The sequence below is a fragment of the Bos taurus genome, chromosome 25 (genome assembly GCF_002263795.3).
Source record: "Bos taurus isolate L1 Dominette 01449 registration number 42190680 breed Hereford chromosome 25, ARS-UCD2.0, whole genome shotgun sequence".
NCBI lineage: Eukaryota > Metazoa > Chordata > Mammalia > Artiodactyla > Bovidae > Bos > Bos taurus.
In genome coordinates, this window is record NC_037352.1 from 21151902 (window position 1) to 21294709 (window position 142808).

Genomic DNA, 142808 nt, shown 5'->3' on the forward strand with positions numbered 1-142808 from the left:
AAAAGAACAGTCAGAGATAGGCCGAGAGACAGGGATGAGCAGGATCCTGGGAGGAGGAGTTCAGGAGAGGGGAAACACGGGGTCATCAGTGCCAAACCTCCGCCAGACACATGATGGGTCTCCCAACAGCACCTAGTCAACTACCAGTTGAGTGAATAAAGGGTAAGGGCTATGTCTTAAGTGGTCACTGAACTTCAGAATTAGAAGGCACTGCTGGCCACTTTCAGGACACCCACCCCCCACCCCCTTGCCTTGTCCAACTCCACCCAAGCAGAGAACCACTGGCAAGCTGTCTCCTAGGCAACAGATGTATGTTCAGAGATTCTACCTTTTAACTCTGGGATAAAGGTCTTTTCATGTTGTCAGTCTCATTTACCCATTTTGGATGGAAGTTCTTCATAGCCAGGCATCGTCTTTACAATAGGCATTATAGAAGACCTTATGAAATAAACTTGAGCCTATAAAGGCTCTAAAGACTATCTGAACATAAGACTTTAGAGTCAAATGAATCTTATGAGTTATGACAAATGAAGAAATCACCCCATCACTTACCTGTTTTGAGTTTTCACATCAAGCATACCTTGATTTTTTTTTACAGCTCCCATCCGCAACAGTCTTGGCAGATTTTCAGTTATATGCAGGAAGTAAAAGATCAGACTACAAAGCACCCAATTTTGTGACAAAGAGCCCCCCAAAAGCCATGCAGTTTCTGAAGTGGAATCCTGCCCAGACAGGTGAGCTGCTCAGATCTCATATCCTACATTGGGCCATCTCAGCCAGGCTTAGCTCTCTCCACTCATCAGGCCAAGCATGACTTGGAAAACACGCACAAATGCCTAGCACCTAGTAGGTGCTAAGGAATAACTGTAACAAGCCTGGAATTTTCTGTTCACACCATGACAAAAATGTAACAAAAATCCGTCTCTTTCAGCTTCATTCAGATCTTCAGGGCTTCTCTTCCCTGAAAGAGTTCTTAAGGTTCCACATTCTTCAGGAAGTCTTCCTCACTTCAACAGACGAGCAATCCCTTCTAGCCTATCATCTCCAAATGCAACGGGCATTGCATCTCCTACTTACTCAAAACTCCACAAAGTATATTTGTTACACAGGTATTTATTCAATGACTTTCTAGATTTAGTCACCACTTGAATCATTGCTAAACTCTTTTCGTATCTCATTTGCATCACAGTTCTTCACCGTGGATTGTGAAGTCGACAGGCCAGGGTGAACCTGTCAGTTATGACTTACAACGACTGGCATTGTGTCACCTTCAAAGAGTTCTGGGTAAATGGTAGCAGAGAAAGAGGAGGAGGATGGAGATGAGGGTCCTGAGGAAGGGTCCAGACAGGCTGCCCAGCCCATGGAACCTGAGGCCTGCATAAGGCCTGGGATCTGCTTTCCCCTCTGCCCTGCAGGGTCTGTCTACGGGCGATTCTAAGGCACAGTGGTAAAGGACATGACTGGCCCACCAAGCGCGGTCCTCTGGTCCAGTGGCAACCCCTCGCCTAGGACACAGTGCAACAAGCGTTCCATTCAGAAGGTCTTCCGGGACACATGCAAGCAGCATTTGCTAATGGAAATGGAGACGAGGTCCTTCTTGGAAGAGAGCATCCCAGAAGACACTCTGCCCCAAGAACCACCAGGTCCCTTATGGGTCCCTGAGAACAGCAGCCTGGGAGCAACCAAGACTTTCAGAGGCTGACAAGGCACAGAGTGGATGAATGAAAAGGTAATAATACATGGAAAACAACAGTGACAACTTTGGCTTATAAAACCTCCAACCTGAGGCAGGGACATCAGTGTCCACCAACGTGCAAAACCAGACATGACCGCAGCAGATGGTTATCAGAAATGTTTTAGCATTTCCCACACTGCCTTCATCCCTCCCCTTGAGCCCCCTGGCAACACACACACACACACACACACACACACACACATCTGCAGAATAAGTCGGAGGCTGGCATCCAGAGCCTGATGTCAGGACAGAACTCTTGGCACTCTGCACTAAATCACCATGATCAGTCCTATCTAGACAGCAAAAGGAACATTAGCCTAAGCGTGAACGGCAAGCTCTGTCCTGGGAGGAGTCAGGCTGCACCCAAGACTGTCAGGTCCGGAAAGTCTTTCACTTCTCCTACTTCGCTGAAAGGCTGTCCACCCTGGTTGAATGTCAGCTTATACCGTAACCGGATGGGCTCCTGGGCAAAGATAAAAGACCTTAAATTAGTGGGGAGTGACAGGGAGATGGGCCCAGAGTCAAAGCCTTTACCCACTCAGCAGTCAGCAAGTAACAGTATGTGTATGTTAACTCCACCCAAGTTAGGTATGCCTGGGTGACAGGCATACCCTGGCCTCGACCCTCTGGGACTATAAACACGGGGGAGCCAGGAAGACACCCTGGGTGTCTTCCCACACTTTAGCAGCCATGAGGTGGAGACCAGCTAAGACGACAGGCTGGCCTTACCTTTCCAGAGGATTCCATGGAGCTAGAGAGTGTGTGGACCACTCCCTTGGTCCACAGCTATGACAATCTGGTCACAGATCTTCCAATCAGCCCCAAAGGAAAACAGACTCCAGCAAGGGACATTCCACCAGCATCCCAACCAAACTAAGACCTCAATACAGTTCTCTCCACCTGCCAGGCTGTCTACCTGGAGTTCAAGGGCCCCCATTTCCCTGCTAGCACAGATACCAGAACGTACTTTGTGTGGATTGTCCAGCAGCAGCATCTGAGAGATCACAGCTGGAGGCGTCAAAGGACTGAAAGCAGGAAGCTTAGAACTGGACGCCGGCTGCAGTTTCACTCTCATTGACTATCGGGGGGAGAAATCCAACATATAACTCATGCCTAACAAACGACAGCTTTAATGAGGAAGATCTGGTGAACAGGAGAGCTTGGCCTCCACCCCACCAATGGCTGAAAGAATCTGAAGACCCTCCCACCCCACCCATACAGAAAGTGTATCTGTAGTTGTGTGGTCAAAGGTCAGCTTCTGAGATGCAGCACATAAAGAAAGACCGCACATCCTGCACTGAATTCTAACTCTGCCTCTCACTAGCTCTGTGACTCTGGGCAAAATACTTAACCTTTCTGAACCCTGGACTGATAATTTGTAAGATAGAGGTAATGAGAGTCGATGCCCTACAAAATTACCATGAATGTTAGAAAGTGCATAGTTTGGGGCGTCCCTGGTGGCTGAGTGGTAAAGAATCCACCTGCCATTGCAGTGCCAATGCAGGGAACAACTAAGCCCATTTGCCACAACTACTGAGCCCGTGCTCTAGAGCCCCAGCTCCACAACAGGAGAAGCCACAGTAATGAGAAGCCCGAACACTGCAGCTGGAGAGCGGACCCTGCCGGCCTGGATGGAAGGGCAGTTTAGAGGAGAATGGACACGTGCGTGTGTACGGCTGAGTCCCTTCGCTGTTCACGTGAAACTAGCACAACACTCTTGCGCCGCTGTACCCCAATACAAAATAAACAGTTACAAGGAAGAACAGTCCCCACTTGTTGCAACTGGAGAAGGCCCGCGTGGAGCAACCAAGACCCACTGCAGCCATAAATAAATTTAAAAATAATAACAAAATAAAAATAAGTAAACCTTAAAGAAAAAGAAAAGCAAATGCAGAGTTTTATTTTTGTCTGCCTTGAATCCTTCCTTTCAGGACAGGCCCCTTGCCCATTTCTTGTGAGTCTAGTTTGGCTGTTAACCTGTGGGGACTGACTTCCCTTGACAAAGGGATGTAATATCCTACTTGGCCAGAGTACCTCACATCCCGGAACATGAGTTACTGGCCCAAGGTATACTAGTAACATCAACAAGGCCGGTCCCAGCCCTTTGTTGGGTAATCCATATGCAATGCCTCATGCCAGCGGGCAGTTTATTTTGAGATAAAAAGAGTTAAAGCCCACGTAACTGCAGCTGCTGGTGGCCGTTTTCCTGCTTTGTGGAGATTGTCTGTGAGAGAACAGGCTCCAGAAGGGAAGAACAAAGTCAAGAGAGGGAAAGTGACAGGCTCTTAAGGAACTGTTTACGAACCTACCCGAATCTAGCCATCTGTGAAGATACACATTCAGGAATCCCCAGTTAACTGAGCCAACAAAATTCCCGTTTTATCTTCATCTACTTTAAGTGAAGATTCTGACCTTTCCATCTCATAGATCATGTCCCCAAAAAGGACCTGATGCTCAAAAACGACAGCCTTTATTGAAGAATTCCATGGAGCGGGCCAGCCGCTAACTCACCTTTGGCACAGCCACTTGAAACATGATGTCCCAGACAGGCTGGGTGGCCGTGCTCATCATGGTCAACAGGAGCACCTGCACCTCTGGGTGGCCGGGGGCTCCAGTCTGAGAAAAGTGGAGCAGAATTCTGAATCCATTCCGGTCATACACGATAAGAGGCGGCAGGCTGCCTGGCAGAGAAGGACCCAACCAAGAGGATTAGTGCTAATGCAAACTCCCCTGAAGAGCAGCCATGCTTGAAAGAGACGTGCATCTGTCACCAAGTCCTCCTCTCCTCCACTCAGCACAGCTCCTGGGCTCAACCCTCTGCACCACCATAACCCAAGTCCTCATTAGCTCCGGCGGACTCCTGTGACATTCCAAACTGATCTCTCCCTGCCACCCGACCATGCATTACCAGTTAAAAAAAAAAATTAAAAAATAACTTTTTTTGAGCAAGAAATGATTATGATTAAAATAACATATGGGGACTTCCCTGGTGGTCCAGTGGCTAAGAGTCCATGCTCCCAATGCGGGAGGTGTGGGTTCGATCCCTAGTCAGAGATCTAGATCTCATATGCGGCAACTTAATCAAAAGAAAAAAGATCCTGCATGCCACATGCCAAAACTAAGATCTAGAAGAGTCAAGTAAATAAATATTAAAAGATAATGTGTGAACACCACAAAAAATACAGGATATCATAAAGGATGAAACAGAAAACACCTTTACTACTCCCCAAAAGTAAGCACCGCTAACATCTGGGCCTATATCCTTCTGGTCTTTTTTGTATGACAATATACACATACAACATCTCTCATATTTCATTTGACAAAACAGTAAAGACATCAGATGTTTTCAAATTAATCGGGTCTTGGAAATACTAAAGGGATTGTCCTAATTTAGCTAAGAAATAATTTCAAAGTTAATTTGGGGGGAAAAAAGATACATGAGACCAACTATAAGAAAAGGAGGGGGAGTAGGGCTATCTGCATGAACAAATCCTCAGGTATGGACAAAACTGCGATCCAAAATGGCAAGTAAAAGAGACCCAACCTGAGAATTTAACACGTCAAGAGAGTACTTTTGAAAATCATTGGCTAATTCAGTAAGTGGTAGATAAATGGCTAACCATCTGGTAAAAAGTTTGATGAAGATCCTTATCTCATGCCAAATATCACTTATCAAAATGCACATTACGAATACATACTTTAACAACGAAACTGCCAAAGATTTAAAAGACTGAAAATAATCATGAGGTATGGTGGTGAGGTTATGGGCAAACGGCAAACTTTCTATAAGGAAACTTGGCAGCGAAGGTCAAAATTTTAAACCCAGCATTTCCTCTTTTATTTCCTAATGAAACAACCAGGAAAGTTTTAAAAATGGGTCTCCATTTATTGCAATGAGTTGTTGACTATAACGCTGTTTAAACAGTAAATGACTGGAAACAAATTATCCTTCAGAAAGAAGTTGAATACATGAGTTACAGTACATGTTAGTGACACAAGTATGAATTTATGGATATAAAACAGTATATATACCATAGTACCAATTTTTTAAATATATGTAAATGGATAAGACAAGAAAATACACCAAGATATTAACAAAACTTCCATCTCTGGGTGGTAATGATACAGATGATTTTAATTTTCTGTTCTCTTCTACCTTTTCTAAAACTATATTGAACATTTTTTTGTTTTAATAATTTTAGATTTATAAAAAGTTAGGGTATATGGGGAAAGAACCTAAGAAAGAATGGAGCTCTATGTGTGTGTGTATGTGTACGTGTATACATATATATATGTATATCTGATCCATTTTGCTGTAGAGCAGAAACTAACACAACACTGTAAATCGACTATACCCCACTATACTCCAATAAAAATTACTTTTTAAAAAACTTACAAAAACATAAAAGAATTCCCATATACCTTTCACCTAGCTTATCCAAATATTAACATTATATATAACCACTGTACAATGATCAAAACTAGGAAATTAATACTTTATTAATTTATTATGTTTAAAATAGAAATTAAGAATGCAAAGGGCCCCCACTGCTGACTTTACTTGCTCTGCCTGGCTCCAAGGTCTTCTGCAATCTGAGCTCACCACACTGAGCCACAAGGGCACTCTGTGCCCCAGGAAGGGGCCCAGGCCCTAGACCTGAAGATCTCAGCTGTTTCCTGCTCACATATCAGGGTGCTGACCACAGGCAGTCACGTTATTTAGCTGGGCCTCCAGTCTCCTCCCCTTTGTAATAAGGGAGGTTAATATCTACGTCTCCTGCTTTAATGAGGCTCCTTAGAGGAAGAGGCTCACCAGTCAAATCCTTCCTTTCCTTCTAATTCCAGCTCTTCTTATTTACCTCAGGTCACACTGAACATTCCCTTCCTGAATTCCAAATGAAGATCACGTCCCTGTGTGGACTCAAGAACCCTAATTAAATTCTGCTTTCCAATATGCTTCAGAGTCAACCCCATGATAGAAAACTAAGAAAAATATCAGCAAAGAGACCATGAAGCCACCTGCCTTATCCTTTGCCTGGAGGCAAGATTTTGAAGATTAAGGGCATGAAACAATGCTATGGCTTTTAATAGTAAATAAAGCAGGATATAAAACAGTATAAACCCCCATGTATCTTCCCCAGTTTAAGAGCCACTCCTATCAATCCAGAGTGGATAAAGCTGGGTGTCTAATAGAGAGGGAAAAAAGAGTGAAACTGTACTTACTGGGCTTAACAGACTCCAAAGGGACAAACACTTGGGCCAGAGGAGTGTTCTGGGAAGATGGGGAAGGAGCCAATGGGCCGGCCTCCCAGGACCAACCTGGAGAGGACTTGGTACCTGGTGGTACTTCCTTGGGGATACTTTTCTGTGGAATATAATTCCTGCAAAGAAATAATAAGATTGGAAAAACTGTAGAGAAATCTGGGAATCTGATTAGACTTTCTGAAGAACAAGGGAAAAAATAAATATAAATGTGTATGCATATGTGTGTATGTACATATTTTCAGGGTATATGAGTTTAGAAAAGTAATCTAACCCATGCCTCAATTTTATCTGCAAAATGGAGACATTTTAATGTTTATCTCATAGGGTTATAATAAGAATTAAATGAGAAAGTATATGAAGTGTATCTGTGCGCACACAATAAGAACCCAATAAACTAATTAATGTTGTCAGGCAGTCATGTTACACTGGCCACATCATTCATACTTCATGATTTTGTCCCTTTGGAACACAAATCAAAAACAATTTTGGAAAACCTAAGTCCAGACAGAAGTGACCCACCAAAATTAGAATGTCAAGCGGTTATAAAGAGCAAACTAGGAAGAAATCTGTTAGATATAAATAAGAATGACCTCCCAGCACAGCTCCATCTCAACCCAGTTCGGAGGTCTCCACCAGGGACACAGGCTCTCAGGGAGCTGTCTGGGGAGGGCAAAGTGCTCCAGCCTTGCCAGAGGCAAAGGGACAGGATCTATGAAAATGTGTTTACATTCATACCTTAGAGCAACTCTATTTATATAAATCTGTACTACAGAAACTCTTCAGGTGCCTCCACACTGCAAGTTACGTAAATATCCCCAAGAGGGAAATGACGAAGTATACATTATATGTATATGAATTATTATTCAACTATCAGAATGAAGCCAATTTACATGAATGATGAAAATGTATCAAAGATGTGTGATATAAAAAACCACAGTGGGGTTTCCCTCGTGGCTCAGTGGTAAAGAATCTACCTGCCTTCACGCCCTAGGGCCCCTGCTCTGCAATAAGAGAGGCCACCACAAGAAGCCTGTGCCCCGCAGCTAGAGAGGAGCCCGCGCTGGCTGCAACCAGAGAAAAACCAGAGCAGCAACCAAGACCCAGCACAGCCAAATGTAAAATTATTTTTAAAAAGTTAAAAAAAAAACCCATAGCATGGCACAACCTGTAAATTATAACCTCCCTTGTGTAAAACAAGCCACATATTACTATATGTGCAGGATAAAAGCAAAGAAGGCGCATTCAACCTCGTGTTTAGGGAATGGTATTTAGGATTTTCTATATGATCTATTTCTCTAGCAATCAAACATCGCTGCAAACTAGTGAAATCAGGAAAACAGAAAACCAACCTATAAAGACCAAAAACATCATCATCAGCTACTGCTGATGTTACTCCTGAAACCGCTTTCCAGAGGTCCTGGCCTTTGGCGTGTGTCCTCCTGACTCGGGGTGGATGGGGACTTAAAGGGGCGGCACACAGGGCAGCCCTCAGGGAAAGCGGCAGCCTGGCCAACGGCACACAGGAGCAACACTTCTCGGCTGCCTGCCCACAAGACTCACAGAGATCCCGGAGGCGGCTGTGGGGAGAGGAGGTCCAGCAAGTTCCTTTCTGCAGAAGGGCTCTGAGCACCACCAGCTGGCAGTGCGCTGGTGGTGGGGTTCTTCTTTTCCTGACAGCAATTCTGACCTGCAACCTGTCAAACCAGGAATGGCTGAAGTAAGGCCAGTGTATGAATGACTGTGAGCCGTGGTGACACCAGGGCACAGCTCTCCTGACCCCAAAGCCACCGCAGAGCAGGCTAACCACATCTCCTAGGGCAGGTGGAGAAAGGGCGAGAGGGCCTGACTCCTGAGCAGACCTTTGGTAAGCAAGAGTCTGGATACAACGGAAGAGGGCAGGGACAGAAGAAGAGCAAAAACACGTCTCCCTCCAGGGGTTTAAGCCAGACAGTGGAAGTGAGGGAGAGGCTCTGGACCTCCGAGTCCACAAGAGCCACCAGGCTATGCTGTCCCCCTCCCCCCTCCCTGGGGCAGTGCCGCCTTCATGAAGGCAGGTTTGAGGGACCTCCCCTCTCCTCTCCAGCCCCCAGGAAGAGCCTCCTTACCCTGCTTGTAGCTGGGGCATCACTGATTCCTGCAAGGAAGGAACACCGTGGAGATGCACATCAGTAACTCTACCTGATACAAGCTGGAGACTAACACCATCCTTTCTAGAGCACTCAGAAAGCCGAGACAAAGCAAATTACCGGAACTCACTCAACTCATTCATGGCAAATCTGAGACTGGGTACAAGGAAGATCTCTCTGAACTTCCCAGTATAACCCAATTCTTTCTAAAAACAGGCACACACTCCCCAAGGGGAATGGGCTTACTCTCCCCCTGGGTGTCAGGACCACGCTGTGCCAGCTCCCCCCAGACACCACCCTTACCTAAGGCTGCCAGGTCCTGATGCAGTAAAGATGGCGTCACAGCCCCAGCCTGCTCAGACCCGCTGTCCTCCAAGTCAATCAGGGGGCAGTTCTTCACGCAGCCTGTTGGATTCTGAAAGACTAGAAAACAGACAGGAAAATAAATATGAGTGAAAGCTCCACTTCCCTCAGGCCTCCTCCCAATCAAAAGACATCACACCCTCTTAGCACACCCCTGAAGAACCCTCCACTGCCGTTGATTGGCTTGACTCACAGCATTGAGTGGCATCTGAAATACGAGGCAGCCAGAGGAACTGCCTTCCCATCCCTGCCATCACAGAATCCTCTTACAGTCCATCCAACCAGGACAAGAGCAGAGCGGATTGCTCCATCTCAGAGGCCTTTGAGGTTCTGATCACGCTTATCAGAATCATCTCACGTGCTTGATAAAAATTTGGGGTCCAGCTCCAGGTAATCTAGGTCCAAAAAGGTCTAAGAATCTGCATTTCAAGCACTATTTTAGACCGATTCTGATTTAGCTAGCCCTTCACTAGGAACCACTGATGGTCAATCTTCTTTGGTGCGAGCTCCCCTAAGTAAGCACTCACAAGAGGCACAATCTGAATCTGGCCCCAGAAAAGCCACCACACACTTCTGTTTACAAGCTAGTTGCTGCCCAGCAGTTGATGTGTGATGACACATGGGGCAGAATCTGGCTGCATAAAACCAATTCTCAAGGGAAAGGGAAAAGAGGGTGTGTGCTCTCATTTCTACACCATAACCCAGAATGTTCTGAGGAGTCAGTTCTTTCCCGGGATTTGCAGGCTACCCCAAGCAGAGGGTGGAAGATGCTCTCTGCACATACCTCTGGACACAGGTATGTCTCCCACAGAGCTGTCCACCGTGTTCCCAAAGGTGACACGGCCCTCCATCACCTGTTTGTACAGCAGAACTCCCTGTGTGAGGAGGTCATTTGCCTGGAGAATCTCCGCTGAAGAACAAGAGAAAAATCGGAATCCCCCGTTTAGCAACCAACATTCTCAGTCTTTTTTAAGCCATCCACAAAGCAGCAACCACACAGCTCTACCAGGTTCAGTATGACCATGCCTCCTGCCCCCAGGTCACGAGACCAGGCCCCTGGCAGACCCAGTCACTCAAGTGCTGAACCTCAACATTTCCTTCTCAGGCTGGAGGAGGAACCGAATCTTTTCACTTTCTTGGTCTGTACTGCCCAGTATGACAGCCAACACTTGAAGTGTGGTCCTTTTAAGTGAGGAACTAAATCTTTAACTTAGTTTTAATTTAAAATTTAAACTTAAAGCTTTTTCATCAATGTGGATGCAAATATTAAAAGACATTTCTGGGACTTTATTCAGTCATTGGCAAGTGTGTAAGGAACAATTTGGTACATGAATCTACATTTTCACCTGTAAATTTCATAAAATCTAAATACAGATCAAGCATTCCTGATGGAAATTGAACATTCAAATTGAAATATCCAGATAAACAATGCAGTGGATTTCAAAAATCTCAAGGGTATCTCATGGTCTGGTTTACCTGTAAGAAAGGATCTCCTGGGAGAGAGAATAGCAACAGGGGCAGGGGCTGTATGTAACACTGCAGGCCACCATGCTAGGAGAAGCCTTCAAGAGCAACCAACTATTAATTTCCTGTCAGTTTTTAAACTGAATGGAAGTGAACAAACAAGAGGTTGAATGTATTTGGCATGTGCAAGGTGTTTTAAATTTCATTCATTTTGACTTCACTGCCACCAGAGAAAATAACAGGCTTAGAATACCTACATCACAAAAAACCCCCAGAAAACCAGACACCATGGGCCTCATAACATCACCTATGATGTATTCTTGTTCCTCCCCCACACACCCTCATTTGAATCTGAATCTGAACAAGATTCCTGATTCAATTTATAAGAAATCAAGAATTTCAGAAATATCAGGAATGGAGAAACATTAAACACCAAGGGAGATGCCATCAGAAAAGTGAGACCAAGAAAAACAAGTCAAAGGACATGTTTTTCATGCATGAAATTAAAAAAAAAAAAAGCAAACAAACAGGAGGCTACCACTGAAAGAGACTTAAATACCAAGCATGGTTTTCCTTTCTGGTTCTGATTTATAACAGACTTTAAAAAAGAAAAAAAAGGGTCAGCAAGAGATGAATAGACAGAGAAATGCCCAGGAAATCTGAACGCTGATAGATTACTCCAAAATGTTTGGTATTTGCTTAAAAACAGAACTGGGGGTGTGGGGAGGGGGAGGACAAAGGGACAGTGCAGTACAGGTAAAACAAGATCAAGACTGACTGTGAGCTGGCAATTGTGAACAGAAGGTGAAGAGGACACGGACACAGAATCCCTTTTACATGTTTTGAGATCTTCCAGAAAATAAAAAGCTTTAGCCATTTCTATACTTGTGCACAGGATTTAAGTTCTCCCATGTGCCCTTCACTCCACATTGGCCACGTCGCTGAGCTCCCCAACCCAGCCCCTGAAGGCACTCTGGGTGTGAAACCTCCCAGACATGCCCCTCGCAGCTGCTTCTCAGATCTCTCAGAGGTCTAGTCTTTCTGCAAGTCTTCAGTGGGAACTGCTCTTCCTTCTATCCCCTTCACACCCAACTCAGATGGTAAACCTCCACCCTTTTCTATGTTTGCAGGCCTGCTGCTCATTTCTTGTTCAAGCCCAGATTCCTCTGAAAATTGCAAGAATCAACTCAATCAATGCCATCCGCAAGCGCAACCACTGGAACACCTAGAAGCCACCATCGAGTTTGTGTGTCAGCAGCACAGAGGAAGCCCCACGGCAGGCAGAAAGCCCCACGCGGGTCCTACACTCTGGGCTGTGTGCTGCCTACGCCTGGAGAATAAGACCGTACCGAGCGCCTCATCGTCGTCAGTGGTGTCACTCGCCAGCCGGAACAGGGTGGGCCGCAGCTTTTCACACCTCTCATACACGACCTAGAAAATAGTTTGTTACATAAAATTCTCAGTAAGTGTGCTATAAAAAAAGAAAGATCTCAAGATGTGTAAATGTGGAGAAATGGAACTCTGAAACACTGCTGTCTCAAACATAAAATGATAAAACCACTCTGGCACTTTTTAAAACGTTGACTATACACCCAGTCTATGACCTAGCAATCCCACATTGAGGTGTTTACCCAAGAGAAAGGAAAATACATGTTCACACAAAACGGTCCTGAACACAAGTGTTCAGAGCAGCTTATTTCATAATCACCTGAAGCTGCAAGCAACCCAAATATCCATCAACAGACAAATGGATATGCATGTTGTGGTACATGCGCACCACAGTTTCTCCAAAGCAGAGAAGCCTAACCTACGCCCAGAAAAGGCAGGGGTGGAATACTGCATCATTCCATTTATATAAGAGTCTAAGAAATGTAACTTGATCAGCAGTCTTTCTCAGTCGTGTCCAACTCTTTGCAGCCCCACAGACTGTGGCCTGCCTGGTTCTACTGTCCATGGAATTTTCCAGGCAAGAATACTGGAGTGGGTTGCCACTTCCTCCTCGAGGGAATCTTCCCGACCTAGGGATGGAACATGTGTCCCCCGTGTCTCTTGCACTGGTAGGTGGATTCTTCACCACTAGTGCCACCTGGGAAGCCCCAAACTAACTAGAAGGGAAAACACGAATCAGTGGTTGCTTGGGAGAGAGGCGGAACAAGAGGAGGAGAATGAGACAGTTTGAGGGGGTGGGAACATGCTTGTTATTTTGACTGTGTGAGGCCTTCTTGAAATCTGTGCATACTCTTAGGATGTCAGTCATCCTGAGTCCCTCCCTGCCTTTGTTTTTGAAAGGAGCACCTACCTGCAAGGCCGCCTGGTCTGGCGGGGCCTGTCCCGGCTTGCGGTATGTGCTCAGCATCTCCTGCAGCACCTTCACGTGGCTCCGAACTTCCTCCACAGCACTGACCCTCCTGGACACCTTCTCCGATTTTTCTTGTTCCTTTCGGAAGAAAGACGATGAAGTGAGGACAGATGCTCTGGATAAAGCTTGAATGTGTGCCGGAGAGGCGTGCTGTGCTGTGCAGAGCTCAAGGAAGCCACCAAAACACTAAGTGGGTGGAGTGTTCACTCAGCGGGCAAGAAGATGCTCAAGGTCTGGAATTCCTGGGACAGACAAGGGGGAGCATGTGTCCACTGTATCACCAGCCTCTATCCCTCTGGAAAGGACAATCCCACACCTGGATTCCCACACCAACACTGGTCATTGAGACAGAAACTAGGGTCTGTGAAATGCTTTGAGCTCTTGGACAGAAATACTTGGAAGCACATAGAAGTTTCTGCTTCCAGGCACCACCTTGCCCTTCAGGGAGCTCACAGCTGTTCCCTGGTTCAGGGTTAGGCAGCTGTCTCTTCTTCCAGCTAACTGTGCCCCCCACCCTCAATCACACACACACATATACTGTCCCTGCTGCCAAGTTGGTTCAGTCATGTCCGACTCTTTGCAACCCCATAGACTGTAGCCCACCAGGCTCCTGTCCATGGGACTCGCCAGGCAAGAATATTGGAGTGGGTTCCCATGCCCTCCTCCAGGGGATCTCCCTACATTGTCCAGCCCCTGTCAAATGCTGGTTCTGCAGAACCCCCTGGAAAATGCCCACCTCCTTGACTAAATTCTTGATCAGCCGGTTTGCAGCCTGAAGATCCTCAGGATGGTTGCTTTTCAGAAGCCTTGTCAGAAGCTGGAAAGGGAACACGACTCAGTGAAACTAATTCCCTGCATCAAGTGGCCCAGAGCAATAGCACCAGCAACAGCAGAATTACCCGTCACAACAGCTCGCACATTTAAATGCATTACCTTACCAAATCCTCACAATGACGCAATGATTTAATGATCGTGACCATCGTGACATTCCCCACAGAACACTGGTGTTTCAAAGGGGAATGGAGATGGATGTCGCAGGAGACATCTGGCCAAGTCTGGAGACATCGTCGGTGGTCACAACTGGGGGCAGTACTGACACCCAGCGGGTAGAGGTCAGGGGACACCTGTACCCCACCTCACAGCGCATGACAGCCCCCAACAAGGAGTTAACTGGCCCAAGATGTCAACAGTGCTGAGGCAGGCTTAGACCACATACTCTGATGTGAGAGACCTCGGGAATCTCGTCCACTTTGTTCCCAATGCCTAGCGGAATGCCTGACACGTGGAGTGAGTCACTCTTCATTGGATAGATGGCAGGAAAGATGGAGAGCCATCTTTCTGAGCACCACAGTGTCTAAGCAGCTGGCCCAAGCTGACACCAGACTGACTTTCTCAGGAGTCCACGCCACACCTCCTCCCCTGCTCCTCCTGAGGACCCCACAGGAGGAGCCAGAGGGAAAGCTGCCCAGAGCCCAGCACAGCTCTGCTCATCCTGCCCACAGTCAGCACCCAGATCCAAGGGAGGAGGACAGTTGACAGACGCGGCTGGAAGGCAGAGGGCACCAGAAGAGACCCATCCTCGGACTGGAGTCTTCCTGGTCCTACACTCACCAGACCTCTTGAGTGACTGAGAACAGTACTGACCAAAAGCACTGCCACCTTTTGGAGGCACCCTGGAGTTATCCCCGCGTCGTGGCCTAGGTCTGGACCACCTCGCTTTCCCCTCCCCTCTCCTTAATGATGTCTGAGGAGCAGCAATACTAGAGGCAGGAACGCAAGGAAAACGGGAGAGATCAGGCTTACTGATGCTTTCTCTTTTGATCTGAGCCAACGTGCAACCCATGCTTTCCTCCCCACTCCCCTTCCCCAAACACCGCACACACTCTGGATACGACTGACCCCCCAAACTACCCACTAGGGTTGGCCTTTCGTACGTTCTTTCCCTCGGGAACACCGAACAGATAAGGTGGAAGACCCAAAGAATAGGTCACTTATTTGACCTCTCCATGAAAACGACATACAGACCCTACAACACCTCTCTCTGCTCCAGAGAGAACTCACCCCACCTCCCCACATGCCAGTTCTGATCAGAGGGTACTGGAGGGGAGTCCCTCAAAGAAGAGGTCGGCTCAGACTCCAGGTTGGCCTCCACGGTCAGGGAGAAGCTCCTTACCTTTGACTTTTCTTCATCAGCATCAAAGATGGAGCTCTTGGGCCAGGGAGAAGGTGGGGGCAAGATTTTATCCACTGGAAGTTTAGGGTCTTGCTTTATGATTCCTAAAAAAATGCAATTCATGGATATGCTGATACAAATACCTGCTGACTTCAGCAGGATCCAGTATAAAGTCCAGAAACTCCTGGTTCCTGATCGCCCACCAGGAAGACACTGTCAGCGACCTTAAAGGGAAACACCCAGGGCGTGATCAAGGCTCTGCATCCTCCCTTGGGAGAATCGCAAGCTGGGGATGGTCAGAGCCAACTAAATCAGAGCACAGGCAAACCCTAAGACTAGCAATCTACGGTCCCTACACTATATAAATACTGACGATTTTATGCAGGTACACAACCTCTCTGCTGCTGCTGCTGCTAAGTTGCTTCAGTCGTGTCTGACTCTGTGCAACCCCATGGACTGCAGCCTACCAGGCTCCTCCATCCATGGGGTTTTCCAGGCAAGAGTACTGGCAGTAGGTTGCCATTGCCTTCTCAGACACAACCTCTCAGGGCCCAGAAACGAGTGTAGGATCTTTGATACTCATAAAAATACTGAATGCATGTGACGGGGGGGAAAAATAGCCCTCCTAAATCTGGTTCCTCCCACAGAGCCTGAGAGAAAAGGAACGTGGACTCCCAGCTTCGACACAGGACACACTCTGGAGCTCGCTTCACAAGAGGAACAGGCTCATTCTCCAAAGGCCTCACAAAAAGAGAATGGGAAAGGCCCGATGGCCCACCGAAATCCATCTCTCCCCAGGGAGAAGCCTCACACTGCTGGGGGAAGGACAACACACCTGCGGTCCTTAGAAGAGTGGTGAAAACCTAAGGCAGCTGGAAGAAAAGAACGGAAAAGCCTGCACCCCTGGGTGCAATGTGCAAACGTGTCCTGGCCCCAGCCCGAGATGGGGTGGAACAGGATCACAAACAGGTCCCTCCAAGACCAGGGACACGTGCCTTCCTAAGACCGAGGCTTAATCAGAACAGAACCACCACTAGCGCCAGGCGAAGGGCATCAGGGAACAAGTAATAAAGGTCTACTGTCAGGACAGGCAGTGGAATAAGAACTCTTCTGAGATGTAGAGCAAGAGGAAGACCCAAAGCTGAGAGCAGAGTAGATACTGCGAGAAACTCTCTAGGCGATCAGCCCCCACCTCAAACACGAGCCAACACCAGAGGAATCTGAAACCTGGTATAGTAAGGGTAACTACAGCAACAACCATCTCAAACCCAGCTCAACTCCTGCTGAATTCTTCACCAGCTGAGCAACAAGGGAAGCCCAAGGACACTGGAGTGGGTAGACTATCCTTCTCCAGCAGATTTTCCTGACCCAGGAATCAAACTGGGATCTCCTGCACTGAAGGCGGATTCTTTACCAACTGAGCTATCAGGGAAGCCCCCAATTCCTGCTAACCAGAAGGAAAGGTCTGCCCACTTTCAGGGACTGAAATTACTTGCTTCAGCCTCGATTACTGTGTCTACTGGACACAAGATCTCCAGCTTTCACCCAAAAATGACAAACTGTACAGAAAAGCAAGAAGGAACAATCACTGTGGGAAGGGAAGGCAGCGCAGTCAGACCTTGTTTCTTTAGCATCTGATAAGCATCTCGGATCTTGATGTCCTCTGGAAACCAGACTGTCCAACTGAAGAGTATTTCAATGATTCTTCCCTTAACTTTTTCTGTAGTCCAGGAGCCTAGGTACTAAAGATAAAAAGGAAAGGGAATTACTGAGCTGAAGGGCCTTAGTGAGACAGAAGAAAGGGCTAGAGGTCATAACGTTCAAAGAATGACACAGATGTTGAGGATACAACAGAAACTAGTCAGAACCAAATAGGTGCAAGATGGTGGTGCGATTCGATTTCTAGTAGACCTTGAACCTCATTACACACTCACTGCAATACATCAGCTAAAGACACACACAGCCATGACAGTCCCAAGCCTGACCATGAAAGGCCAAAAAGAGAATAGTGGCCCAATTCCTGGAATCTCCACCCCGTCTTTCATAAAATAGTAGGACTAATCCTCCCACTTGTTACCCTATGAAATTACTGAGGCCACAAAAACTAACACCCCATATTTCAGGGCCACTCTCATCTTCTGACACAGCCTACATTCTATCTATGGAATGTATCTCTCTACAAACAAATCTGTTTTCTCACTTAGTTCTCAGGACAGAGCCCCCTTGCCTGCCCACTTGAACCCTCACAAGCATTCTGTATTAATAAATCTACTTATGTATATTCTGCCTCTTGCTGAATCCCTTCTGTGCTGAGACATAAAGAACCTGAGCTTCACAATGTCATGTGGCAGCTCGGATGAGAGTGGGGTTTCGGGGGAGAATGGACGCATGTATATGTATAGCTGAGTCCCTTTGCTATTCACCTGAGACTATCACAACATTGTTAATTGGGTATACCTCAATACAAAATGTTTTAGGTGTTAATTAAAAAATTAAAACAAAACAAAACAAAAAGAACCTGAGCTTCAGTAAGTCCTGATTTTAATTAAAACAGGGGGGACTTCTTTGGTGGTCCGGCAGCTAAGACTCCATGCTCCCAGTGCAAGGGGCCTGAGTCTGATCCCTAGGCAGGGACTAGATTCCACATGCTGCAACTAAGATCTGGTGCAGTCAAATTTAAAAATAAAAAAAAAAGAGAGAGAGATAGTGGGTTTTAATCCCAGCCCACAGGTTCAAGTCTCAATCTAAGTTTTGGCTGGGTTCAAATCCCATCTGAGTTGGGCAGTTTCATTAGTAGACTGCCCAGCCCACAGGATCACTGAAGAGATGGCAGCTGAGAAGCAAGCTGCTCAAGGCTGGTTGAGAGGGCAGGCACAGCGAGAGGACAAATCATCTGGCACCCGAGCCCAGCACTCTCTGAGTTTCAAGGAGTCAACCTCCAAAGCCACGAAAATTCAATCCCACCATGTACTGGCCTAGGTTAGAGCCACTGGGGGCACTCATTTTTTTGGAGTGTAGAATAAAAATATATTGGGAACGAAAATAAGGTAAAGTGAAAGGAATTGCTGAAACTCAAATGTTTTGAATCATTATTTCTTAAAAGATCCTCTTTTAACCCTGGTGGTCCAGTGGTTAAGAATCAGCCTGCCAATGCAGGGACACAGGTTTGATCCCTGCTCGGGGAAGATCCCACATACCATGGGGCAACTAAGCCTGTGAGCCGCCAATGACTGAGCTCACACGATGCAACTTCTGAAGTCTGTGCGCCCTAGGGCCCGTGGTCCGCAACGAGAGAAGCCCCACAGGGAGACGTGCACACACTGCAAGTAGAGAGGAGCCCCTGCTTGCCGCAACCAAGACACAGCATGGTCTAAAATCAATACTACTACTAAAAGATCCTCTTAAAATAAATAAAAGGATTTATTAATCCTCATAAATAAAAGAATTTTGGAAATTATATATCTAATATATATGTGGTAGATACAATTCCAAAATATTTGACCTTTCTCCTCAGTTCCTCCTGGCACAGAACTTCAAAGACCTTTGGAATTTCCTAAGTGATAGGAAGTGAAGTGAAGTGAAGTCACTCAGTCGTGTTCGACTCTTTGCGACCCCATGGACTGTAGCCTACCAGGCTCCTCTGTCCACGGGATTTTCCAGGCAACAGTACTGGAGTGGATTGCCATTTCCTCCTCCAGGGGATCTTCCCGACCCAGGAATCGAACCCGGGTCTCCCACATTGTAGACAGACGCTTAACCGTCTGAGCCACCACGGAAGTCCCAAGTGATAAGAAGGTCTTTGTTATTTACAAGTCTCCCCAGGGACCATACCCAAGTTTATGCTGAACATTCCTGGTGGACACCTGGCTTCAAGGGAGGGGCTGACCATGTGATCAGAGGATTGGAACTATGTATCTCATTTATGCCCTTTAAAATAAAAGGATATTATTAAGTATAGTGCTTTTCTGTGTTCTGTGAATCTTTCTATCCACTGAATTAGGCAACCTGGCAGAGGGGGTCAAAGGAACCTCTGAACTAGTAGCTGGTCGGGCAGAAGTGCAATAGCCTGGGGATCCCCGAGACTCATGACGGGTGTCTGAAGTGGATGTAGTCTAGGTAGGACTGAGCTCTTAACCTGTAAGGTCTTAGGGACACCCACCGTGAGTGGCACAGAGAAGGGCCAGGCCCTGGGCGCTCACCTTTGGGGACAGCACTTTGATGAGCTCGTTCAGGAAGCGGAACTTGGCCACCTCGTTGTGGAACTTCTCCCCACAGTGGTTCACACACGTTTCCAGCACCTGCACAGACAAAGGACCCCCATGAGAAGGTGAAGCCATTGGCCCCACAGCTCGTCCCAAACCTGGTAAGTATTGGTTGGAACCATGGCTCAAGGCTGAGGTCACTAAAGTTTGGGAGAAAGGATGAGACTTTCAGATTAAGTAAAAAACCATTTGTTTGCTCTTGTTGTAACTGACAGGTTTGTGTCCAGGAAACCACTCGGTGGGAGACTTTGAGGTCACCCCACCTTTTATGGAGACCCTCTGGGCAGGTGAAACTGGTCAGAGAATCACTTCCTTCTTTCTCCTCAGAGGCAGGAATCATACATGGAATACCCAAAAACTATCAAACCTGCTGGCCTTCAAGTGACAAATTGAGCCCGTAAACGTTTTCTTTGGTCCACACCATTAACATTTCAAATCAGTCACTGATACTGAAAAATCCTGAGACTTCATCTGGATTTCCAGTTTCTCTTAAACAGGAAGTTCTAGCAACACTCGGCCCAAACTCATCCCTGGCAATAGCCAGCAGGTCCTGCTGTGCAGCTGCCCTCTTTAGACTGGACGTGGTCTCTCTGGTTCTCTGGTTCCTCCCGTAGATGGCTCACTCACTTATGCTACCAGTCTGGCCCTGTGGGCACTTGACCTTGCCAGCCCTGGTCTAACAAGGGCAAGAGGAAATAAAGCCTTCCTTTCCTTCCTGCAAGGCAGGCTCAATGCTACTCTCCAGGAACAGATCTACAATGGGGCAATCTGAGCCCAGAACTCCCTCTAGCCTGCCTTCTGAAGGCCAGGGAAGGTGAACCGCTCAGAGGCTGTTTCCCACACTGAAATGCTAGCCTTGGGACAGGCTAAGGGGCAAGGGGCAAGACAAACTCACTGTTAAGGCATAAAGAGCTTCTTTCTCTTGTGGAGACTGGATCTTGTGGGCCAGCAGCCAGGGCGCATAGGTTGAGCTAAGGGAAAACAAAGACTCTGGGCGGAGAGGAACACACCAACCGGTCTGGCTGAGCATGCTCGGTCAAGTCCCCTCTCCCCCAGGAGCTTGGGTCCCAGAGCAGAAGTAGGATGTGACTGCACACGACCATGCACGAGCCCCCGAAGGAGGTCGGCTCCCAGCTGCCCCCACATCTCACAGCTACGCTTCCAGAACACACCATCCTCTCCCCAGTCCACCCACCCTTACAGCTCCCAGACCTGTATGTAACTTGGTCTAGAGCAGCACAGACCTTATTTGTTATTTGAGAACTACTCAGTCAACCCTGGAGCACAAAATGTGATCAAACTTCTTGTTCCTTTCAAAACGAATATTCAGCAACATGGAGATGAAATATCTGGATAACTGACTCATTCCTCAAGTTCCCATCCAGGGGACTTCCCTGGCGGTCCAGTGTGGAAGACACCACACCTCTACTGCAGGAGGCAGTTTGATACCTGGTTGGGGAACTGAGATCCTGCAGACCGTGCTTCACGGCCAAAGAACAGGCGGGGAAGAAAGTTCCCATTCAGACACTTCAGAAATCAAATTCAATGAAATCTTAACCTCTCTTCCTCTGCTTTTTCTTAAAAAAAGACTGTATTTAAATTAGCTCAACAAGCTTCCCTGGTGGCTCAGTAGTTAAGAATTCGCCTGCAGTGCAGGAGCTGCTGCTGCTGCTAAGTCACTTCAGTCATGTCCGACTCTGTGTGACCCCATAGATGGCAGCCCACCAGGCTCCCCTGTCCCCGGGATTCTCCAGGAAAGAACACTTGAGTGGGTTGCCATTTCCTTCTTCAATGCATGAAAGGAAAAGTGAAGTCGCTCTGTCATGTCCGACTCTTCGCAACCCCATGGAATGCAGCCCACCAGGCTCTCTGTCCATGGGATTCTCCAGGCAAGGGTACTGGAGTGGGGTGCCAATGCAGGAGACATAGGTTTAATCTGTGGGTTGGGAAGATCCCCTGGAGAAAAAAATGGCAATCCCCTCCAGTATTCTTGCCTGGGAAATCCTATAGACAGAGGAGCCTGGTGGGCTACTTGGGGTCAAAAAAGAGTCAGACACAACTTAGTGACGAAACAACAACAACAAAAGCATCTGCTGTGGCTCTGAAATGGACATTCAGCAACATGCTGCTAAATATAGTATAATCTGCAAATAAAAAAACATTTTTTAAGAAGAACACACTGATCTTTCACATTACTGTGTACACTAGTTACATTCTATCCCTAACATTCAGAGAGCTCCTCAGCAGTAGTGTTTCATAAAAATTAGTTAAAAATTTTAAAATAATTGCCAGTTACAAACTTTTTTTTTTTTTAAGAAAACTACATGAATTTGCTATTTCTAGAAAAATAACATACTCAGTAGATCATGGAGGGAGGAAAAAAAGGAAACAAAGCCTAAGCTACGTAAAACAATCCTGAGAAGCACAGGCAGGCACGCATAGTCTGAGGTGCCTGTAGAAGTTGGACATGTGTGTGACATCACCTTACCCGTTGGGATCAGTGTTCACTTGGTCACAGAAATTCTGGATAGCTGACCAATCCTGTTCTGACATGCTTGGGTCTGTGGCTTTATCTGTCAAGGAAATAAAAAGTAGAACTGAAGTATAATAAAGGGAAACATACACACCACTCCACATCTCCACCCCTCAATACAGGACAACAGCCAAGGACTGAGTGTATCACACCTCCTGAGGATGGGACGCAGCACACAGACAACCGGCAGGGTTGGGGGTCGACCGTGCTCATCACTCAGGCACGGGTATGGCCCATGACTCAGGGACTGCTGACTGCATGAACAAGCAACCTGGTTAACCAGGTACTACCCTGAAAGGGGCTCCATCCCTAGTGCAGGGGTTGGCTTATGTGCACCTTCTTCATGCCTGTGCCGACCCCCCACCGTGGCCCTGCAACAAGGATGGGTACAGGCCAGCATCTACGCATAGGCCACAACCTGCAAGCTTCTTTTTTATTTTGTGTTTTCATTTTTTTGGCTGCACTGGGCTTTCTCAAGTTGCAGCTTGTGGGCTTGGTTGCTCCACGGCATGTGGAATCTTTCTGGAGCAAGGATTGAACTCAAGTTCTCTGTACTGGCAGGCGGATTCTTAACCACTGGACCACCAGGGACCACCAAGAACCTGGAAGCTTCTCAGCCATGTGACAGGAAGACCAGAACTTACAGTGAAGTCCTGAACAGCTCCCATTATGTCCCCGAAGTACCAGGCCGAAACCTGAGCCTCTGCTTACTGAAATCCTCTGTCCCACCTAAGCAGCTTCTCCACGTCAGTGGCTTATGCTGTCTAACAAGAGGACCTCCCTGCCGTCACTCCTCAGAATGCCGTTTCTCTCTGCTACCATACACATATGCCCAAGGAGCCCAGATCCAGTCACACTAGGGCCTCCCCGCCGGAACATTTGTATTTGTATGTGATCTGAGGACGTGCGGCATGAAGGGTACCAGGGCACAGCCCAGAGCAGGCAACACCTGGAGACAGGGGGCTTGTCAGAAGGCCTAATGTGAGCCCACGCTCCACCGAGGGGTGGGGCAATCCCTGACTTCCTGCAATCTTTGTGGACTCTTTCCTGGTGCTAGATGGTAGCAGCTTCTTCCCCTACCACTGCTGCCGCCTAGAATCCCTGTCCCAGCAAGGATGACCATTCCACAGGCCTGGCCTTTCAACTGAAACAAGCCACATTCTCATAAAGTAGTTGCCGAGACTGTCTTTGTCCTGCTCTTTCATAACATTTCCCCTACTGCCCTCTGTCCAGCTTATCCTGGACTATCCGCCTTTCCAATGAAACTTTTTACTGGTCCTGACAGAGAAGCTCTTTCAAACTCTGCAAGTAATTCTTATGGTCATACTTCTGACACTACTCCTTTGGCTTGAACGTCCGCTTCTCTCTTCTCTATCCATTCTCAAGGTCATTCTGAATTTCCATCTGCTCCCAAAAGCCGCCTCCACTGCTCCAGCTCCGACTAATTCTCCTCCCTTCTGATTACTTAAGAGTCTACAGGGGCTTTCCTGGTGGTCCAGTGGTTAAGAATCCACCTCCCAGTGCAGGGGAAACAGGTTTGATCCCTGGTCCAGGAAGATCCCACGTGCTGCCAAGCAACTAAGCCTGTGCAACTAAGTCTTAGCAACTACTGAGCCTGTGCTCTAGAGCCCAGGAACCACAACTACTGAAGCCCACGTACTTAAAGCCTGTTCTCTGCAACGAGAGAAGTCACCGCAATGAGAAGTCTGCGCGCTGCAACTGAAGAGTAGCCCCCACTCACCGCAACTGGTGAAAGTGCTCATGTAGCAATGAAGACCCAGCGCAGCCAAAAATTAATAAATAATTAAAAACAAAAAAGACTCCACAGTCAACCGGAATTTAACTTTCCAGATGGCAGTCACTTTTATGTCATGTGGAAGTCGCATGCCCCTAGCTCAACAATGAGATTCAAAGGACAGGTCCTCAATCCCCCACCTTCCCACCCATCAGCCCCCACCTAAGTGAACAGAGACAACAAAGAAGAGCAAAGGAATCAGGTTATCAGTTTCCCCATGCTCCTCACCTTTTTCCTCCTCAAAGCTCTTTCTCTATGTTCCACCTCTCAAAATGCTATTCACCCTTCGAATCCCAATTCAAATGCCACTTCATAAGGACTTTCTTAATCACCCACCCCCACAAAACAGAAGCCATCTCTTCCATCTCAGAAGACCCACATCCCACCTGCTCTTTTAGGATAGGGATCTCCAGCTCCATCCTTTATTAGTTACATGTCATTGGACTCTCAGAGCCCCAGTTTCCTCAACTATAAAATAAGGAAAACGGTACCTTCCTTGTGGGATAGTCATGAGATTCTCAAAAGATACTGTCTAAGGCTTCCCTGGTGGTCTACTGGTTAGGACTCCATCTGTCTGTGAACTACAACCACTGAGTCCACATCCTGCTACTACCGAAGCCTGTGCACCTTGAGCCCATGCCCCAACAAGAGAAGCCACTGCGATGAGAGGTCCGTGCACCGCGACCAGACTAGCTCCCACTTGCCACAACTAGAGAAAGCCTGTAAGCACCAAAGATCCAGTGCAAACAAATAAGTGAATCTTAAAAAAACACAGTGTCTGAAATACTCAGTATAGCCGCAAACATTAAGTAATCAATAAAAGACAGACGATCTTGTAACAGTCTTTGTGTTTTCCTTTAAAAATATGTATACAACTTAGTACACTTAAACTTCCAAAGTCTGTTCAAAACTAAGGCAGAAGCACTATGTTCCCTACAATGCTTGGTACAGTGCCTTAGGCACAGGCACAAAAGAATTACTCAGGAAGTAAACTGAAAGCAGTGATACTTGACTCTACAGGGACCTCCACTCAATGCTCTGTGGTGACCTAAAGGGGAAGGAAATCTAAAAAAAAGCGGATATATGTATATGCATAACTGACTCACTTTGCTGTACAGCAGAAACTAACATAACACTGTAAAGCAACGATACTCCAATAAAAAGTAATGAAAAAAGGAGATCCAACTCATCTGAACTACTTCTTTCTGTATCACTAAAACTTCATAAAGCTTCAGTTCACGACAAGGTCAAGCTTGATACCTAAAAGACTTTCAGACCTCAACACATGACTCTGTGACAGCAGTTCCCCAACCTTTTGGACACCAGGGGCCAGTTTCATGGAAAATAATTTTTCCACAGACGAGGAGGGGGTGGGGTGGGGGAGGTGGTTTCAGGATAATTCACATTACCTTTACCGTCTGCTCTCATATGAGAATCTAATGCCACCACTAATCCAACAGGAGGTGGAGCTCAAGCAGTAATAATGATGGGGAGCGGCTGTAAATATATTAACAGATGAAGCTTCGCTCATTCACCCGCTGCTCACCTCCTGCTATGCAGCCTAATTCCTTACTTGCTGCAACCTGACAGGTACCGGTTTGTGGCCCGGGGTTTGGGGACCCGTGCTCTATGACCCAGCAGCAGAGAAGAGCAGGCAGGACCCTGTTCATCAAGCAGAGTCCAGCTCTCTCCCTCCTCCCCTACCACCAAGTCACCAGGTTTTCCAAAGAAAGGAAGGGAAAAAAAAAAAAAAAACTCTACAAGCATAATGTTCTAAACCCATAACCAGGGCAAAGCAGCAAAAAGATCCAAAAAGTAAGTTTTTTTATTTGCTATATCTATATCATAAGGATTCCCTCCAGGTTTTTCACAGCTCCCAAATAACAGCAATAAAAGTCATAGCTGCTGCCCAGCCCCCTTTTTTTTTAAGAACTTGCTTTGTGTCAGACATGACGCTGAGTGCTTTCCTAGCATCCCTTTCCTGTAATCCTCAGAAAACTGAAGCTGATACTAATGTTAGCTCAGCATTTTATAGATGAAGAAATCTGCCCAGTCACAAAACTGGAAAATGACAAAAAAATCTCAGGTCTGACCAATTCCAGGGCCCAAATGTAAGTCTTCAGTTCTCTGACAAAGACAGGGCCTCTTTCGGGAACTAGGTTCTTTGACCTTTTTGCCACTAAGTTATCAGCTCCCTAAGGCAGGAAGGAGGCCTGTTTCATTCACCTTCCCACCCTCCAGCACCTAGACAGTCATCAGCAAGGATATCTGCTAATGAATGAATGATTCATCTTTCACTATTCGAAGTCTGACCAGTTGGCTGGACATACTGCTGACACCAGGAGATGGCTACTCCAGTTCTGAAATAACTGGGTCTCCAAACACCTAATCCCATCCTGCCAAGCTGTTTCAGTGGCCTTGAGCAGGTCCAGAGACAATAATTCCCAGAGGATTTTAAAAATTTTTTAAATTAAAAAAAAAAAAAGAAAAAAGGAAGACAGCCAAGCCCTCCAGCTGTGAGTGAAATGGCTTTTTTTTTCCCCTTCCCCCAGGGTAGTGGGGCGTGGTTAGGGGGCCTGGTGCGAGTCTGCAGAATCTTAGTTCCCTGACCAGGAACTAAACCCAGGTCACAGCAGGGAAAGCACTAAATCCCAACCACTGGACCGCCAGGGAATTCCCTGAATGGTTCATCTAACAGTGACTAATTCGAAAGCTAAATCATCTCACATCAGCCACCACCCCACCCCCAGGGTCATGACCCTGGTGTTAAGAGCAGCCCGTGCTAGTCAGGGGAGCCCTGGGGCTGTGGGGAAGCAGTCACCTTGAGAACACTTAGAACTCAATCCTGTGGCAGTGAGTATGCACTGCGTGGGGCAGATACACACCAACCCAGACATCAAGCAGTGCTGAAAGGCCAAGATCCAGCATAGGAATGATGGGTCCAAGATAAAGAATCAGCTCAGTTCCAGAGAAGCTGGGAGAATATAAATAGATCGAAATCCAGAGGGAGGCAGAAAAGTGAGGCTGGAGGACAGGACTTATCACTTGGGAGTCGGTCCAAGCAGATGGAAGAAGATCACAGAGCATCCAACTAAGCTAGTGCCTCCCTGGCAGCACTAGCAGAGCTGAGACCAAGAGGCCCCAGCGATGCTGTTAATAGCTCGAGACTCCGCTGGTTAAATCGAGTATAGCACCCCATGCCACCAGGCACAGGAGGCTTTTCATTAACAAAGAGGAGGCAGCTCTAAATGCAGTCATGTGGAACAACGCCCAAAATAAACTAAGTGGTAGGGGGCAGGGGGGGGGGGGGCCTGCAAAAAGTCCAGAAGCTGCTACTTGTATTTTTAAAGCTTGAGCTTCTGGTGAAACAGGTTCCTGGCGTTCCTTTGGGGAACTACTCCTTCCCAATTCTAGGTCCAATGTTTTTCCTTTTCTGGCAAACAGTATGAGTTTGTTTCTGCCACTCTCTACTAAGAAGACTAGTGATGATAATAGCTAGCATCGTGCCCAGGCACTGTTCCGTGTGCTTGAGACGCAAGAACTCCCCTGATCCTCACAACCCCAAGGTGCCAGTCGCTCAGTCGAGTCCAACTCTTTAAGACCCCATGAACTGTCTCCCATCAGTGTCCTCTCTCCATGGGATTCTCTAGGCAAGAATATTGGAGTGGGTTGCCATTTCCTTTTCCAGGGGATCTTTCTGACCCAGGGGTCAAACCTGGGTCTTATGCACTGCAGGCAGATTCTTTACCATCTGAGCCCCAGTGGGGCATGCTATTACATTCCAGCCTTAGGGACACAGCTGCCTTGCTTGCTGAGGTAAGATCCGTCAGTGAGATGAGCTCTGGGGTCTTCACGTGCCCCTGGAGTGACTTCCTTCTCCACCCAGCATAGACTCAGGGACTTTCCTTCAACTACACTCCAGTCCTTGCCCCACCACCAGCCTCTCTAGCACACGTCCATCCACGTACCACCTCCACTGGGCCCCAGCCCCCACAAGTCTGGTTCAACAGTTTACTTTCTCTGCTCCTATGGCAGGCAGGGGCAGGGAGCTGGAAACCACACAACCACAAAGACTACAAGATACATTTCTGAAGTCCATTCAGCACTCCAAAGCCCAAACTCAGAGGATCTCAGGTGCAGAGGGGAAAAGGTGGGCCCTCTGTCCCAGGGCACATTTGGAGGCATTTTTGGTTGCTGGACTGGGAAGGGGGTCTGTGCTGTTGGGATAGGTTCTAGCCCTACCCGAACGACTGGAAGATCTCAGAACTTTGGGACCACAATAGCCTAAAACAGCTGGAGCTTAAGGATCCCCTCCTAAACAGTCTTGGTTCCCTTTTTCTCCCCCACCTGGGTCAGTGGTTGGCTGGTCTCTAACCCAGCCCACTTGACTTTTGCAACTCCACTGCCTCCTAGTTAACCACCTTCTTTCTGTCCCCAGCGTTTAACCCTGAGATAATTCAGTAATCTTTCAGTTGCCAAATTCAAAGTTCCCCCATCCTCCTTCTCTCTTTCTCAGCAGCAAAACCACCTTCCAACTACACCTTCCTTACAGACCTGCAGCTCACCCCCTCCCAGCAGCCTGTAGGCTCCACCTTCTCTCTCAGCACCCCACTCCAGCACCCACGCCCGACAACCCTGCTTCTTCCATGTTGAGATTCTCCATGTTCCATGTGCAAACTGTTCTTCCTAATGTGCACAGACAAGCTCACTGCTAATGAACTGAAGGTCTCAAGTTGACTCTCTGGAGTCAAACCAACTGCCCAGAGAGCTTCTCTTTGTGCCACAAGCCCCTCAAACTCCACAAGTGAAGCATCTGTAACCAGTTACCTGAGCCTGAAACCTGCAATCCAACCTAGATCCCTCTGGTCCCTTGCCTCTATTCTAATGCAGTAAGGCTGCTGATCGAACTAGCTAATTATTTCTACTCTCCATCCCAATACCTTTGTACTTCAGTCCTGACACACTACCAGAAGAGCTTTTCATCTACTCTCTGCCTGGACTCTACCATCCCTAACCAATTCAGCTCTTCACACAGTGGCAAGTGATGCTTTTAACAGAGGTACTTGATCAGAGGGGCTTCCCAGGGGGCACAGCGGTAAACAATCCGCCTGCTCGTGCAGGAGGCAGTCAGAAAGATCCCCTGGAGTAGGAAATAGCAACCCACTCCAGAATTCTTGCCTGGGAAATCCCATGGACAGAGGAGCCTGGCGGGCTACAGTCCACGGGGCCGCTCAAAGAGTGAGACAAGACTGAGCACGAATGCACACTTGATCAGAGTTTCTGGCTCTGACATCTCCCCGACTACATCAAGGATAAACTCTGAACTCCTTTCTGCAGCCCACAGGACCCTTTAAGATCTCGCCCGAGTTAGCCATGCAGTCTCTTTAGGCTTTGCACTCCTGCAGCAGACTTCCTTCTTCCCAGAATGCTCCGCACTCTCCTTTCCCCCAGCTTTTGCTCATGCAGTTTCCTGCATCTGAAATGCTGTCGCCTCCATTGTTCACTCAAATGCTATGTCCCCTGAGACAATCCCCTCGTAAACAAACCAACTCCCACCACTGTCCCTTAAACAAGCCCAGTATCCCTCCCATTTGCCTTAACGTAGCAAAGTGCTGCTCCTATCGGCTTCTATCACCTACTTAAATATATCTTTGAGAGCAAGGGCTCTGCCTTACGCATCTTAGTACTCCCAGCACCCAGTAGAGCCCAATACAAGGAGTATATGCTTTGTTCTCTTGGAATTTCAAGAACCCAATCGGTAACGCAGGGACAGTAACTACCCCTAGGACTGCCATGAGTCTTACATGAGACAATAACAAAAGTCTGGCCAGAAGGAACTCGCACAAAAGGTTTAAAGGGCTTCTTTTGACATTAAAGTCGGGAGCCAGAAAGAGTTCTTTCCCAGAGGATGGGTGTGTTGCACAGCTAACTCTAAAAGTGCCCTTCTCTAAAACGAGGTTAGTAACCGAAGCTGTCTCTAGGGGTCGTAATAAGGATTAACTGTGGCTGAAATGCCCTTTAGCAGTGTTTGGCATAAAAGCGAAGCTCAATAAACCGTAGCCATTATGTTGTTAACAGTGTTTATGCACCGCGATGGGGGCAGGGGGGCGCAGAGCACCCAGCCTCGGGTCCGCAGCCGCGGCAGATTCCTGGGGTTCCTCTCCAGGCCCGCCGAGGAGATCCTCCCACCCGTGCCGGGCCCTGCCTGCCTCCTCGGGCACCAGCCTTCCCGCGGCCACCTGCCCACCCGCCAGCCTCAGAAGAAAGGCCCGGGGAGGCGGGAAGCGAGGCCTCACGTGGAGCGCTGCGCCCGAGCCGAGAGGCAGCCCCGGCTACTCACTGAGCCACAGCTCCAGCGCCACTGTCGGCACCCGGGGACCCTCGGCCGACTCAGCTCCCGCCGCGGCGCCGGCCCCAGCCGCCACCGCCGTCGCCGTCGCCATGGGCCCAGCCCCCGCCGCCGAGGCCGCGGCCGCCCCTGCGCTTCAGCCGCCGGCGTCTGCAGCGTTCCGGGGCTGCCGACGCGGCAGGCGAGCGCCGGCGCGTGACGGGGCGGGGCCGGTGTGACCACGCCCACCGATCATGTCCCGCCTACGCGCAGACCCGGGCAGGTGGCCTCAGCCTCGCCGAGAGCCTTCTTCTCAGCGCTAGGCGGCCTCGCGGGCTGGTTATCCAGACCCGCAACCAGATCAGAATTCGTCAAGTCAACCTCGCAAGGCTTGCCAGATAAAACAGACGACGCCCCGTTAATTTGAGTCCCAGATAATGAATTCTCTAGCATTTTTATTCCGGACGGTCTTTCTGGACCACCACCTACCTCTATACTCTGCTTTATTTTCTCCATAATATATTACACCATGAGCGTGCTAGGCACTTACTCATTGTGTCAAAGGATAATCGCCACCATCCCACAAAATAAAGTCATGATTCTCATATATTATAAAATGAACACATGTTAAGTAAAATACTAATTAAATGAGGGAACCAAGCAGATGTTATAATCCGTTCAAAAGAGAAGTCAGGAAAAGGGCAAATTTATAAAGAATAAAGGAGTGTTGCAACAGATGTGCAAATAGACACAAAAGAAGCTCAGAGTTAATTTGCATTTTATATATTTATTCATTTGCTTTTTACCTTTTCATTTAAGGCCTCTCGGTGAGATTTACAAGGATCTTAGTTCCCTAACCAGAGATCTAATGCCAGCCCGCTGCAGTGGAAGCCCGAAGTCCTAACCACTGGAGCCACCAGGGAATCCCCCAATTTGCTCTTGCCTGGAAAATCCCATGGACAGAGGAGCCTGGAAGGCTGCAGTCCATGGGGTCGCTGAGGGTCCCACACGACTGAGCGACTTCACTTTCACTTTTCACTTTCCTGTATTGGAGAAGGAAATGGCAACCCACTCCAGTGTTCTTGCCTGGAGAATCCCAAGGACGGGGGAGCCTGGTGGGCTGCCGTCTATGGGGTCGCACAGAGTCCGACACAACTGAAGCAACGCAGCAGCAGCAGCAGCAGGTGGCACGAAAAGAATCCACCTGCGAATGCAGGAGACATGAGATGCAGGTTCAATCACTGGATTGGGAGGATCCCCTGGATGAAGGCATGGCAACCCACTCCAGTATTCTTGTCTGGAGAACCCCATGGATAAAGGAGCCTGGCACGCCACAGTCCATAGTGTCACAAAGAGTCGGACATGACGGAAGTGACTTAGCATGCATGCGTCCATAGGAATTTAGGTCCCATCCTACCCCAAATAAACACACAATATAAGTTTCAAAGTACATTTGCCGTGCTATGTTAGCTTCAAAATAGATCCAGCCGCACACATCTCCATCTCACAGATTGTTGCCTGTAGCACCTTTCTATATGAAAATTATACAGTTGTTTCCTGTCTTAGTAAACTTGGACTGATACAACAAAACACTAAAGGTTGAGTGGCCTAAACAACAGACCGTTATTTCCCACAGGAGGCTGGCAAGTCCAAGATCAAGGTGCTGTTGACAACCTGCTTCCAGGTTTGCAGAGTGCTGCTTTCTTGTCCTCACAGGGTAGAGAGACAGCATGTTCTGATCACTTCCTCTTAGGGCACTAATCCCATCATGAGGGATGCACCCCAGGACCACAGCTAAGCCTAATTACCTCCCACAGCACCCACTTCAAATACCATCACATGGACATTAGCACTTCAGCATGCCAATTTGAATTCAATCTATACCATTATTCACATCAGGGAAATTCTGTATGAAATTAATGAAAACTACACATTGTCCTTTGGACTGCAAGATCAAACCAATCTTAAAGGAAACCAACCCTGAATATTCAATAGAAGGACTGATGCTGAGCTACAATACTTTGGCCACCTGATGCAAAGGGCCAACTCATTGGAAAATACCCTGATGCTGGGAAAGATTGAAGGCAGAAGGAGAAGGGGACAATGGAGGACAAGATGGTTGGATGGCATCACTGACTCAACGGACATGAGCAAGCTCTGGGAGATGGTGAAGGACAGGGAGCCTGGTGAATGCAGTCCATGGGGTTACAAAGGGTCAGACACAACTGAGCAATTGAACAACAATACGTTGTCCACATCACACCCTCTGTGTTACCTGATTTTGGGCCTGGGAATTATTTTGCATGTGTGCTAAGTTGCTTCTCAGAAAGACAGTATATTAAAAAGCAGAGACATTACTTTGCCAACAAAGGTCTGTCTAGTCAAAGCTATGGTTTTTCCAGTAGTCATGTACGGATGTGAGAATTGGACTGTAAAGAAAGCTGAGCACCGAAGAATTGATGCTTTTGAACTGTGGTGTTGGAGAAGACTCTTGAGTCCCTCAGACTGCAAGGAGATCCAACCAGTACATCCTAAAGGAAATCAGTCCTGAGTATTCATTGGAAGGACTGATGCTGAAGCTGAAACTCCAATACTTTGGCCACCTGATGAGAAGAACTGACTCATTTGAAAAGACCCTGATGTTGGGAAAGATTGAAGGCAGAAGAAGAAGGGGACGACAGAGGATGAGATGGTTGGATGGCATCACTGACTCAATGGACATGAGTTTGAGTAAACTCCGAGAGTTGGTGATGGACAGGGAAGCCTGGTGTGCTGCAATTCATGGGGTCGCATAATGTTGGACACAACTGAGTGACTGAACTGAAGTCGTTTCTGGGCTTCCTTGGTGGCTTAGTGGTAAAGAATCTGTCTGCAATGCGCAAGACCTGGGTTCAATCCCTTAGTTGGGAAGATCCCCTGGAGAAGAAAATGGCAACCCACTCCAGTATTCTTGCCTGGAGAATCCCATGGACACAGGAGCCTGGTGAACTACAGTCCTTGGGGATGAAGAGAGTCGGACATGATTGGGGGACTAACACTTTCACTTCAGCCATTCACAAAGATTCCAGCCGAGTCTTTGTGACTCTATGGACTGTAGCTGCCAGGCTCCTCTGTCCATGGGATTCTCCAGGCAAGAATACTGGAATGAATTACTGTTTCCTCCTCCAGGGGATCTTCCCAGCCCAGGGATTGAACCCACATCTCCTGTGTCTCCTGCATTGGAAGGCAGATTCTCTGAACCTAGGAAGTGGGGTGAAGTACAAGAATCTAATCATTCTTCCTCCAGTCAATGCTTGAGAGACCACAACTGAAAGGTTAAAGGGTAAGTGGGCGGTCAGGAAGTGGTTTGGAGTTCTGTGTAGTGGTTGGGTGCAGAAGCTTTGGCTTTCAGACCAAACAATGCTGTCACCCTCGCCAGCCTTCCTAGGACCCGTCTTGCGTGTCTGTGCAGCCCTTCCTGCCCAAGCTCCCTTCTGGTTTCCATTTCCTTTCCTATGTCATGTGCATGGCCCATGGTCTGTCTCTTCTTTCTGGACCAATGAATTTTCATAAGCAGGAGCCATGTCTATCTAATTCCCCAACCTTTTTGGCACCAGGCACCAGTTTTATGAAAAACAATTTTCCATGGACCTGGGCAGGGCAGGGGTGAGGATGGTTTTGGGCGTGAGGCTTCCCTGGTGACTCAGACTGTAAAGAATGAGCCTGCAATGTGGGAGACCCGGGTTCAATCCCTGGGTCAGGAAGATCCCCTGGAGGAGGGAATGGCAACCCACTCCAGTATTCTTGCCTGGAGAAGCCCATGGATGGAAGAGCCTGGCAGACTATAGTCCAAAGGGTCACAAACAGTTGGACATGACACATTTTCACTTTCAAGTGCATTACATTTATTGTGCACTGTACTTCTATTATTACATTTTGATGTATAATGACATACATATATAATATTGTAGTAGTTTCAGGTATACAACATGATTTGATATTCGTATACCTTGCAAAACAATCACCATGTCTAGTTAGTCTTCAATACCACACATCGTTTCAAATGTTTTTCTTTTGTGATAAGAACTTATAAAGCCTTATAAGATCTTGTAAAATCTACTCTTAGAAACTTTCAAATATACAGTGCAGTATTAACTATGTCACCACACTGTACATTGCATCCCCAGGACTTAGCTACTTTATAACCTGCTGTTTGTACCTTCTGATCACCTTCACCCATTTTGCCCACCCCTATACAATTACAAGGGGCTTCCTGGGTAGCTCAGCTGGTAAAGAATCTGCCTGCAACGCAAGCGACCCTGGTTCAGTCCTTGGGTCGGGAAGGTCCCCTGGAGAAGGTATAGGCTACCCACTCCAGTATTCTTGGACTTCCCTGGTGGCTCAGACAGTAAACAATCTGCCTGCAACGTGGGAGACCTGGGTTGGTGAGATCCCTTGGAGGAGGACATGGCAACCCACTCCAGTATTCTTGCCTGGAGAATCTCCATGGTCAGTAGAGCCTGGCGGGCTACAGTCCATAGGGTCGTACAGAATCCGGACATGACTGGGAGACTAAGCATAGCATACAATTACAAATAATTTTTAGCATAAGTATGTCACAAATATTGCTTGGGACATACTTAAAAAATTATTCACTGTTTATCTGAAATTAAAAGTAAAAAACAACAATCCAACTCCTTGTCAAGAAAGCATTTCCTGGGACTTCCCTGGCAATCCACTGTGAGGACTACACTTTCCCTGCAGAGGGCCCATGTTTGATTCCTGGTCTGGGATCTGAGATCCCACAAGCCCCATGGTGTGGCTTTAAAAAATAAATAAAATAAAATATAATAAACTAAAATTTTAATTTAAAAAACAGGGTGCTCAAGCCTGAGGGATGGGATGAGGAGGGAGGTAGGAGGGGGCTTCAGGATGGGGAACACATGCACACCCATGGCTGATTAATGTCAATGTATGGCAAAAACCACTACAATACTGTAAACTAATTAGCCTCTAATTAAAATAAATAAATTAAAAAAAATTTTTTTAATTAAAAAAAATGTAATTAAAAAATCAATTAAGAAAGAAAGCATTTCCTGTCTGGCTCCAGACACCCAAGATACCCACATCCCTGTGTATCACTTTGCTTGCCCCTCCTCCACCACATCCACACTTGCAATTTTGTAACTGTCAGTCACCTATGAGATGGTGATCTCTTTGAGGCAGGAGCCTTATCTTTTGTGTTTTATTTTTAAAAGCTTAAGGAAAGGAATGAACACAAATCTGTGGAGTAAGCCCCCACAATCTACAAGGCTTTGTCTAATTCCTCTCACACCCCTAGGCTTAACAGGGCCTGGCACGCAGTAGGTAACTGTGAAATGAATGAAGGAAGACAGGACAGAATGGATTCAGACAAGGCTGCCCCTCCTTGCCCGGGCTGTCCTACTGCAATCAGGGTTGCGGGAGGGGTGGTAGGGGGCAGTGGAGACAGCATGTAGGCCGGGGACCCCCACATTTTGCCCATATATAAGGACTAAGCTAGAGATCCCCAGGGTGTGATAATGAGTTTATTGAGTGCCAAGTTAAGCTTCTACTGCCTTCTATATTTAAAAAAACGCACATCCTGTAATTCACTAGTGAAAATAGTAACCACAAATGATGTGAAGTTTCTGAATATTGCAAAACAGTACCCAGGCTAAACATATGACTGTGCACTTGGCAGCTCAGCTGTTCAAAGAATCCACCTGCCATGCAGGAGACCCCGGTTCAACCCCTGGGTCGGGGAGATCCCCTGGAGAAGGGATAGGCTACTCACTCCAGTATTCCTTGGCTTCTCCTGTGGCTCAGACAGTAAAGAATCTGCCTGCGATGCAGGAGAGCTGGGTTTGATCCGTGGGTTGGGAAGATCCCCTGGAGGAGGGCATGGCAACTCACTCCAGTATTCTTACCTGGAGAATGCCCGTGGGCAGAGGAAACTGGCAGGCTACAGTCAGTCCATGGGGTCGCAGAGTTGGACATGACATCGACTGAGCACCGTGAACTTGAGCGCTCACCCTGACTATCCATCCAATCAGGTGTGCATCTGGCCTGTCACTCAACAATATTTACTGAGCACTGACTACGTGAACAGGCACCATTCTCAGCACTGGGGGGTCTAGTGGTGAGCAAGACAGATCACGTCTCTGCTCTTACAGACGTTATAATCTACACTAACAAATAACTGCTGAACTACTTACCCGACATTTACACAATCAATTCGATTGTGTTCCCTGGAAAAGAATAGGATGTTGATGATTAACGGCAGAGGAAGGAGAGCTTCTAGGGGGAGTAAGAGGCTTTCCTGAAGAGGGAATAGTGAAGCAGAGATTTGAACACTGAGACACCAGGCAAAAGGACAAAGAGCAGATGAACAAGAGTATTCCAGCCAGAATGTGGCTAGAAGGCAGGCTTACATGGCTGGGGAACAGCGAAAGGGGCTCATGAGGCAAGGATGAGTGAAGTGAAGCAGCATAGTTAGAGGAGGAAGTGCCGGGCTGTGATGACAAAAAATGGCTTTATCATGTTTCCCCCTTCCATGCTTCATTTTGTTTTTACTCTCTTTTAAAATTTTGTGAAGCGTCTCTTCATTGCAGTGCTCAGACTTTCTCCAGTTGTGGCTCTTGGGCTTCTCCTGCTGCAGAGCACGGGCTCTAACGCATGGGGGCTCCGTAGTAACGGAGGGCTCTCTAGTTGCTCTGCAGCATGTGGAATCTTAGTTCCCGGCCCAGGGACTGAACTGGTGTCCCCTGAATTAGAAGGCAGATTCTTAACCACTGGACCACCAGGTAAGTCCCTTGTGCCTCATTTTCCTATCAGGGCTCCCAGCTCCTGGGCCAGCCCCACTCAAATCTCAGTTCAGCGAAGCTTCTGGAATGATCAATCAAAAAAACACAAATCTGGAAAACACACACACACACAAATCTGATCTTGTCACTTCCCTACTTGAAGCATGTCAGTGGCTCTTCACCTTCCACTTCATGAAGACCCAATTCATGTCTTCTCTAATGGACCCCCCCTTTTGTCCAGGAACCCAGAGAAGAGCTGGCCCCAGCCCCAGCTCTGGGTCTAGCTGACCTATGAGGTCTTCTCACCCACCTCTGCAGAAGGGTGTTTCTCCTGGTGTTTCTCATTCAAGAATGGAGAAGTCATGTAGGGGAAGGTGCTGGAGAGAAGTTTCCATGCTTTTAGGGAGAGAGCCACAGAAAGCCACGCTCTAACAGCATGAAGGAGGAAGTACAGAGGAGCCTGAGCCCTTCAAGCGGCCAATCGTGAGCAGAGAGAACCAACCAGAGGCTATTGCCAATGCTGGGACCAATTAAGCAAAGAGACTGGAAGTCCCTCAGACCTCCACAAGGTCACTGAACGCTTAATTAACCAACCCCAGAGCCTACTGTACCCCTGCACTTCCTGCTTTGTGGGACACTGAATATTCTTGTTTAAGCTTGTTTGAATCTGGATGTTTTGTTATTTGTAGTGAATGGTACCTTGATGCCTTTGGACCAGGCATCAAGGCTGTTTGGATTTCCCCTCTGGCTGGGTTTTCAGTCACTTATCTCACTCCTTCAGCTCCTACCCATGACTCCAGTCAATACCCTTCCAACTCCCACTGACCTGGAAACTCCTACTTGTCCCTCAGAACCCAGTTCAAAGTTCATCTATAAAGTCCTCTGACACCCACGAACATGAACCATGAACTTCCTTCTCTGGGATCTGCTCTAATCCAGAAAGTTCTCATTAAAAAAAAAAAATTGTTTGGTAGAAACCAACACAATGCTGTAAAGCAACTGTCCTTCAATTACAAATAATTGAATTAAAATAAATTGTAAAAAAATGATTTATTTGGCTATGCTGAGTGTCAGTTGTGGCATGTGAACTCTATAAACTGGGCATATGGGATCTAGTTCCCTGACCAGGGATCGAACCCGAGCCCCCTGCATTGGGAGCATGGAGTCTTAGCCACTGGACCACCAAGGAAGTCCCCTCATTTTCTAAATATTTATTATCCTGGCCCCTGGGAAGTTAGGGAATTTTATCATGAGAAACATATTAATCAGTTAGACAATTTCTAATTTACGTCCCCCTAAACATCCCTCTATATCGAACTATTCCATCTTAATCTTCACATCAGTCTCTGTCAAAGGTCGATCTCTCACAGATAGCTGGATTCAATGCAATTTACTGGCAATGTACCAGGTAAACTACAACTGCAAATCTAGCAAAAGAAATTTGATTTCCCAGTGTCAATGAAAGTCATCCTGGGAAACTGTTGGAATGTGGGAGGGTTAGACCAGCTGATGATTGCCACTTCTGAAGAAAATGATCTAACTGATAAAGGACTCAAACATTTTTTTTTTCACCCTGAGACCTTACCTGACTCCCTATTTGTCAGGCAACGTGCCAGGTACTATGGTTACAACCAAGAATAAGAAAAACTAACTGCCTGCCTCAATCTTATCCTCTTTAGAGTATGATTGACAATAAACATGTACAACTCAGTAATTTCATATATTAATAAGCATTATGAGAAAAAAATAAGCTAGATAAAGACAATGATAAATGAGATTCTAAAGTTGGCTACAGAATAATAGTAATTTTCTGACAAGGGTACTCTGTAAACTCCATGTTAAGAGAGTATGCCCAGGGGCAGAACGGCTGTCTTGATTACTAGAGTGGGTCTCCTGCAGCCATGACTGCATTACATGAGTCTGTCCCACTGGCCACAGCTGACTGGACCAGAGGTAGACAGCTGACCCAAGCTAGGCCAATCAGATTCTTTCCTAGGATTTTGGACATAGAATACTAGTTATTGAATTGCCAGGGTATCAGAGGGGAGATGATTCAGCTTTAGGGCTGGGGCAGTTGTTGGACAAGTACAGAGATTTAAAAAAAAAAAAAAACCAGCCTGCAGAAGGAAGATGAGGGAAGCAGACACCCAGACAGAAATGGTTACAAACTGCAGATTCGGAGGGACAATGGTGAGTATCTTGGGTTCTGAGGAGTTACTGGTTAGAGATCAAGTCTCTTGTAAGGTCCAGCTGGGAGTCCTGCTTTTGGATTTGTCCTAATTCTTTCAATAAATTCCTCTCGTGGTTTAAGTTAGGCTGGGTCTGTTTCTATGTTTTGCAACCAGCATTTCCAAGAATGAAAATACTGGTGATGAGGGTGATGGTAAGAGATAACATTTGCTGAGTGCCAGGCATTGTTTTAAGATCTTTACATAGGTCATCTATTTTGATTCTTACAAATTGTTGAGATAGACACAATTGTTATCCCCATGTGGCACGAGGAAACTGAGCTTCAGAAGCCACAGTGAGTAAGTAGCAGAACCAGCTTCTGGCCTCCACGACCTTCACTGCTTGACTATAAAAGCACTTCAAAAAAGCACTGGGGGATGGGCCTGAGGTTATTTAAAATCTGTGAAGTCCTCCAACACATTTCTTCTGATCCTGAGCAAAACTCCAGAGCAGATGATACGTGCTGCTTCTCAGATAACTCACTCCAAATGAGGAAGTGGCCACATCTTTATCAACTCAGCAGTCTGATCACCCACTTTGTTAAAACAGCCACATCCCCTCACTGAGAGCTAGAGTTTCTCATAAGCATACTTGATGTCTTAGAACTGGAGGCTCTGATGTCACTCAAGTCAAGAGTTGAGGTTGGACTCTGGGTTGCCAAATGCCTCGTGCTAAACCCTCAGAGTTGATCAACTTTGCTGAGCCCCAGTTTCCCTATCTGAAACATAGAAACAACACAAGAATAATAATGCCTAATGTGAAGATTCAAACAGATGATGGACTAAAGTGTTTACCAGTATAGTTTAAAACCCACAAGTATTTGAAGCTCATGTAAATGCACAATAAATTGCAAGCATTATTATTCTATGTCCTTTCAGTGCCATACTTGTTGTTTCTGACATTACCCCTTCTTCTGGAAAAAGTACCCTACTTCTTCCTTGGGAACTTTTCCTCTGTTGGATATCACCCCCGAGGGACCACCTATTCCTGGCTGAGGAATGGTAACATGGACTCAGTTAGCCCAACCAGAACCCTCTTCTTAGTATCTGAATCTTTAGCTGAGTCACATCCAAAACTGAGTGGGAAAAATACAGAGGAACCACAAGAGAAAATATTTAAGAGTTAATGTGTTCCCATTTAAGAACACAGACAAGACTCACCATGAGCTCCTGTGGTGGCCCACATGATCAGAGCTTCCCTGGCTCCTGTCTTTTACAGGATCTGGTTCTCTGATTTTCCCATAGATTCTTTGACTTTCTCAGAAATTTAAACTCCTATAAAGCCTCCAAAACACCTAAGCTAGGCAGAACTGGTTTCCACTGCTTGTCATCAAAGTACTTGATGTACTTTTCAAAGAATGATTAGGTCTCTGTGAAACTCAGCAAATTATTTAATCCCTTTCCCTCTTCCTCTGGACAAGGAGAGTGTATTAGCAATCTACTGCTGGGTGACAAATAATCCTAAAGCCCAGTGGCTTTAAACAATAAATATTTATCAACTCATAACTGTGTGCCTGAAATTTGGAAGCAGCTCTGCTTAGTGGTTCTGGTTTAGGATCTTTCATGAAGGCTGCAGTCAAATGTCAGCCAGCATCGCTATCATCTGTCAGCCCCGGCTGCTTGATCAGGGCTGGAAGACCGACTTCCAAGATGGCCCATTCATATATCTGCTGTCAGGAGGCCTCTGATCCGTATCTGTTTGAGTGTCTTCACCATGTGGAATAAGACAGAAGCCACGGCACATCACACAAGGCAGCCCCCTTCAATGTGAATGCCAGGAGGTAGTGATGAAGATGACTGGGGGCCACACAGGGGAAGCCCAGAAACCCTGGAGGGGGCCTCTGTAGCCAGCTACCATCCTCCTTTCACTGAGTTATTCCTATTCACCCCCAAGAAGAACATCTCATTTCAGAAACCCTCAGACAGTGATTTACAAACAGTGGGTGGAAGGAGGTGGTGAATATGAAGATGCAAAATAGGCAGTGAAGGTCTCCAGTCTAAAGACTTGTTCTGGAGAACTGGAAAAGAGGAAGATATAGCCTTTAGGGAAGAGAGACACAGGCTGCCCTAAGTCCAAGGACAAAGAGTAGTATAAAACCTAAGTGTTCCTCCTGGGCAGCTCCAAAGAAGGTCTGACAGACAGTTTAGGCCTGCTTGTCAATCACTGCTCCAAAGTCAAACTGGTTGAGAACTGGAGTCCAAGAGTCCAGGCCACTGCCAAGCTGTTACATATGGGCTGACAAAATGTTCCCCACAAAGCTCATGTTGAAACCCAACCTCCCAGTACCTCGGAATGTGACTGAATTTGCAGACAGGGATAATGAAGAGGTGATGAAGTCCAAACTGGGCTGTGAGGCTGGGCCTTAACCTGATCTGACTGGTGTCCTTGTGAGAAGAAGGCATTTGGACAGAGACACCGAGGGCATAGACAGAGGCAAGACTGTGGAAGGAGAGAGCAAAAAGTCAACTGTGTACAAGCCAAGGAGAGGGGCCTCAGGAGAAACAAAACCGGCCAACACCCTGATCTTGGACTGCCCGACTCCCGAACTGTGAGAAAGTCACTTCCTGTTGTTTAGGCCACCAGTCTGTGGTCTTCCGTCATGGCAGCCCCAGGCAGACTGAAGCTCGAGCTGCCGCCGTTCTTTGAGGCAGCTCCTAACCTCTGCTGTGTAGTGGGGTGTCACAATCAGATGTGAGGCCTTCCTTTCCAGACTCAGGGAGGTGAGACAGGTCTGGGCATCCCTGGCCAGCTGATAAGGATGGGCCTGGTGTGGAGCCATAAATGCACCTGTGCACCCAGAGGCTCTGTGTCCACTCCTGGTTCTTTCCGCAAGCTCCTGCCGGGCCCAGGCATCCTGCTCCTCTCCTCCGAGGGCGGCTCCTCTGAGTACGGTTCCTGCGGCCACCTCCACCGGCCTGCCACCTTCTCTCTAGCTGCAGAGCACCTTCTGTATTCGTTCCCGCACTTCCTTTGGTCCCAAAGACACCATCATCTCAGCTACCGGAGGTCCTTGCTGAGGACAAACAAGAGAAAACGTTGCCTTAAACTGCCTGAGGAACACACGCCCGGCCTCAGCTGCAGGAGTTATGCCCAAGCCAATGCTGGCACCGGTGCCTGCACCCCACGGAGCCCGGTGTGCACTTTATGGGTTTCAATTTCTGAGGCTGAGGATAGGTCCCGGGGCCTGCTCTCCCTGGGTTGGTATGTCCCTTCCTCTAATCAACTGCCAGCTCTCTCAAGAGGGGGAGCATGTGTGTTTCACTCATTATTGGATCCACTGCACCTAGCATGGTGCTTGTACATGGTAGGTACTCAGTAGGTACTATCTGTTGAATGATTGAATGAGGGGAGGTGGTCATGTTTCATTCATCTCTGTAGCCCTCAAACTACACTTAGTGCTGTTGGTGAATGTCAGTTGAGTGGATAAAAGCGGGCTCCAGTCCAGTCCAGCCGCCTGCCTCACCTGCTGTCCACTGAGGGCCACTCGGAGGAGCTTCATCACGTTACTGTGTTTGATGCCTTCCAGACCATCTGACAGCTTCCTCAGTTCTCTATTCAGCACGTCCTGAGTTAAGTGCGTACCAGGTCCTTCTAAAAGTCTAGAAGAGAGCCAGTCTATGAGGGGCCAGCACAGGCCAATGGCAAGTGGGTGGAAGGGAGGACTTCAGAAGCTTATCCATCAGCTACAACATATTAATAAATTAATAGCACAATCAATGTTCAAGCCTGCTTGGAAGTGGAGGGAGATATCTACTACTCCCATCCTAGTTGGTGAAGAAATAGCAACCAAGGGACTACAAACACAGAGACTCCAAGCCAAGTGTGCATAAAAAATGGAAACTCGGAGGATACCGTAAGAGGATTTACTAATTACCACCTGTGTCATGCAATCTTCATGCCTCAGTTTTCTCACCTGTAAAATGGGGATAATAATAGTCTCTGTACCTCACAGAGCTATGGTGGGGCTGAGTTAAAACTTGTAAAGCAAGGAGTACCGTGGCCGAACAGACAGTAAGAACTCGGAAGTATGAGATCTTATATTTCAATAAAAAGTTAAATATTAGCTATTATTTATTATATCCAAATGCTCAGAGACATTGCAAGAGGATCTAAAAAGAAACTTACGAGTGAGTTAGATATAGGACGGAAGAATGAAGCCCTCTGAGAAATGCTCTGAAACACGGCTTCAAGACCTCTGGGATTTTCCTGGTGGTACCGTGGATAAGAATCCACCTGCCAAAGGAGGGCACTTGGGGTCGATCCCTGGTCCAGGAAGATTCCACATGCCTCAGGGCATCATAGCCCATGCACCACAACTACTGAGCCTGAGTGCTTCATCTACTGAAACCCGTGAGTCTAGAGCCCGTGCTCCACAACAAGAGCGCCACCACAATGAGAAGCCCGCACACTCCAATGAAGAAGTGGCCCCCGCTCGCCGCAACTAGAGAAAGCCCGCGTGCAGCAACGAAGACCCAGTGCGACCAAATAAATAAACAAAGACTTCCAGGGGATGTTCAGAGAAGAGCAGAAAGAAAGACATCAGGAGAACCCAACATCAGTGATGGCCCTGCCACCACTTGCTGTAACCATTCTTTGCCCACAAACTGCAACAGCTCGGGAGGTACAACGGGCCAACAACCGTTCCCCACTTTCCTGGCAGTCCAGCTGAGACCCTCTTCCAAAAGCATGTTTGAGCTCAAGAGAAAGTTCCTAATTAGTAAGGGCCAGACTTGCAAAAATTTCATCCCAGCCCTGATTTGGAATTGGAGCAAGAGATGGGAGCAGAGCTAAAGACGGGCCAAGGCTGGAGACCTTCACTAGTGCAGACAATCTTTGACGCCAGCTCTAACACTGACCACTCCTGAAAAGCTAGACACTCCATCCCCCACGCTGACCTACTAGGAAGCTGGCAGGCTTCCAGCTCAGGAACAGGGTTCATGAGGAAATTGGAACCAACGGCCTTCCCGGGCACATTTCCTTACTCACTCCAGTACTTGAGCAATTCAGTTTCAGTTTGAGAAACGTAACCATTCTTATTGCATCTTAAAACTAAACCACGTGACTGCTGTTATTTATGAAATGGAGAAGAGGAAATGTTGAAAATATAAAATGTAATAAATACGGTTTGCAGCAACATGGATGGACCTAGAGATTATCATACTAAGTGAAGCAAGTCAGAAAGAGAAAGACAAATACCATGTGATATCACTTCTATGTGGAATCTACAATACGATACAATGAACATATCTACGGAACATGAGGAAAAGACCTGTGGTTGCCAAGGAGGGTGTGGTGGGGGGAGGGAAAAATTGAGAGTTTGGGGTGAGCAGATACAAACTGTTACATATAGAATAGATAAACAACAAGGTCCTTCTGTATAGCCCAGGGAACTATATTCAATATCTCATGATAAACCATAATGGAAAAGAATATCCATATGTATAGATATATAGAAACGAGTATCTATATGTATAATTGAATCATTTTGATGTACCACAGAAATTAACACAACATCATAAATCAACCGTACTTCAAAAAAAAAAAAAAGTGTAGTATGGGGTAAAAACCAACAAGCTCCTCAATGTCATTATGGGGAAGCAGGCTGCCAAGGAGCTGGTAAAAGTGACAGGCCCCAGGAGGCCTGTGATGGCAGCCAGGACACGTTAATAAGAGCTGGCCCAGGACTTGGCATGGGCAGAGGGCCTTCGACAGAACTGGTTGCTGCTCAACATGTGGGTGTCAGCTTTCCTGCCTTGAGTGGGAGCCCCAGAGTGTCCCTAAAACCTAATCCCATGGCAGGTGTGGGGAGGGAAGACATTAGTTTGGTAAACTAGGGCAGCCTCATATGGAATGTCCTAAATTAACGGAGTATTATTAATAATACCTCAGGGAAATTTAGCCTGGAGATATGCTTGCAAGGGTGCTTAATGGTGTCTATTCAAGGTTATTCACTGCGGCATTGTTTGTAACAGCAAATTTGGAAGCAAATGTCCATCAACAGGAGGCGAGTTAAATAAATCATGGTGAAGTGGTATGATAAGGGATTAGGTGTTGCTGAGAGGAGGATGCTCTCTAAGCCTGGACAGATCTAAAGATACGCTGTTAAGTGAAAAACAAACAAGCAAAAAAACACAAAAGACGGGGAAATATAGCTGTTATTTCGTAAACTTTAGATGGAGTACAATCCATAAAAATACTGAATCACTATGTTGTACATCTGAAACTAACAATATTGTAAATCAACTGTATTTCAATAAAAAAATAATAAAATTAAACCAAAAACCCCCAAAACATACCAGTGTGATTGTACTATATTGTACCTTTTGTGTAAAGAGATGGAAAATAAGGATTATCTAGATATAATTAAAAAGAGTAGTAAATCCAGAGAGGGTTCTGGAATGGGGCAGATGAGGGATAAGGATTAAAAATGGGATTCATGGGTTTTCCCTGTGGCTCAGTGGTAAAGAATCCACCTTCCAATACAGGAGACACAGGTTCAACCCCTGATTCAGGAAGATCCCACATGCCAAGGAGCAACAAAGCCCATGTGTCACAACTACTGAGCCTGCGCTCTAGAGCCCGGGAGCCACAACTACCGAGCCTGCGCTCTAGAGCCCGGGAGCCACAACTACCGAGCCTGCGCTCTAGAGCCCGGGAGCCACAACTTCCGAGCCTGCGCTCTAGAGCCCGGGAGCCACAACCGCTGAGACTGCACCAGAGACCCCGGGAACCACAACTACCGAGCCTGCGCCAGAGAGCCCGGGAGCCACAATTACCGAGCCTGCGCTCTAGAGCCCGGGAGCCACAACTACCGAGCCTGCGCCAGAGAGCCCGGGAACCACAACTTCCGAGCCTGCGCTCTAGAGCCTGGGAGCCACAACCGCTGAGACTGCACCAGAGAGCCCGGGAACCACAACTACTGAGCCTGCGCTCTAGAGCCCGGAAGCCACAACTACCGAGCCTGCGCCAGAGAGCCCGGGAACCACAACCGCTGAGCCTGCGCTCGAGAGCCCGGGAGCCACAACCGCTGAGCCTGCGCTCGAGAGCCCGGGAGCCACAACTACCGAGCGCACGTGCCCGAGAGCCTAAGCTCCACAAGAGAAGTCACCGCAGTAATAAGTCCATGCACAGCAGCTCGAGAGTAGCCCCTGCATGCCTTGACTAGAGAAAAGCCTGCATAGCAGTGAAGACCCAGCACAGCCAAAACTACATCAATAAATAAATAACATTATTTTTAAACAATAGGATTCTGATATATACATTTAAAAATAATTTCTAGGTTTTAAACCCACATTCAAGAGGTCTGAATGAACTAATAACAATTAAATTTTAAATAAAAAGTCTGCAAGAATGGAGTTATATACACATTTCCTTGACTATGTAGACCTTTCACAAAGGAAACTGCTATTTGGGACTGTCTTTCTGTTGGGGACTGAGTACGAGGGAAGACAATTTTTGCTATAAACCCTCTTGGACTGTTTGTATTTTTGCCATGTTAATTATATTCTTATCTTTTCAGAATGTATGTTTTAACGGTATAGTGATGGTTTCTTGTTATCAGGTGCTGTTCGAGCATTTCACCTAGAAGAAGCAACAGAGAACACGACACTACATCCACTCTCTCACCCCAGCCAGCTGGACTTTCAATCTCTGCTCCTCCACCTTACCAGCTGCATGATTTTAAACAAGTTACTGAGCCTCTTGGGGCTTCAACTTTCTCATCTGCAGAGTGGGGATAACAAGAGCAGTTCCTTTATTAGGTTGCTGAGAACCTCAGGGTATACACGCATGCACAGCATACATCGTGTCACGTGTATGGGTGCTCAGTCGTGTCTGACTCTGCAGCCCTGGGCACTGTAGCCCGCCAGGCTCCTCTGTGCATGGGATTTCCCAGGCAAGAATACTGGAGTGGGTTGCCATTTCCTTCTCCAGGGGACCTTCCTGAATCAGGGATGGAGCCTGTGTCTCTCATCTGCTGCCTTGGCAGGCGGGTTCTTTGCCATGAGCATATATACATGTGCACATATCTTGTGTGTATCATTTTTTTATTGGAGCGTAATTGCTTTACAATGTTGTGTTACTTTCTGCTGTACAACAAAATGAATCAACCATCTGTATACATATCTCCTCTCCCTCTTGAACCTCCCTCCCACTCCCGGTCCCACCCCTCTAGGTCATCAGAGCACTGCACTGAGCTCCCTGTGCTATACAGCAGCTTCGCGCTGGCTATCTACGTATCTAACGTATGTGATATGTAACATTGCACACAAGTGTGTAAGCAAGTATACAAACGAGTGTTTGCTATTCCTATCAAACATAATCTTCACAACAAACCGGGAAGTGAAGTAAAATGGACATTTGTGGGGTCTGCTGCTCAGCCCACATTCCCCTTCCTCCTGATACCAGGGCCCCAACACTCCCTGTAGAATGACTTGGCTCCACCATCAGCCCACAAGCTCTGGCTGGGAGTCCACTCAAAGCCCCGCATATGACCTAACCTAAGCTGGTCAATGTATCACATTTTCCAGGCCTCTGTGACTGCTTCAGAGGCAGAAAAACCCGGCCAATCAGGCCCCATCAGAGTGAATTTCAGGACACGGCTGGAGTCAGGGTCTGCGGTTCTGCCCTCTTACCTCCTCAGTGGGGACTGTGAGATAGGCAGCTTTTGATTCTCAGGATCCTTTCTCCCTCTCACGTGTACTAACACCATCTTCAGCTGGGCATGTGGCCACCAAGGTAAAAACTACATTTTCTGGACTCCCTTGTAGCTTGGCCTGGCCACAAGGCAGGCGTTAAGGCCAGCAGGATGTGAGTGGAAACATGTATAACTTTTAAGCCAGGGCCTCAAGGGGAAGGAACGCCCCGTCCCCTCTCCCTTTCCTCCTTCCTCCTCTGGCTGAACGTGAGCCACCACGGACCATGCGAACAAGAGCAAAACCTGGGCCACGTGCCACCACCACTGAGCCTGTGCTCTGCAACAGGTCCTCCTGCTGCAACAAAGACCCAGGGTAGCCAAAAAAAAAAAGAGAGAGACAGAGACAGAGAGAGGGAGAGCGTAGGCAAAACCGAAAGACAGCAGGACCCTAGAGACACGGACAGAAGCCGTTCAGCCTTGAACTGCCTGATCCGAATGCAGGTAAGGGAGACACGCACGTATCCATCTAATACAGAACCTCTGCAGAAGGAGCAGCCGGCCTGGGGGAGTGTGCGGCACAAAGTCAAAGGGGCAGAGGGAGACACGAGGTGTCGGTGCCATGATTTTTGGCCCCTGCATTAACCTGGGCCTCACGTCGGCCCTTCTGGCCTCTGCAGTGATGTACACGAATCACTCCCCTCTTGCTTAAGCCAGTTTCGGTTGCACTTTGTGCCCTCACCATCTAAAGAGCTCTGTGACTGTGAACAATGAGACCTAGTATCACCTCCACCCTGCAGGGGAGGGTGCAGGACGTGCAGGAAACTGGACAAACTGAACTCGCCTGGCAGGTGAACTATTAGGTTGGTGCTAAAGTAATTAACAGTTTTGCTTTGTTGAACTTTGCCATGTGATAGTGGAATAGACTCTTAAATAAATGTGGTTTTGTTATACATCACTTTCTATCCCGAAGCATAGATTTTTATGCTCCAGGAATAAGCAAACTTATTTCTTGTTGGCAAAAATGCGTTAATTATATGGTTCCAATTTTGATGAATGAAGATGTGTTTGAGCCTGGATATAGCACGATGGTGTGATCACTGACCTAGAGCCAGACATCCTGGAATGTGAAGTCAAGTGGGCCTTAGAAAGCATCACTACGAACAAAGCTAGTGGAGGTGATGGAATTCCAGTTGAGCTATTTCAAATCCTGAAAGATGATGCTGTGAAAGTGCTGCACTCAATATGCCAGCAAATTTGGAAAACTCAGCAGTGGCCACAGGACTGGAAAAGGTCAGTTTTCATTCCACTCCCAAAGAAAGGCAATGCCAAAGAATGCTCAAACTACCACACAGTTGCACTCATCTCACACACTAGTAAACTAATGCTCAAAATTCTCCAAGCCAGGCTTCAGCAATATGTGAACCGTGAACTTCCTGATGTTCAAGCTGGTTTTAGAAAAGGCAGAGGAACCAGAGATCAAATTGCCAGCATCTGCTGGATCATGGAAAAAGCAAGAGAGTTCCAGAAAAACATCTATTTCTGCTTTATTGACTACGCCAAAGCCTTTGACTGTGTGGATTACAATAAACTGTGGAAAATTCTGAAAGAGATGGGAATACCAGACCACCTGATCTGCCTCTTGAGAAACCTATATGCAGGTCAGGAGGCAATAGTTAGAACTGGACATGGAACAACAGACTGGTTCCAAATAGGAAAAGGAGTATGTCAAGGCTGTATATTGTCACTCTGTTTATTTAACTTATATGCAGAGTACATCATGAGAAACGCTGGAATGGAAGAAACACAAACTGGAATCAAGATTGCCGGGAGAAATATCAATAACCTCAGATATGCAGATGACTATTTGTAAGGCCTCCCCAGACAGCCATTTTGCTTTTTTGCATTTCTTTCCATGGGGATGGACAGGGATGGACATGGTCTTGATCCCTGTCTCCTGTACAATGTCACGAACCTCATTCCATAGTTCATCAGGCACTCTATCTATCAGATCTAGGCCCTTAAATCTATTTCTCACTTCCACTGTATAATCATAAGGGATTTGATTTAGGTCATACCTGAATGGTCTAGTGGTTTTCCCTACTTTCTTCAGTTTAAGTCTGAATTTGGCAATAAGGAGTTCATGGTCTGAGCCACAGTCAGCTCCCGGTCTTGTTTTTGCTGACTGTATAGAGCTTCTCCATCTTTGGCTGCAAAGAATATAATCAATCTGATTTTGGTGTTGACCATCTGGTGATGTCCATGTGTAGAGTCTTCTCTTGTGTTGTTGGAAGAGGGTGTTTGCTATGACCAGTGCATTTTCTTGGCAAAACTCTATTATTCTTTGCCCTGCTTCATTCCGTATTCCAAGGCCAAATTTGCCTGTTACTTCAGGTGTTTCTTGACTTCCTACTTTTGCATTCCAGTCCCTTATAATGAAAAGGACATCTTTTTTGGGTGTTAGTTCTAAAAGGTCTTGGAGGTCTTCATAGAACCGTTCAAGTTCAGCTTCTTCAGCATTCGTGGTTGGGGCACAGACTTGGATTACTGTGATATTTCATGCAAAGATGGGCTTGATAAAGGACAGAAATGGTATGGACCTAACAGAAGCAGAAGATATTAAGAAGAGGTGGCAAGAATACACAGAAGAACTGTACAAAAAAGATCTTCACGACCCAGATAATCACAATGGTGTGATCACTGACCTAGAGCCAGACATCCTGGAATGTGAAGTCAAGTAGGCCTTAGGAAGCATCACTACGAACAAAGCTAGTGGAGGTGATGGAATTCCAGTTGAGCTATTTCAAATCCTGAAAGATGATACTGTGAAAGTGCTGCACTCAATATGCCAGCAAATTTGGAAAACTCAGCAGTGGCCACAGGACTGGAAAAGGTCAGTTTTCATTCCAATCCCAAAGAAAGGCAATGCCAAAGAATGCTCAAACTACCACACAATTGCACTCATCTCACACACTAGTAAACTAATGCTCAAAATTCTCCAAGCCAGGCTTCAGCAATATGTGAACCGTGAACTTCCTGATGTTCAAGCTGGTTTTAGAAAAGGCAGAGGAACCAGAGATCAAATTGCCAGCATCCACTGGATCATGGAAAAAGCAAGCGAGTTCCAGAAAAACATCTATTTCTGCTTTATTGACTACGCCAAAGCCTTTGACTGTGTGGATCACAATAAACTGTGGAAAATTCTGAAAGAGATGGGAATACCAGACCACCTGATCTGCCTCTTGAGAAATTTGTATGCAGGTCAGGAAGCAACAGTTAGAACTGGACAGGGAACAACAGACTGGTTCCAAATAGGAAAAGGAGTTCGTCAAGGCTGTATATTGTCACTCTGTTTATTTAACTTATATGCAGAGTACATCATGAGAAACACTGGACTGGAAGAAGCACAAGCTGGAATCAAGATTGCCAGGAGAAATATCAATAACCTCAGATATGCAGATGACACCACCCTTACGGCAAAAAGTGAAGAGGAATTAAGAAGCCTCTTGATGAAGGTGAAAGTGGAGAGTGAAAAAGTTGGCTTAAAGCTCAACATTCAGAAAACAAAGTTCATGGCATCCGGTCCCATCACTTCATGGGAAATAGATGGGGAAACAGTAGAAACAGTGTCAGACTTTATTTTTCTGGGCTCCAAAATCACTACAGATGGTGACTGCAGCCATGAAATTAAAAGACGCTTACTCCTTGGAAGGAAAGTTATGACCAACCTAGATAGCATATTCAAAAGCAGAGACATTACTCTGCCAACAAAGGTCCGTCTAGTCAAGGCTATGGTTTTTCCTGTGGTCATGTATGGATGTGAGAGTTGGACTGTGAAGAAGGCTGAGTGCCGAAGAATTGATGCTTTTGAACTGTGGTGTTGGAGAAGACTCTTGAGAGTCCCTTGGACTGCAAGGAGATCCAACCAGTCCATTCTGAAGGAGATCAGCCCTGGGATTTCTTTGGAAGGAATGATGCTGAAGCTGAAACTCCAGTACTTTGGCCACCTCATGTGAAGAGCTGACTCATTGGAAAAGACGCTAACGCTGGGAGGGATTGGGGGCAGGAGGAGAAGGGGACGACAGAGGATGAGATGGCTGGATGGCATCATTGACTCGATGGAAGTGAGTCTGAGTGAACTCCGGGAGTTGGTGATGGACAGGGAGGCCTGGAGTGCTGCGATTCATGGGGTCACAAAGAGTCGGACACAACTGAGCGACTGATCTGATGTGATAATGATTTCAGAGTGTGAAACCGTAATTACTTTTGCACCAACTTAATTAACTGGGTCAGTGAGTGGCTGAGCTGCAATGGCACCCAGGTGGGTCTAATCCTGGAGCCAGAACCACTGAATCTTCCGGGGGAGCCTGGGCTTCTCAGTGCCATGAGTGACCCTCTCACTGAGACCTCTCGCTAGCTCTGGCGCCAGACTGCAGGCCTGACCGCCAAGCCCTGGAGTGGAGAGGGCCCTGCGAGGGAGACAGGGGAGGCAGGTGCAGACCCCGAGCTCTACCTGTGGGAACTCACCCCAGCACACGCTTGGCAATGATGTCCACCTTCTCTGAGATGGCACCCAGCTGTGCTCGACCCACCGCAGGGCGGGTCCACAGGTAGGAATACGCTGGGGAGACCAGATCTTGCAGGCGGCAAATGTGACCCTGGGGAGAGAGGTGGTCACTGAATGCACTGGGAGTTGGGGGGGATCCTGACATGAGAAGGGGGAGGAGTGGGGCGCCACCTGCTCCCTCGGTCTCCAGGCTCCTGACCCACCTGTCTCAGCAGGATGATCCTCTCCACGTAGGCTGGGTCTAGCACTTCTCTGTCCTGCAGCTGACTCCCAAATGCCTCCTCCACGAGCGCCTGCAGCTGGCCCACCAGCTGGCATCTCTGCGTCTCGTCGCCCACCAGCCGGCGGAGGTGCAGCCTGCAGGAGAAGCCAAGGGACCGTGCTGCTGCGGCCACCCCCAGCCCTGCCAAAACCCTCCTCCCCAGGGGAGCGGGTGGGCTTTGCAGAATGACTCCTTCCAGGGGATGCTCTCCCTCCAGCCGGGATGGAGCAGCGGGGAGACTCCCGAAAGTCTGCCTGTGACTCAGCTCCCCAGTGCATCTCACCTGGCCCGCTGCCCTCCCCTGAGCTATCATTTGAATTCAGGACTCAGTTAAAAAGCTCAAGTTTTGCTGTCAGGTCAAATTTTCTCCTTTTCAGAATTCTTCTAACCACCTTGTTCCCTGCTTCAGAAGCAGCAGAGCCTCTAAGACTCCAAGCCTCAAACCAGGCCCTGTCGGTCCTCAGTCCCCGGGCTGCCCTCACCCTGTCCCTGGCAGGACTGGAGGGACCCCAGGGCATGAACAGCACAGGGTCGAAGGCCATTCTGGAGGTGCGTGCCCTCCTGTCCTTGGTATAGAAGAAAGGCAGGCAGCAAGGGATGGGTGACCATCTCATGAGCTCTGAGATTGGGCAGGCCTGTGAGTGAAGCCAGCCTTGCCAGACATCTGCAGCAGTGGGATGCACTCACTGCTCAGAGCACACAGGGCTCAGGATGCTCCTCTGTTACCATGGGGACAACGGAGCCTCACTCACAGGGCGCTGGGCGGAGTAAAGGAGGGGCTGTGTACACTGAGCACAAGGCCAGTGTGGCCGCCACGTCTGGGAGCCGGAGACGGGCCGGGAATCTGAGCAGAGGCTTAGGCGAGGCAGAGGGTGGAAGGACAAGACCCTCTGGGAAGCAATCCGGAGGATGCCGTGGCCCCAAAACATCAGTTTCTAAAATGAATGAAGGGAATTCCCTGGTGGTGGTCCAGTGGTTAGGATTCCACACTTCCACTGCAGGGGGCACAGGTTCCATCCCTGGTCAAGGAACTAAGATACCACATACTGCCTGCCAGGCACAGCAAAATAAATGAAGAGAAATCACATGAAATTGTACTAAAGCTATTTCTAGGACCTCTGTAACTAGATAAGGCAGCGGGAAGAAAGAAATCAAGAGACCCTAGTGGCCATGCTTGAGATAATCCACGTAAGGTCCAGGGATCCACGCCTGGGACACAGCACATGCTAGAGAAACGTCAGTTATTATCACTACCTTCACCAAGTCCCCAGCACCACTATCTCTAGTACTGCTACTGAAAGAGTCGTAGCAGCGGCTTGATTACAGAGCTACCTAAAGCGAACAGCTTCAGCTGTATGAAACCTGCGGGCTTCAACTGCAAGCAAAAGCCACGGCCATCTTCCTCTGACTCCCCTCGTGCTGTGGGGAGGACTGGAATGGGTCACCAAGTATCGTCTGTTCTGACCCCATTTCTCCCCAGGATGTCACTTTCTCCATAAGAAAGGTGGTATACAAGCTGCATTCAACGTGCATGTTGCACTTGTTCCTGAATGTCCCATGCAAGAGATGCCCAGTGGGAGTTGCGCGGTGGTCCAGGTGGTCCAGTGGTTATAGGACTCAGCGCTTTCACTGCCATGGCTCGGGTTCAATCCCTGGTCGGGGAACTGTGATCCCACAAGCCTTGCAGCATCCCTCCCCACTCCCCCACCCCCCAAATAAACAAAAGCAGAAATACCCACCACTACAGTAGGTGTTGCAAGAAGGCATCAGAAGGCAGGCACACTGAAACCATACTCACAGAAAACTAGTCAATCTAATCACACTAGGACCACAGCCTTGTCTAACTCAATGAAACTAAGCCATGCCCATGGGGCAACCCGAGATGGGCAGGTCATGGCGGAGAGATCTGACAGAATGTGCTCCACTGGAGAAGGGAATGGCAAACCACTTCAGTATTCTTGCCTTGAGAACCCCATGAACAGTATGAAAAGGCAAAATGATAGGATACTGAAAGAGAAACTCCCCAGGTCAGTAGGTGCCCAATATGCTACTGGAGATCAGTGGAGAAAAAACTCCAGAAAGAATGAAGGGATGGAGCCAAAGCAAAAATACCCAGTTGTGGATGTGACTGGTGATAGAAGCAAGGTCCGATGCTGTAAAGAGCAATAATGCATAGGAACCTGGAATGTCAGGTCCACGAATCAAGGCAAATTGGAAGTGGTCAAACAAGAGATGGCAAGAGTGAATGTCGACATTCTAGGAATCAGCGAACTGAAATGGACTGGAATGGGTGAATTTAACTCAGATGACCATTATATCTACTACTGCGGGCAGGAATCCCTCAGAAGAAATGGAGTAGCCATCATGGTCAACAAAAGAGTCCGAAATGCAGTACTTGGATGCAATCTCAAAAACGACAGAATGATCTCTGTTCGTTTCCAAGGCAAACCATTCAATATCACAGTAATCCAAGTCTATGCCCCAACCAATAACACTGAAGGAGCTGAAGTTGAACAGTTCTATGAAGACCTCCAAGACCTTTTAGAACTAACACCCAAAAAAGATGTCCTTTTCATTATAAGGGACTGGAATGCAAAAGTAGGAAGTCAAGAAACACCTGAAGGAACAGGCAAATTTGGCCTTGGAATACGGAATGAAGCAGGGCAAAGAATAATAGAGTTTTGCCAAGAAAATGCACTGGTCATAACAAACACCTTCTTCCAACACCACAAGAGAAGACTCTATACATGGACATCACCAGATGGTCAACACCAAAATCAGATTGATTATATTCTTTGCAGCCAAAGATGGAGAAGCTCTATACAGTCAGCAAAAACAAGACCGGGAGCTGACTGTGGCTCAGACCATGAACTCCTTATTGCCAAATTCAGACTTAAACTGAAGAAAGTAGGGAAAACCACTAGACCATTCAGGTATGACCTAAATCAAATCCCTTATGATTATACAGTGGAAGTGAGAAATAGATTTAAGGGCCTAGATCTGATAGAGTGCCTGATGAACTGTGGAACAAGGTTCGTGACATTGTACAGGAGACAGGGATCAAGACCATGTCCATCCCTGTCCATCCCCATGGAAAAGAAATGCAAAAAAGCAAAATGGCTGTCTGGGGAGGCCTTATAAATAGCTGTGAAAAGAAGAGAAGCAAAAAGCAAAGGAGAAAAGGAAAGATATAAACATCTGAATGCAGAGTTCCAAAGAATAGCAAGAAGAGATAAGAAAGCCTTCTTCAGAGATCAATGCAAAGAAATAGAGGAAAACAACAGAATGGGAAAGACTAGATATCTCTTCAAGAAAATCAGAGATACCAAATGAACATTTCATGCAAAGATAGGCTCGATAAAGGACAGAAATGGTATGGCCCTAACAGAAGCAGAAGATACTAAGAAGAGATGGCAAGATTACACAGAAGAACTGTACAAAAAAGTTCTTCATGACCCAGATAATCACAATGGTGTGATCACTGACCTAGAGCCAGACATCCTGGAATGTGAAGTCAAGTGGGCCTTAGAAACCATCACTACGAACAAAGCTAGTGGAGGTGATGGAATTCCAGTTGAGCTATTTCAAATCCTGAAAGATGCTGCTGTGAAAGTGCTGCACTCAATATGCCAGCAAATTTGGAAAACTCAGCAGTGGCCACAGGACTGGAAAAGGTCAGTTTTCATTCCAATCCCAAAGAAAGGCAATGCCAAAGAATGCTCAAACTACCACACAATTGCACTCATCTCACACGCTAGTAAAGTAATGCTCAAAATTCTCCAAGCCAGGCTTCAGCAATATGTGAACCGTGAACTTCCTGATGTTCAAGCTGGCTTTAGAAAAGGCAGAGGAACCAGAGATCAAATTGCCAGCATCTGCTGGATCATGGAAAAAGCAAGAGTTCCAGAAAAACATCTATTTCTGCTTTATTGACTACGCCAAAGCCTTTGACTGTGTGGATTACAATAAACTGGAAAATTCTGAAAGAGATGGGAATACCAGACCACCTGACCTGCCTCTTGAGAAACCTATATGCAGATCAGGAAGCAACTGTTAGAACTGGACATGGAACAACAGACTGGTTCCAAATAGGAAAAGGAGTACATCAAAGCTGTATATTGTCACCCTGTTTATTTAACTTATATGCAGAGTACATCATGAGAAACGCTGGACTGGAAGAAACACAAGATGGAATCAAGATTGCTGGGAGAAATATCAATAACCTCAGATATGCAGATGACACCACCCTTATGGCAGAAAGTGAAGAGGAACTCAAAAGCCTCTTGATGAAGAGTGAAAAAGCTGGCTTAAAGCTCAACATTCAGAAAACGAAGACCATGGCATCCGATCCCATCACTTCTTGGGAAATAGATGGGGAAACAGTAGAAACAGTGTCAGACTTTATTTTTCTGGGCTCCAAAATCACTACAGATGGTGACTGCAGCCATGAAATTAAAAGACGCTTACTCCTTGGAAGGAAAGTTATGACCAACCTAGATGGCATATTCAAAAGCAGAGACATTACTTTGCCAACAAAGGTTTGTCTGGTCAAGGCTATGGTTTTTCCTGTGGTCATGTATGGATGTGAGAGTTGGACTGTGAAGAAGGCTGAGTGCCAAAGAATTGATGCTTTTGAACCGTGGTGTTGGAGAAGACTCTTGAGAGTCCCTTGGACTGCAAGGAGATCCAACCAGTCCATTCTAAAGGAGATCAGCCCTGGGATTTCTTTGGAAGGAATGATGCTAAAGCTGAAACTCCAGTACTTTGGCCACCTCATGCGAAGAGTAGACTCATTGGAAAAGACTCTGATGCTGGGAGGGATTGGGGGTAAGAGGAGAAGGGGACGACAGAGGATGAGATGGCTGGATGGCATCAATGACTTGATGGACATGAGCCTGAGTGAACTCCAGGAGTTGGTGATGGACAGGGAGGCCTGGCGTGCTGCGATTCACGGGGTGGCAAAGAGTCGGACACAACTGAGTAACTGATCTGATCTAATCTGATCTGACAGTATGAACTTGAACCTGCCTCATCATTTAACTTCTTGACATCTTGCTCTTGTTAAATGCACAACAGGGCAAAATCATACAAGTGACCCCAACTTATGGGGGAAGTAACATCCTTGAGGCAAATGCAGTTGACGTGAACCCCCTGGGCTCACGCAAGTAAAATACTGAGAGGCTGTCCCCAAACCAGCTCAAGAGGAGGCATCTAGGAGTCCCAGCCCCCCTAACTACAGACCCGTCCGTTGGCTTTCCCACTAATGCCCTTAGCCCAAGATATGGCAACAGGGATCCAAACTGTAACTGTGGCTGGAGGTTTCAGAGAGAAGTTGTGGTGGTGTTCAGTCTCTAAGTCGTGTCTGATTCTTTTGCAACCCCATGGACTATAGCCCACCAGGCTCTTCTGTCCATGGCATTTCCCAGGCAAGCATACTGGAATGGGTTGCCATTTCCCTCTCCAGGGGATCTTCCCAACCCAGGGATTGAACTCGTGTCTCCTGAGTTGGCAGGCGGGTTCTTTATCACTGACTCACCAGGGAAACCCTCAGAGGGAAGAACTACTTGAGATGTGAAAAACATGGCAAGAGACAGCACTCACTCACTGTCCTGGCTGGGTAGGGGAGAGGCTGATCAAGCGTAACACTGATGCCAAAGAATAAACCTGCCATCTTACTGAGCACTTTCTCTGTGCAAAATAGCTTGAGGCTTAATTTAACTGAACAGTGGCACAAGGCCAGTACTATTATTGGCCCCATTTTTTAAAAAAATTCTCAGCAAGTTAAAAAAATGTATTACCATTCCAGCCTTCACATGAGCCCAGAACCTAGGGCTGGTCATGGAACAGGACAGCAAACAAACCCAGATACGTGACACCTCTCTTTGCTGGATCCCTGCTCCCCAGAGTGGCTGATAGAGGGGCCACTCCTTTGGCCTCTGCCCCATCACCCCGACAGTGCTCTGAGGCCAAGGCAGGCAGCCTCATGATCCCTGAGCTCTCAGTTCTGAGGCTGCCTCTACACCTCCAGTACTGGAGGAGCCTGCTAGGGTCTGGCACCATGGATCTGGCCCGATGGAGGGAGAGACCATGCAGGAGTTGTTGTCACAAGGTAATAGTCCCATTTTAGAGAAGAGGAAACAGAGGCTCGAAGAGATTAGGTGACTTACCTGTGGTCGCACAGCACTAGACGCCTAAGACCACAGTCAAAATCAAGTGTGACTCCAGACCCCACTAAAACATCTGCCATGGGGACCCAGCATCAGCAGGTGCGCCCTTTCCTCCCAGGGGCAAATGCTCCAGATTCCCCGCTCACCTGTTGAATTCTGGAAGCTTCTCCAGGTCCAGCAGGGCTGAGTGGCAGGTGACCCGGCTCAGGTCAAACTGTGTGATCAGCTCTGGCAAGGTACGGCCCATCTGGTTCTCTGCAAGGAAGGCCCAGCTGCTCAGTGTTCCAACACCCCATTCCCTTTGTAAACCACCCATCATCATTGCATTTTCAATCACAAGGAAGGGTGACCAAACAGATTTGATTTCTAGTCATTTTATGTATCAAGGGTCTGGATGAGCTTTCATTTGCAGAAAGGGTTCTGTCACTAAGGGGGAAAGCTTGAAAATAAAATCTGCCCAAATCAACCCTCACTGCCCTCTAAGACATGAGCTGCAAGAACAGCCTGCTCAACTGTCTGGCTATGCGCCAGGGATCCCGATTAACTGGTTTTAGATGGGGTGTGAGCAGAAGTGTACTTTACAAGCTTCCTGGGGGATTTCAAACTGCAGCCAGAGTGAGAAAGCTGAGCCAGGAGCTGCTTCCCTCGAGCCGCAGCTCCATCCCACGCAGTCAGTGGCCTCCTGGTCAGCTTTGCGCCTGTGCCACATCCTTCACTAGCTGTGTCACTCTGGTGAGTTACTCAACCTCTCTGGGCCTCATAAGCTTCTAACAAAGTGGTGATAATACATCCCTCTCATGGGTATTTTAAGGCTAAAATAAGAGCAGAAAAAGCAGTAGGCAGGCTATTTATGGCCATGTTTTCAGAAACCACCCCTGACCAAAGGTCATTCTACTTTGTGCGTCATCAAGATGTGGGCCTGACGTCTTGGGTCAAGTTTGAAATAAACTAGGCTCGTAGCAATACTAGTAATACTCCCAGAGTACATACTTACTCTACTCTAATAACCGCAATAATCACAGGATCTGTGGTTTTTGTGCTTATCGTGTAGCAGATACTGTGCTGGTGCCCCATAGGAGCTCAGTGAACCCGAACTTAACTCAGAGAGGAAGACACTTAATTAGCTCCATTTTACAGATGAGGCAAACAAGGCTCACAGATCATAAGCTCCTTTGAGACCAAAGATTACTGGCTCAATAAATGGTGGACAAATAAAGAGAAAGAACTCATATAAGATCACACAGCCATGGCTTCCCTGGTGGTCCAGTGTCTAAGAATTCACCTTGCAATGTAGGGGACACCAGTTTGACCCCTGATCTAGGATGATCCCACACGCCTCGGAGCAACTGGGCCCGTGCGCCACAACTACTGAGCCCATGTACCAAGAGCCTGTGCTCCTCAACAACAGAAGCCACCACAGTGAGAAGCCCGCAAACCACAATAAAATAAATAAACTAGAAAAAAAAAAATCACACAGCCTTTGGACAGCACAGCTGGGACTGAAGGCCAGGTAGCCTGACCCAAGGCCCCAGCTCCTTACAACTATGGTCCCGCCAGGACCTCTCAGGGGACTGGGTACCTGCAAACCCTGAACCGCAGTTGGTGATGATGTCGAGCAAGGCGTCCGGCAGGAAGCCAGTGGCAGCAAAATGCTCCAGGAAGATGTCCCCTTGCCTCTTGGACAGCTTGCTGCCATCCCTGTTGAGGAGCAGAGGCAGGTGGGCAAACTGTGGGGGCTGCCAGCCCAGGGCCTGGTAGAGGAGCAGGTGCTTGGAGGTGGAGACCAGCCACTCAGAGCCCCGCAAAACGTGGCTGATGCCCATGTGGTGGTCGTCCACCACGGAGGCCAGGTGGTACGTGGGGAAGCCATCGCTCTTCAGGATGACTGGGTCCCCCTCCACGCTGGCCACCTCATGCCGATTCCAGCCGTATACCAAGTCCTGGAAGGCTGGCGCCTCCCCCTCCAGGCGGAAGCGGATGGCAGGCTTGGGGTCCGTGGCCAGCTTCTGGGCCACCTGCGCCTGGCTCAGGCTCCGGCACCGATTGTCATACCTGTTGGGAAGCAGAGCGGGAGCTAAGAGTTACTAAGAGCATTGATGATGGGCGTGAGCCTTAGCCGTGTCTCTGATAACTGTGACCCTGGGCGGGTCATTTAGCTCTCTCAGCAGTTTCTTCAGTCTTGAATGGAGATAATAGGGTTGTTGTGTGGGAGAACTAAGTGTAATAACACAGCACAGCAGGCTCAAGTCTGTTTCCTTTCTTCCTTGCTTGATATCCTTCCTTGTCAAATGTCACCCAAGCGGGTGAATCACGAAGGGTGTTGCTAAGTGTGCAATCCTATTCCTCTATACAACTGACCCGTCCACACTGGACCATTCTAGTCACTGAGATTCAAAGAGATGTACGCCTGGCAGGTAGGGGATGATGAAGATTCTGGGAAAGATTTTTCTCTCCAAGTGAGCCACAAGCTGCAGCAGCCACTTGGAACTGACTGAGGGAGGGAGGCAGCAAGGGAGGCAGAAAGAGAACAACAGAGTCCCGCCTTCTCAGAGCTGCTGGTTTCGTTCTGGAGTCCCACACCTCCGGCTGAATGAGAAGACAAATGTCTACGTGGTCTATGCTCTGATTACTCAAATGTGGTCTGTGGACCGCCAGCATCAGCCTCACTTGGGAGCCTGTCAGATATGCAGCATCTCAGCCCCTCCCCAGACCTGCTACATCAGAAGCTGCCTGTTAACTAGATCTTCAGGTGATTCTTCTGCACATTAAAGTATGAGAAGCTCCAGTTTGTCCATTTTAAACAGAGTATTTGTTACTTGCTCCCAGAAGTGTCCTGACACACAAATGTAACACTTGAAAGCACTGTCCTTGACACTGACCTAAATGTTCAATCATAAATGGCTTCGTGGATTCCAAGACAGAGCATGATGGTAATTTAAAAAAAATAACCTGTCAAAGGGCAAAAAGACTGTTTATGATTTAAAAAGCAATGCTGCAGTGAATGTCGTGACCTTGTATGAATATCCAAGCCCGTGTCCAAAGAGTTCACTGACATTGGAACTTGAATGCAATGCTATTAGCTTGAATACAAGCTAATAAAGGGCCACTATACAGTATCTATCAAAGCCGCAAACTGACCCTGAAACTCCAAATCTAGGGAGGTAACCCAGCACACACACTCTACAGACATGCAAAATGATGGACATCAACATTGCTCCTCAGCACCCTCAATTTTTAATACAAAAGATTAGCGGTAACATGAATGTTCATTAGTAAGGAACTGATGAAGTGAGTGAGGACTCAGCCCTGTGACAGAATAGTTTGCAAGCGTAAGGAAATTTATGGACTCACACAGACTGATCTTCATCACAGTCAGTGGCATCTATAAGCTGCATGATACGATATGTGTGATACCAATTGAGCAGAGAAGGAGGGGAAATGGCACGCATTCATCAGGGTCTGCACTACATGTCTCTGTAGGAGACACCTTTGGACTGTCTCTGGAGAAGGAATTGGAGAGCCAGAGTCAGGGCTGGGACAGATCTTTGCATATACACCTTCCTGAACATGAGACAGATTTTACTCATCTAAAAAGAGAGAATTATTTTAAAACATTTACTTGGCTGTGCCAGCACGCGGGATCTTTTTTTTCGGTTGTGGCATGTGAACTCTTGCTCTTCCTAGGTGGCTCAGCAGTAAAAAAAAAAATCCACCTGCGATGCAGGAGACACGGAAGCGCAGGTTTGATCCCTGGGTCGGGAAGATCCCCTGGAGAAGGAAATGGCAATCCACTCCAGTATTTTTTCCTGGGAAACTGCATGGACAGAGGAACCTGGCAGACTACAGTCCATGGGGTCAGGCTACAGATCATGGGGTCGCAAAAGTTGGATGCGACTGAGCAACTAAACAACGTGAACTCTGAAGTTGCGTCATGTGGGATCCAGCTCCCTGACCAGGGATTGAACTCAGGCCCCCGGCATTGGGAGTGCGGCATCTCAGCCACCGGACCACCAGGGAGTCCCCAAATAAGAGAGAATTTAAATGACCTCACACGCCTGAGGCCCAGTGCGGCAGGCAGAGCTGACCCGGCCCCAGAGATACTCCTCCTGGTGTTTCTGTCTTGTGTCCTCCCCACCCTGGAATGCGGGTGGCCCTCCTGACTTCCTTCTGGTGACCAGAGCACAACGCAGCCACGAGACGTCACTTCCTCGATTGGGTGACGCAGAGGCTGCAGCTTCCACCCTGCTCGCTCCCCTCCCTGCCCACCTCCTTCTCCCCGGCCCGCCTGAAGGAACACCAGCTGCCAAGCAGTGAGCTGCCCCGTAGAGAGAGTCCCACTTGGCTGGGACTGTTGTCTCCAGGAAACAGCCTCTGAGAGGGATGGAGGTAGATCCTCGGCGAGCCCAAGCAATCGAGGCAACAGCAAGGCTGGCCTAGACCCTGATGGCGGCTTTGAGAAATCCTGAGCTGAAGGAGCTAGCTAAGCTGTGCCCAGACTCCTGACCTGGAAGAACCCTGAGGAAGGTAGGTTGGGTGTCATTTGTTACGCAGCAGGAGCGAACGAACACAGCCACCCCTAGGGAGGCACAGTGACAGGCTGGGGCTCTCACCGGGGCGTCTGGCGGTTCCTCAGGGCCTCCTTCTTCAGGAGCTCCAGCCGCTGGGGTGAGCAGAAACATGGGTACGCAGCACCGCTCTTCAGCAGGGCTTCAGCGGCCTGGGCATAGAGCGCAAGCCGCTGAGACTGAAGGTAGGGCCCAGCAGGCCCTCCGCGCCGGGGGCTCTCGTCCGGGGGAACGCCTGGAACACAGGCAGAGGCAATCACCAAACGATAATGACCCCAAAGACACGGCACAGGTTCCCAGGCACTGCTACAAGCGTTCCACACACCCCAGTGGTGGTGGTGTTAGTTGCTCAGTCGTGTCCGGCTCTGCGATCCCACAAGGTGTAACCTACCAGGCTCTTCTGTCCATGGGATTCTCCAGGCAAGAATACTGGAGTTGGTCCCTTCTCCAGGGGGATCTTCCCAACCCAGGGATCAAACCTGGGTCTCCCGCGTTGCAGGTGGATTCTTTACCATCTGAGCCACCAGAGAAGCAATTCACACACATTGCAGAGCTTTTAATCCTCCCAACAATCCATGAGGCCGTCACTCTTATAATTTCCCTTTTCCAGATGAAGAGGTAAAGCACAGAGGGATTAACGCTTAAGGTCACGAGGCTGGTGGGTAAGCAGTTGGATGGAGGTGCACCGGCTCCCTGATCCACACCCTCTTTGGCATATCCTCTCCCTCCATCCTTGCCCCGAAGAGGGACAAACCAGCCCTGCCCTGGCACAGCGGACTCAGGAGAAGCAGTGTGGCTCAGGGACAGCTCATCCAGCCCAGCTGGACTCCTGGCTTGGCCCCTGACTTCTGTGACAAAGGGTGGTGCCATGAACCTGCAAGGCTGCTTTTATATTCTGTGATCACTGTTAAGGCTCCAAACCACCCAACCTGGTAGGTGCTGTTGTGAACCCCATTCAGAAAGGAGGACACAGGAGCACCGAGAGGCTGTGTCACGTCACCTGGCCAAGGACAAGTGGGTACAACATTCAAAGCCAGGCTAGCTCGTCCCCAGTCCGTGCTCTTAAGCACTCCGTGGACTGCCTCCTGCACTCCTTAGCTTTCCTACGCCTTGGTTTCCTCCTCTGAAAAGTGGAGCTAAGAGTCTACTGTGCAGAGTGACCAAGACTTAAATGCACCAGTGCTCACAAAGTGCTTAGCCCAATGGCTTCCATATTGAACATGGAAGCTGCAACATACGCTGTTAGATCAAACGTGATCCAGTATAAGCCCAAACCCCAACTCAAGGTCTGGTTTCCACAGGTCACAAAGGATAGGTTTCACTTATAAATGCCTCCAGGAGAGGCAGAGGGGACACAGAAGAGCTAGATGATGGTGTTTCTGTCCTCAGAGGGCTTTCAAATGAATTAGGAAGCTAAGGACAGAGTTAATCCTGCACACCCGATGTCCCATAGTCTCTGGAGGTAGAGGAGCCTGGGCTCAAAGGCACCGGCCAGCTCTAAGGCCAGGCAAGACACCTTGTAGAGCCTCGGTTTCCTCTTTTTAAAGCAGGAAACAAACATTTACTTAGGTTTCCCTGGTGGCTCAAACCATAGAGAGTCTGCCTACAATGCAGGAGACGTGGGTTTAATCCCTGAGTTGGGAAGATCCCCTGGAAAAGGAAATGGCAACCCACTCCAGTATTCTTGCCTGGAGAATCCCACGGATGGAGGAGCCGGCTACAGTCCATGGGGTCGCAAAAAGTCAGATATGACTGACTGACAAACACATAACACACATTTACTTTCTCCTGAGGGTCATCATGAAGCTGGAATGAGACAGCCTGTGGGAAGGCTCGGCGCCCTGCCTGGCATATCTCAGCTCTCAGTAGGTCCTGGCTGCCAGTATCATTGGTTCTGTTGATATTGGTATTGCTTCATTTGTCAGAGAAGGGGGGCTAGGTTACGTGCATCTGGGGTTCCTTCTTGAGCTAACGTTAGCATGTCCAACATTTGGTATACACTCCAGGGTTTAAGAGAGACTCCACTAGATGCACAAAAGAAATAGTATGTAAATGTTCACAGAAATTTGACTCATCATATCCAAAATGTAGAAACAATCTAAATGCCCAACCACTGATGAATGAAGAAGCAAAAAGTGGTATCTCCACATAATGAATATTGTTTGGTCATAAAAAGGAAAGAATTCATTCACGCTACAACATACATGCCGCAACATCCCCTTCAGGGATCATAGCCTCGTCCTGGAGAAGGGGCACGTGTACCTCAGTGAAGCTCTGAGCCAGGCCGTGCAGGACCACCCAAGACAGACAGGTCACAGTGGAGAATTCTCACAAAACGTGGGCTACAGGAAGAGGAAATGGCAATCCACTCCAGTGTTCTTGCCGTGAGAACCCCATGAGTGGTATGAAAAGTCAAAAAAATGATACCAGGATATAAGCCCCACCCCACCCCCAAGTTGGTAAGTATCCAATATGCTACTGGAGAAGGGTAGAGGGCAATTACTAACAGCTCCAGAAAGAATAAAGCAGCTGGGCCAAAGCAGAAACGACGCTCAGTTGTGGATGTGTCTGGTGGTGAAAACAAAGTCTGATGTTGTAAAGAACAATATTGCAGAGGAACCTGGAATGTTAGGTCCATGAATCAAGGTAAATTGGATGTGGTCAAGCAAGAGATGTCAAGAGTGAACATCAGCATCTTTAGGAATCAGTGAATAAAATGGATGGGAATGGGTGAATTTAATTTATATAACCATTTTATCTACTACTGTGGGCAAGAATCCCTTAAAAGAAATGGTGTAGCCTTCATAGTCAACAAAAAAGTACAAAATGCAGTACTTGAATTCAATCTCAGAAACACCAGAATGATCTCAGTTTGTTTCCAAGGCAAACCATGCAACATACAGTTAATTCAAGTGTACGCCCCAACCACTGAGGCAGAAGAAGCTGATCAGTTCTATGAAGACCTACAACATCTTCTAGGACAAACACCAAAAAAAGATGTCTTTTTCATCCTAGGAGATTGGAAGGCGAAAGTAAGAATTAAGGAGATATCCAGAATAACAGGCAAGTTTGCTTTCAGAGTACAAAAATGAATCAGGGCCAACATTAACAGAGTTTTGTCAAGAGAACATGCTGATTACAGCAAACACTCTCTTCCAACAACCCAAGAGATGACTTTACATATGGACATCACCAGATGGTCTACACCGAAATCAGATTGATTATGTTCTTTGCAGCCGAAGATGGAAAAGCTCTATACAACAGAAAAAAACAAGACCTGAAGCTGACTGTGGCTCAGATCATGAGCTCCTTATTGCAAAATTCAGGCTTAAATTGAAGAAAACAGGGAAAACCTCTAGGCTTTTTGTTGTTGTTCAGTCGCCACGCTGTCTGACTCTTTGCCACTGCAGCATGCAAGGCTTCCCTGTCTCTCACCATCTCACCATGTCCACTGAATCGGTGATCCCATTCAACCATCTCATCCTCTGTTGCCCTCTCCTCCTTCTGCCTTCAATCTTTCCCACCATCAGGGTCTTTCCCAAAAGTCAGCTGTTTGTATCAGGTGGCCAGAGTATTGAAGCTTCAGCTTCAGCATCAGTCCTTCCAAAGAGTATTCAGGGTTGATTTCCTTTAAGGTCGACTGGTTTGATCTCCTTGCTTTCCAAGGGACTCTCAAGAGTCTTCTCCACACCATAGTCCAAATGCATCGATTCTTTGGCACTCTGCCTTCTTTATGATACAGCTGTCACATCCATACATGATAATTGGAAAGACCATAGCCTTGACTATACGGTCTTTGTTAGCAAAGTGACATCTCTCCTTTTTAACAGACTGTCTAAGTTTGTCATAGCTTTTCTGCCAAGAAGCAACTGTCTTCTAATTTCATGGCTGCTGTCATCATCTGCAGGGATTTTGGAGCCCAAGAAGAGGAAATGTGTCACTACTTCCACATTTCCCCCATCTATCTGCCATGAAGTGATGAGACCGGATGCCATGATCTTAGTTTTTTCAATATAATATTTAGTTTTAAGCTGGCCTTTTCACTCTTCTCCTTCACCCTCATCAAGAGGCTCTTTAGTTCCTCTTCACTTTCTGCCATTAGAGTGACATTATCCTCATACTGAGGTTGTTAATACTTCTCCCAGCAATCTTGATTCTAGTGTGTTAACTCATCCAGCTCAACATTTTGCATCATATGCTCTGTGTATAGGTTTATTAAACAGGGTGACAATAAACAGCTTTGTTGTACTTCTTTCTCAATCCTGAACCAGTCAGTTGTTCCTTACAGGATTCTAACTTGCTTCCTGACCCACACAGAGGTTTCTCAGGAAACATGCAAGAAAGTCTGGTATTCCCATCTCCTTAAAAGTTTTCCACACTTTGTGATAATCCACACAGTCAAAGGCTTTAGCATAGTCAATGAAACAGAGGTAGATGTTTTTCTGGAATTCCCTTGCTTTCTCTATGATCCAGCGAATGTTGGCAATTTGATCTCTGGTTCCTCTGCCTTTTCTGAACCCAGCTTTAACATCTAGAAGTTCTCGGTTCACATAATGCTGAAGTCTAGCTTGAGGATTTTGAGGATAACCTTACTAGCACGGGAGATGAGTGCAACTGTCTGGTGGTCTGAACATTCTTTAGTACTGCCCTTCCTGGGAACTGGGATGAGTACTGACCTTTTCCAGTCCTGTGGCCACTGTTGGGTTTTCCAAATTTGCTGACATATTCATTGTAGCACTCTAATAGCACCATCTTTTAGGAAGTTAAATAGCTTTGCAGGATTCCATTGCCTCCACTAGCTTTATTGGCAGCAGTGCTTCCAAAGACCCACTTGACTTCACACTCCAGGATGTCTGGCTCTAGGTGAGTGAGGGAACACATCATTCTGGTTATCTGGGTCATTACGATCTTTTTTGTAGAGTTCTCTGTATTCTTTCCATCTGTTCTTGATTGCCTCTGCTTCTATTACATTGTTACCATTTCTGTCCTTTATTATGCCTATCTTGGGATGATTTAGGTATGACCTAAATCAAATCCCTTATGATTATACAGTGGAGGTGATGAATAGATTCAAGGCATTAGATCTAGTAGACAGAGTGCTTGAAGAACTATGGATGGATGTTCCTAACATTGTACAGGAGGCAGTGACCAAAACCATCCCAAAGAAAAAGAAACGTAAGAAGGCAAAGTGGTTTTCTGAGGAGGTTTTACAAATACCTGAGGAAAGAAAACAAGCAAAAGGCAAGGGAGAAAGGGAAGATAAATCCAACTGAATGCAGAATTCCAGAGAAGAACAAGGAGATAAGGAGGCCTTCTTAAATGAATGACGCAAAGAAATAGAGGAAAACAATAGAATGGGAAAGACTAGAGATCTCTTCAAGAAAATTGGAGATATCAAGAGAATGTTTCATGAAGGATGGGGACGGGGACAATAAAGGACAGAAACAGTAAGGACCTAACAGAAGGAGAGAGATTAAGAGGTGGTAAGAATACACAGGAGAATTATACAAAAAAGGTCTTAATGCTCTGGATAACCATGATGGTGTGGTCACTCACCTAGAGCCAGACATCCTCGAGTGTGAAGTCAAGTGGGCCTTAGGAAGCATTACTACAAATAAAGCTTGTGGAGATGACAGAATTTCAGCTGAGCTATTTAGAATCCTAAAAGATGATGCCGTTAAAGTGCTGTACTCATATGACAGCAAATTTGGAAAACTCAGCAGTGGCCACAGGACAGGAAAAGGTCAGTTTTCATTCCAATGCAAAAGAAAGGCAATCCCAAAGAATATTCAACTACCACACAAGTGTGGTCATTTCATGTGCTAGCAAGGTTACGCTGAAAATCCTTCAAGCTAGGCTTTAGCCTAGCTTTACCATCTGGTAGCTAAGACGGTAAAGAATCTGCCTACAACGCAGGAGACTTAGGTTCAATCCCTGGGTTGTGAAGATTCCCTAGAGAAGGAACTGGCAACCCACTTCAGTATTCTTGTCTGGAGAATTCCATGAACAGAGAAGCCTGGTGGGCTACAGTCCATGGGGTCACAAAGAGTTGGACACAACTGAGCGAATAAGCAACAGCAGGCTTCAGCAGTACGTGAAACGAGAACTTCCAGATGTATTAATATAAGCTGGGTTTAGAAAAGGCAGAGGAACCCAGATCAAATTGCCAGCACTCATTAGATCATAGAGATAGCAAGGGAATTCCAGAAAAACATCTTCTTCAGCTTCACTGACTATGCTAAAGCCTTCAGCTGTGTGGATCACAACAAACTATCGTAAATTCTTAAAGTGATGGGAGTACCAGACCACCTTACCTGTCTCCTGAGAAACCTGTATGGGGGTCAAGAACCAACAGTTAGAACCGGACATGGAAAAACAGACCGGTTTCAAATTGGGAAAGGAGTACGTCAAGGCTGTATGTTGTCACCCTGCTTGTTTAACTTATATGCAGGGTACATCATGCGAAATGCCAGGCTGGATGAATCACAAGTTGGAATCAAGATTGCCAGGATTCCTCAGATACACAGATATACCTCAGATACACAGATAGCACTCTAACGGCAGAAAGTGAAGAGGAACTAAAGAGTCTCTTAATGAGGATGAAAGAGAAGAGTGAAAAAGCTGTTTTGAAACTCAGCATTCAAAAAACTAAGATCATGCCATCTGGACCAGATGGCCATCACGTCACGGCAAATAGAAGGGGAAAAAGTGAAAGCAGTGAAGATTTTTATTTTCTTGGGCCCCAAAATCACAGTGGATGGTGACTGTAGCCATGAAATTAAAAGACGCTTGCTCCTTGGAAGGAAAGTTATAACAAACCTAGACAGTGTATCAAAAAGCAGAGACATCACTTTGCCAACAAAGGTCCGTGTAGTCAAAGCTATGGTTTCTCCAGTGGTCATGTATGGTTGTGAGAACTGGACCCTAAAGAAGGCTGGTGTTGGTGGTTTAGTCACTCACTTGGGTCCAACTGTTGCCTGCCAGGCTCCTCTGTCCAGTATTCTTGCCTGGAGTGGGTTGGCATTTACTTCTCCAACGGATCTTCCTGACTCGGGGGTCAAACCTGGGTCTCCTGCACTGCAGGCAGATTCTTTACTGACTAGGGAAGCCCAGAAGGCTGAATGACAAAGAATTGATGCTTTTGAACTGTGGTGCTAGAGACAACTCTAGCACTTACACTCTGGGACGGCAAGGAGATCAAACCAGTCAATTCTAAAGGACATCACCCCGGAATACTCATTGGAAGGACTGATGCTAAAGCTGAAGCTCCAATACTTTGGCCACCTTAGGTGAAGAGGTGACTCACCTGAAAAGACCCAGATGCTGGGAAGATTGAAGACCAAAGAAGAAGAGGGTGGCAGAGGCTGAGATGGTTAGCTAGTGTCACTGACTCAATGCACATGAATCTGAGCAACTCTGGGAGATAGTGGAAGGTAGGGGAACCTGGAGTGCTGCAGTTCACGTAGTCACGACGACTTAGTGACCGAACAACAACATACATGGACCTTATGCTAAGTATAAGCCAGTCACAAAATGAAATGTCTCAAACAGGCAAACCATACAGACCGAGGTTAGTGGTTGCCAACGGCAGGAGGGAAGGAGGAACGGGGAGTGCCTGCTAACTGGTTTGCAATTTTGAGCTGACGGAAATGTTCTAGAATTAGAGGGGTGATGGATGCACAATACAGTGAATATACTGAAGACGACTTTGAAATGGTGAACTTCACATTATATAAATTACAGGTCAACTCCTGAAGCAAGAACATCCAGAAATTACCCACCTGGGCTGTGGATCCCTGCCTGCTTCGGTCATACCCTTGGGCCAAGCCGAGGGCTCTAAGAGGCTGGACGCATCAGTCGTGCTCATCCCAGCGCCCTTGTGATAGCACAGTCTGTGGGACATGGAGCACGTGCTCCACACATGGCCAATCATGATCTCTTGCCCATCACTGTGTCCTCACGTCACATTTCCAAGCCCCCTGGTCTCCCCTGATAGCTCAGTTGGTAAAGAATCCGTCTGCAATGCAGGAGACCCTGGTTCGATTCCTGTCAGGAAGATACACTAGAGGAGGGAGAGGCTACCCACTCCAGTATTCTTGGGCTTCCCTTGAGGCTCAGCTATAAAGAAGCTGCCTGGAATGCAGGAGACCTGGGTTGGGAAGATCCCCTGGAGAAGGGAAAGGCTACCCACTCCAGTATTCTGGCCTGGAGAATTCCATGGACTATACAGTCCATGGGATCGCAGAGAGTCAGACAGGACTGAGCGACTCTCACTTTCGCTGGTCTCCCCGCTGTGCTTGGGCCACTCTGGCTTCCTTGCTGCTCCTCAAATATGCCCAGCACTAAGCTTCTGTAGGACCTTTACATCTGCTACTCACTGGGCTTTGAGCTTGCCCCCTAGGCAACCACGGCGCCAACTTCTCACTTTGTGCAAGTCTCTGTGCCACTGTCCACCCCTCGGGGAAGTCTGTCCTGTCTCAAAGAGCACCCACCCCTCCCTGCTGGTTTGTGCACCTGCTACCCCTTTCTCTGCAGCACTTATCACTGCTTCATATCATAGTAAGGATGAAGTCACCTGTGAACTCACCTACCACCTGGCATATGGCACCTTAGTTCCCTGACCAGGCATGGAACCCGTGCCCCTGGCACTGGGAGCTTGGAGTCTTAACCACTGGACCACCAGGGAAGTCCCTAGAATTCAGGTTGTTTGTTTTGTTCAGTCTGCCTTCCCCTACTTACTGAGGGCAGGGTCTTGGTTTTATGCTTGAATACTACCCGGACCACAGAAGTGACCTTGGTGCATGAATTCTTTCACTCAGCTAATCTCGACGGAAGTTTCTGCTACAATCTTCTACAGTCGAGGACAGAAATGAAATCAGTTTTTGCTCTTCAGTAACCCAGAGTTTAGTTAATGATTTACCTGAGATTAGAGCACACGTTGTCGAGACAGTCTTGGAGTTTTGGGCATTTTTGGGAGCTTAAGTAGTCATACCTGTTCTGACAGGTAGGCAGCAACTGACCCGGGGAACATACACACACTCCTCTTTGTCCTCCCCGAGCTTAGCTGGCTTCAGAATTAAACTTCCCACAGGGAGGCTGACTTGAGAGGCTGCACACATTTTGTCTGACTCATACAATGTGTCATCTGAGTTCAGATTTGACAATGGGAAGCACTCATCAAAACCAAAACCAAAACAAAAAACCTTGGCCATCTGGCTCCTCCTGGAAATCGGAAGATTTGAGGAGCTGGGCCAGGATTCCCACATGGCCAAAGACAGCTGGCGCTTCCTCAGGCTCTTCACAGCCACGGAGCCTCCCAGTCCATCTTCCACTTGGCCTGTTTCCTGCCTAATCCCAGGAGGAGATAAGATTCCGAGATAAAAACAAGAATCTCAGAAGTGCCTTGGAGCTTCCCCGCCGCACCCCCCCCCCCCACCACCCCAGGGAACTTCAGTATCTTTCTGGGTGGTACCTGCCCCCCAGACAACACAAATGTACCCATTCTTCCGGGGACTCCCAAGTTCTCCACCCTGGGCCCCGTGAGAAGACCTTCAGGCTCTTTCTCCTGTTCCTTCTCTGGCTTGCTAAATTGCTCAGTCATGTCCGACCCTTTGCGACCCAGTGGACTTGTAACTGGCCAGGCTCCTCTGTCCATGAGATTCTCCAGGCAAGAATATTGGAGTGGGTTGCCAGGCTCTCCTCCAGGGGATCTTCCCCACCCAGGGATCGAACCTGAGTCTCTTGTGATTCCAGCACTGGCAGATGGGTTCTTCACCACTAGCACCACCTGGGAGAACCTTGCTCCTTCCCCGGAGAAGGGTCCTTTCCCTGCCAGCCTCACCTGCCCACTCGAGCATGTCCTCAATATTCTCCGCTGCCCCAGGCACAAGACGGGTCTGATCTGTGTCCTCCAGCCTCAGGATGAAGCTCCCTTGGTGCTTCTTGGCAAAGATGTAGTTGTACAAGGCAGTGCGGAGGCCACCCAGGTGCAAGAAGCCTGATGGAAGAAGGGGACAGCCCAGATGAGACGGGGAAGATGAAGGGCAAGTCAATTCTGCTTGTGATAAAAGGGCCCAAAGAACAGCAAAGCCCAGGAAATGGCTCTCCCTGTCCCATCTCTCCAGCAGTCAGGCTGTTACAGAAGAGGACTGGGGTGGCTGACTCATTTACCTCATCCCAGAAATGGAAGAACACCCAGGTTTTGGAGCTTATCATTTTGTAAAATGGCTCCAGCTCTCCCCACCTGCACCCATCGTTCTACTCTGACATTTGCCTTGAGACCAAGTTTCACCCAAAGGGGAAACAGATGGTTAGTCACTGAAGCTACTTCACACGTGCATTTCATTTATGCAAATTCAATGAGGTCCCTGGGCAAAAAAAACTTTGCTAATTGAAAATACTGTATAATTATTACATTTTGCACATACCCTCTGTGCACTGTACAGACTAACCACATCACACATTTTGAATTTTGACTACTTGATGCTCTAAGTGCTGCCTTTAGATACTAATGAAAATAATATTCAATTCCACTGTATTTCTCCACCCAAGTTTAAACTCTTAAAAGACTTTACTTTTTCCATCGTTTCTGACTGAATAGTTAGAGTAAACAGTTTTCCCAGGGCTGTCATTTCCCCCCTTACCCTGCCTTCTGTGGACCAGGTCGTGGCCCTGTCTTCACAATGAGCTCATTTGCATCTTCAGGTACTAGCACCTGCACGAGACAGGAACGCTCCTCTGGGATCAGGCAGACTCTAGCTCAACACTGATTATATAGGTGACCTTCAGCTAGTTATTGCAAGGACACCACAAAACCAGAGTTCCCCAAGATAAAAGACAGGGGTCGAGTAGTTGAAACCAAGACGTCTTACAGATCTTGATTCAAATTCTGCTCCCCTTGGACATTCTACTTGATTTTTGTGAGCTTCAATTTCCTAATTTGTTGAGAGAGATTTGACAACAAAAAATAGAAACCTTCCTTGCAAGATTGCTGTGAGGCATAAATGCTGATCAGAGCATACCATTAATTTTAGCTATTACAATGATCTATATTCTTCAGTCTGTAGTCAATTGCCTTGCCAATATGGGCTTTTCCAGCAAATCATCAAGGAAACAAGACTTAAGATCATCATAAAGGAGGCTTCTGCTTGTTAAGTGCTTTCCATGAGGTAACACACCTTTCCAGTGCCTCAGCTGGATTACCTCAAATGATGAGGCAGGTACTATTATCAGCTCTATTTGGCAGGTGTTAAAATTCAGAGGTTCAATGCTTTGCTCAAGTGGCAAAGCCAGAAATCTGCACCCAGACAATCCTAGGCCTTTGCACCCAAACCAGAGCTTGTCTGAAAACTGTTGGCAGTTCACAACTGAGCAGGCACAGAAATACCAAGTAAATGCTTAGAAACTGAGAGCATTTTGACTGAATAATTTTACATCTGTTGAATTCAATAGAAAGTCTCATATTTTGTATGCTTTCCAGAGTTTCAATTTTCTAGTAATTTCTTCATATGGATTTTATAAAAGTATTAATCTGTAATTCATTGGAAATCAGAAGCCAGTCAAACCCAGGGGTGGTTTGAGGAGCAGGCTCTACACTATAGTGCCTGGCAAGAAATATCCTTGTCCTCGTGTGCAGCTGGGATCTTTTACAATGGTAGCTTTGGGACCCAGGAGTTTAGAACGAGAGGTGTGCTTTTTGTGAAGAGGGTAGGAGGTTGCTTCAGATGGAAAAGAACTTGAGGAACTACTGGCGAGGCCACTAGAGTACACAATGGGTCCCTGCCCCACTCTGGCTTGCTAAGCTCCAACACTAACCACAGGACCGTTGTACCTCCAATTTCCTCTGCCCAGAAAGTTCCTTCTATGGGCTTCAGGTATCTAGCTCCTTGTTACTTGGTTCTCAACTCTCATGGCACCTCCTCAGCAACGCATTCCTCGGCATCCTACCTAACCCCTTGTCCCCTACATTGCTTCACCTCGTGCATGACACATATGACTGTTTAAAACTACAGCTATTTTTTTTACATGTTTGTAGCAGTCACTACCTTGGAGAAGGCAATGGCAACCCACTCCAGTACTCTTGCCTGGAAAATCCCATGGACAGAGGAGCCTAGTAGGCTGTAGTCCATGGGGTCGCTAGGAGCCGGACATGACTGAGCGACTTCACTTTCACTTTTCACTTTCATGCATTGGAGAAGGAAATGGCAACCCACTCCAGTGTTCTTGCCTGGAGAATCCCGGGGACGGGGCAGCCTGGTGGGCTGCCGTCTCTGGGGTCGCACAGAGTCGAACACGACTGAAGCGACTTAGCAGCAGCAGCAGTCACTACCAGTGTAGGCTTCCTGGGAGTAGGGGCCCTACTTTCTCCAAGGCCGTTGCATCTCAGTGCCTAGAACAGGCTGTACTCAATAAACATTTGTTGAATACACAAGAAAAAAGGAACCTAAAGAAATGGTACAGTACGATAAGCACGAAACTCCTGGCAACGCGAATTATTTTCGCTCGTAAACATATTTCTAACTCCGCATAATGAGGTCTCACACTGCCCCGCCAGTCTGACCCCACCGGAAGGGATTCGTTCGGAATGTTCGGGGGGCGGGCAAGAGACGGTGGGCCTCGGCCTGCAGCGTCACGTCCGCCAAGGTTACCTGTGGGGCTGGGGGCGAACCGCACTCGCACCGCAGCCCCGGGATCAGTGCCCAGGCTGGCTTCGCGCCGCCCCATCAGGCGGCCCAAGGCAGCCGGGGACCTCCCGGGATGCAGCAACTTCTTCAGGAGCACCGCCATGTGGGGTGGCATAGGCACACGTGGGCTTCTCCGTGCATCACTTCCGGGGACTGCTCCCAGCCAATCCGCTTCCGCCACAGAAGGCGCAACCCCGCCCCTTAAAGGCGCCAGCCTCCTAGCCTGCAAGCCCACGCCCCCCTCCCAAGACTGCGGCCCCACTCGGCCTCAAGGGGGCAGAGCCTAGCAAGCGGGCGATTTCCCGGGCCCGCCCCCTTCGGTTCTCGAAAGCTAAAGCGTGGCAGGGGCCGGGCCGGGGAAGCGGAGGAGGCGGGTCTCCATAGAAACCTCCACCTGTTTCCGGCCAGGCTGTGCAAGATTAGGGGCTGCTGCGGGGGCCAATCTCAGCCAGCTCGCCTTTTCCCGGCGGCCTCTGCGGGAGCGGTGGGTGTTGTACACAATCATCATGGCGGCGGCCGGAGCCCCGGATGGTGAGTGTGGAGGGGGTGGCGGGCGCCCGGGTCGGGCAGGGATGAAGCGGGCGCTCCTAGGGGACGTGGCCCGGCGTTGGGGGGAGCAGTAACCTGGCTCGGGCGCATTGGTCCGGCGGCCCCCGCGCAGAGTCTGGTTCCAGGCCCAGCCCGCGGCGAGCGTCCACCCCCTAACCCCCTTGCAGGCATGGAGGAGCCTGGCATGGACACGGAGGCCGAGACCGAGGCGCCCGCGCGGTCCCTCAACTGCGTGGAGGCCGAAGCCGCGGCGGGGGCGGCGGCCGAGGACTCCTGCGCAGCGCGAGGCAACCTGCAGCCGGCCCCGGCCCAGCCCCCTGGGGACCCCGCGGCCCAGGCCTCGGTCAGCAACGGCGAGGACGCGGGCGGCGGCGCGGGCAGGGAGCTGGTGGACCTGAAGATCATCTGGAACAAGACTAAGCACGACGTCAAGTTTCCCCTGGACAGCACGGGCTCCGAGCTGAAACAGAAGATTCACTCTATTACAGGTAATCCCCGTGGCGCTGACAGCCTTCCCCACCGCACCTGCCTTCTGTATACGCTGTGCTAGGTATCGCGTTGCCAGTGTTCTTTCATCAGTTTTCTCAATGCTACCAACAGCCTGCCGAAGTAAGTAGTAATGTACCCGTTATTCAGATGGGGAAAATGAGAACCAAAGTCAGAGCCAATCGGCTGAGCTGGGTTTCAGGCCCAGCGCTGACTCTTAGGCCGAAGTTTCTAACTCCTGTTTCTAACATCTCCAATAAAATCACCTAAGGCGTTTGTTAAGTTTACAGCTTCTAGGCCCTTCCCCCTGGAGAGTTTGATTCAGTGGGGCTGGAATGTGGCCAGGAATTATTTTTAGCGAATGTTTCAGGTAATTCTAATAAGGGAAGTTTGGGAACCACTGCTGGTGGCTATCATGCTGGCCCCTTCACAGAAGCTCCTATTACGTAGATTTATCTTATTTACAGCACTTTGCCATCTGAAATGATTTCCTTTTTAAACTTTCTCTGGGTAGCCTGTAATCTCCATAAAAACAGAAACCTTATTGATTTCTATATCTGTGATATTTGTGGACATTCACTTACTATTTGAGTCACAGGGTGGTTGAGGAACTACTTGGAAGGAATAATACCTGATATGGCAATAGGTGGGTAGGTTTAGTCGCTCACTTGTATCCAACTCTCTGGTACCCTGTGGGCTGTATCCTGCCAGGCTCCTCTGTCCATGGGATTTCCCAGGCAAGAATACTGGAGTGGGTTGCCATGCCCTCCTCCACGGGATCTTTCCAACCCAGGGATCGAACCCAGGTCTCCTGCATTGCAGGCAAACTCTTTACCGACAGAGCCACCAGGGAAGCCCTGATATTACGATAGTGGTAAAGAATCCACCTGCCAGTGCAGGAGACATAAGAGATGTAGGTTCAATCCCTGGGTTGGGAAGATCCCCTGGAGGAGGAAATGGCAACCCACTCCAGTGGGTTCTTGCCTGACAAATTCCAAGGACAGAGGAGCCTGGTGGACTACAGTCCATGGGGTTGCAAAGAGTTGGACACGATTGAGCACCACATTGATTGGTTACTTAATACCTTGTGCTGCACTAAATGCTCTATATTTGTCCCATCTCTTAGTCCTTAAAGCAAATCTATACAGAAGGAACTATTGTCATCACTGTTATGACGTTCTGGAGGCTCGGAGAGGTTGTAAATTGCCTAAGAGCACAACAGTAATTAGCAATAAAGCAGTATTCACTTACGGGTCTGTTGTACAAAGAATATTTTTCATTTCCTTTTTTCACTGTCCTCTGCCTTTTCCCAAGGTCTCCCGCCTGCCATGCAGAAAGTCATGTATAAGGGACTTGTCCCTGAGGATAAGACATTGAGAGAAATAAAAGTGACCAGCGGGGCCAAGATCATGGTGGTTGGCTCCACGATAAATGATGTTTTAGCAGTAAACACACCCAAAGATGCTGCCCAGCAGGACGCAAAGGCCGAAGAGAACAAGAAGGAGCCCCTCTGCAGGCAGAAAGTGAGTCTGTTGTGTGATTGTTGGTCCTAGGAAGAGTGAGGCTTTGTCTTCTCGAGCCTAGGCTGGTTGTCTCCTTTCTAGAATAAGCTCCTTTTCGGACAGGGCCCATGATGGAAATTTATGGCAGCAGTTGGGTGCGGCTGGCTGTTGAGTGGAGGTGACAACTACCTGAGATTTGCATCTTTGTCTCGTCTGGCGGGTCAGTGTGTCTCAAGTCGATCTACTTTAGGATGAGGCCTTTGTAAAGGCAGGCTTCAGACCAGGTATTGAAACAGATGCAGGTTTCTCTCCTATTTAGCACCAGAGAAAAGTGCCACTATTAGAATTGATCCTGCATTCACACCAGTGATTACATTTGTTTTTTTGGCTTATGGCTTCCCCCAAGTCAACAAGCCTTTTTCTCCTAGGTAGGGAAATCAGTAGCTTTCAGCAGTCTCTCTGAAACTGGCTGTTTCAGGAAGCCAAATGAAGCTGACTTGGAAGATAACTACACTGATTTTTTTTTTTTTCTTCCCTCCTTCCTGGTCATGAAATGGGGCTCTGATTTTTCACGTGCTCTGTTGCTTGTTTCAGATGGAAGAGATCCAGCCTTGTTTTGTGCTCACTGTAGCGATTCAGATTCTTTTTGGCAACTAGGAAAAGTAAGAGTGTTTCACTGTGGAGGGAACTGGTTGAAAGAATGGTCACTTGCAGTCTTATCACCCAGCAAACCCCGCTCTTAGTTACAGAGCCTCCCGGCCACTCTTAGTGTGTTCCAGGATAATAGATATTCTCAACTCAACCTGTACCCTGCAGAGAGTAGACCGACCTTGACCAACATTAATTTCAGTGACCTTAGGCATCAAGGCACACGGCCAACAGTGTGACACAGTATTTTGTGTTACAGGTTTATAATCCCTCTATGTGCTACCAGAACCCCAAGTCTGAAAACCAAAAGTGTTCTTACAGATTAGGCAGCAACACCCGACCAGAATTAGCATTGATAGTCACGTTTTACCCTAGAAATGTTAACATGTTTGGTGACAGGTGTTTCCCAAGACCCCCACAAAGAATATCAAGTAATGTATTTTAAAACTGTATTATGTTTATACAAAACATTTGTCCATAGGATTTCAGATAAGGGATTGTAAACCTCTGTTCACATCTAAAAGGTGTTTATTTGGACATTTTCCCCTCCAGATATGGGGTGATATGAACCAGTTGAGTTCATTTCCATTTTCCTATCTTCCTTTGCCACGACATATGAAATTGTCAAATAGGAACATGTCAAACATGAGTCTTTCCCCTGGTCACGCCTTTGGAGCATAACATGCTTCTTAAATATAGGTTTTGAGTTACTAATGGTAGCTTAACAAGCTTAGAACTGTTCTCCACAGTGAAGGGAAAATTCTTCAAAAGTTACATGGGATGTATGAGTCAAATTAAACTTCTAATCCACACAGCTTTGTTCCATTGATGCCAGTTATGAGGCCTAAGGTGGCCTAATGAGAGGGACCCATTCTCCTAGTTTTTCATCAGCTTATTCAAGAATCTGGGGCTGATACGTAGAGTGACCTTGTGCTCGTAGTCTGGCACTTTGGAAGTCATTCCTAACCAGAGGGTTTCCGCCATGCCAGTGAGGGTTTGAACTGGCTTGTGGCCACCTGGTACTTAAATTCAATGAAATGTTTACTCTCTGCCCACCCATTACCCACAATTCTAGCTTGATCAGATAGCGACTGTACCTCTAAAGCCACAGATGGAGAGGAAACAAGACTCCGGCATTTGGACCAGACCAGAGCAGTTTTCGGGGGCTGTGTGCCTAATTAGAACCCTTTATGAGCCACTTCAAACTCCTGAGGAGGGAGTGGAATTCGGCTTACTGTCAGGCTATAGAGTAGTTAACGTTTCTCTTTGGAAAAGTGGCTCTTGAGCTTTCTGGTTAGCTCGGTTGAGGGTGGGGTGGTGGGGAAGATTTCTGCAGTGGGCTGAATCTCCATTTGTTGAAGAAATGTCCCTTCTAGGGAGCTAAGCTGACTGTCACATCCTTCGGGTTTCTGTGGGAGTTTGGGTGGACGGAAAGGGCTGTCCCCGTTTTGTACCTGCCAGGAGAGCAAGCACCCTTTGTGGCTCTCTTTAAGCCAGCTGTGTGGTCTTTTCAGTGGTGATTTCAGGGGAGGGAGAGAAGGAAGTCGAGTTTATGTGAATTAGCAACCTGGAAATCCTGATTGCTCTAAAGCTTTGATGTCTCCTACGGTAGCCACATGTGGCTGATTAAAATTCAGTAATATTAAGAATTCAGTTCTTACTCACGCTAGCCACATTTCAAGTGCTTGACAACCAAAGTGGCTCTCAGCTACTGTTTTGGACAGCACAGATACAGAATATTCCCATCACAGAAATTTTTGCTGGACACCACTGCCCTGTAGTGTCAGGGACCCATAATCTGTAGTCAGGACAAGCTTTTGAACCAAAATATTAAGGCTTGCTTCATCCTGTTTTTTAAAGAGGTAGTAAAAGATAGAAATGCAGTCAGCTGTTTCATATAATTATTTTTTTCTGACTTGTAGCAACACAGGAAAGTGTTGGATAAAGGGAAACCTGAAGACGTGATGCCGTCTGTTAAGGGTGCTCAGGTAAGCCAAACTCCTTTGTGAGCATTCTCAAAAGGAACCAGCCTCCACCTCTGCCTTCTTGAGGTTCCTGCAGTCGTGTTCTCGACTCCTGTCTTCTCCTGCCTCGCCTTGTTACTGGTTCCTCTCTCTTTTACCATGCTCTTGTGCCCCCAGGAGCGCCTGCCAGCTGTACCGTTATCTGGCATGTACAACAAGTCTGGAGGAAAAGTGAGGCTTACCTTTAAGCTAGAACAAGACCAGCTGTGGATCGGCACTAAAGGTACGGGCTGCCCTCGCCTCTTCCTGGCTCACTGCCTCTGGCACCCAGCAGGGCTCGGGTTCACCTCTGCTCCTCAGTCTGGAATCTCTCTCTCCACTGTGCTTTGCGTGCTTTAGATTTTGCTTTTTGATGCTTGCCTCTATTTGGGCCCTCTTCCCTCATTCTTTTCCATCTGATCTCAGGGCCAATCCATCAAACATTGGCTCTTCAGTTGCAGCCAGAACCAGAGGTTCCAAACATGTGGCGTGAGGGCCAGGTCCTGTCTGTGGACAAGGGCTTTCTGAGTTTACACACAGTCTGTGAAAATCAAGAGATGTCACTGGATCAGAGTTTTTTGTTTGTTCGTTTTTTGTTTTGGCTTCTCTTGAAAAGAAGCAAAAGATCTAGCCATTCTGGACCTACGTTTTCACGCGGCAGAGAGAGATCAGTGGAGCCCAGTAGCCGTTGCAGGTGGACCACACTGTGGTCCTCACTGTCCCGTTCGTCTTTTACTGTGGCCAGCTTTGTTCACGTGTGTCACCTGCCTGGCCCCTGTAGGTCCGAGGCTGCCTGGGCTCAGGACCTGCCTTCCCTCCTTGCCTGGTTGCCCCCTGCTGCCCCCCACCTTCCCTGCCTGTGTCTGGGAGTCAGGCATGCTGTTTGCTGGGAAGTGTCTCTGACTGATGTCCCTCTCATTTCCCCCAGATGGTTCAAAGTCTTGTCAGTTACATTCTGGAATTATCTGCGTCTCTTTCTTTTCCCCTCTGTTGTGTCTGTTGATTCCTAGCATCTGTGAATTTTGTTAAAGCACGTTAACCTCTATGCCAACCCCCTCTGCAATCTCTTCTGTCCTGCCCGTCTTCCACACTGCTTTTTCTTCAGTGGTTCCTGTGTTCAAAAACCGGCTCTTTAAGGCCAAGTTCAGGTGCCTCAACCTAGTATCCAGTATTCTCAACCGTGGGGTTCACTTTTAGATTTTTGATCAGGTTCCTGCCCCACTTGCCCTGTTGTGCCTTGTATACTTGAGCTGCATCACTCCATGAGCTTCCCACCATGCTTTGCACAGGTCATGTTTCGGTCATGCTGTGCCTTTGCCCAGGATGCCTACTTCCTCTTCCTGTTATTAACAAAAATCTTCCAAGGTCCTAACATGCTTTTCTAAGGAAGCCTTCCCTGATATCTCCCCACCCTGCAAATGAGCTGCTGCCGCTTCTGTCCACAGAGCACCCTGCTTTATCCCTGGAGCACTCATTACTCTCAGACTTATCTGTCCCCCATCAGACTCCTGGAGGGAACCGAACATGCCCAGTTCCCCTGGTTCTGGCCAGCACTGCAGGTATTCAGAGCTCGAGGTAGATGTAAAGAGAAGTATAGTGGTGCGCATTGTGTAAGGCTAGCTGGTTTCAGGGACAGGCCATTTAGTATGATTCCGCTTAAAATGGGACCAAGGGGGTGTTAATTGCTCAGTTGTGGTCCGACTCTTTCCACCCCATAGACTGTGGCCCAACAGGCTTCTCTATCCACGGAATTCCCCAGATAAGAATACTGGAGTGGGTTACCATTCCGTTCTCCAGGGGATCTTCCAGACCCAGGGATTGAACCCTGGTATCCCACATTGTAGGCAGATTCTTTACCGTCTGAGTCACCAGGGAATCCCAAAATGGGACCAAAGTTTTAGGGAAAATAATTGGAGCAGGAGTGATGGGGAATGAGATTACAATCATCTTAAAATGTGAAAGTAGGTTTCTCATTTTTAACCCAGTCTTGTTTCTTAAAATGAACGAAGACCTAAACCGCCAAGACACTTGAGTTTTCTAATAGTTTTGTGATTCCCTGCCCCAGTCTTCTTTTTCACTTTTGACTCTCACTGCATGGGCAAGGCAAGTTGTGCGTAAAACTTAAGGGCTTTCCCAGTCTTCCCAGGGTGCTTTTGAACTCTGTAGTAGGTCATTCTCTTCCACAGAGCCTGGCACATCATCAGTTTTCTTCAGTCATGAGCTGCCCCACCTCTGTCAGATCCTCGCTTCCTCATGACCTTGCAGGGGAGTTGGCTTAGTTCTCCATCGTCGGCAGGCTTGCTGGAACCCTGCCTCTTCCTTGGCCTGCACTTTCACTCCTGCAGCCTACTGGGAGGCTGGGATCAAGGCTGCTGGCCGGGAGGGTGGGTGCGGGTAGGGGAACTGGATGAGGACTGAGTGTGTAAGCCTTCGTTGGTTCCTAGGGAGTGTTTCCAGGTGGTGAAGTTCTATAGGATACAATGGCATAGCTGCTGGGGCTGATGACAGCCTCCCTTCCGTATGTTAGAGGTTTTGTTTCAGCTCATAGAAGCTACCACCTTTCTGCTGTGGCCTGAAGGCAGAGCTCTGGAAGAATCTTGGTGGATCACGGTTCAGAGCTGTTGAGAGTCTCGTGGCTCACCAGCCTCATTAAAGAGCCTGGCTGTGAACATGCGCGTCTTCAAAGGGTGACCAGGGCCAGGATTTCCATTCCCACCCAGGTGGTGGTGTCCGTGTCCCTCAGGCTTTCTTCCCACCGTGGGCCCAGGAGTCCTGCCCCCAGAGTGTCCTAAGCACTGTCCTAGGAGGACAGCTTGTTCTGGGAGTTGGCTTCCAGCCACTGGCTTCATATTTCTGCTGAAGTGACCGTCCCAGCAGCTCATTGACGTCTTTCTCAACGGGGTGCTTTATGGAGTGGCATGCAGTGGCCCCTACTTGTGGCTTAAACTGTCCTTGCTAGAGTGTGTGGGAGGCAGTACCGACAGCCTCAGGCCCAGCGGAGCGAGAAGAATGAGCTCCAGGCAGGAGATGGGACCTGTGACCTCGTGAAGCTGCCACGGGGAGCATGTGCCCTGTGTGTAGGGCACTCGGGTCTCTAATCTAGCTGATTGCTGTCACTTAGGAATGTGGGCCCAGGATTGTTGAATCTTCCGTGTTTTCAAGAGAAGCCCGAAGTCCATGTTTTTGTGTGAAATCTCTGGACGGTTCAAAATGGCTGATGTTTAAAACAGTTTCCATCTTAAAAGACCAGTGCTGGTCAGATCCTGCTTGTGGGTGACTGTGTTAGAGCCACTCAGAAAATCAAAATCTGAATGAGCATCTTCAGGCCCCATCTCCCTACCCGCCTTTTTCAGAGACCCATAGGATAGAAGTTATGTGTCTCAAGCCACTAGCTAGATGACAGTCCAGGGCTCTAAGTTCCTGGGGTTTTGTCAGCTTATCTCTTTTTTAGATTTTTGCTTTGTGCAAAGCCCGTAGTGAGCTTTTTCCAGCACGGTTTCACCTTTTGCTGAGAGCTCCCTGTCCCGAGGTGTCTGCTGCTTCCGGGCGGTGGTTTTGCCGCACAGGCGCCACCGCCCTCTTTGATGCTGCTTGTCTCCAGTCTCATCTCACTCCAGGCATGCCTCGCTGCCGCCTCTTTCTTAACTGCCATCCTTAGACTTGCTGCAGAAGGGCTTCTGACCCGATGTGATAAGTACATCCCGAGGGTTAACCAGAAGAGGTCATGGATGTTCTCAGAGAGCTTGTTCAAGTTTGTGTGTTTGGAGGGGTAGGAGACTGGGGAGGGAAGGGGCTGGGAGGAAGAGTGGGCAGGATCAGAGTGGGAGACTGGGGAGGGGGAGGGAGAGGGGCTGGGATTGGGGGTGAGGTGGATCTGGGTGGAAGACTGGGAGGGAGGGGGCTGGGAGGGAGAGTGGGCAGGATCAAGGGATAGAAACTGGTCTTAAAACCCCAAGCAGCCAGCCCCCTTCCTGTACAAGTAGCAGGGGGGTACAGCTGCCTCCTCCTGGTCCCTTGACTATCCCAGGCACCAAAGACCTCAGCTGGGGCTGGGCTTGGCGACAGGGGTGCAGAGGAGCTTCCTGGGTATTTGTCAGTCATCAGGCTGCAGAGAGAAACACCAGGATAGCTCTATCTGTGCTCTCGGAAACCTTTAATACACACCTGCCAAATCTGTACCCCATTTGCTCCTAGGAAGTCCCCACCTCCCAAACAGGGCTTGAGGTGCACTGGCCAGAAGGTGAGGGTGGGGGTGGATCCCCAGCCGCCAGCCTGAGGAGGGGTGGGGGGGGGGCCTTTAATGATTTCTGTGATCCCTCTCAACTTAGAGCGGACTGAGAAACTGCCCATGGGTTCCATTAAAAACGTGGTCAGCGAGCCCATCGAAGGGCACGAGGACTATCACATGATGGTAAGTGGCCGGCGGCCTCGCCCGCACCGCCTCCAGCAGGGAGGGGAGAGCTCAGTGTGGAGAAGACAACAGTCTAAGACCCTCCTTTTGTCTTCCCATTCTTAGAACTTAATCCATGACCTGCTCCTAGTTCTGTTGATTTTGCAGCTGACCGCCCCCCCCACCCACCACCTTCACGCAGTTTAAAGGGGATACATTTTTATCTCTTGCAAGTCTCTCATATCTATACTATTTTGTTTTTAGACCAGGAAAATAAATGCAAAGAGGAGGTTAATGGCTTGTGGGTCTTCATTTTAAGTTTTGTCTCTTGTATGAAACAGAGCTTCCCACTAGCCTTGGTGCCAGGTGTCAGGGCACCAGGCTGCCCCCTTCTGCTGTGAGGTGCTTACCCTGGGGGGCTGCCCTCGAGTGGCCAAGGATCCTGTGGGGAGGGTGGGGCCTTGACCTGGTTCTGCCTGGAGTTGCGCTCAGGGGAGCGGCTGCTCTTCCGCAGACAGAGCCTCTGGAGACGTTCTCTGGGTCTGCAGAGCAGAGCAGGGACGAGCAACCCTGAGCAGTGAGGCAGAGCCCTTCCGCTCTCCCAGCACTGTTGAAGGGGCCGCTTTAAAAGTGAAGTTGAGCCGCCTCTTTCCAAAGTCGCTGTGGCAGGGACGGGACCTGAGCAGCAGTAGGGAGCGAGTGGGGCCACCTGCTCTGCTCAGTCTGCGGAGGTGACCTTGCGGTAGCCACGTCACCCCGTCCCAGGGAGGAGCTGCCGCTCGCAGCTGGCGTAGAGTTTGCGGTAGAGGGAGGCATTGGGAAGTCCGGGAAGAGGGCGTACCCAGCCGTGACCCTTCTCTCGGCAGATGGCAGGGCCCCTGGCTCTGGGAAGCCAGCCAGCCGTGTCCCCTGTGTAGCCCTCTGGGGGTCTGGCAGTGCAGGGTTGCCCCAGGCCGCGGTTGGCAGTGCAACTCTGGGTGCCCAGCTCACCGGTCCTCTTCCTGGTAGAGGTGGTGATGGCTCAGGCTCCTCCCAGGCCCTCTAGTCTCTGTGTAGGGCTTGCAGGTGATTTGTTATTTTTTTGCTCAGTTATTTTTTCTGTTTTAAAAGTTGGACTTTAATATTGTCATCTGGGCCCCTCCCTTCACTCCGTTTTGAAAGATTTGTCCCACCAGTTTGACCCCATAAGGTTCACAGCCACAGTTTTCAGTCTGGGGAGAGGAATTTCCAACAAGTAGCATGGACCATTTTGGACATATTGTAAGGAGGTGGTGTGGATGGCTAATGCTTTTGCATTTAGTTTAAATGCCGATTTCTCTCTGGAGCTGTTGCTGGCAGAGGGAGGTTCTAATTGCCCCCTTTCTTTTCTAAGCACCATCGAGTGCCTTGGCCTTTGTCTTAATGAAGATATCTATTCCCTCTTTGCAGGTGCCATTTCACTAGATTCACAGTTCACCTTAGAAAAGGGTGGCTGTGCTTTTTCATTTTTACAGAAATGTTAAAGAGTACTGAAAAGAACCAAGAGTACTATAACAAACCCATATATCCATCAACCAAGAAATGACTGTTGTAAATATCTTGCAACTTGTTTTCAGTCTTGCTTTAAATAAAAGAAAACCCACCAACAGTGAATATGTCCCCATTGTCTTCCCCTCCCCCTTTGCCCTTGTCATGATTTATCACGTGGATCCTTCCCATCTCTATGCGTTTATTTTCACGTGTATCCATGACCAAGATACAGTATTGTTTTGTGTTTTTTCAGTTTTCATAAATGGTATCATGGTATGTATCGTTCTGCAACTTGCTTTTTTTTGGCTCGACATTATGATCTGTCTGTATTCACTCTAGATCCAGTTCATACCTTGTAAAAGTAAATCCAGTGTTCATATGAGTAGGTTATTTTTAATTTTGCGTTCCCTTACCGATGGATATGTAGGTGGTTTCCAGGTTTTTATCATTTCTGACAGTGCTGCTTTCAACACTTCTGTCTCCTCGTGCATGTGTGGCCGTTTGCCTAGGGCAGTGGTTCTCAAACTGGTGTCTGGGTCGGCAGTGTTAGCTCACCTGGGAACTTGTTAGACATGCAGATCCTCAGGCCCCACCCCAACTCTCTGGAATCAGGAAGTCTCAGGGCTGGAGCCCCCAGTCTGATCTAACAAGCCCCCAGCTGGCCCTGCTGCACACGTGAGTTTGGGAACCACCGCTTTAGGATCGGCTATGCCTAATGCTCCCACACCTTTTTATGTTTTATTTATTCCTTTATTTTTGATAGGAGAATGCTCCCCATGTGCACAGTTGTTTTTGTTTTTTTTTTTCCCCTTCCCATTTTAATGAATCACTTCTCAGCCCCCCCCCCCCCCCCCCCCCCGTTTGTTGTGCTGCCTGCTCAGTCTCCTGACCTCTGAAGTACCGCTTGGTTTTCCTTTTTCCCTTCCAGGCGTTTCAGTTGGGCCCCACGGAAGCCTCTTACTACTGGGTGTACTGGGTTCCAACTCAATATGTGGATGCAATCAAAGACACTGTGCTGGGGAAATGGCAGTATTTTTGAAAGCACTTTCACCTCTGGCCCAGGAGACTGACCCAAAGTGAAGGACATTGCTGGGAGAGGCCTGCAGCATCCCTGGATTTCAGAGTTCTGGAACTTTGTTCAAAAATATCTATATCCAATCTGAGGTGATGTGGTGACTGAAGCCAGAGGTGATGTACTTTCACCATTAGCTTAATTTTAACTTAAAATCACCGGTTCCCTTTCTTGCAGTCAGCTTCATACCATTTTTAAAAGTCAATACGGTGGAAATCAATAAATCTGAATTCTGAACATGTTGTGTGGAATACTCTTAAGTGTGTTTGAGAGTAGATCTACCAATTGTGTTTAGAAAGGAATGATCAAAAGCTTTCTGATTCTTTGGTTGTTGTTTGTTTTTAAGTGATTTCACCTGAAATATTTTCATAACTCTTTGGTTGCAAACATTTGGACTGCATTGTGATGAGTTGGGGGTGGGTTTTTTTTTTTCCTTTTTCATATAAAATTGTATGCAAAATGTGGGGGTTAGTAAGCCATATTTCTCTGTCCACTGGTTCAGAATGAATTCTTTCCCTTCTTATTTTCTCACTTCCTAGATGGGAATTTTTGTTTCTGAAAACCCAAAGATGTCAGTTCCTCCTTTTGTACCTCATCACCACTTCCTTGCCTGGCCTCCCTCCCGCCACGCTGCTGCTCGTGAATGCATGGCGGGAGAGGAAGAGCCAGGGGTCTGGTCGGGGCACTCACAGGGCTCTGGTGTGTGCTGAGCAGCGGAGTGTGTCCCAGCGACTCCGGTCTGACCGTCTTGCCCTTTGGGCCCCGATCTCTGGGGAGATGGCACTGCCGCTTTGACAGTTGCCTACAGCCCTCGCTGATTGGGCTTTGAGGCCCAGCCTGGCATGGGTGTGCCGACAGAGGCCCCTCTGAGAGGAGCCAGGTGGAAGCCAGTTATACAGCCATACAGCCACAGACCCAGATCCTTCCTCCTTTCTTTAGAAGTTTTGAGAAACCCTTCAGCAGTCCAATGATTCTTTCAGTGACGTGTCTGCATCTGGTCCTTCTGCTCATGCATTACGTTCAAGTGTCCTTCATCCCAGGTTTAGAGATGCTGCCTTTCTCAAGAAGAAGTCATCTGACCTAGTGGGTTGGCCGATGTATTTCAACATCGAAAATGGGATAAACAGCTTTTGTGATTAGCTCTCCCTCTTCCGGGTTTAGCCCTTACCGTCCTCTGTCCACGTGAAGTTCTGTCGTCTCCCAGTGGTTTGGTTGACTCTGGAACGAGGGACGGTCTCTTGGTGAATGATACCCTTTGTGCTGTTTGCTGTTGCTCTGCTGCTGTCTTTGCGATTCTCCTCTCACTGGTGCAGGCCCTCATAGTAAGGTTTGGCAAGAGATGTCCCAAATGTCACATTCTGGATTCTAGACTGTTAGCCTTCTTTCTGTGAAACGTATTAGCATGTGTTCGCCTAAGATGACTATTCCTTGTGAGCCAGTTCATGGTGATCGTCCGCGCCCTTCCCCTTCTAAGCCGTAGTTCAAGAATCCAGCCCATCCAGACCAACTCTTGCTTTTCGTGGTGTTGTCCATGCCAGGTTACGGATCTAGGCAGGAAACTCCTCTTGCTTTTCTGGGGGGTACAAGTTCGTCTGGGAAGTGTAGCATCCAGGAGATGGCCTGTTTTCCACCCCTTGCAAAAGGCGCAGTACCTGTAGCTCTTCTGTCCTTGTCAGCCCACAGTCCTTGGAGGAAAGAGCATGTCTTTGCTGCTCGTGGAAGCCTTGCTCTGCAGTTGACAGGCCTCGCGTGCTCACAGAGTGGCGGCGCGGTTTGAATGCTGCTCTTTCTGTTGGCCAGCCTGCCTGTCCCAGAGGCTTGTCCAGACAGTGCCACACGCCCGCTCTTGAAGCAGGCATCCTGTCCCCGTTTTGTGGGGCTGCTCCCCAAGGCCCTTCCCACCAGGTTCCCCCTTCGCCCTGCTCGGGCGGCTGCCCCCCGCCCACCCCTGCCACCTGATGCCCCTTCCTCCCAGTGACAGCGTGCGTACCGACTCCCTGCTCCCCAAGGGCCAAACCGCTTCTCGCTCAGGCCGGTGTCGTCTCAAAACAGGACCAAAGCCTGTGTGAGCCTTTTTATTTGAAGTAAAAATGGTGCTTTTTTCCTTACTTGGAGATCTTCTATATAAATACTGTAAATGACATCTTTTCGTACGGACCTGTTCGAGCGTTGCTTTCCAGAGCCCACGAACAGTGCTGGCCCGATCTTGGGCTCTGGCTGCCCCATCCGTGTGGAGCCCTTGCAGGAAGCCCCGGCGAGCAGAGGAGCCGTGCCTGGGTCCCAGCAGCGCTCACTAGTCTGTCACTTGGCCCGTGAGCGGGCTCGTCGTCATCTTCTTATGGTCCAGGATGTACTGACTAAATCTGTGTTAGCAAATTCAGACACTCCTTCCCCTTCAGTAGCATCACAGTGTTCATTCTCCCTCAGGCTTCTCTCCACGCGGAGTCCTCGCTGGGGAGGGGGCAGGACCCCTCGCGGGGCTCTGAGGGTGGACGGGGGTGAGGCTGCCTTCTCTCGTGGAGCTGGCAGCCCTTTCGCAGGACAACAAGCCTTTCCTTCCCTCCCCTCCGCCACTTGGCAGACTAGTGACGAGGTATCCCTGCTCTCAGCTCTGTTTCAGTCAGCCTTTTCAGAAAACTGAGAGAGATGGTCTCGAGACTTGCTCCGACTCTTTGGTATTCAGTATTCAACTATTTGGTATTGTTTTAATCGATGATGGGCCTTTTGCAAGTAGCGTCAGCTCTTTTTAAAAAGAAAGTCAAGCTGAGCTAAGGGTGCACTTTGCTGTATTGCAGACATGGTGGGCCAGGTGAGGCCTCTGTAGGCTCCTGCTTTCCATGACGAGGGCCAGGGAGACGCCCTTCGCCACTCAGTTGCTGGATCTCAGCTGGAAGGGGCTGCCTTGCTTCTTCCTCTCCCTTTCACCAGGTGCCTGGAGGAACGGTCCCGGGCACTCACACTTGGCCCGCCCTCTTTGCCAGAGGCAGGACCCTGTGTGCCAAGGGTGGCTTGCTTTCCACCCTGTCCTCTGAGGGCGCTTCTTTCTCTCCTGGCCTGTTGTCTTGGGAAGGATAGTCCTTTTGTCTTCAGGCTTTGTGATCAAGTCATCTCCAGTTAGGACTGGCACCTGTTCCCTTCTTTGCGGGGCCTGGTGGCCTTTCTGAAGTCGCAGGTGGTCAGGAGCCCTCCAGTGTGTGTCACATCTGGTCAGTTGACCTGCCAGGCTGGGTGGTTCTACTGCTTTCTGAATTTCTAAGAATCTCTTTTTCTTTCCTAACGAGTTCTGCTGATTTATTTGACAATGTACGTAAGTACCCTGTTCTCCTTGTGGTGTACGCTCTGTTCTGGTTTTTGTTTTTAATCAAATGCCTGTTTGGGAGGAGATGAACGTATTTAGTCTATTAGATTTGCGCTGCTGGAAAATTTTTTTTTTTAAAGTGTAACCTTGACTAGCTGTCTTATTATTGTTTATCCTGTAAGATTAGTCTATCAATTAAAGTTTGATAATTAATTGTGGCTCCTTTTCCTTCCAGTTCTTCATGCGCCTGGTCTGTACTGGGGGTTGACAAACATTGAAACTGGGCCCAGAGTTACTTTTGTCCAGTTGTGGGGTACCATGTTACCATCTTCCTTGTTTGGCTTTTAGGTATAGCCACATTTGTTCCTGCTGAAAATAGCTGATAAAGGGATCTGACTTGATGCGCTCCATGTGAGTCCAGCTCCCAGCTTGGCGGTCAGCCATGTCCCTGTCAGGGCCTTCCTCCTCTGCCCGGCCCCCAGGGGCTGGAGGGCAGGCCGTCATGCAGTCCTCACTCTTCTAGGACACGTTTGATCAAACACTGAGATGGAGATGCAGCTTCAGCCGCAGCCACAAAGACCCAGGAGGAAGGAGGGAGGTCCGTTACCAACAGCGGGATGAATGCAGAGATCTGGGCATGGGCAGTGACTGTAGTTGGCAGAACTGGTTTTGACCCAGCACTGCTCCCACTGGACCCTCTCTCCTCTTCGCCCTACTTGGTAAATGTTCCTGAAGGTTCTGGTCTCACTGCCCCTTCCTGGCTCTTTGTAGTTTCCCATTGCCTCATAATCCTTGAACCACACCGTTAGATTCTTAAGGTTTTGACTGATATGGGGGTGGGGGCTGTGCTCCATGCTGTATGTGGCCTGATGCCCCTGGGGAATCTTCTGTCTGCATAAAGGGCACTTCTGAACTGTTATTGGAGGCACCTTAAACCGGGTAGGGTGATGGAGCCTCCTCAGACGGAGAATGAGATGAACTCCACTCTGAATATCGTACCATATTTTGGGGGGAGACACCTTGGCATTTTCTCAGCTGTGGGTAACTCAGAACACTCGACAGCAGGGACCCCACAAAACACTGTCATAAGGGCAAGAGGCGAGGACTTTTTCCTGCTCTTGCCCGAAGCGGTCTGTTTAACTCATCCTGGTTGTAGGAGGTTGCTGTGCTTCCCACCCAGGAGGCCTCTGCCGACACCACTGGGCTGTTTTCAGCTGGGATTAACCTCTGCCTTTTCCAGTTTCTCGAGGCTATTTTTGTTCTGAAGCCTTATTAGCCTGTCTTATTCTACTGATAGACCCCTCCTTACTCTTCACCTCATTTTATAACTCCTGACTTTCAAGTTTCTATTTCTCACTTTCCTCTCTCATTGTAATCACTTGCTGTCTTCCCTTTTTTGTACATTTTCAAACCTACAGAAAGTTGAAAAATGCTAGTGACCACGTCATGCATTCACCTGGGTTCACCAGTTGTTAAAACGTTAACTCCATCTGCCTTCTCTTCACATGCATACTTTATTTTGCTGAATCATTTGACTGCCTTACAGATGCCATGACATGTTTCGTGTGGACACGTAAGCAGCATCTCCAAAGAGTAAGGCCATTATTACACCTTAGCACGACACGGGTACCTCACCTAAGAAAACGAATGTCAATTCAGTAATATTACCTAATATATAGATGATGTGAAATTAGTAATACTAGTTAATACATCTTCTAGAATGGTTCTTCCCAATCAGTAATTCTTAATGTTTCTGAGTCCTGTATTTTTTTAAAAATATCCTTTTAACTTTGTCATTGCTAGCCTTGCTCTCCCTTTAAAGAAACCTCCCCTCCGTGTGTCTCTAATCATCATTTGTATCCTGACCCCCTGCTCTCTTCTCTTCCTGTCTTGAGTGTTAACCCTGTTACCAAGGCTTCTGGAGCTGTGGTTCTGGAGGTGGTCGGGGAACAGGCACCCACCTGGCAGAGTCACCTTGTTCTCTGCTCTCCCTCCCACATGTGAGACTTGCTGACTGCAGGGATCCACGACTGAGGACTCAGTTATTGGTGACAAACCCAGTTCATGTGAATTACGCAAGGGGATTGTAACCAGAAAGTCCAGTGTCAGACCTAGGCCTGTGTGGGCACCCAATTCACATCGGGTGCCTGACCCTCCAGCTCTCAGCTCTACTTTGTTCTCTGTTGACTCAGCTTCGAGCAGATGCAAGCCCGAGGGAAAGAGAAGTGTTTTCTTGCCCAGGAATTCCAGAGTAGAAATACCAGACAGGGCTCTTACTGGCATGTTACCCTGCCCTCCACAAAACACACAGGCACAATAACCTTAGCATCCGAGACGTGTTGTTCCCGGTGACTTCAGCTGTGAGTCTGGGGCTTTCAGATGAACACTCCAGCACTCCAGACTGTAGAAGACCGCAGCTGTGGCAGCCACCCGGCAGGCTTTGGACCTCATGCTCTGCGCCAGGCCAGTTACTGGGAAAGGACCTCCTGCAGGGCTCCAGCCTCGGGGAAGAATGGGTGCTCCTGAACCCTCTCTCCAGGGAGGCACATTGTTTAACATCAGCTCTTGCATTGAGTCTGTCCACTGCCAGGCACCGGGACAGATAAAATATGTGCGTTCCATTGTCATCACTCCATCACCTCTTGTCAGCCCCTTACCCATCGGAGGAAACTTTGAGAAGAGACCTAGCCAAGGTCACATGCCTGTCACAGACCGAGGCTGTGATTCAGAATCCAGATGTGCCTGACCCCAGAGTCGGCTCCGAGATGCTGGTCTTATTGTTGAGAACTTAAGAAAGAGCTTGGCTACTTTGTTTTGCTTTCATATTTTTTTTCTTTTTTCTCCCCGGTTTATTTATCTTAAGGGTACTAACATATGTTTGTGAGTTGTTTTTTAAACTTTGAACTTTGATATTTATTGCTTAGCCACCATTTAGAAAATCGAGACAGTAAATAGTACATGGGCTTGATAGAGAAATCTCAAATGGTAGGTTAAGTCTCACGTAGTTCTTCTAGCTCTCCACCCCACCTGTGTTCCACCCCTGAAGGAAGCAGAGTTCACTTTAGGCTTAAGCACCAAGAGGCCATCCCATGAGCAGAGGGTTGGTCATTCCCACGTAAATCCCTTATCAGAGTTGGGGTATCCACAGAGGAACTTCAAAGCAGGAGGAGGAAACAGGTCCAGAGGAAGCACCTCACAAACATATTCCAGCCTAGAGTTCTAGATCATTATCTGTCATCTGTTTGGGTATCCCACAAGCAAATCCAACATCCCAAACTGAAACGATATCCCTCTTCCTTTTCCTTTTTGGCCACTCCACGTGGCATGCCAGATCTTAGTTCCCTGATCAGGGACTGAACCCGCATCCCGGTGCAATGGAAGCATGGAGTCTTAACTGGCTGGGCCACCAGGGAAGCCCCTGTATCCCTCTTCAGTCTGACCCTCCTCTCTTCCCTCTTATAGACAGCAGTTCACCCAGGACCAGTAGCCCTAAGCCATGAACTTGAGAGATACCCTAGACTCTCACTTCCTCTGTCATCTGACCACCTGCTATTTTTATCCCTGGAGTATTTTTGCAATCCCTCTTCTCTTTATCCCAACCTGCAAATCTGCATCTTTCTCTTGGGTTCTTCTGGTACCCAGCACTTGCGTCACCTTCAGTTTACCCTTTGCACAGCTGGCTGCCAACCACTGAGCTCAAGTATGGCTGGCTGCTTCTGCTCTGGGAAATCCTGTGCCTACTGCCTACAAGTTCCTTACCAGACAAGGGAGGCCCTGCTTCGTGACCTGATCCCAGCCACAGCTTTAACCACAGGCCAACCCAGGATTTCACCCTCCAGTCATAACCCCTGCCTGAACCAATGGCATTCACCTCCTGTGCTCACGTGGTGCTGCCGTGGCTCCTGCCCATGCCATGGGGCTGACCCCTGGCGGAGCCTTAGGAATACAGCCCAGGCTTCACTGCTTGAGAATTCCTTTCCCAAGCCTCGGCTCCTAATGAACTACTCCCAGTTTTCACAGATGTCTTACTTTTTCCACAAAATGTGTTTACATTTAGAAAATATAAACAAAAATAAGCCAAGGTATTTCTACCACATGTGGTAATCGAGCATTTTGGTATGTGTCGTATGGAAGTAGAATCCCGCTGTTTATAGTCTGTTCTGTGGAAAGAATCCGCCAGCAGTGTGGGAGGCCCGGGTTCGATCCCTGGGTTGGGAAGATCCCCTGGAGTAAGGGAAAGGCTACCCACTCCAGTATTCTGGCCTGGAGAATTCCATGGACTGTATAGTCCATGGGGTTGCAGAGTCGGACAGGACTGAGTGACTTTTTTTTTTTTATGACTCACTTTCACTTTTCAAATAAAATACCAATTTTTCACTGTGTAAAGTTGTTCCCATTGAACCGATGCCACTGTGGGACATCCAGCTGAATGCCGTCCATATACTTGGTTACACCCTATCATGTTGTCTTCTTAACAGATTTCAAACAGGATAGTTGACGGGCTGTCACCTAGTCACCATCTGTTGACACTGTACTAGCATTTCTTGTTTCTTTTTCCTGAAGCATTCAAAAGTTACCTGCAGGGACTTTTACCTGGTGGTCCAGTGGCTAAGACTTCAAGCTCCCAATGCCGGGGGCCCAGGTTCAATACCTGATCAGGGAACTACATCCCACACGCCACAACTAACACCCGGAGCAGCCAGATAAATAAAGTCACCTGCAGGCATCTTGCTGCTTCACTTCTAAGTTCTCCCGAGCATAAGGTTAGTTTACTACACAATACTGATTATATGTAAGAAATTTAACATTGTTTTATCACCTATGTAGAGTCCAGTTGTCCTCGAAATGTCCTGCTTTTTTCCCCAAACCTTTCAAGGTTCACATTTCCCATGAAATTAACATGTCTCTGGTCTCCTTTGATTTAGTTACCCTGTCCTTTTTGTTCCACGTCACTTTTTTTAAGTCCCACCTTCTGGATTTGTTTCATGATCAGTTCGATGAAGAATACCACAAAGGTGACGTGTCCTCTCATGACTTCAGGAGCAGCTCAGTCAGTGCTTGGTGTCACTGGTGATGCAGAATATGAAACATCACGTGGATCTTCACGGTCTGCTCTACCAGATGGTGAGCTTCCTGTGAGCAGACTTTACCCTGGTGACCCAAGGCCCCGCCTGGAGGAGTGCTCCGCAATGGCTGGCACACCGTAGTTACGTCGGATGCGTGAGTGCCCTGGCTGTCTGGGGGAGACAGAACAGCACTGGGCCCAGACGCAGGTCGTGACAGGCCTCCCAGCCACCCTTTCCCAAAGGGACCTGCCTGCAGCAGACACACCTTGGAATGCTGTATTTGGCCAGTTTGCTGCCTATGTATAGGGGCACCCTGGCTTCTCAAAGAATTTTACAGCAAGTTTTTAGACCAGAAAGGCCTTTGCTGTTTGAACATGCACCCAGATTCTAAAAACCACTATCACCAAATAATGTGTAGTTGTTCCCCCCAACCCCCATTCTGGCTCCTTTAAGACTCAGAACCACCACAGAACGGTTATGAGTGGGCCATGTCACGCAGGTTATGTGGTTAAGATTTTAGCAGTCTCTTTAGTGGCAGTACTGCCGACTTCGGGATTTTAGGCAGCAGCAAACACATTTGCAATTTTTGGCAAAATGTGTAGCTGCTGTGGGAGATAAAACAGCCAGGACATTTACCTCAGATATTAAGGTACGTTCCACTCAGGAGTCCTGTGCAGCCTGTGTTTTTGCCTGTTGGATCTCTAGTGCCTAATAAGCACTCAAACTATTTGTTGAATAATTGCAGTTGGGAAAAAGAATGAAGCAGTCCCTTATGTTCCAGTTTCGCAGTTTTCCAAGAATATCTTAAGTGTTAAAAAAAAATGCAGCATAGCAATGAATGCTTCCTGTTTACTTAAAAAGGAGGGAATGTGACTGCTTTCTTGTCTACAGTAGTTCTAAAGTGACACAGAAGGAACTGGCAACACTGGGTACCTCCAGGAGAAGCAGGTGTGTGGCCCAAACCCCATGCCAGACTGCAGAGTCCTGTCACCTCACCCCTCAGCCACGAGATTCTCTGCCGGCTGAGGATCACACAGCCAGTCCCTGCACCTCTGCAATGATGCTACTTCCTACAAGACTTTGATCTCCTTCCTCCTGCATACTAGAAGTTCCGCTAAAAGTAAAGCAAGTATTTTAGGATAGGTCTCTCAAGTTAAATCTCCAAGAGCTGGGCAGTTGCCTACATCAACTCCAAAGACCTAACACAGTGCTAGGAATAAAAGGAACAGGGTTGTTACTGATGTATGAAAACCAGACACAAAGTCAAAGTAACCCAGGAGGAAAGAGAACCTTTTATCTTCCCCAAATTCCTAAATTACCAAAATTACTAAATGCCATTAATTCAGAAATGGATCCTTAGGACAGGGATGAAAAATTAGTCCCATACACTGGTGTCAGCTGATACGAGGAATAATCAGTAAACTAACGGGGGCACAAAGTATTTTGAGGCAAAACATCCTTTTATCACTAATTCATTCCTCATACTGAAGGTGGTCAGAGAGAAACTTAATTCAAGCACTCTGCTGAAAAAGTTATATTTCTGGTATCCATGAATACCAATGACAGACTAAAAATGCTAAGCAATGTCAATCTATTTAAAAAAAAGCACTCTAGACATAAAAACTTTAGACATAAAAAACTGAAGACTGAGAAAAATCTTGGTTTTACAGATTTATTTTCAAAGGGCAAAAACACTTAAGACAATTTAAATACAAGTCTAAACAGAATTACTCGCAAAGTCAGCAATGATGCAGAAATGCGTTCTCACCGCCAGACACTCGCCAGCATCTTCTAAGCCTTCTCTCAATGAGGAAAAGGGGTCTGGCAAAAGACAAAGCAAACTCAGTGCTTCTCTCTGGTGTTACTAACTTTAAGTGATAATCTCTGAGGTGCTAAATCCAGGGTAAAGTTCTAGACACAAATACAATGTTTTATTTTTAAAGTCTGATCACTTCTCCTACAGCCTAAAGAACAGCAGCTAATATTAAGAGGCTTCTTTCCTTCCGGCACTGTATTAGATGACTCACGCACTACGCCGTTCTACCTTCACGAAAGCCCCAGGTCACACCCCCATTTTACATATGAGGAAACTGAGGCTACGGAGCATACGCCATCTGCCCAAGATCCCAGGCTCACAGGGCGCGGCAGTGCTGGGTCAGCCCAGGCGTCTGTCGCCGGACTTCATGCTCCTACCCGGAAGGCTCTCCTGCCTACTGAGGAGCCAGGCCATCTCAGCTTCCTGGACAGCAAGCTGGACAGGCCTTGGTGGGGGCGGGGTAACTGAGGGAGGCAAAGGTCTCCGCTTCGGGGTGACCTTGCTCAGTTTTTTCGTACAAGTCTGCTTTTATGAGGAGGGCTGACAGTCAGAGTCCTGTCTAGGAATGAACTGCTGTCCATCCCTCTGGAGGAGAAAGATGATCACTAGGCTTGGTCCCTCCTCGGAGTGGCAGATAACCAGAGGTACCTGCATTTTGTAACTACTGAAAATCTCGTCAAGCACTTCCATTTTTCCATTTCTTCCTAAGCTTTTATCGAAGAACCATGGAGAGATTAATTCTATGGGAGAACAATAAGCCAAATTATTTACCTGATATTTTATTCATATACATCCTTCTTATCTGCAATGTAATCTACAATTTCTTGTGGACACATTAACTTCTCCGCATCTATATCAGGAATTTCAAACCCTGAAAGTGAAATTTACGACAATGCATGAGTGTAGAAAAAGCAAATCCTTTAGAACTGAAAGCATCTATCCCTTCAACAACATGCATAAGAACATCAAAAATTTCCAGCAATCTTGAATCCCATTTGTGAGCCTGTTATGTACCAGATGATATATTTTTTAGACATAATTTGCATACTAGAAAAATTCTCCCATTTCAAGTGCAACACTCAATGGTTTTTAGTATATTCACAAGGTTGTGCACCATCACCATTATCTAATTCTAGAATATTTTCATTACCCCAAAAAGAAACCCCGCAGCCCTAACCGGTACCACCCCTCTAGTTAGGATGATCTCTGAGGAACTGTAATTAAGTTCTGCTCCGTGGGATGGCATACAAGTCCCTTGGCTTCCATTCAGGCAGTTCACCCCCTAAATGAAGCTGTGGAACCGTGTAACAGTCTCATTTGTATAACTAACCATCCCAGACAAGGATAACTTGGGAATGTGCATGGAAAGCGCTGCAGGAAACCAAGACGTGGTACGGGTGTGTGTACAGGCACACATCCTCACCTAGGCACACCTAGCACTTTTCTAGACATGGACATTTAGGTCTAGCTCACTGGTGGGGAGGGTGCTCCAAGGTGTTCTCAGCCATCAGGTGAAGGCTATGCCCTTCATCTAAGAGCCCCACCCCAAGAATTCAGGGCCATGCTCCCCCAGGCCTCTTCTCGTCACTGAGCCCTTGGTACTGCACTGGGCGCTCTGCAGACCTGCTTCCCAAATATTAAGTACACTGTCCCTGACGTTTACTTCATCTGATAGTAAGTAGGTAGAGGTGGGGGGTAGCGCACTACAATTGCAAATCCCCATCAGACTCCCAGCATTTCTCTGCATTTAATCCACCTAAATCAAGAACCAAGACCCAGCCTGTGCATTACCAAATTCGTCCTCCATGGCCATGATAATCTCCACTTGGTCCAAACTGTCTAAGCCCAGGTCTTTCATAAAATGGGAATTTACTGAAAGCTGCAAGAAAAGAACACCAAATGCAAAATTCAGTCTGTGAGAACACTTGGCTTCTTAAAATAACTGAATGGTGAAATGTCAATCATTACAAAGAAGTTTTTTTTTTTTAATATAAAGAGGTCATATTTTAAATATCAAGAGCCATAACAATATTATACTTTTAACCTGTGGCAACACACACTTGGTGTGCTTTATATGTTAACTCATTCAACCTTAATTTTGAAATAGCAATATATATAAAGCTAATGATGAACTGACTTTGTACATTTTACAATGATCTTTGATCACTGTTCTGAATGACATCTGAGAGTCTGTTTTTCCTTGCTGCCTTACTGCCAAGACACCACACCTTAGAAGTGACGTCCTGCTCCCTCAGGAACGGCACGCAGTGTCTGTTATCACCATGTCTTTACTTCACACCTCACTACCACTAGAAGAATCCTTCAGACAGTTTTCACAGTATATGATCAGTTGTGTTTTTTTAGACCGTGGGCAGTAACAGATCACACAGTACGTGTAATATAAATACAGGTACCTGTGTATATATGCCCTTCCACGTGCACTGAGAAGTCTCCAGAAACACACTCAAGAAGCCAGGTCAGCTGGCACCTCCCAGAAGGAGAATAGGGTTCCTGGGAGCGATTTTTGCTTTAGACACTTGGGATATTTTACCATGTGATTAAATACACATTTAAAGAAAAACCATTTAAACCACATCAATTACCTTTTCTGGGTCAATCTTGTCATAGAGTTTCAAGACGTAAAGAACACGGTCCTTGATTCCCTCCAATGTCAAAGGTGGTGCATCGCTATACTGGCGGCACAGCTGTGTAACTCTGCCTGGAACCTAGAGCAAGGGATAAGAGAAGCGCTGCTGTGGAGCCCAAAATGCCTCAGAGAAGGCACTGGCTACAGATGTCTTTCACAGAGCTTTCACAGGGCCGCAAATCCACCTCCAGGGAGGCTCACTGTGGCCGCCAGGACACAGAGGCCTAATGCAGGGTACAGTCAGAAGCCATAGCAGTTCAACAGCATAAAAATGGATTTCTTGGGGCTTCCCTGGCAGTTCACTGGTTGGAACTCCACGTTTCCAATGCAAGGTGCTCGAGTTCCATCCCGGGTCAGGGAACTAGGATACCACGTGCCGCAAGGTGTGGCCGAAAAAAAGATCTTCTCTGAGTCAGGACAGGCACTCTTCTCTCCTCTGGTCGGCCTCCAGGCTTTGGGACATTTGTCCCACTCAGCGAAACTGCCACTAAAATCATCTGGAGTCTACAGAGGACCCTAAGGCTTCTCGCATCTCAAGCAGGCCACTACCCTTTTAATACCCAAGGCAAAATAACTCCTCCAAAGAGCTGTCAGGGTGAACTGACACTGAGAATCACACACCAGAAGGGTCTAATTTGGCCCTGGTGGTAATTATAGACTTTAGCCAAGACAAATGAAGCCAGCTGTGAACCCAAACAAGAGGATGATGAGTTCGCAGGCATTAGTTTCCAATCTGTTTCCCTTCCAAGTGGGCTTGCCTTGTTGCCACCCACTAAATAATGAGACATTCTGATCTTTGCCATCATTGTGTAATATCTCAAATTTCTGATCTTAGCCCACTTGGAATTCAACTAGGAATGAGGGTCTTGACTGGATCCCTTCACAGAATGTGAAAGGGAGTCCAAGTCACAGATCAGCAGACTTAAGGCCACGGAAGGCATGGGGCACAAGAGGGGAAAATGAGACAGCCGTCTGGCAGTTTGTACCACAGAAGTCTTTAACCTCAACTAGTGTGTTCACCTTCTGAAGTTGATTTTAGTCTGCAGTTTGGAGTTCTTAGGGGATAGAAACCCATGGGAAGTGGGTTTCCTTTTTGGGATTAAGGTCCTCCAGTCACAAAGGTCTATGAAAAATTGTTAAAAAAAAAAAAAAAACAAAACCCAAAACCAAACAACACGGCCGGGACTTCCCTGGTGGCCCAGTGGTTAAGAATCCACCTGCCAGTGCAGGGGACACAGATTCGATTCCTGGTCCAGGAAGACCCCACATGCCTGCGGGCAACTAAGCCTGCGTGCCACAGTTACTGAGCCCTGCCCTAGAGCTTGTGCTCCGCAACGAGAAGCCACTTCAGTGAGAATGCATTTCAACTAGAGAACAGCCCCTGCCTGCCACAACCAGAAGCCCGTGCAGAGCAGTACAGACCCAGTGCAACCAAAACAAAATGAATGTATTTTAAAAAACTGCTGGAGCTTCCCTGGTGGCTCAGTGGTAAAGAATCCGCCTGCCAGTGCAGGAGACATCAGTTTGAGTCCCAGTGTGGGAGGATCCCACATGCACCGAGCAACTAAGCCTGTGTGCCTCAACTATTGAGCCTATGCTCTAGAGCCGGGGAGCCACACTTACTGAGCCCATGTGCCAGAATTACTGACGCCCGAGTGCCCTAGAGCAGCGAGAGAAATCACTGCAATGACAAGCCCACGCACTGCAACTAAAGAGCAGTCCCTGCTCTTTGCAACTAAAGAAAAGCCCTCGCAGCAATGAAGACCCAGCACAACCATAAAAATAAATGATTAAAAAACAAACAAACTGCCAATTAGCCAAATCAGTACACATCTGTTTAAGAAACATTTATCTTGCAAAAAAAGTAAAATCAAGTATTGAAATCAGGTTTAATCAGCAAGCTAAAGAGATCAGAGCACTTGTTCTTTTTGTTTCCATTTATGGTCCCCTTTCCTTTCTGATTACAGCATATTAGATTAAGGAGACCTCTGATCTGGGGATGCCACAGGCCAACTTATCAACAATGACCAAGAAAAGTCACAAACAAAAGGGAAGAAGCAAAAAGGACTAAAGAGAAAGAGGGAGAAGACATGAGTTAATACTGGTAATGACAGAAAAGAAATCTGAGGTGGGAGGATCTAACAGAGGCCTCGTCTGTGTGCAGCACAGCAAGAAGTGGTATGAGGGGAATTACCGCTGGGGAAGGGTGAGAGATGGGACGCTGACAAGCACGGCGCCCAAGGGAAGAGGCTGGTGAGGGAACATTCACATGCAACTACCCAAGTGGTCCACTAGGTGTCAGCATCAACCCCAGCAGCACTGGCAACTGCCTGCAGGGGTCAGGTGGGTTCCCTGTGATTCAGTTCAGTTCACTTCAGTCGCTCAGTCATGTCTGACTCTTTGCGACCCCATGAATTGCAGCACGCCAGGCCTCCCTGTCCATCACCAACTCCCGGAGTTCACTCAAACTCATGTCCATCAAGTCGGTGATGCCATCCAGCCATCTCATCCTCTGTCGTCCCCTTCTCCTCCTGCCCCCAATCCCTCCCTGCAATGAGTCAACTCTTCGCATGAGGTGGCCAAAGCATTGGAGTTTCAGCTTTAGCATCAATCCTTCCAAAGAAATCCCAGAGCTGATCTCCTTTAGGATGGACTGGTTGTATCTCCTTGCAGTCCAAGGGACTCTCAAGAGTCTTCCCCAACACCACAGTTCAGAAGCATCGATTCTTCGGCGCTCAGCTTTCTTCACAGTCCAACTCTCACATCCATACATGACCACAGGAAAAACCATAGCCTTGACTAGACGGACCTTTGTTAGCAAAGTAATGTCTCTGCTTTTGAATATGCTATCTAGGTTGGTCATAACTTTCCTTCCGAGGAATAAGCATCTTTTAATTTCATGGCTGCAATCACCATCTGCAGTGATTTTGGAGCCCAAAAAAATAAAGTCTGACACTGCTTCCACTGTTTCCCCACCTACTTCCCATGAAGTGATGGGACCGGATGCCATGATCTTTGTTTTCTGAATGTTGAGCTTTAAGCCAACTTTTTCACTCTCCACTTTCACTTTCATCAAGAAGCTTTTGAGTTCCTCTTCACTTTCTGCCATAAGGGTGGTGTCATCTGCATATCTGAGGTTTGATATTTCTCCCAGCAATCTTGATTCCAGCTTGTGCTTCTTCCAGCCCAGCGTTTCTCATGATGTACTCTGCATATAAGTTAAATAAGCAGGGTGACAATATACAGCCTTGACGTACTCCTTTTCCTATTTGGAACCTGTCTGTTGTTCCATGTCCAGTTCTAACTGTTGCTTCCTGACCTGCATAAATGAGATTAAACAGGGCCCCACCTGGAAACCACAGGCCAGTCTCAAAAGGTGGCTGCAGTGGGCTGTGCAGGAAACAGGAAGGTGTGTCACATGGGACCTGAGGCTCTGGAAGGATAAAGTATCCTAGCACTAGCTCTTTGTTACTAGCTGTTTGGCCTTGGGCAAGTTATTTAATCTTGCGATGCCCTAGTTTTCCTTATCTGTTAAGTGACCATAAACAACAAAGGTCTGTCTCGTCAAGGCTATGGTTTTTCCAGTAGTCACGTATGGATGTGAGAGCTGGACTAAAAAGAAAGCTGAGCACCGAAGAATTGATGCTTTTGAACTGTGGTGTTGGAGAAGACTCTTGAGAGTCCTTTGGACTGCAAGGAGATCCAACCAGTCCATCCTAAAGGAGATCAGTCCTGGGTGTTCATTGGAAGGACTGATGCTAAAGCTGAAACTCCAATACTTTGGCCACTTCATGTGAAGAGCTGACTCATTTGAAAAGACCCTGATGCTGGGAAAGATTGAGGGCGGGAGGAGAAGGGGACGACAGAGGATGAGATGGTTGGATGGCATCACCGACTCAATGGACATGAGTTTGGGTAGACTCCGGGAGTTGGTGATGGACACGGAGGCCTGGCGTGTTGCGGTTTATGGGGTTGCAGAGAGTCCGACACGACTGAGCAACTGAAGTGAACTGAAACAATAGTACCCAAGTTCACAGGACTGTTGAGGCATCAAGGAGATAATGAAACGTAGAGGGCTTAGAACACTGCCTGGCACATACAGAGTTAAGTGTTATTTAGGGCTGTCTAGTAGGCTCAGGATGGCAGTGACCTGCCAGTTTGAGAGGGAGGCAATAGTGCAGCCCAAAGTACTTGACTGACTCCTTCCCTTTCTTGCCCTGCTTTCTAGTCTCTTTACTGATTTCCTATCAGGTTACAGTACTGCCAAGAGCACTTTACATATGTCATCTCCTTTAGAGCTAATAATAACCCTGTTTTACAGGTGAGAAAATTGAGACAAAACGGTTAGGTATCTTGTTCCAGGTTTCCCAGAATGGCCTTCTGAAGGGTCTTACTGCCTCCTTTCTGCTGGATCTCAGCCATTAAAAACAGATACAGAGTGGACAAGCACTTCTGAAAAGTGTCCCCAATGGCCAACATTGTTTCTGGTGTTAATTACTCTTCCCCAAGGTCTCCACTTAACAATTATATGCAGCAAAATCACCTCCCTCAGACATCAGAGAAGCCACTGTCTGCAGGAAAAGAATGAGGACCCCACCCTGTGAACCAGCAGGAATAAACCTGAGTAGTTTCTATTAATATCCGTCTTACCCTGAACTGGGTCCATCTCTGAGGGGAACTCAGAGGAACCCAGGTGGCTTTAAAGACCATCTCTGCAAATTACCCCCTGGACGGCTCTACCCAGGTAGCAGACACCCCACCCTCAGTTTGGTTATAAATTCCTTACCTGCCTCCAAAACACCTGATTGCAGACCTCTGTTCCTTCTCCACCCCTGGGGCTCTAGCCAGAAACCTCAGAGCCAGCCTCCACTCTTCCCATGCTCTCACCATCATGTTTACTGGGTCACCCAGTTAAGTGGGAGGAAAGGTCTCAAATGTTCCTTCAACAAACTGCCCTAATCTTTACTCCCTGTGACCCAGACAGAGAACATCCACATTCCTCAGTGGGTGAATGAGCACCCATACAGCACCCTTCAATATAACTGTCTTCCCACCTCAACTTAGGTCTCTCCCTTTCACAGGCACCTGAAGGTCAACAGTAAGGAAGTGCTGGGCTCATCCCGGCCTCTGCATGTGCCATTACATGTGCCCCACTGCATGAGAAACTGCTGCTTTCGGGGCCATGCTCACTGGGGTTTTCATCAATCCACTCTTCTGCACTGTACACACACCTGTCGTCAAATGGCAATGCCTTGCCTTTACCTATTACCTACCTGGCTCAGCCTTTGAGCATTACCTTATGTGCCAAGCACGGTGCAGCGGGCTGGATCCACAAAGATAAATAAGACATCTACCCTTGGAGAAGCCTATGGTCTAATAGAAAAGACGAATCCAAACAGATCATTTCAATTATAATAAAAATGTGGCAAGGGCCATGACAGGTATTTGTAGGTTGCTTCAGCAACAGAAGTTGTCATTCAATCCTTGAGCCAATGAGGGTAGAGATAGGAGACTTGGGGAATGAACGACGTGGTCACACTGCAGCCCCAAGTCCATCACCACCACACATGTCAGTCTGGTTCCAGTACCAGGAACAGCTGAGCTTTCCCTGCATAAGAACTCTTTGGAAATTCTTTGTACTCTGGCTGCCTGTCTAGTCAGGGCTCTGGGTCAAGTACAAGACTTTAAGGTCCCATTTTAGGCCACTACATCTTTTTTTTTTTTGGTAGCTTCTATTTTATATTGTTGTATTTTTATACCCAGGAAAGCTGCTTTGGCTCCCTTCTTCAGGGGAAAAAAATTAGAATATAAATGAATAACTAGTTGTTCCAGGGTGTGCATAGTGGATGGATTTGAGGAGGGAAAACCCAACAAAACAGAATAGGCAGAATGAGCAAAGGTTCAGATAAATGAACAAAGGCTGGAGGGGGATGCTTGGGGTGACTGGCATACAAGCGTAACAGAAACCGAGAGAGTGAAGAGACTGGCGAGGGAGAATGTGTGGTAAGTGATCTCTTGACCTTACCAACATTTAATGATTTGGTAGAGAAAGTTCCCAACAAGGTGGAACAAGAGATGAACCAAGGGAAAATACTGTCAGAAACCACCTAGGGAAAACAGCACCACAGGGACTAAGCTGGCAAGGTTAACACAGCTGCCACGTGTCCAATGAAGACACGGACTGATGTCTTTCTTTTGTATGCATCTCTGTATCTCTCAGGCAATGGCACCCCACTCCAGTACTCTTGCCTGGAAAATCCCAGGGACGGGGGAGCCTGGTAGGCTGCAGTCCATGGGGTCGCAAAGAGTCGGACACGCCTGAGCAACTTCACTTTCACTTTTCACTTTTATGCACTGGAGAAGGAAATGGCAACCCACTCCAGTGTTCTTGCCTGGAGAATCCCAGGGACGGGGGAGCCTGGTGGGCTGCCATCTACGGGGTCGCACAGAGTTGGACACGACTGAAGCAACTTAGCAGCAGCAGCAGCAGCTGTATCTCTCAACTGCTAGCATAAGGCCTGGCACACAGTCCCTCAGTATCTTTGAAGGAACAAGTATTTAGTCTCCAGTTTAATCCAAAAAGGATATAAGGTAGCTAAATGGGAGCACTTAGTCAAAACCACTCTGTAAGCATAAAGAAAATGGCTGTTCTCCTGTGTATGTAAACCCAGCAGAGGCAGTGGAACCTCTCTGCTGCTGCTAAGTCGCTTCAGTCGTGTCCGATTCTGTGCGACCCCATAGATGGCAGCACACCAGGCTCCCCCGTCCCTGCTCTTTTAACTTCAAGGTGACACTTTTAACTTTTTGATTCACTGACAGGACAATGCCCCTTGGATGAATCTACTACACTGTCAGTAAATCTTGACAGTGGCTGCACATAAGAATCACTGACAACTTTTAAAAATAGATGGCCACGCTGGACTGCTAGAGATTCTAACTGATTTGGCCTGGGCATTCTTAGGTTTTATTCTAATACCTTAGTGGAGGCTGAAACCACAATTACATGAAGTCCTAGAGTTTGAAAAGGGCATTCTCTACTTTGGGAATCTATCCACCCTTAAGACAATAGTTCTTAACCTTGATGCACTTCAGAGTCACCTGGGGAACTTACAGAGCACACATGTTAGTGCCTCATCACAGAGGAGGTAAATCAGATCGGTGGGGGGCCCACGAGAAACATACTTATTTTTAAGTGACCCAGGTGATTTGAATGTGCAACTAAGGCTGAGAATCATTAACATAAGGAGAAATTCAGCCTCTAAAAGGTTTCATCAGGTTAAAAAAAAACTTAAAAACTTGCTTCCTATCCTTATTTGCAGGAGACCCCAAAACAGGCAAAAGGTGCCACAGGGAGAAACCTGGGGAGAGAACTGCTGCGGAGAAGGCTGTAGGGCGGCGTGTATTCCTCTTTGCACCCAGTCATTAGTTCTTCCCTAGAAAGCTATCACGCTATTTACCATTATCACTACGACTAACGGCGACCAGTATTTTGAGAGCTTAACAAGCACCGCGCTCGGCATTCTACCAGTATGATCTCCTCTAAACCTCGTTGGAACTCCATAAGATAGAGTTTTACAATTCAGACTGAGGCTGGGCGACGGTACCTGGTTTGTCCAAAGTTTTGGTCAGAGGCAACCTGCATTCGAACCCAGGGGTATCTGACTCCAGCTCTGTGCTCTTGTTCACAATCTCTAGGTCACCCGAGTGCCGGCAGGGGTCAACCAAGCACCGTTAGGCAGTGGGAGAGGGAGCGAGCAGGTGTCCCCTGGTCATCCCCACCAACAGGAGCCACAGTAGCCGCGGCCCCGCTGCCTGGCCCCTCCCTCTCACCCCGAGTGGGCCCGACGCCTGACCCCAGCCAAGCCCCCCGACAAAGTCACCACCAGTCACCTGCGCGAGCACCAAGGCCGGCAGCGGAGCCCCAGGCCTCGTCCGGGTCTCCGCGGCGAAGAGGGTAGTGCTGAGCGGCCGGGCCGCGGCTAGCGTGGGGAGCCTGGGCAGCGGCGCGAAGGCCGTGGGAAGTCGGCGGACACAGGCGCAAAGGACACGAGCCGCCATGGCTATGCCGACCCAGGATGCACTGCGCCGCGTCCTTCGGGTTCAGTATCCCCTTGCGCTCTGCGCAAGCGACGCACAGAGCGGCTGCTGTGGGGAGCGGCTGGCAGTGGCGGCCCCTGGCGGCTCCTGGCTGCACTGCGCCATCGGGGCGGGCGAGCAAGAGATAAAATGGTGTAAATATTGTCTTTCCCCAAACACTAATCACTGACACTAGAAAGGAACTTATTTTTACTTATTCCGTGAAAGTTAAAGTTTTGATGTCGGTGATTTTGATAGGGGCAAAGGGACAAAGTAGGTGATTAAACAGTTAATCCCACTAGAGGATTCTAAGTAGAAAAATATGGTAAACCCCTGTAAGTTAATGATCACTCAAGAAAGCAGGCTTTCTTAACTGCAAAACCAAACAGGCTTGCTTAGCAACAAAACCATGCAGAAGAAGCAGGAGACATACCCCCAAACAATAAAATGATGGGTGTGTGAGACCTACATCCTGCCCACTGAGTTCAGTAAGTTAATGACCCCTAGGTCATGCTCTCTGCACAGGTGAAAAACAATAATTTACAGAAAGGTAACATTTCAAAGTAAAGACCCTCATTGTACTGAGATCTGAAATATTCCCAAAGTGCCTTAACAGTCCTGGCTTGACCCTGTAGGGACAAGAAAACCCTTGCCCAACCTGGAGGAGCTGATGATGGAAGCATTATGTCTACCCAAGAATGAGGAAGAGAGTGGTCTCTTACCCAGCCCCACTTTTCCCTTTGACTATAAAACTGTAGCCCACTAAGTTCTCAGGGTGCAGCATCTCTCACCTGCTGGATTGTAAGCCTCACTAGTGTCCTAGTCTAATAAATCACTTATCTATCACTTTGCCTCTCACTGGAGTCTTTCTGAGCGGAGACATAAAGGACTGTTATACCTTTATGGAGCCACCTGAAACGACACCAAATGGTTCCAATTCTTCCATATTAAGTTTATTGAATAGGTCAAAACTCAGCATAAAAGAAAAACGTGAGTCATGTAAATGTATACTGCTATACTGCTACTGCTAAGTCGCTTCAGTTGTGTCCAACTCTGTGCGACCCCATAGACGGCAGCCCACCAGGCTCCCCGTCCCTGGGATTCTCCAGGCAAGAACACTGGAGTGGGTTGCCATTTCCTTCTCCAATGCGTGAAAGTGAAAAGTGAAAGTGAAGTCGCTGAGTCATATCTGACTCAGCAACCTCATGGACTGCAGCCCACCAGGCTCCTCCATCCATGGGATTTTCCAGGCAAGAGTACTAGAGTGGGGTGCCATTGCCTTCTCTGGTAAATGTATAACTAAGACTAATAAATGTGGGACAATAAAAATCATATACATATTTAAAAACTTGACAGTGTGTAAATTATATAGCTCACAGAAATGGGAACATGGGAGTAAGCTGAAGAGTGCTAATTCATTCATATTTTTCAGCAGAGAAATCGCAACCCTTTAACAATGGCTCCAATTACTTTCATTAAATCCAAGTAAAATAAAATGCACTGCCTTGTAATTTCTATTTATGTATTCATGAAAATATCAATAATCTGTTAATGTGCTAGTTGTTGAGGCTACATCAGTGAGCAAACCAGACTGGCAATCTATTTTCAGATAGATTGGGCAGATATACAATAAACAACAAAAAATATAACACCCTCCCCCCAAAAAAACCCCTCCAGAAAGTAGTGATAAGTACAATGAAGAACAATAAAGCAGAGAAGGGGGTGGTGAGGGCTATGAGAGGTGTGCTATTTTAGATAGGGTGGTCCTTGAAGGCCTCTCTTTGGAGGTGACACTTGAGCCAAGACTTTCATCAGTCAGGTGGATGGAAAAGAAACCCTTGGGAATCACCCTGCTGTTGGTGATGCCTATCAGTCCCTATGACTGTGCTAGCAGTCCACCCCAGGCTTCTCCTGCATCCTGTTTTCAACACCACCACTTCATTGCTTGTTAAGCAATTGTATCACCTCTTTGGAATGGTCAGTGAATAAATGGCCAAGCTCCACATCAAGTAGCAGTCTTTCATTTCTGCAGAAAACTGATAGGCACCTAGAACCTGATTGGAGTCCTAGGACTAGGGCCAATAAGATCTGCGTTAAGTCACCAGTGACACCCCGGCCTCTGATTGTGCCTTCCTGGCCGTGCTCTGTGGCAGACCCACGGGACAGACCTATGATGGTCTCAGAAGAGGGAGCAGTCGGGAAGAGCTCTATACCTACCAAATCCACATAAAGGACTCTCTCTTCCCATAACCTCTCTGTATTTCTGTGTTACATTTGATTCTTTTGGTCAAACACAACAAATTACCTCATTTATTTTTTTACCTGTTTCTTTTCTACTGGGGTATAGCCAATTAACAGTGTTGTGGTGGTTGCAGGTGAACAGCAAGGGGACTCAGCCATATACATAGATGTATCCATGCTCCCCCAAACTCCCCTCCATCCAGCCTGCCCCATAACATTGAGCGGAGTTCCATGTGCTATTCAGTAGGTCCTTGTTGGTTATCCATTTTAAATATAGCAGAATCATCTCTTGTTTAAATGACATATTTTGGGAGAGCTACTTTTCTTTCAGCAAAGAGAAAAATGTCAGCCAAGACAGTCCATAAGGTAAGAGGTTCATTACTGAGATCGAATCCTTAGCAGCTGGGGAAGACTTAAGAGAGCACCAGTGCTCTTCAGGAGCACTTCCATCAAAGGGGTATAAACATAAACTCTGTCAGCTTCCTGCACACATCACCCCCCGGCCCACCCGTCAGCCCTCCCTCCCTCTGCCCAGCACATCTGTACCGTCACATCCCCTCCTGGATCCCCTGGCACCTTACACCACCAATTCTCTCTTCTCCCCTCTATCTTCAACCTTTCCTTCCCTTCTAGCTCTTTCTCTCGAGCCCCTAAACAAAGCCAAAGTTCCTCCCTGCCTGAAAACAAGGCCAGAGGCCTCCTCCAGTGACCTTTACTATACCTCTAATATCACCATTTCCCTTTCCATTCATAGTCAACCTCTTCAAAAAAACTTATTTGGCTGATCTGGGTCTTAGTTGCCATATGCAGGATCTTCGTTGCATTATGAGGAATCTTTAGGTGTAGTATGCAAACTCTTAGTTGTGGCATATGGGATCTAGTTTCCTGACCAGGGACTGAACAGGAGCCCCCTGCATTGGCAGCCTGGAGTCTTAAGCCAGTGGACCACATAGTCAACCATAGTCAACATTCTTGAAGGAATAATCTACTGTTTTAAATCTTCAATTCCTCACTTCCTATTCATTCTTTTTTAAAATTAATTTTCATTGGAGCACAGTTGATTTACAGTGTTGCATTAGTTTCTGTTGTCCAGCAAAGTGAATCAGTTATACACACATATACACTCTTTTAGATTCTTTTTGATACTTTACAGAGTACTAAGTAGAGTTCCCTGTGTTATACAGTAGGTCCCCATTAGTTATCTATTTTATATACAGTAAGTATTCCCAATTTGTCCCTCCCCGCCTCCTTTCCCCCTTGGTAGCCACAAGTTTTTATACATCTGTGGCTCTATTTCTGTTTTGTAAGTAAGTTCATTTGTCCTATTCACCCTTTAATCCACTCTAATCTAGATTATACTTGACCCCCTACTCCCACCAGTGAAACTTCACAAACCTCACCACTGCATCTTAATTGAAGTCCAGTAGATACAACCTCTCTGACCATTCCTTTTCCGCCATCTTCATGGCCCTAATTCCTCTGCTCATTATTTAAATAGTGATCCCTGTGGGGGGTTTGTCCTTGACCCATTTTTGCCTTTAAATATATACGTTTTCAGAATTGATTCACTCTAGAGGCTTTAATTGCCACCTCCATCCATCCTGGCCTCTTCTTTGGGCTTCGTAGTCCTAGATCCAAATGCCTGTTGCCAGATGATCTAAAAGCACTCTTTCCCTCCTCTTAAACTTAGGGTGTCATGTTTCTCAGGGTTCCTGAGTAAATTAAATCTTTATGAAAATCCCTCTATTATCCATGATGTGCCTGCAAAGTTATTAACTCATTTGAGGTTACAGACCGTGAGGACAGAATTAGTATAGCAGAGAAAGTGAAATCTTTTATGCAAAGGTATTAAAGGGTTCATGGGGGTCGCAGAGTCGGACACGACTGAGCGACTGAACTGAACTGAACTGACTAAAGGGTAGTAATGAAATTAGCAAAACCCACCATAGATATATCCTAAAAAGGCATCTTTAAAAGAGAAGTAATGGTGCATGGGACTGCCCTGGTAGTCCAGTGGTTAAGACTCCATGCTTCCACTGCAGGGGATGCAGGTTCCATCTATGTTAAGGGAACTAAGATCCTGCATGCTGCATGTGGTGTAGCCCCAAAAAAGAGAGATCATGCATATATATTCTCAATATACTCAAGTTAGGAAAATAAATACTCGTAGACTGGGATGAAGTTTCCAGTGATACTACCAGATTCAGTTCAGTTCAGTTCAGTCGCTCAGTCGTGTCCGACTCTGTGACCCCATAAACCTCAGCACACCAGGCCTCCCTGTCCATCACCAACTCCCAGAGCCCACCCAAACCCATGTCCATCGAGTCAGTGATGCCATCCAACCATCTCATCCTCTGTCGTCCCCTTCTCGTCCTGCCCTCAATCTTTCCCAGAATCAGGGTCTTTTCAAATGAGTCAGCTCTTCACATCAGGTGGCCCAAGTATTGGAGTTTCAGCTTTAGCATCAGTCCTTCCAATGAACACCCAGGACTGATCTCCTGTAGGATGGACTGGCTGGATCTCCTTGCAGTCCAAGGGACCATCAAGAGTCTTCTCCAATACCACAGTTCAAAAGCATCAATTCTTCGGTGCTCAGCTTTCTTTATAGTCCAACTCTCACATCCATACATGACTACTGGAAAAACCATAGCCTTGACTAGATGGACCGTTGTTGACAAAGTAATTTCTCTGCTTTTTAATATGCTGTCTAGGTTGGTCATAACTTTCCTTCTAAGGATAAGCGTCTTTTAATTTCATGGCTGCAATTACCATCTGCAGTGATTATGGAGCCCAGAAAAATAAAGTCTGACACTGTTTCCCCATCTATTTCCCATGAAGTGATGGGACCAGATGCCATGATCTTCATTTTCTGAATGCTGAGCTTTAAGCCAACTTTTTCACTCTCCACTTTCACTTTCATCAAGAGGCTCTTTAGTTCTTCACTTTCTGCCATAAGGGTGGTGTCATCTGCATATTGGAGATTATTGATATTTATCATGGCAATATTAATTCCAGCTTGTGCTTCATCCAGCCCAGCGTTTCTCATGATGTACTCTGCATATAAGTCAAATAAACAGGGTGACAATATACAGCCTTGATGTACTCCTTTTCCTATTTGGAACCAGTCTGTTGTTCCATGTCCAGTTCTAACTGTTGCTTCCTGACCTGCATACAAATTTCTCAAGAGGCAGATCAGGTGGTCTGGTATTCCCATCTCTTTCAGAATTTTCCACAGTTTATTGTGATCCACACAGTCAAAGGCTTTGGCATAGTCAATAAAGCAGAAATAGATGTTTTTCTGGAACTCTCTTGCTTTTTCCATGATCCAGCGGATGTTGGCAATTTGATCTCTGGTTCCTCTGCCTTTTCTAAAACCAGCTTGAACATCTGGAAGTTCACGGTTCACGTATTGCTGAAGCCTGGCTTGGAGAATTTTAAGCATCACTTTACTAGCATGTGAGATGAGTGCAATTGTGTGGTTTTGAGCATTCTTTGGCATTGCGTTTCTTTGGGATTGGAATGAAAACTGACCTTTTCGAGTCCTGTGGCCACTGCTGAGTTTTCCAAATTTGCTGGCATATTGAGAACAGATTATGGCTTTAAAAATTGTCATCTCTAGGGCTTCCCTGCTGGTCTAGTGGTTAAGAATCCAATGCAAGGGACATTGGTTCGATCCTTGGTCCGGGAAAATCCCACATGCCCTGGAGCAACTAAGCCCGTGGCACAGTTACTGAGCTTAGCAGCTGCAACTAGTGAAGCCCGCACGCCCTAGATCTTGTGTTCCACCACAAGACAAGTCACCACGATGAGAAGCCCACGCTCTGAAATGAAGAGTAGCCCCCGCTCATTGCAACTACAGAAAGCCTGCAGAGCAACAAAGACCCATCACAGCCAGTAAATAATCTTGAAAAAAAAATTGCTGTCTCTCAAACCACTTAGGGAAAGGTGAAGATGATGTCCTCAGTAGTTGTGCTGTTGACTAAGTGACTCTTGTGAAAATGCAGGTACTGGTATCCCGGATGCATGTGAGAATGCAAATGAACAACAGCATTTCTAAATTAGCATTTGAAATAGGCTTTGTGTTACTTTTAGTAGGTATGTGAAAATATTACAAATTTCATAAAAGTATATTGCAGGACTTCCCTGATAGCTCAGTTGGTAAAGAATCCACCTGCAATGCAAGAGATCCAGGTTCGCTTCCTGCGTTGGGAAGATACACCTAGAGAAGGGATAGGCTACCCACTCCAGTATTCTTGGGCTTCCTTTGTGGCTCAGCTGGTAAAGAATCTGCCTGCAATGTGGGAGACCTGGGTTCAATCCCTGGGTTGGGAAGAGCCCCTGGAGAAGGGAAAGGCTACCCACGCTAGTATTCTGGCCTGGAGAATTCCATGGACTGTATATAGTCCATAGGGTTACAGAGAGTTGGACACAACTGAGTGACTTTCACTTTGTTCCCTGGCAGTCCAGTCATTAAGAATCCATGTGCCAATGCAGGGGAAACGGCTCTGATCCCTGATCTGAGAAGATTTCACCTGCTGTGGGGCAACCAAGCCCACACACCACAACTAGTGAAGGCTGAGAGCCCTAGATCTTGTGCTGTACAATAAGAGAAGCCACACGGACGAAAAGCCCAAGTGCCATAACCAGAGAGTAGCTCTTGCTTGCCACAACTAAAGAAAACCCGTGTGTAGCAACGAAGACTTAGTGCAGTGAACAAAAGTATATTGCCTATTAGTACACTGAGTTAACTGAGATTTACTGTGCAAGTGTCACTGACTAAATATTCTAGCTGTAAAATAATTAGTTCTTGTTTCTGAAAATCATCTTTACAGGAGAGGAAAAAATATGCCAAACAGGATGTATCAAAATAAATATTTATTAACATTTCAAGCTTTATGTACATATGCCTTTAAAAGGAAATGTGCAAATGTGAGGAATCACAAAAATCCACTTATATACCCTCTCTCCCAACATAAGTACAAATGAGCATTCAAGATCAGTAGTGCCCCACCATCAGAACACAGTCTGTCAGAATGAACAGAGGTAAATAAGTGTTTTAAAACTCTTTCAAATAGTCTCCTTTAGAGCAGCAACTCCAAAGAGTACTAAGAGGCCAAAAATACCCAGAACACTGTGTTTTCCAAGTTACCCTAACTTTTTAGAAGCGGTATACAAATATATTTCCATCTTTTTGTCCAGCCAACAAATGAGAATCTGTACCTGACCATTTAACAAAAGACCAATTCTGGCCAGAGACAGGAGGAAGGAGAGCAGTGCAGTGACCCAAGAGTAAGTCCCAAACGGCAATGGTTCCAGAAGTCAATACCGCTGCTGCGAAATGGTCTTTCACGTCGCCTTCCAGGAACCTAGCAGCAAGCACAGAAGAGACAATTCAAATCACATATCAAAAACAAAAAAACATTAAAACAAAAATAGGCCAAAACCACGGTCTCTAAAGCAACAAGAACAAAGACACGTGGGAACACGCGTGCGTCTGTGTGAAACCCTAGGACTGCTGGCCACGATCGCTAGCGGCCCTGCCTGTCTCTCTGATGCACCTCTGTATCTCCCCACAGCAGCTCACCGTGGCCTGCTTCCCACTCGTCAAACCAGCCGAGCCTGGCCTCACCTTGGTGTCTCTGCTTTTGCTTGTCCCTCTCCCTGACAGGTCTAACCCCAGGGCACAGCCTGGCTGGGTTCTGGTCATTGTTCAGGCCTGTCGCCCGCATAGAAAAGTCACACCTATTCAGCAACCTGAGCATGCACACACACATACACTCTGCTCCCTGTCTATCGCAGCAACTTCTTTTTACCATCACAGCAATGTGAGATTGGTTGCTTCCATATCTGTGAGAATATGAATGTGAGATTCTCGTTTCCATATTTGGGGGCTGTCTGTCCCACAGAAAATGTAAACATCATGAAACAAATCTGGCTGTCTTTTTTAAGACGGAGCTCTGCAGTCAGCTACCAGGCTTTGAAAGAGTACCAAATTCTAACCACTAAACCACCAGGGATGGTACTGGGATTTGAATTCTAACAAAGAGATGTGGGACCCCAGCAAGTATTTAACTTCATCAGTAAAATAGAGATACACGATATGAGTATCTACTTCATAGGACTGCTTTGAACTTTAATAAAACAGTTGATATAAAAAGCTTAGTGCAGTACTTAAGAAATGCTTTGTTGTTCAGTCGCTCAGTTGTGTCCGACTCTTTGCAACCCCATGGACTGCAGCACACCAGGCTTCCCTGTCGTTCACCATCTCCAGGTTCTTGCTCAAACTCACGTTCATTGAGTCAGTGATGCCATCCAACCATCTTGTCCTCTGTTGTCCCCTTCTCCTCCTGCCTTCAGTCTTTCCCAGCATCAGGGTCTTTTCTAAAAAGTTGGCTCTTTGCATCAGGTGGCCAAAGTATTGGAGCTTCAACTTCAGCATCAGTTCTTCCAATGAATATTCAGGAGTGATTTCCTATAGGATTGACTGGTTTGATCTTGCAGTCCGAGGGACTCTCAAGAGTCTTCTGCAGCACCACAGTTTGAAAGCATCAATTCTTTGGCGCTCAGCCTTCTTTATGGTCCAACTCTCACATCCATACATGACTACTGGAAAAACCATAGCTCTCACATCATACGTGACTACTGGAAAAACCACAGCTTTGACTAGATGGACCTCTGTCGGCAAAGTAATGTCTCTGCTTTTTAATATGCTGTCTAGGTTTATCATAGCCTTTTCTTCCAAGGAGTAAGCGCCTTTTAATTTCATGGTGCAATCATCATCCACAGTGATTTAAGAAATCCTTAATACAAATTAATTATTCCTCACTGCCACATCACCAGTGCCTTGTAGAGGGCCTGGTACACAGTCAGCCCTACGTGAATATTGTGAGTGAAATGAATGATATATTTTATCCCTGGCTCACACCCAACTGTTTTTTTTTTTTTTTTTTGCACCCAACTTTGTGTAGCTGTCTCTTAGCTCATCTTTTGAAAATCCATAACGTTTTCCTTGACAGTCTCTCCCCAACCCTCTACTGCCAATTAAAGTGCCCTTCCATCCCAAACAGTGCAAGCCTTCTGGCATTATGCACAACAAACAGCAAAGAAATTTGTTTCTTTTTTCTTTTCTTTTTTGAGCAGAGAAGAATTTACTATAAGGGCCAAGCAAACAAGGAGAACAGGTGACTTGTGCTCAAACACCTGAGCTCATTATTTTCTAACTTCCATGAGATTAGAAACAGTAGTGTTTCCTACAGGACTGGCACCAAATAGGCTTTCAAGATTTGCTAAACAAACAGGTTTGAAAAGGAAATGCTTGACCATGCACCTGCAATTTCTGGGCCAATGACTATGCTTCTCTCTTTATATTCAAGAAAACAAGTTTTATGTAAGCACATATTACAGATGAGAGTTCTGAGGTTCTTATTGCGCCAAGAACACTTGCAGAAATGCCACAGCTGGCTACATACACAAGGAGAGGGACTTTTAGAACACGCATCACCTAGCAAGCTTTGCACAAGACTGAAAGAAAGAGAAATACACATATAACCATCAAGGTTGCTCACCCCTGTGAGTTACTAAAGCCAAACTTTGTGATCCTGATTTACTAGGTCTATTTTCATAAGTAGTATTCAGAAATGATACCTTCGATGTTGCTTGCTTCACCTAAGAATATTAGCACTACTTCAGAGCTTTATATAGCTCAGAAAACTGTTGGGATGCCCGTAACTGTGGCATCAGTAAATAGATCTTCTCATCAGTCAACAGATAAAATATTTATCAAAAGATAAATATCAACTGCCTACATGATGGAGGTACAGTCAATATTTCAAAGTATATATATCTTCTTTTTTTTAATTATTTATTGATTTCATTTTTGGCTGTGCTGGGTCTTTCTGTTGCTACACGCAGGCTTTCTGCAGTTGCGGCAGCAGAGACTACTCTTAGTTGTGGTGCTTGAGTTTCTTACTGTGGGGCTTCTCTTGTTGCAGAGCACAGGCTCTAGGAAATGGGCTCAGTAGTTGCAGCACAGGCTTCACTGCTCCATGGCATGTGGAACTGTCCCAGATTGAACTTGGGTCTTCTGTATGGGCAGGTGGATTCCTATCCACTGTACCACCAGGGAAGTCTAACAGATCTTCTTAAGTGCATTTAGAACTTCCTTAATTTAACTTTTATGGAAAGAACATATACGGTAAGTTTCTTGTAAAGAATATTAATTACTCTGAAGTGTTTTGGTGTGGGGAAAAATAAGGCTTGACTATACATAAAATACCTATCTGGTGCCATATTGGTGGGCAATCATAGGATGGCGGGAATTTGAACTTTGACTCAGATCTGGTAAACTTCACACTTCAACCTACTTCTTAGTATTCTTTACCATGATCTGAAGTATTCCATGTTTCCATTCACGTCAGTCACAGAAAAATATTTGGTTTCTATGTATGCACAGATGTTTCTCACAATGTCACACTCATTAGACGGCAATCACACACTTGCCTTCCAGCTTGCCCGTGAGGAAGGCAGTAGAGCATCACACCCCTACTCAGGGTTGTCTTCGGGTTAATCACAATCAGCTGAAACACAGGGCTTCCCGATAACTCGTTCTCTTCGGCGCAAGGGTGACTCAGAACAACAAACAGGAGCCCCTGATGTAGGAGAAAAATTAACGACCAAATAAATCATCAAGAGTATGTGGCGGGGGGGAAGAAAGCATTGGCAGAGACAAAACTACAGAATCACAGGAACGGCCAACAGACTCTTAAGTCTCGAGGCTTTAATCCCTGGATCACTCTTTTTCAGGCAGAACCTCTGAGGGGACCACTGAGCTGGACTTTGGGCTTCTCCAGCACAGGGCTCCCCATGACTTTACGGCCAGTCTTTGTAGGTGTGAATCTAGCTGACTTACCAGCTTCCTCAACTTTAGAGCCTACTAACATCCATGCCATCCACCTGGGGAAATGCTGGTGTTAAGAAAAGAGGGCATAGAAACACTTGGAGGGAGTCTTCAAACCAGAAATGCTCACCTGTAAGTTGGTTTTTGAAAATTTGGAGCACATTTTCCCATAAAAACAATCTTTTCAGTGGTGAGAGGATTTTCAGGACAGTTTTCAATAGCCTATTTACTTATAGACTAAAAATGACCCAAAAAAGGCACCGTCACCTATGGTTATTTCTGTGGGAAGATGTGTTACAGACCTCCCACGACTTTAAAATTACATGTTCTAATAATAACATCTTTGTGTATGAAAATATATATGTCACACATATGTATAAACACACATGTACATTGTTGAAAGTAATTATTTCAGGGGTAAAATGGGAAAGTAATTATTTCGGGGGGTAAAATGGGAAAAATTAATTACTGGGCCTTAAAAAAACAACTGAAAGTCAAAAAACGTTAAATGCTATGCACTTAACTAGGGGTTGGCAAACTCTGGCCTACAGGTCAAATCCAGCTCAGTGCTTACCTTCGTATGGTTCATGAGCTAAGAATGGTTTCTGCATTTTGAAATAGTTAGAAAAAAGAGGAAGAACATTTTGTGTCACATGAAAATTATATATGTAACTCAAGTTTCAGAAAGCTTTATTGTCCAAAATGTTTTATTGGCACAGTCACATGATTTGTTTATGTTACCTCTGGCTGACCTGGGGCTGTAGTGGTACAGGAGTTGTGACAGAGACCACATGGCTTGCAAAACTGAAAATATTTACTAACTGGCCCTTCACAGAAAAAGTTTGCTGATTCCTATACTGATCTATTAACTATTATTTCTGGAGGTTGGCTTCATGGTGACATTTTACTTCCTATATCATACATTTCTACATTAAATGTTTTAGTATCAAACAGGTATCAACGTAATAACAAAAATGTAAAATTATTTAAATGCTTAGTAGGGGTATTTAATCATTCCAGAGATGAACTTAACCCTCTTATTTTAGAATAAAGAAAGTCAGCCCCAAGATGATGGGATAGGTTATCTAAGATCACACAACTGTTGAGTTCATTTCCACAAAAGTTGCTAGGCTAGAGGGAGATGCACCCTGTGTGTTAAGAGCCTGTGCGTGCTGATGAGCGCAGGGCTGCCACTGCGCTGGGCAAGTCAGTCTCCACTCAGCGCTGAGCCGGCTGCTTCTGCCTCTGCTTGTGGCTCAGCAGTCCCTGTTACTCAGGCAGTTACCTCTGACTCCTGGACAAGTACCTTCAGCCTGTTCAGATGTTAAAACTGGACTGACACAGCCCCTAAGAAGCTGTGTTTGTTTCTATACAGGAATGCTAAAGCCTGAGGGAAAAACATGTCAAGGACCCTTTAATCACTCTCCCTAAGGGGATTCATTCACATCATAAATCATTTATGGCAATGTGGTTGGGAGCCAAATCTGAAAATCAGCATATTGTTTCTAGGTACAGTCTAGAAATCAAGGTGTGCCCTTAAGTCATACAGTCAGAAATTTTACCCAGTCATATTGTATGATCACTTGTATGCACTCATAAATTTCAAGAAAGAGCAAGAAGTGCTATCCAATTTTGAAAAAACAGGCACCAGAGAGGGCCTAGTAATTATGACTTACAAAGTTATTGCTCTCATTCAGTGCGACCAAAATAACACACAGACTAGACACAAAATGGTCCCAGCAGATCAAGACTTACCATTTCAGAGTAAGCTTTGTGGCAGACTGAAGCTTGGTAGGAAGCATCGATGTGCATCTTTTTCAGGAGCTGACCAGTTTTTAAGTTCCTTGGACACCAAAAATAAATAAGCTCATACCATTCTCCCAACAAACTGGTTTTCATGTAATATTCTCTTATGTATCACAGCATCCTTCAGGAGGTGACCAAGGGAAAAACTAAGGGACACAGGACCTTAGTTCTGATTAGCCACTGATTTGGCTAAAAACAGAACTACAGTTTAACTTTGCCAATAGTGTAATTTGATAGTTTAGCTTTAGACTGAACCTGCTAATGCCATTAGGGATAAATCTTTTCAAATTCAGGAGAAAAGTTTTCCAGGATCTCACTTCACTTGTACTGAAAGTAGGCACAGGGCATAGCTCTATCATTATGATCTTATCACGTTTCTTGTTATACGACTAAATTTTCCATGGAAGTCAACGGTCAGGAAACCAAATGTGGTTAGGAGAGAAACCACACCTAGAAGAGACTTGTAATTATATCTCTATAATATGTTGATATTAGAGCTAGACTAAGATAACAGAGAGAGAAGGGAAGACAGAGATGGAATAAAAAATGGAAAAAGGAAGACTGAAGAGGGTGAATATAAAGAAAAAAACGTTTGTTGGAACCACTCCTTAGTTCTATGAGGATGTGTGACACTGACTGACTGTTCTACCATGTGACTCCACTTATGAGAAACCCTGGGTTTTTGGCCGTACCACATGGCATGTGGGATCTTAGTTCCTCAGTCAGAGATAGAACCCACACCCCCTGCAATGGAAGCCCAGAGTCTTAACCACTGGACCACCAGGGAAGCGCTGAGGCGTTGCAACAGAACTTAAAGCAACTGTGGGGCTGCACATACCCCTTAAACTTAGAACTTAAACTGATATTTAGAACCTCTAAGAATGGTCCCTTCCTGCCGGGAGCCGGGGAGAGGCATTCCGCTCGTGACAAAGGTCATGAGGAAGGAGGCTCGGCATACGCAAAGGCGGGATCGAGCCTCAGGAGTCCCCCCAGATATTCTCGAGCATCTACCCCCAAAAAACCAGAGTCTGCCTACTTTATTGCTTTGTGCTCTCACCTCTGACTTTACTGGGGGCTGTACCCTACCACCATCTCGGTCTCTCTGACAAAGAGTTAACTTATAGCTCCAATTAATAAAAGTTCCTGGGCAATTAGGAGTGTTTAAATCCAAACCCCTCAGATAGCTCTCTAACTCGCCTGACAAGTTTACCCGGACTCCTACAGCTACGCATACGATTATTTACAGTCTCCCAGCCTCGAGAGGCACGGGAAGCTTAAGATATTCAAATAGCTTAGAGCCTCTCAGAGAGTTAGAAACTGTCAGAATAAAACTAGTAAAAGATTTCATTGATGAGCCAATGCTTGTTGCCAAGTTTTCACATCCCCTGTATTGTATCCTTGAATGTGTATTAATTAATATAGTTGGTATGTAGAAAAAATAAGTAGTGGCCTTGGTGTTAGTAACTTTAGACCCTTAAGGTAATAAGTTCTTTCCTTTGTTGTAAACCCATTACACATCCGCCCCATAGGAATGCAATTTTATCTTCGGAAGATGGCGCCAAACCTTAAAATAATTTCTCTTAGGGAAAATAAGTCTTTGTTGATAAGTCCTTGTCAAGAGTCATAAAATGTTAATAGGCCTTCTGGCCAGAAGATGATGTAAATCACCTAAACCATTTGTATATGATAAATTTACAGGAAAGAAACCCTGGTTTTTGATAAGAATCAAAAACTGCTGACTTTGCATCCCCTATTATCCTCTATGTGTAACTTAGGGTATATAAGCCCCTGTTGAAAATAAAGCTATGGGCCTTGCTCACCAACGCTTGGTCTCCCCATGTCATTTTACTCCTTAACTTCCAGCTGAGTCTCCATCTGGAGCGCGGATATCCTCTGCGACCATTTATTTGCCTGGGCTTCTAAGACCCACTTGAGAAGGTGTCTAAGGTGGGGCACCTTCCGCTATTCGAGAGGGCACCTGCGGCCTCCGTGGTCAGAGCTAACCTGGTGTCACGGGTTATATTGATTTTCCGTGTAAACCAAGCTACTCAGCTTCTTTTCTCCACTGAATTTTCCTACTGAGCTATCCTCATTCTATTACTCTTATATCTCTAATTAACATTTGAATAGGTCGCCTAAGCCGTCTCTCCTTCAAATACCCTGGATCAGCCGGGGCTGGTCCCCGGCACCTTCCCAGCCTCGAATTCCACTGTGATCCCTTATTTACAAAATGCCAAAAGGCTGTTATTAGAAAAAGAGGGAAACTGAAGGATAGAATGAAAAAAGGGAAAGAGTAGGAACAGCTGGAAAAGAATTTTTGTAATGAAACATCAGGGAAATGGAAGGTGGAGAAAGCAAACATGGACCCCACTGAAGGTTTTATTTGGTGGGGGGGGGAGGGATGGGAGAATGAGTATGTGTAAAGTGATAGTATAAAATATAATCTGGAGGTTGAGTACTGAGACTAATCACTAGATTATATTAATAGTTTAGGAGCCAAACAATGAAGGGCCAGACTATAGAAACAGCAGACAGAACAGAAAAGACAACATTAGCAAAGAACGTTGTCTGAAATAAGACCTGCGTGCAGAAACCCTGGGGCAAGTGCCAAAGATGGAAACCTGGTAGGTTAGGTCAGGGTCAAACTCCAGAGGCTCCCTGGTCGGTGGGGGGGGGGGGGGGGGGGGCGGGGGGCGGGGGGACAAAGTTTCTCTCGGGCCACACTTGCCTAGTTTATTCCTAGAGGGTTAGGGCTGAACGATGCAGAACGGGCGCGTAGGAATGACACTCATAACTTTCTCTCACCAAGACCCATTCTGGCCTCAAGGGAGTAATTACTGGAGGGTCTTCTGAGAAAAAAGATCAATCTCTTCTCCTACCACAAACTAACCTTGCAAGTGAAAAGGCCTGGTGTGGCCCTCCCCTGTGGTCAGGGAAGAGGTGGCTGGGGACTTCCACTGTCATTTCCCTATCACAAATTTGTTCCTGTGAATCATCTAATCAAAGAAGTTTACACATCCAGTAATTCTGGATTGTATTCTAGACACAATGACACATCATATAAACTCTGCATGCTGCTCCTCCGAAGAATACTGATTTTGTTTTTAACTCTATAGCCAACAGTTAAATTGGCTAAACTCAAATTCTAAATGCTGAAAACCCAATTCAGTTCTCTTTGCTTTACCTTTTGCTTCTGCATTAAAAACAGTATTAAAAATCAAGCCTTTTCTACCAAAGCAGTTTCTAAGCAGCCCTTCTGCATATTATTGAATAATCCATGTATGCAGTTTAAAGGTCAGCCAGATATTTAACTAGAGTTCAGGGCTCCTTCCGGAGAAGGCAATGGCACCCCACTCCAGTACTCTTGCCTGGAAAATCCCACGGACAGAGGAGCCTGGTGGGCTGTAGTCCCTGGGGTTGCAAAGAGTTGGACACGACTGAGCGACTTCACTTTCACTTTTCACTTTCATGCACTGAAGCAGGAAATGGCAACCCACTCCAGTGTTCTTGCCTGGAGAATCCCAGGGACGGGGAGCCTGGTGGGCTGCCGTCTATGGGGTCGCACAGAATCAGACACAACTGAAGTGACCTAGCAGCAGCAGCAGCAGCAGCAGCAGCAGGGCTCCTTTTCTGGCTGTCTATTTTTCGAGATTTTTCTTTCTTGCTTTCTAGCTGCTGCAATCACCTTGATTTCTATCCTTTGGTCCTTCAAGGCAGTAGGATAGAAGTTTTTCTGTAACCAAGTGTGCAGACTGGGGCCTCACCTTCGAACAGGAAATTTGCCCAGTGACATTTCCTTCCTCTATGTATTGAATTTCCTCCAGTATATATTTTTTTCTCCCTCTTTAGTGCTTTCAGATATTTGTTCTCTATCTTTTGCACAGAATTCACAAGTATTTGAAGCAGAAGAGTTAATCTCAGAAAGCTACTCAGCCATTAACCAGAAAGAGTACATTTTTGACAGCAATAAAATTTCACTTATTTTAAAGTAGTCTGCTTGGACTATTTGAATTAATATGATGTTCTCATTAAGATAAGTATATAGCATCTGTTAGTAAACAAATGATAACACAATCATATTTACAGAGTTTCTTATTTAATCTTAATAATCCTATGAAATTAAGAGATATATCCTTATATTACAGATGAGAAAAATAGCGCTCTCAAAGGGAAGCTTACCAAATAACAATGTTGTTCATTATAGTGGTACCAAGCAGAGCTTCCTGCATCCCTTGAACCTCAGCAAAAGTTAGTATGGTCTCCTCAGGGGGCATCAAAAGCTGTTTTTCTTTGCTTCTGTATTAAAAACAGTATTAAAAATCAAGGCTTTTCTACCAAAGCAGTTTCTAAGCAGTCCTTCTGCATATTATTGAACAATACATAATAGACACTAACCTAATGACAGAAAAAAAAATTCACCCAGAAAACATGTGTATTCTAAATATTCTACAATGAACATATACTTTCACATTGTCTATGTGGATATATTGTAAGCACCTCATATTCATCATCTCCAAAATTAAACTTACCAGCTCTATCTTTAAACCTGTTTCTTTCAGCACTGCTATCTCAACTAACTGTTCCACCACCTACCCAGTGAGCAACCCAGCACTTGGACTTTATTCTTATCTCTTTCCTCTCTATTTACTCAATCACCAGGTCCTAATGACTTTACTATCTCATCTCTCTCAAATCCACTGCTTCTCCCCACCTCCACTAACATTTTCCTAATTTAAGCAAACAATTATTTATTTCTTGCCTGTTTTATTGCAACGCAGTTCATGCAGTTGCAAACAGTTGGACATGACTTAGCGAATGAACAATTTACTGCAACAGGTCATGGATAAATAAGACAAATGAGGTTCATACCCTCTGTTATTAGGAAAGACAAATAAATCCAATAAAGTGTAATGAGTATATGAAAGACATAGAAGATGTTATGAGTTCTGTTTTTAACATGTTGAATTTGAGGTATCCATGAGATATCTAATAAACAGGCATGTAGGTCCAGAGGTTGGAAAGAGCTCAGAGTTAGAAATATGTTTGCAAGCAGCCAGGATTCAGATGGTACCTGAAGCAATGGAAACCAAGTATGTGGAACCAGGTAAGTGTATAGGATCTTGAGGTATCTGTAACACTTAAAGGACATACAGAGAGGTCAAGGGAGACTGAAGGAAGAACAGACTACACTTTCTGAGCCTCTCTGCTCCCTGCCCTCTTCCCTGCCACGTCTGGCTCCACCTCCCTACACTGCTTCTGTATAACAGCCCAGGACAGAGGCAGAACCTGCTGAACTACACATACAGCAGAGAAAACAAGATGCTACTGATTCAACTTTCTCTGAAGCCCTGTGATGAAATCATTTTTGATCTAATAGTAAAATCAACCAATGCTTTTCTTCAACCAATGCTTACCCTCCATCTTCGGCAACTGTCATCATTTCGACTTGCTGATCACAAAGGGTCCTACTGCTACTGACGAGCCTCCTCTTTGCCAGGCCAAGCACAGCTTTTATATTTCCAGAACTCAGGAGCACTTGCTTTTCACTTTTACCGTCGGGAGAACAAAGTAGTGCCCTAAACCACGTATAAGGGAAAATGCAGAGCAGACAGGAGCAAGCCTTTAATATGGAAGACTAGGCTCAAACTTTCAAAGGAAATTTCAGTCAGGGATGTCACTCTATTGATAGCTTTTTTCAAAATGAATCTCTCTTTGGACCTAAATTTAGAGTCTTTCAAGACCCAAGCCTAGGTTATAATTTGCACGCAAAACTCAAAACAAGCTGACAAAGATCCAGGTAAAGAAAAAAAAACACGCCTTGAGAATTACGTACCTGATTTCTCTGATTTCCAAATTTCCCAAAGCCACACACACAAGATTGCAAACATCAGGCACTGCAACTATCTGTAATACCGGAAACTAAATAAAACAAAGCAGCCCAAAATTATATTTGGTTATTTCATTTTTAATCAATCTAAATTTTCCAAAATTTGTCACATTTCTTTCTACTGTCACCGCATCTAGTTTCAAACACTTGAAACATTCAGCAAACATCCTCTTTTTACAAGATGTAAACTCAAATAAGCTACATGCATGATAATGTTTACCGTGGCATTAATTTAACATAATAAATGCTTCTAGCAATGGGAGAATAATTAAATTCTGGTATGTGAACGAATGGAACAATATGCAACCATTTAAGACAAGTTTATGCACTGAACAAATATTTATGAGCAGCACTCTGCCAAACACACTGCTACTGGCTGTGGGTATACTGGAGAACAAGAACGAAATTTGCTAAGACAGTCGATCTTAAGCGTTCTCACCAAGGGAAAAAAAGGAAACCGTGAGGTGAAATGCTGATTAACCTGATTATGGAAACGCTTTCACAGTGTGTATGTACATCGAATCATCACACTATGCACTTTAAATATATTACATTTGTCAATTACACCTCAATAAAGCTGGAAAAATAAAATTAAACAAGTAAGTAGGAAGAATATGTAGAAACAAGCAAACATATTTATATGGTAAGAAAAGACAGACTTAAAAATTTTAAGCATATTCAGACTGCAACCATGTAAAATATATACCAAGGTAGACAAGGACAGAAGAAACTACAGCTAGAAAAAAAGCAGAAATAACATTTTGGTGAGAAGTATCAGCAAGTTTAGAAGTCAGAATAGACATGAAATTTCAAGCTTCTCCAGCAGGTACAGTGTAAAAATCCACCTCTGGATAAACATATGATAAAGCATGATATTAACTTTAGAATCTACATGCTGGGCATATGGGTGCTCCCTATATCACTTTCCCATATATTTGGAAATTTTCATAATTAAATACTGGGGGAAAAAAACATCATTTTTCTGCTCTGTCTTGCATAGTCACAGATCCCATATTTTTGGTAAGCTGCCCATCTGTATTACCATGCAACTGATTGAAAAGCTCTCTTTCAGCTATAAGATTCTGATTTACCTCTGTGAAGTGCCAGGAATAAATTTTTTCCCACTGCCAAGCATCCAGAGGTTTCCAAAGAGAAACGACGTATTCACAAGCAGTTATGATACACGGCTCTTTGAAACCAGCTATTTCCCACCACGTGGCACTCATATCCACAGAACAAGAACCTGAAGGATTCTGACACAGAATGGCAACAACAACGGCGTTAAAGGGATTCTTGGGCGCAGAATAAACATGAACAGTGACGGATTACAAGGATTAGATGAAATACCAACTGAATGTAATTAAACTTTCATGCAGATCAAAAGAGATTTGTGGGTCTTATGTAACTACAAAAACTGCCCATACACACTCACAATGATAGTTTTTAAAACGTGTAGCTCCAGACTGGAACAGATTCAGATTTAACCTTCAAAACAGACCATAAGAACTAATTGAAACATTAGTTCCTTAAGAACAGTTGGAAATGTAACATTCTAATGAAATACCCATAGGTTGAAGAGGGAATAAAACTGAAACAACATACTATTTCTAAATGAAGATGCAGAATGTGCTGGCCAAAGCAGTGCTTAAAAAACTCCTATAATTATAAAGGTGTTAATATTAAAAATTAATACCGATTAAAGTAAGCAAGCAGCTCAAGAAGTTAGTAAAAGAGTAATGAAATAAGCACAATGAAAAACAGAAGGACTTACTAACAATAAAAACAGGAAAAAAAAAAGAAAGAGGAAACCAAAAACTCAATTAAGAATCAACACAACAAAAAACTAGGTTTTGGGGAAGACTTACAGAATGGACAAACCTCCTAAGTCTGATGTAGGAAAAAAAATGCTTTCAGAGGGCTTCCCTGGTGGTCCACTGGTTAAGAATACATCTTGCAATGCAAGGGACACCAGTTTGATCCCTAGTCCAGGGTGATCCCACATGCTGCAGGTCAAGTAAGCCCATGCACCCTAGAGCCCAGACTCCACAATAAGAGAAGTCACTATAATGAGAGCCCACGCCCAGCAACTAGAGAGCAGCCCCCTGCAAAGTGCAACCATAGAAAAGCCTGTGCGTAGCAACAAAGACCCAGCACAGTCAAAAATAAAGCAAGTAAATTAAAAAAAAAAAAAACCACTTTTAGAAATGGAGAGTGAGGAGAGGCTTAACTGTACATACCCAGACCAAAAACTATAACAACAACTAACTTTTTACCTACAAATTTGAAAATATGAATGAAATGGCTGATTCCTTTCAGAAGCTGTTATTAAAATTGATTTAAGAATAGTTTAAAAACAACATAAGTGTATTTTTTACAGAAAAGGAATCTGGGACCCAGAGGCCAAACAGCTTGTGCCAGGTCACATAGCCAGTGATCCGGAGAAACAGTTTATGTGGATTTAAATCTTTTTTTCCGACACCAGTTGTTCTCAATTAGGGGTGGCGATTTCGCAACCCTCCCTAGGGAGGGACAGTTAGCAATATTTAGAGACACTGCTGTCATTACTGCTGGAGTGGCGGGGCGGTTATGACTGGTAGAGACCATGGCTGTTGCTGAATACCATACAATGCACACAGGCCAGTCCCTAAGAATAAAGAATAATTCAGCCCCAAATGTTAATAGTAGTAAGACTGAAGACCCCCGCTGTGTACCATCCTATTTCAAGTATAAAAAGTTAACCAGGACATGGGTCCAATTCACTTCACAGGATTTACCAGAATATTTATATTTCTCAGAACCATATACATCACACAGCCTATGGAAATTAACCATTCACTATGTTATAATCGAGAACTGTTACCCATTTTCTTATAAAGTAAGTGATTCTTCTAGAAGTACTATATTATTTGGGTAGGAGAGTCATGAACGACCCCTCTCTGTCAAAATGCCTGATTTAAACTTAGATACAAAGTCGAGCTCCCAGCTTAAGCTTTTCTTGGCAATAGCTTGACATAAAAACTTCTTTAGAAGATCTCAGAATATATATAACAGGTAAATATTGTGAAAAAGAATTTAAATGTTTTTCTGAATCTATTTTATCAAGGATCAAATTCTTCTGAATTTTCCAACCAGTTCATTGCATTTTTCATATGTAAGACACAAGAGATAAATCTTCTGACCTTTAAGTTTGAAACCACGTGTAGGGTGCCCGGGTGTAAGCTACCCCAAGCAGGAACCTCTGCTATTTCAGTCTGTGGAAACAAAAGTCACATCATTAATGTATACATTATACATGGTATCTGTCTGTAGCACTCATTCTTCAAACTATTTCCTTTTATTTATTTTCTATATTGTTTGTTTTATTTTCTATAACAGCAGCAAAGCTCCAAATGCAACTGCTTCATGAATAACAAAGAGAACAGCATCCCTTAAAAATACACATATTTTAATTAATCCTAACTTCCCCAGAATGAACTTAATATTTACAGTGAAGTCATATCAAAGAAACATGGTAAAACATTTTAAAACACTGAGGAACTGAGTCCATGTTCACTAAGACACTTCATTTCTTCAGAGAAAATTTCATGAAGGATGCAGTCTGTACCTGCTCAGCAGAATGTCTCTGTGATTCCTGGAGCTGACTTGCTTCATAGGTGAAAGACTCGGTGGGTAGAGTTGTTGCTTGGGGACCAGAGTCAGGGTCACAGGAAGGCTGTCCTGCTCTTCCTGCCACATGCTGGCTGCTATCTAATTTCGAGGGTCTGCTCCAGCTGTTGCCTTGTTTACGATTGCCAGCCAGGCTGACTGTGGCTTTTAAGTGAGAAAGACGGGGTGGAGAGCAGGTTTGTCCAACCACCTCTGCAGACACCTTTTCTCTGTGAGCTTGGGAGCCAAAAGCTGGAGTAGCGCCTAATATGGGGAAAGCAGGTGAGCACAGCTCTGCTGTCAGTCTGTCATTATCATCAGAGGCAACAGAATTCAAAGGAGTAAAAAGTAAAATGGATGAAGAAAGGTCCTTTCCCCGAGGCTGGCTTCTTTGGCTTGGCATTTTAGGATGTGCCTTTCCTGGTAGGGTAATTAGTTCCTCTTCCATGCCCTCCTTTTCTATATTGCTTTGTTTAGGGCTTGGTTCCTCCACAACAATGTAACTTTCCCCTTTAAGATGCCCCTCTCCATGTACTTTTGATCCAAAAGTCTCCATCAGCTTTTTTGAGCAGGACTTCAGTTTTTCAAGCTTAAGAGACCCAAAGTCTTCGTCAGGTAACTGAAAGTCTGTGATTTTGAGAAAAGACGACAGATGCTTTAAACTTAGCATTCTGTTCTTACGAAATGGAGCACTGAAAGCATCATCATCCGAAGAGAAATAAGCGTAATTACTGTAACAAAGGAAGTCCTCTTTTTGACAGTGACCTTCCTTTCCTAAAACAGAAAGCAACAACAAAAACAGATACTCACCAATTCCCAAGAAAGAGTGAGTTTCTAAACTCCAACATCATGCAGTGTTTTCCCACCCAGGACTCTCAAACTTCTGTGGACAGTTCAACAATCAGACACAGGTTAGTGCATACTGAGCAGCTCTCCCTCTGCAGGACCAAACCCAGTGTGGTGCTGACAGCGCTGGCTGGGACCAGTCTGGTGCCAGCTCCGCCACTGGTTCGCTATGTTATCCTGGGCAAGTCAAATTCACCTCATTTCCCCTTGTCCCTTCTGAGGGAGCTGGGTTAAGAATCTCTGAAGTCCTTTCTGATCCACAATTATCATTTCAACAGGCTATCAGGGTACAGTCTACAAAATGCTGGCTCTTCTCATTGAAGAAAACATAGTTCCCTTTTCAAACAAAGATTAATTTATTAGACTTCAAGCAACAGGAGCTCTGTATCATTCAAAATGTAGCTGCATCCAATACTTTATAAATGGATAAGAGAGCTGTGCTACATGTACACAATGGAATATTACTCAGCCATGAATATGAATGAAGTGCTGATATACACGCTACCATGTAGATGAATCTCGAAAACCAGCTAAGTAGGCGAAAGCAGCCAGACACGAAAGGGCACATACTGTATACTTCCATTAATATAAAATACCCAAAATAAGTAAATCCACAAAGACAGAATACAGATTAGTATTTGCCAAGGACTGTCAAGAGAGAAAATGGGGAGAAACTGCTTAACGGGTATGGGGTTTCCCTTTGGGATGATGAAAATGTTTTGGAACTACACAGGGGTCGTGGTGATAAAACACTGTGAACGTAACTAAATGCCACTGAATTGTTCACTTAACTTAAAACAGTTAACTATGTTAATATGAAGGTTACCTCAAGAAAAAAAAATGTTCCATGTACCTGTAGGTTACTGAAATCACAGTAGATTATTTCAAAGTATACAAAACAACACTTCAAGCTTATTACTAGATTGTCCTGCTTTCCAATTCCTTTCTTGTTGGCATAAAAGATGATGATTTTTTAAAAGAGTCGTGATTATTTTTTAAAATATTTTAAATTTATATATTTGGCTGCACTGGGTCTTAGTTGCAGCATGTGAACTCTTTTAAGTTTACATGTGGGATCTAGTTCCCTGACCAGGAAATACGGAGTCTTAGCTAATGGACCACCAGTGGAGTCCCCATGATTATTATTTTTATTTAAATTAATAAATTGTGGCTCATAAGTCAAAGCCTGTCCAATGGTACAGAGCTGCTGGCTGCCTGTTTCTGTAAATAACGTTTTATTAAGACACAGGCACATTTACACATTGTATATGGTTATTTCCACATTACACTTGAATAGCTATGACTGAGCACAGACTGTATTTTCTATTTGGCCCTTTATAGAAAGTTTGCTGAGCTCTCACACAGAACTGGAGTGAATTATCTAAATTCTGTGCTCAGTTTATCAGATACATCTCCCGAGTAAATGAATAAAGAAGTTTAAATTATAACTTGTCACTTCATAGCCTCCAAAATCTTGTGTCCCATGAACCTCAGAGACACTATTAGACAGTTTACCTCCCAAAGTGGCTCAGACCTGTTGCATTTTATTACACAATTATTCCTAAGGGAATCTGTCAATGAATTCTTACTCTGACATTGATTTTATTTCAAATATACTTCACTGTACTAGTTACTTCTCCCCATGGATAAAAGACTGTATTATAGTTGAATAAACACTAATTTCAGGTAAACATCCAACACAGTTTCCCTCTCAGTGTCAACTTTTTCAACCATATTTGTGAACTCTGACACCATGCAGCCAGATTTGAACCTTGACCCTGTGGCTTTAAAGACACTTTGATCACCTGGCCTTCGATTCCCCATCTGTAAAGTGAGGATAAAAATATATTCTGGGCACTTCTCTAGTGGTCTAGTGGCTAAGGCTGCACTCCCAATGCAGGGTGCCTGGTTTTGACCCCTGGTCAAGGAACTAGATCCCACGTGCTGCAACTGAAAGATTCCATGTGCTGCCAAATATATAAGAGTAATAAAAAAATAGATTCTGCCTCATGTACAGTTGGTGTGATGATTCAGTAAGTATCTATATAACATTTAGAAAGTGACGAGCATATAGTGTTAGCTACCACCATCATCAGCCACCACCGCCAACCACATCTCGATTTACCTTTAATTCTCTTCTTACTGTGAACAATTGCCTTTTCATTCTGATCTTTGTGCAAGGCAATTTCTTCCTTGGACTTCTTAACACCTGATGTGCCAGTAGTTGGCAAAAGTAGTTCATGGTGATCTAACAGAGAGGTGCACGCTGACTTTCTTCTTCCTCTGCATTTTTTACCTGATGGCTTGGTAACTGTCTTCCTAGAAAAGTCATCTTCTGTGGAGTCAGTGGAAAAGCTGACTTCAGTTAATGAGAGCAGTTTCTGGGGACTTCTTGAACTTGGTTGTTCTGCGTGTTTGTCAGACACCTTAATTTCACTTTGCTTAGTTTTTTCGTTGCAAACATTGAATTTTTTAGCAGATTTCATACTCTTATTTTTAAAGCCTTTTTTTCTGACACCTAAATGACTCTGAATTACAGCCTCCAGTGCTACTTTCCTCTGGCAACCTGACATGCGCCGTGTTGTCCTAACGTAATATTCTGCAGGAAAGAGAAGGCCTTCAAGCACTGTGCAAGAATGTATTTGATCTTCTGTAGAAACAGGAGAAATTACTTCCAGGCTAAGATTCTTAGACTGACTTAGAACTTCCTTTTCCAGAAGACTTTCATTTCTACCACCGAGAGCATCATTGGGAGATTTAAGAGACATCTCTGTGTGATTTTGTTCTTTTAAGTTTTGGTTTTCATTTTCTACTAAGTTATCACAAGTGAGTTCATTTATAAAACATGAATTATCTGCCTCTAAGTTAGGACTTCTAGCTGCCTGGCCACTTGTACTTCCAGCTTTGTTTACCTCTGGGTTATCTGTAGAGACAGTAATTTTTTTCTTCTGTACCTCTAAGTTTACAGGTGAAGCAGAGCTAATGTTTCTTAAGCTGTGAGTAGTAAGTTCACAGTTACTTTTAGGACACTTGTGTTCGAGGCGCTGACTGTTACTGCTATTTGAAGGTGTAGGCAGAGGAAGAGTAGTCGCCCTGGGGAAATCATTTCCTCTAAGGAGGGCATCAACATCTCTCTGTGGTTTGGTGCTTGGTAAAATTAATACACTCCCTACATTAGTTTCTGTAACTGGTGCTGGAGAATTTGGAATGGCACATTTAGGACTTGAAAGGGGGTAAGTTCTTAGTTCAGTTACAGGTGTTCTAGGATTTTCTCTATTCATTTTTTCCTGTTCCTTTAGTCTTTTTCCAGAGAGTATGAGCGAATCAATGTCAGAGAGAGATTCTCTCTCCTGTGAAATATATGTTCTCTCCTCTTTCTTTCTTCTCCCCAGCAGCTTATTCTGCCTTTTCTTAGCATCAGGGCCATTGACCCTGAAAGGAAAATGTTCCTGATTATCATCTGATCCTTGTATGCGTGATCCTTCCACTGAGACACGTCCAGAGCTAAACAACTCAGGCTTAATGTCAAGTGAGCTGGGTGTCTTTTCTCCAGTTTCTTCATCGACATGGGTGTTGATTTGCAACGTGTCACGAGGAGATACTGTATTTTTAGGTTCTGAAGAAGAAAAATTATATAGTTAATATTTTTAAAATGAAACAAAAACTACCCCATATTTATTTTTAAATATTACATACAAATATTACCAAACATTTATTTAACATAGAGTCGATGGTATATCATTTAGGCAGATCAAAGTAAGTTTTTAATAATCTTACAAACTACAGTAATATTAAGTAAATGTAACAAAAATGGAATTGTGCTGGAAAAATGATTTTCAAACTAAACAATTATCTATTCTTGGGACTTCTCTGGTGGTCCAGTGGCTAAGAGTCTGTGCTCCCAATGTTAGGGGGCCCAGGTTTCATCCCTGGTCAGCAAACTAGATCCCACGGCTACAACTAAAGATCCCACATGCTGCAACCAAGACCCGGTGCAGCCACATAAATTATAAATATCAAAAAAAGATTATTCTTTATTGCAATCATCTTTTCTTAGTTTTTCCTTCTTTAAAACTTTACTGAACTACAACTGACAGATAAAAATTGCACAGTTAAAGTGATGCTTTGATATATGTATACACTGTGAAATGCTGGCACAATCAAGCTAACTAACATATCCATCATTTCACATAGCTATGATTTTTTTGTGTGTAATGAGAAGACTTAAGGTCAGCTCTCTCAGCAAATTTCAAGTATATAATATAGTATTATTAACTGCTGTCACCATGCCGAACATTAGCTCTCTAGGACTTATTCATTCTGCATAATTGTAACTCTTAACCCTTTGACCAACATATCCCCATTTCTCCCATATCTCACCTGATTTTTTACTTCATGTCCCTTTTTGGGCTCAATTTTCATACCACTTTTCTATTTCATTAGTTTTTGATTTTATGATTATAAATTAGCTGACTTTTAACATGAAAAATGACCATTGTTTTTTATTAAAGTATTTCCAGCCAGACTTTCATCTTTGTGCACATATAAACACTTAACTAAAAAAAAAAAAACCATCTTTCCATATTTAAGCAATAAATATAATTTCTAAAAGTTAAAATAGAGAAAAAGAGCAACTAAATAAGCAATCCAAATAAAGTATAGTTTCTCACTCATAGAATGAGAGAAAATATTTACAAACCATGTATCTGATAAGGGTCCAATAGCTAGACTATATGAAGAACACTTACAACTCATCAATAAAAAGACAAATAACCTAATAAAAATAGATATTTCTCCAAAGAAGATACACAAGCACACGAAAATATGTTCAATATCATTAGTCACTAGGAAATGCAAATCAAAACCACAATTAGATACCACTTCATATCTATCAGAACGGTTATAATTTTAAAAATAGAAAATCACAAGTATTAACAAGGATGTGTAGAGATTGAAACTCTTGTGTGTTGTGGTAGGAAAGAAAAATGGTACAGTCACTGTAGAAAACAGTTTAGTAGTTCCTCAAAATTAAACACAGAGTTATCATACAACCCAGAAATTTCATTCCTAGGTACACATAGAGAGAACTGAAAATATATGTCCACACAAACAACTTGTACATGAATCTTCACAGCAGCATAAAAGCCAAAATTCATAACAGCCAAAAAGTAGAAGCAACCCAAGTGTCCATTAACTGATGACTAGATATACAAACTATATCATATTATATTATGGCTCATAGTTTCATTGAGTTACACAAGCCCCTTCACCACAAGGCTGTGATCCATGAAGGGGAATGAAATATTATTCAACTGCAAAAAGGAATGAAGTACTGATGCACGCTTAGATGAACATATAGATGGATGAATAAAGGTTGAAAACATTATGCCAAGTGAAAGAAGAGAGTCACAAAAGACCACATATTGTATGGTTCCATCTATATGAAAGGTGCAGAGAAGGAAAATCCACAGAGACAAAAAACAGATTAGTAGTTGTCCAGGGGTTAAGGGTAGGATGGGTACCGGGTTTCTTTTTCAGATGGTAAAGGTGTTCTGAAATTAAGACAGTGATGATGGTTATACAATCTTGATGACAATTATACAAAGGAGCAATGAACCGTAGACTTTAAAGAGTCTACTGTTACTCCGTATCTTCTGATCGTGACAAAAAGAACCACAGCTAGGAGATTTCCCTGGTGGTCCAGTGGTTAAGAATCTGCTTCTAAGGCAGAGGATGGGGGTTTGCTCCCTGGTTGGGGAACTAAGATTCCCCCACGACAGGGGACAACTAAGCCCGTGTGCCACAACTAAGACTCGATGAAGCCAAATAAATAAATATATTTAAAAAGAGAATCACAGGCAAATTTACATGGGAGATGAGTAATAAAGTGTAACAGAATGGGCTAGCTTTACCTGTGTGGGTTAGCTGTGTTGAAACTTCCTGCTGGAGTGAGGAGTCTTGTTCTTCCACTGTTCTCCTAAGAGAATTTTTAAACTTCTCGGCTCTTTGGGCACGCTAGAGAAAACAAAAGCAACTCAAAAAACAACTTTATGAAAAAGAAATAAATTTTTGTTAACAACTTAAATAAAGAGCTGTCTTTATATACTTTGTGGCATTAACACCAAGTTGAGAGAATGTGATTTTACTTACTTGAAGGCGGGCCAATGTCTTGGTGTATTCCCTTTTCAGGAATGCTAATTTTTCTTTCAACTGGAAGAGGAAAAACACCAAACAAAACTGAGCAGGTGGGAAAGAAGGCATTAGAGAGAAGGGATGCAGGGCCTATTGGATACCAGCGTGCAGTGGTCAGCAGGTCCCTCAGCTGGAGGTGGGGAGGAAGCAGCACTGCCTTACTCTACTTCCAGTTCTCACAAAACATCAAGTTTTCTAATGCATCGCTGCCTAACTTGTTCCTATCACCTGGAGCAACTCTCCCCAACTTACTTTGCTAATTCCTACTGATTCCTGAAGCCTCGGTTTAGATTTATTTTCTTGAGGGAAACTTCTAGGGAAGTTTCTAAACTTCTAAGTCCTTCTCCAAATCCAAGTTAGGACTCCACCTCTCCTCTGTGCTTGCTTTATCACAGTACTTACTATACATACTGTCTGTTCACTTCTCTGTTTCCTCTTACCTCACTGTGAGATCCTTGAGGGTAGCAGGGGCTATCATCCTCAGACAGTCATTCAACTTATGAGTCAGTTATTGATCCAGGTATCTCCAGCACCAAGAACAATAACTGATGCCCACTATGTTGGTAATAGTTCCAGATGCTACATCTACAGAGGGGTCAAGGACACTGCTTGTAGGCAGCTTACATACAGTGAGGGATACAGATAGTAAGAAAACAAACAGATAAGATGATTTCATGTGGTAATCAACACCTAGACAAACAGAGTGATGGGAGGGTGTCTGGGATGCAGGAGAATGGAATACTTTAGAGACAGTGGCCAGGGAAGCATTTCTGAGGAATACCATATGAGCTCCAACCTGATGGAGGAAAGAGCTAGCTTTGGAAAGATCAGAGGGAAGGCAATTTGTCCAAGATCACACAATTTAAAACCAGCACGACTCAAACCATGCAGTCTGGCTCTAGGGTCTGTGCTTGTAACCTCTTCTCACAGCTTCGTACTTATCACCACCCTTATCACCATCTGAGAATTACCTTGTTGATTTGTAAATGAACTTTTCCACCACCACTGCAAGGCAGGCTGGGATGAGAGGACGGATGAGTTATGGTGAATGAAGAGTTTTAGCACCATGCTTGGAACAGCCAGTGCAAGATACATTCACGTTAATAACATCTGTCAGTTCCCTGGTGGCTCAGTGGCTAAGACTTTGCCATCCCGATGCAGCAGGCTGGGTTCCATCCCCGGTCAGGTAACTAGATCCCACATGCCTCAAGGAAGATATAAGATCCCATGTGCCACAACTAAGAGGGGGGCAGCCAAATAAATATTTTTTAAAAACCACAACGTCTGCTGGCACAAGCACAAGTTGGCATGTATAAGGACAGTCAGAGCAGCACTGTCGTAGAAAGAAAACCTGCAAACAAAAGGCTCTCAGCAGAGAAACATGTAAAGAAAAGATGCCACTTCCATTTGTAGGATACTACACAGAATTTAAAAAATAATTTTAAAAAAGGTAAGTAAACATGACGCGGGGTCCATCCCTCGGTTGGGAAGATCTCCTGGAGGAGAGCACGGCAACCCACTCCAGTATTATTGCCAGAAAACTTCTATGAACAGAGGAGATTGGAGGGCTACAGTCCAGGGGGTTGCAAAGAGTCGGACACGACAGAAGCAGGAGCAAACAAGGACTCATGTGGATTTTAAACACGGAGAACCAAAACGGAAGTTGCAGAACCATTTAGATCATACCATTTATGAACATTCACCTTCCTCCAAAATACATAACTACTCTTTGGTGATTAAGAGAATACAAACACGCCCCTCCACACCTCCACCACCCGCCCAACATGCACACACAGGCACTCAAAAATATCTGAAGTCCAGATGGTTGAGAGATTTACTTAACGGGGCGGGGTGGGAGAAGCCAAAACTGAGAGTGTGCAGGGTGGGGTGGGGAAGATGTCAAAGGGGACCTTAGCTTTATCTACAGTTTTACATTTTGTACATTCGCATTTCTGCTGTAAAGAAAATTTGTTCTTTAAACGCCACTAAGGGAGCACGGCTCTCTCCCACACTTTAACTTCCTGTGCCCCCTCAATCCAGAGAAAAGCGTAGGTTAGAGGTCACTGCCGCCCTTGGACGGTCAAAGGAAGCAAAGACAAGCCTAAAATCCTGGGATAGGGGGTCAAAATCTGAGTCAACCTTTCCCGCATCCCCGGCACCTTTTCCTTTTCTTCACAGCTGAGGGTTTTCCCAGGAGGCTCTTCCATCTGACCGGCGGCCAACAAAAAGAGCATTCGTCGCTGGCCCCAGGCCTGCGGACAAAAACAGCCCGGCTGGCCCTGGGCCCCAAGGCAACCCGGGGAAAGTTTGAGGAGCCCGGGAGCACGGCAACACGGGGTCAGATAGCCCACGCCGCACGGGCGCGCCAATAAACCTGGCCAATCACAGCCGCCGCTCGGCCTGCGCACGCGCAATCGGAGACGGCAGAGCAGTGGAGTGAGGCCGCCTAGCGGAGAACCGAACTATGGATGATAACCCCGGCCTCCCAAAGCGGAAGTGGTGAAGCCGCCGGAAGTTGCCTGAGTTCCAGTCAGAAAGACCGGCGGACGGACTTTGACAGGAGCCAGAGCTGGGCTTAGAAGTTGGTGGTCATGGAGTTGGGCGAGCTGCTCTACAACAAGTCCGAGTACATCGAAACGGTGCGCGTGTCCAGACATCTGCCCTCCCCTCTCCAAGCCTGCGTTCTCTGAGGCCTCCGTCCTGTCTCTGCCCCACCCCTGGTTCTTTCGGCGTTAGTCCGAGATTACCTAATGAGAGTTCACGTATAGTCTGGTTTTGTTGTTTATTCCTTGCATGGTCAGTTTAGGCTTTTTTTAATTTTAATCTACTCCTGATTTCCTCGTAGAGATAAAATGCCTTCCAGAAAGCAGGACAAGTCTCATTCATTCTGATACTGATTACAGCTCTGGGCTTCAGGCCTTGTAAAAAAAAAAAATTTTTTTTTTTGTTAAACTAATATGTGGTGATTTATTACTATGTGCTGAGGACTGTTATTCGTTTTTTGTTTTTGTTTTTTTTGTGTTTTTTTTATTCGTTTTTTTTTTTAATAGTCAATACATGATGTATGTAAATTGCTCGAAATGGGTTTAGTGCTCAATCAGCATTACTCTTATCTTTTCATTGAATTCTCACAACTCTGATATTGGTAAAGTCATTATCCTAGTTTTAGGTCTGTAAAACTGAAGTATAGAAATGAGACTCAATTCATGTCTGCTGCTGCTAGCCTATGTATGTACCACATACAACTTCTGGATCTGTTCCTTGAATCCCTAGTTTCCTGATTCATCCTTGCATTTTTGATATTCTGGACTCATTCCATTGCAGACTTCACCCATCTCAAGTCCTGTTCTCTGCAATATGAGCTTTCTTGGTGGAAATTTGTAGCCTAGAATCCACTGATTTTGCTCACCTCTGTTTTCTTTCAGGCATCTGGGAAACAAAGTTAGTCGCCAGTCTGTGTTGTGTGGAAGTCAGAACATTGTTCTTAATGGCAAGGTAAGGGACAGAGTCAGCCCCAAGATGCATATTTCTGCTTTCTTTCCACTCATTATCAAATCAGCAAGGCAGATGAAATGTTGCCATGTCTCCTATTTATTGATGTACATTCTAAAATTCTGTTTTAAAAAGAATTCTCCAACTTGGATTTATTGGATACAAAAAAAGATTCAGTAAATGGACGCAGCAGAAAGCCTTTTTCCTGTTATTTCAGGAATAAAATACAATGGCTTTTTTTTCATCACCCAGAACTGAAATTATTATATAGTATTGTAGTGTGTTCTACATTACAGGACACAAAACATAAATTTTATTGTAAAAACTAAAGTGATACTGATATAATTATCCGTTTACTAATTAATGGTTCATTATTAATCAAAACTCTTAATTTGAGAATCAGGAAAGATAACTGAAATATGAAATCCTT

The 142808-nt window shown here is 46.2% G+C and overlaps 6 protein-coding genes across 16 annotated transcripts in view; 2 read left to right on the forward strand and 4 right to left on the reverse strand.

Annotated features, from left to right (window-relative positions):
* Positions 1–1097: 1097 nt before the first annotated feature.
* GGA2 (golgi associated, gamma adaptin ear containing, ARF binding protein 2) lies at positions 1098–30578 on the reverse strand. The gene is made up of 17 exons (XM_024985420.2): positions 30416–30578; positions 22236–22320; positions 20643–20718; positions 19685–19783; positions 17104–17227; positions 15486–15589; positions 14049–14129; positions 13253–13390; positions 12303–12384; positions 10274–10399; positions 9430–9549; positions 9106–9134; positions 8561–8694; positions 6959–7116; positions 4247–4416; positions 2703–2813; positions 1098–2198 (listed from the first exon to the last, which is right to left on the reverse strand). Exons 1-17 carry the CDS (start codon positions 30516–30518, stop codon positions 2088–2090), a joined length of 1851 nt encoding a protein of 616 aa, XP_024841188.1. The 5' UTR covers positions 30519–30578; the 3' UTR covers positions 1098–2087.
* Positions 30579–31170: 592 nt separating this feature from the next.
* EARS2 (glutamyl-tRNA synthetase 2, mitochondrial) lies at positions 31171–76424 on the reverse strand. Of its 3 annotated transcripts, XR_009492854.1 has the most exons (10): positions 76276–76424; positions 73470–73625; positions 63674–63863; positions 60643–61115; positions 59210–59318; positions 52838–52991; positions 52595–52725; positions 42899–43034; positions 42223–42448; positions 31171–31607 (listed from the first exon to the last, which is right to left on the reverse strand). XR_009492854.1 is itself a non-coding variant. In XM_002698024.6 (9 exons), the coding sequence occupies exons 1-9, from the start codon at positions 76412–76414 to the stop codon at positions 42365–42367; spliced, it is 1572 nt and encodes a 523-aa protein (XP_002698070.3). In that variant the 5' UTR covers positions 76415–76424; the 3' UTR covers positions 34264–42364. The 3 variants fall into 3 exon arrangements, 2 of the variants coding, with proteins under 2 accessions (XP_002698070.3, XP_005224860.2); XM_002698024.6 differs by lacking the exon at positions 31171–31607 and having other exon boundaries at positions 34264–42448; XM_005224803.5 differs by lacking the exons at positions 31171–31607; positions 52595–52725; positions 52838–52991 and having other exon boundaries at positions 34264–42448.
* A 377-nt stretch (positions 76425–76801) lies between these two features.
* UBFD1 (ubiquitin family domain containing 1) lies at positions 76802–88707 on the forward strand. Its single transcript, NM_001105501.2, is given in 7 exon segments — positions 76802–76842; positions 77028–77348; positions 78661–78869; positions 81419–81484; positions 81638–81743; positions 85828–85910; positions 88327–88707. Coding segments are annotated over 7 exon segments (921 nt in total). The 5' UTR covers positions 76802–76817; the 3' UTR covers positions 88438–88707.
* Positions 88708–98492: 9785 nt separating this feature from the next.
* NDUFAB1 (NADH:ubiquinone oxidoreductase subunit AB1) lies at positions 98493–109381 on the reverse strand. The gene is given in 5 exon segments (NM_001040488.2): positions 98493–98655; positions 99422–99521; positions 100442–100529; positions 101254–101376; positions 109188–109381. Coding segments are annotated over 4 exon segments (471 nt in total). The 5' UTR covers positions 109356–109381; the 3' UTR covers positions 98493–98655; positions 99422–99429.
* A 7091-nt stretch (positions 109382–116472) lies between these two features.
* PALB2 (partner and localizer of BRCA2) lies at positions 116473–141204 on the reverse strand. 9 transcript variants are annotated; one of them, XM_024984732.2, is made up of 13 exons: positions 141026–141204; positions 138845–138904; positions 138607–138709; positions 134820–136310; positions 131808–132622; positions 131383–131454; positions 129295–129456; positions 128150–128235; positions 127731–127892; positions 126496–126612; positions 122266–122353; positions 120114–120262; positions 116473–116980 (listed from the first exon to the last, which is right to left on the reverse strand). In XM_024984732.2, the coding sequence occupies exons 4-13, from the start codon at positions 135973–135975 to the stop codon at positions 116773–116775; spliced, it is 3015 nt and encodes a 1004-aa protein (XP_024840500.1). In that variant the 5' UTR covers positions 135976–136310; positions 138607–138709; positions 138845–138904; positions 141026–141204; the 3' UTR covers positions 116473–116772. The 9 variants fall into 9 exon arrangements, with proteins under 9 accessions (XP_024840500.1, XP_024840501.1, XP_024840502.1 ...); XM_024984733.2 differs by having other exon boundaries at positions 139327–141204; XM_024984734.2 differs by lacking the exon at positions 141026–141204 and adding an exon at positions 139858–139940.
* A 196-nt stretch (positions 141205–141400) lies between these two features.
* DCTN5 (dynactin subunit 5) overlaps positions 141401–142808 on the forward strand; it is a 28974-nt gene continuing 27566 nt past the window's right edge. The window contains 3 exon segments of the mRNA NM_001024484.3: positions 141401–141525; positions 142312–142319; positions 142321–142381. Coding sequence (NP_001019655.2) covers positions 141478–141525; positions 142312–142319; positions 142321–142381 — 117 coding nt within the window. The 5' untranslated portion in view covers positions 141401–141477.

What these genes read in the sequence shown, in the direction of transcription:
- GGA2 (XM_024985420.2), bottom strand. Translation starts at nt 30,518, where the DNA reads ATGGCGACGGCGACGGCGGTGGCGGCTGGGGCCGGCGCCGCGGCGGGA. An exon ending in TTCAAGTGGCTGTGCCAAAG is followed by an intron (nt 2,814 to 4,246) that starts GTGAGTTAGCGG and finishes TCCCCCCGATAG; the next exon opens with TCAATGAGAGTGAAACTGCA. An exon ending in TGCTGGACAATCCACACAAA is followed by an intron (nt 2,199 to 2,702) that starts GTACGTTCTGGT and finishes ATCTTTGCCCAG; the next exon opens with GAGCCCATCCGGTTACGGTA.
- EARS2 (XM_002698024.6), bottom strand. Translation starts at nt 76,414, where the DNA reads ATGGCGGTGCTCCTGAAGAAGTTGCTGCATCCCGGGAGGTCCCCGGCT. An exon ending in GGACATGCTCGAGTGGGCAG is followed by an intron (nt 63,864 to 73,469) that starts GTGAGGCTGGCA and finishes CCTGTGTTCCAG; the next exon opens with GCGTTCCCCCGGACGAGAGC. An exon ending in AGGAACCGCCAGACGCCCCG is followed by an intron (nt 61,116 to 63,673) that starts GTGAGAGCCCCA and finishes GCTTCCCAACAG; the next exon opens with GTATGACAATCGGTGCCGGA.
- PALB2 (NM_001205615.2), bottom strand. Translation starts at nt 141,093, where the DNA reads ATGGAAGAGCCTCCTGGGAAAACCCTCAGCTGTGAAGAAAAGGAAAAG. An exon ending in CAGTAAGAAGAGAATTAAAG is followed by an intron (nt 132,623 to 134,819) that starts GTAAATCGAGAT and finishes TTTCTGTTTTAG; the next exon opens with GAAAGGAAGGTCACTGTCAA. An exon ending in ACGTGGTTTCAAACTTAAAG is followed by an intron (nt 129,457 to 131,382) that starts GTCAGAAGATTT and finishes ATTCTGTGTCAG; the next exon opens with AATCCTTCAGGTTCTTGTTC.